Here is a 117500-nt window from a genome sequence, read left to right as displayed (position 1 = left end):
CAGTCCGCCTGTTATAGTGCCACCAGGAGGCAGATTTTTGCAAAACACATTTGTTTTATACTACTAGTTTATGTCCAAACTTCACGCAAATCGGCACACATTATCTATTATCTCTATCTGTAGTCATTTGATCAAGTCGGATCTGTCCGATTTTTCGTATTCCATCTGATTGGCTATTGATTGGAATCTAAAATGTGCAGGAGTGCTTTGCTTTGAACAAAATGCCTCAAATCATGAACCCAGCAACTCCACTCACCTCTATAATGACTGACTTCTGAACATTGCTGGCCCACAATAAGCTACCTGCCTCCGAAGAGCAATTTTTCTAGTTGGTTCTGCAATGAAGTTTCCGATATACAAGCTCACAACGCGTCACAACACGATGCGTTGTGAGCTTTTAGATCTATTAATGTATCTATTAATGTTACCCCGGCCCAGAATATGGCTGCTTGGGTTCAAGTATACAAAAACTGTGTATCCTTTTCAGGACGGCCCTTATTTTTTTCTTGGAAATAAGGAATGAATTTCAGAGAATTGGCAACCCTCGCCATGCGCTAGCCTTGAGCCTTGAGTACGAGGCTGATAACTTGGCCCGTTCCCATTTGCCTGGACCAGCACCCCTGTGGAGTAACACAGTGCAGGGCTTCTGTTCCTGCACAGCCCACAGCCTCTCTCTCTCCTCAGTGTTTACCCACACTTTACTCTGAAGGAAAGAACAAATTAATCAGCCACAGCCTCCCGTACAGCACTGCTGTTGGTGACTAATGATAGTTTGAGGTTAATTTGTACACCTTGGAGAGAGTCTCCTGTGAGATATAAGTATGTGTGCTGTGCCTGTGTGTGGGCCCATTGTGTGTGTGTGTGTGTGTGTGTGTGTGTGTGTGTGTGTGTGTGTGTGTACGTCTGTGCAAGCCAAATGACGTAATGATGACGTTATGATGACGTCCTCCGGTGACATTCAGGACTAGGCCAAATCACAGCCCATATGGGGATAATCTTATGTCATTTCCAGGACATCTTCACCATAAATAATATAGCTTATTCTGGGCCAGATCTTTCTAGTTATGATATGACTTAAGCTGATGTGGCCTCGGCCGGAGTCTCTCTGATTCATCCAGGGACATCCGTCCTAATGGGCAGAATTAATGTTGGTTGAAATCAGATGATTTTCTGGGCCAGATCTTACTAGTCTTGTTTTGACTGTGTGTGTGTGTGTGTGTGTGTGTGTGTGTGTGTGTGTGTGTGTGTGTGTGTGTGTGTGTGTGTGTGTGTGTGTGTGTGTGTGTGTGTGTGCGTGTGTGTACAATCCCGTGCATGCCATTTGCTTTCATTTACCTCATTCCCCAGGGCTGTAAAAGTGCTGTAGCCTACCTACTGTATATGGTCTTATTAATGAATGACTTCGCTAGCAGATACAGTTGCTTTAACACATTATAAATAGATCCTCCTGCATATTTTACATTTTAATACACAAATACTCTTATCAAAAGCCTTTAAATATCGACCATACCGCCTTCTATTATACAAAGTACTGAATCTTTTACCTCAATTATTGTGCGTGCGTGCGCGTGTGCGTGTGTGTGTGTGCGTGTGTGTGTGTGCGCGTGTTTGTGTCTGTGTCTGTGTGTGCGCGTGCATGTGCGGAAGAGTATACTTGCATGGATTTTCTGGCATCTCTGCATAGCTGTGTTGCAGAGAAAGTGATATCTCTGCAGTTTAATTGCGTGTGTGTGCGCGTGCGTGCGTGCGTGCGCGTGAATGCGTATGTATGTGTGGGTCTATCTACTCGATGCGTGTAATCTCCTGCACCTCTATTCTTGGGAGCACCAAATGTGCTCCAAAGGGTGGAACAATAAGACATGGAAAAAGCAGACATGCTGGAACATCCTGGTCTGGACATATCACTGAAGAGTGAAATGCGAGGACCAGGTAAAAGGGAGAGTGCGTGCAGGGACAGCACTGAGGGACACATGCTACAGTATGGGTTGTTATGGAATGAATACAGTCAAAGTCAATGGAAGATTATGTTCCTCACAAATATAGAAATGCAAATCTGTGTGTGGGAATGTAGGATTAGTGTGTGTGTGTGTGTGTGTGTGTGTGTGTGTGTGTGTGTGTGTGTGTGTGTGTGTGTGTGTGTGCGTGCGTGTGCGTTTGTGTGTGTGCGTGTCGGGGTTGCAAACCCCAAATCCATCCAGCCCCAACAAAGCGGCCACAGTATGAGCTCACTCCCTCTCCAGAGCCTGCACTTGGTGTAACGCAGGCTGGCATTTAGACTGGCAATGATTTACGACGCCGGATACTGGCACCCATCATGACGCCTCGCTGTGGGCCCATTAGGTAGGCAAGACCTCATTTGCATACATCTGCATATGAGTTACAGGAAACCCGTAACCTGTGACATCAGCGCATATCACCTCTGCATATTACGCACGCTCAAATCAGTCAAATGTAATCAGTTGAGAGAGTGGTTTAGTCTTATGAGTGGTTCCTGTGACTCTGAAATGATAACCATTAAGTTAGTGAGCGCTGAGCGGTGGAACAGCATGGAGCGTGTACACAGTGATGTATAGTTCTGCCATGACAGGGTCACCATGAGTGCATCTGCTGCAACAAACAACTGTGCATAAAGATGGAAAATATTACTAAGAGATGTAGTTTGTATTATGGTTAATATTATAATGATTGTTATTACTGTATGTATGACTATGTCTGAAATTAGGGGGTGAAAGTAGTTCTTAAAGCATGGGTCCACTATAGAATTTGCAAGAAAGAGAGAGTTGAAATGTACGTCATTTCTTGAGTAACATAGGAGAAGAGAAGTGGAAAAACTGGAGCCAAACACTGATTTCCAAACGACTCTGGGAAAGGTCTTCCCAGAGATGACATTCTACGTACGATTAGACTTTCTCCCTGAACAATTTCTTAACCCAAATCGCTGAAACTAACCAGAAGAAAGGAGGAGATGTCTCCAAACATTCCCACAGCTCTTGTTGTCTGTCCAGACATTTAAACTGGCTGTTCCCATTATAATGTGCTCCCGCGCGGTGCCGGGGGATGATTCAGCGTGCGAGATGTTTTCATGGGTCCCTGCGCCAAAAATCTCCCTCCCTCCCTCCCTCCCTCCCTCCCTCCCTCTCTCTCTCTCTCTCTCTCTCTGCTGCTTGAGCTAACGACCACCCCAGATGGAGCAAATCACTTCCTTTGAGGCGCCTGCCATTGCTCTGAAACACACAGAGAGAGAGAAGGAGAGATGTGAGGAGAGGGAGAACGAGGGCGATAAGGAGGGAGAGAGAAAGAAAGATACATAGGGTGCGTTGGGATATATGTAGGCACACTGCGCTCACTGCCAATACAAACTATAGCCTGATAGGCCAGTGCGCTCCCGGTGCACATTTCCGAAAGTACCCATTGAAGGAGGGAGAAAAGTGAGATTAGAAAGATAACACATGGAGGGGAGAGGAGGTGGGCTTCCTAAGAGAAACCTCCAACAAGGGCAGAAAGGAAAACAAGATGGCTGCCCAACACTCCAGTGCATATTTGAGAACACGTGTAGTGTTCATGAGGCAGGCACATAATAACATGTATGCATTAACATATATACTGTATATGCACACATTTTAGAAAAATGCTATTTTTACCTACAAGCTCACAACGTGTCACACATTGGCATGTTGTGGGCTATTAATGTCATTACTCGCTCAATACCTAATCCAATCCCTGACCCCAACCTGAGTCTTTTCCTGATTGTAACTCTAAAGCAGTGGTTCTCAAAGTGGGGTTCGCTCTGCAAGCTTGTACAGTACATCTGCTAACCTACTATAAATACACCACATCTATTATAATCCACATACTGTAACTCGAGAACCCACCACAGGTGTGCCGGTGTCGAGTGGGTCAGATACACGGTTGTCCAGAACCACACAAAAAAGGCTCTGGTCAGGCTCTGCCAGTGGACCGAATGAGCCTAAGTCGCCTCACCTGTAGGTTCCATGACGTCACATTAAGATTAGGCAACACGCTTCATATTTGGGCATGCCTGACACAGAACTCCATATATCAGAATAAAGGGACACAGAGAGACAGAAACAGAATACAGAAATCTCCATATATGGGCACAAAAGGGTGGGGGTTCGTGGCAAAATACAGGGTACTTGATATGACATGAAAAGGTTTGAAAACTACTGCTCTAAACTTTAGACTGTAAGGTTTAGAGGACCTTACTCACCGGGAGCGTTTATTTTGTGCGATTAATTTGCATTAATTTGTACTGCTGTTCGTGTCATGAATACATGGAAACAGAACGAGAATACTACTATGCAATTAAGCAATTTATTACAAGGTTTCACCGCGAATGAAAGCATAAACTGTTATGAATAAGACATCACCAAATTCCTCTCGTCCCCAGTGTGTAATGACCTTCACTCTAAAAATGTTCTTTTTAACCAGAAAACAACATTTTCTTTCTTTCCAGGCCACAATTTATCAAATTCTACTACTGTGGGGATATTTGGCCCTCACAAGTATAGTGCAATTGCACGCACGCACGCCGCACACACGCACGCACGCACGCACACTCGTAGGAGAAAATGACCCGCGCTTCATTCACAACCCAGACAGTAAAAGTTAACAGTGCAGGACGTGGACTCTCTTCTCACTGCCCCTCCCTCCAACACACACACACACACACACACACACACACACACACACAGACCTACAAACCCCTTTCTCCCATAAGCTGTCGGCTCCGAGGGGAGAGCTTGGATATTGGCCATGCCCTGTCCCGCGGAAACTCCCAGGCCCCAGCTCCAGGCCTGAGGGGCCCTCTGGGGCCCCCAACCTTCCCCCTGCTCTGATCTCCCAGCCAGGCTGCTGTTGGATGGCCGTCAGGGCGGAGAAGGGCAGCAGTCACACTCCATCGTCCTCTCTCTCCCTCTCTGTCTCTCCCTCAACCTGTCGCCATATTTCACGTTTCACGTCCGTGAGGTCCATCCGTCTCGATGCAGATATCGGCCCTTAACTGCCTTTGGTGTTCAGTCATGGTCAATTGGCTCTGCTTTATGTTATAATGGCTATAGTGCAACATCTCAACTGCTGTGTGGTGTGTCGGGCCACACCAGGGCTATTTGTGTGTGTGTGTGTGTGTGTGTGTGTGTGTGTGTGTGTGTGTGTGTGTGTGTGTGTGTGTGTGTGTGTGTGTGTGTGTGTGTGTGTGTGTGTGTGTGTGTGTGTGCGCGCGTGCCCTAAAGGACAGTGGGAGTGGTTTCATGTTTAGTTTGGATTCACTCTGACACTGATTGGCCGTGATTCTGCACAATCTCAGATTGTTGTAATGTAATGAGAAGTGAACAACAAGGTCAGTGTGGGTGTGTGCACGTGTGTGTGTGTGTGTGTGTGTGTGTGTGTGTGTGTGTGTGCATAACCAGTGCAATCATGCAAGCATTTTTCCTTTCTTCTATGTATATACTAGCATCAGGTTTTGTGGATATGCTTGCATGCCACACGTGTGTGTGGCATGTGCATATTATTCTGTATGCACACACACACACACATGCATACATATATTTCACATTTTTGTGTATTGTTTTGTGTGTGTGTGTGTGTGTGTGTGTGTGTGTGTGTGTGTGTGTGTGAGTGTGTGTGTGTGTGTGCATGTGTGTCTGTCTGTGCATGTGTCTGTGGTTAGGTGAGGCTGATGGAAAAGCCAGCGTTTGGCAGGCTAACCCATACGTTGTGGCTGCTCAGTTTGTAAAGGTTTTCTGGCATACTTCTCATGAAACACACTCCACACTGTAGCCGTCCAACACGCGCACACACACACACACACACACACACACACACACACACACACACACACACACACACTCTGTCTTCACTTCACAGCACCATGCAGTCTCTAAATAAACTGTAAACATTGGGATAAAAACTAGATCACTACACACTCAAAAAGAGAGTGACCATAAGGGTCAAGTTTGACACTCTCACAGGTAAATGGTAAACATTAAATGTTTTAAACTCTCAAAGTTAAAGGGACACTTCACCCTTTTTGCAAAAAATATATATGTTAATGACGTTTAGGAGCTTTAGAACACTTTCCTGGGGGTCTTTATGTGTGTAATATGTGGTTTTAGATATTTTATATTGTAGCAGTGAGCCTGTTGTCTCTGATGTCATGGACACTGGGCTCACTTCCTTCCTGGACTACATGTTGTCTCAGTAAGACAGCTCTCCCCCCTATCCACAAGGAGGAGCAGTGCACCAAAGAATTATGGGAATTGTAGTCCAGGAAGGTAGTGAGACCAGTGTCCATGACATCAGAGACAACAGGCTCACTGCTACAATCTAAAATATCTAAAACCACATATTACACACATAAATACCCCCAGGAAAGTGATCTAAAGCTTCTAAATGTCATTAACATATATCTTTTTGCAAAAAGGGTGAAGTGTCCCTTTAAGTGAACGCTCACATTTTACTGTGTGGATTGTTGTTAATCAGCAACTACAGTTTTGTGTTGTTGTGTTTTCAAAGTCACTCAAACTTTCCAAAGTCACCTTCCCTACTTGTGTTGCTAGCACGCACACACACATGCATGCATGAGCGAACGCACATGTGTGTGAGCGTACAGCCGTACACGCACGCATGAACGCACGCACACACGTGCACACACCCACACACACACACACACACACACACACACACACACACACACACACACACCTGTTTGTAATTGACTTTGATTAGGGAGTAATGTTTTGCACCTGTGCCTCTCGGTGACTCTCTGCACCTCAGCCAATGGGGGACAGGGGCTGTAAAAGTCAATTAGACATGAAAGAGGGTTAGAATTGATAGCCGAGGCCTATAGGGGAAGGATTTTTTGAGAAACACTCCCCTCCCAATAAGACAAGGCTGAGGCTCAGAGTTCCACATGTGTGTTGAGAAAGATCCTCCAGGTAAAGTAAAGGTTGTGTAGAACAATTCTGCTGAAAATATGTCCATTTTAAGCTGATAGTGTTTTAGTCATGGTAATCAATTAATAATACTTGATTATCCCAAATTAACACGTGCAGTACACGTTGCTGATTAGAGAGAACGTTGTTGACAATTGGGTGAGGGGACAGAGTGGCATTCTGACTTCATGGCTAACACCTGCAGTTAGGCTTAGGGACACGGAATGCTGGTGTGTATGATTAACACATTGAGTACGCCAACGTGCATCAAAATAGAGGCCCCGATAGTGCCAGAGTAGTCTGATCGCTTTTACTCTGAAAGCCATGAACCGGAAATACTTTCCTAAAAAAGTTGACTTGACAAAGTGAGCTCATAATCCCAGATCATCTTAATATATTTATATAAACTCCAAAAAGCGTTCATATTTTGCGGGAGAGACGGATGAGGAGCAGAAATGAAGCGCCAGCATATCGATCCATTCAACACCACGGAGAGCGCCCTGGATGAGGAGATACGAGTCATTCTTTCCGCCGCGCTAACATGGGAGTCAATGACAAGCTAATAATTGCACAGAGCGTTAGCATACGGCAAGCGAAAAGCGAAATGCCAAAAAAATTAATTGGAAAAATTCTGAATATTCTTATCTCGCCCCGCGTCTTTAGGACGTCGCTAGGACGTCCACAGACGTCCAAGGCACCACTCGTTTCCAATCCTTAAGACGTTTAGGGACGTTTTTGGTAAAATTTGTGTTAAAGGTATATTCAGTGATTTCATTTATTTCAAATATCACTTATTTTTTTTGTTTTATTGTGATAATCCTCCCTACTATAGAGTGTGCTGACCATATAAGGAGTTCCTCCATGTCCCCAGTTAACCCCTGTGGGTCAAAAAAACGTAGGTTTCGTTTTTGGCTATAGGTGGCCCACCCTACATCCAATCAGGATAGAGGGGGCTTTCCGCCAATCATGATCGAGCAGGGGCGGGCTTTGGTGTGTGTGCTGTTGGCCTGTTCTGTCGTCGTCGTCGTCCCCCCACTGTATTGCGTGCACATCTTATTACCGGGCGGACCGGGGGTTTTCCAAATCACTGAATGCTCCTTTAATAAAAATTCAGAACCACCTCTTTGGCTTACGTTGATTCAGTCTAACTGGTGATACAATCACATTTGTACTAAATTACCAGTCACACTTTTGCATTGCATTGGTGTGTGTGTGTGTGTGTGTGTGTGTGTGTGTGTGTGTGTGTGTGTGTGTGTGTGTGTGTGTGTGTGTGTGTGTGTGCGCGTGTGCGTGTGTGTGCGCGTGCATTGCTTGGGTGTGGTCTGGACTCTGGAGGTATACTGTATCACACAGTTCATGGAAAGTATAGCTCCGTGACAGGGCCTCATCTCATCCACTCCCACTGAGACCAGCGCCAATAATGTTCAAACACACACACGCGAGCACACACACACACACACACACACACACACACACACACACACATGCACGCCGCCTCACAAGTTACAACTCCATCACATCTGAGCAGATGCACACGAAATGATCAGACCATGCGGAGTTCTGGCTGTCTCTCACATCTCTCCTCCTCTCCACTCCTCTCCTCTCATCCTTGTTCCCTGTCTGCCCAGCAGGACAGGTTCAGGCTGAGGGCAAAGAGAGAGAGAGAGAGGGAGAGAGAGGGTTAAAGGAAGGGAGGAAGGAAGTACTGTATAGGTACTGTATGAGGTGCAGCAGCAGTCTTCTAATGAGGTGCCTGGCTTCCACTGTAAACCACAACTAATAGCGATTGTGCATGTGTGTGGCTGTGTGTGTGTCTGTGTTTTATAACAGTGATTCTCAGCCATAAGGATATATTTCTCAAAGAGAGAAGCGGGCCACCCATCTGAGAAGACTCATTTTGGGCTCTTGTATCTACAATCTTATTCTTTCCGTCATGACCCATGCACACTTCATGACCACAGGTGAGAGTGGGAAGGAAGATGCTCTGTATATCGAGAGCTAATTTGCCTTCTGACTCTCTTTTCGTCACAACAGTGCAGTATACCGCGACTGCAATACTGATCCTTATTAATTGAAAAAATAGATACAACTTTGTAAAATGAGGCTAGTTTACTTTAGTTTATGAAGTGTGTGCAGGTGAGAAAAGAAACCCATGGAGGGCTTATATGTGGTTCTCACCAAAGATAATATACAAATAGGGTAGGGTAAGGCTTCATTGTGATACCGATTAATAGGAAATTAATGTTGGTTTCATTTATCCAATCCAGAATAAGCATGCTCTGAACAAAGCAGCCAAAAGGCTGGCGTGTTAAGTGGTCAGATGGATGGGCCACGAACACTTTTGAGATGTTCTAGTGGGCCCTGATCCAGACAAGAACACTTTTCTAGTGGGCCCTGATCCAGACAAGGTGGAGAACACTTCTCTAGTGGGCCCTGATCCAGAACCACTGGTTTATTAAAAGAACAGGACGTTGAGAGAGTGGAAGGAAGTGGAACATAAGATGGAAATAGGGGAAGCCGATGTGAAAAGAGGTCAAAGCAGCTCATCCACTGAGGAAGAATATGTAGGAAATGAGGGTTTTTAAGGTAAGGGAAGTTCATGAGTCAAAGGAAATTAGGGGGTTGACGTTTTTACATTCATGACATTTCACTTTCTTATCAAACTGTGGCAGGTAATAGCCTAATAGAATAACGCTTAAGCCATCCATTCCAAGCCACTTGAGGCCCGTCTGGTCTGATATAACCTGCCAGAGGCAGTGAACACATTACTTCCCAGATAAGATAAGTCAAGCTGCTCCTTGTGTGTTGGTTAAATAGAAATGTGCTCCCGTTTGCATAGTTCTCGTCTTAGTCAGAGGAGACGAGGGGAGGGGGAAATAATTATGAGAGTCTAAAACTACTGTATAAAATATCCAAATACAAATCCATGCAAATCACACCTATGTGCCTTCACTGGTCTTCCACCTAAACCTATTTTGGGCGGGAACCCCTTTTGATGTTAGCATTATGTTATGCTTTAGCTATTGAAAAATAGCAGATCTACAAGCTCATAGCGCGCCACTCGGTGGCGCGCTATGAGCTTGTAGGTCTGCTATTTTAGAAAAATCGAAGAACTGATGTAGAAACATAGCTTTTTCAGAAAACTGTCACGATGTAGAAGACATTTTTTTAATCTGATCTCAGGTCAGAATGGGCTAACCATTGGACCCCAAACAGAGGACTGCTGGTCCCTCTAATCTGATCTCAGGTCAGAATGGGCTAACCATTGGACCCCAAACAGAGGACTGCTGGTCCCTCTGCAGTCACCATGATGGACTCATTCATTCTCATTCATCTGTCATTCAGAGTGTGTTAACACGAGACCATACAGTCAATACAGCATTGGTCTCATCCAGCACGGTCACTGACCAGCTGAGACAAATATAAGCCAAATTGGTCGTTACTTAGCTTCTGTGAATCGAAAGTGTAATTGAATTGACTCTTCATTATGTCTACTTTGAACAAGTGGAGAACACAGTGGGTCCAACCGCCTCGACACCGGTCACTGCAGTCCCTGTGGGGGTGTGTCGAATTTGAAGTCGCTGGTGGTTTTCGAGTTACGTGGATTACAGCCATACACACATACGTACAGACGGACGTACAGAGACATGGTGCATTTATATATAGTGTTATTGGACTTGTTTTTAGAGGGGAGATTTGACTTATTTCTCTCGCAAGAGTTGACTTATTTTTGGAGGTGGGTTGGCTTATTTCCCTCACGAGAGATGACAACACTGGTGATAGCTGGTAGAATGGAGGCAAGAACAGACGATAACAAACCTATGCGTGCTGCTTTGGAAACCAGTCATGTCATCGTCCCCATTATGAAGGACTGCCCTGAAGTCTTTGGATTAGTTCTGCAATGCAGAATGCAGGTTTATTTTTAACTCTCTAATTGTCTCCATCTTCAACAACGAAGGCTGGGAGATTGTCCTCTCTCACTCTCTAGTTACGCGAAGCGCTTGTGGGTCTATAGTGAGGCTTAATACTGCAAAGAAATAAAGTGAAAGAAATACTGATGCAACATCCCCGTTTGGCGTCATGTTACCACCAGTTAACTGTACTGTGAATATATTTTGTCTAACTATACAACTATACATAGCCCATACAATCTCTGCCAGACTCTTGTTCGTTTCTTCATGACAAAATGCACTTAACTTATGAATACATTACCCTTGAAGAGCTCTTACGGGCCATAATTAGGTGACAAATCACCATCGCCATCCCGCAGAAGAGTTTATGTTTTTCTTTTTTTACAAGAGGAAACACCAATGCTGATTCCACAAAAAATTAAATAAAATAGAGAACTAAATTGAAATTGAAATAAAGGAAGAGAGAGAGGAAGAGGGAGGGAGTCACGCTGAGTGGAGGAGGGGGAGAAGAGTGTTAGGTGGGGTGGGGGGTGGGATGTCTCACATGGGGTTATGGGTGCGTTAGGTAATTTACACCGTGCCGTCTCCTATGTTAAAGGCAGACATTAAAATCATTACCGCCGTGTTAGGCTAAGCTTTCCTCCACCAGGGCCAACTGGCTTGTGTTTTACGACCCTTTTATTTAGTAATCCAACCAGTGTTATACCGCTGGGACCACACCCCCGCAGATCCCCCCCACTCATCGTCCCCCCCCTCTCTCTTATCAAAGAAGGCCATTGTGAGCTTATTATTCCAACCAAAAAGTCCTGATATCAAACCTGGCACAAACGCAGAGTACACATAGGTCTGTTTTACAGTGGACTCACATGGGAGGTGATTTACAGACAACTACACACACACACACCCACACACACACACACAAACATGCAGACATCACCTTGACTTTGTTTTAACAGCCCTGTTAAGATTATAAATAAGACGTGATGAATTTAAAGGCCTTCATTTGTGTGTGTGTGTGTGTGTGTGTGTGTGTGTGTGTGTGTGTGTGTGTGTGTGTGTGTGTGTGTGTGTGTGAGATGGCGGTCATCCGATATAAAGCCGCAGTCCCGGAGAGAGGCGGAGGTATCTCTCCGTGCTCTGGCATTCCAGGTTGGGGGTCGACAGTTGAACACGGACCTGTGCAGGCGTGCACCAACGCTCTGTGTTTATTGCTGTGCATTTACATGTACAGTACTAGTATATATTATGTATAATGTTGTTGCTGCCGCGGGCAGAAACCTTGTGTGCCCATAACCGTTCCTCGTTTGTTATTGTTTTAAACACATTTTAAACGAGTGAAAATATAGACGATCTATATAAGCTCACAATGCATCGCAGGCTTGTAGATCGGCTATTTTCACTATTTTTGTGTGACGCTGTTGTATGGTGAAGTTAACTTAGGGCACTCGTTTACCAAAACAATACAAATAAAATAAAACAATGCCTGACAGCAATGATATATGTATATTGTATTTAGTATATATGAAAGTGCACAGTAATAAACAGAGCATTAGAGCACCGGTTTGTATATTGGATACTGGTGTGTGTGTGTGTGTGTGTGTGTGTGTGTGTGTGTGTGTGTGTGTGTGTGTGTGTGTGTGTGTGTAAAATCGAGTGTTTATCAAACGTTCCGCAGTGGCATGCTCTGCACTGAAAACGATCGTTGCTGCAAGCATAAACAAAGTGAAAGAGAGAGGGATGATGGGGGAGGGAGGGGAGGGGAATTGAGGGATCAAACGCCAGAGAGGGAGAACAGAGAGGGCAACAAGAACCGCAAAGCAAAGTGGAGAAATGGACAGAGAGAGAGAGAGGAGGGTGAGCGGGTGTACCCTTATATGGGTCCATTTGGAACCATTTTGAGTTCAATGAACACGGAGTATTTCACTGTGCAGCATAGATTTCCCAGGGCATTCCACGCGTACCTGTCTGCTACCGTGCAGCTCGGCCCACTTTATTGCTACTTACATCTGGTATGCTTTTGATAGAGGGAGGCATGCAAGGCCGCCGCACAAAAACCTCAGACACGGAGGATGTGGGGAAGGGGGAAGGGGGGGGGGGGGGGGGGGAGGACTTCTCCCACTCCCCCCTCAGCCTTGGCATCTCTTTCAAGTCAATCATGGAAGGATAGCGCCGGGCTCTTCGCTCCATTTGGCAGCATTGCTTTGAGTATGATGAGATGTGGATAGTTGGCGTTGATGTAATGGTTTCTTTCTCTTCGCTGCAACATGGCGTTTGTCTCTGCATTGAGAAGGCTCGAGGGCGGTTCAGTTTTGCGTCCTCCCGATTTGTCTCGTCGTTGCCTGACAGAGGTCTAGCGTGGTGCGTTGGCTACCGTGCGCCTTGTTGGCGGTTACTTTTACTGTCATCGTTAAATGGGGAATATTCCATAGGCACCCGCCGTGGACTCATGCCCACGTGCTGATGCATGTACAAACGGCTGCTCACAGAAACATGAGCTTGCACACACACACACACACACACCCACCCCCACACACACACACCCCACACACACACACACACACACACACACACCCCCCCCACACACACACTCACTCACAAAAACACACAAACATTATTGATTTAGACTCATGTCCCACTCTGCAATCCTGTTCTTGTTCTTCTAACTGCTCTCATGCACACACACACACACACACACACACACACACACGCGTGCGCGCACACGCGCACAGATAACTTGGTTGGCCTAGAAATGATTTTCTCTGCAATGGTTCCCTGGTGTATAAAGTGGATTTTCCCCTGGCTCTGACACAGTACCGCTGGCCCAGTTCATCTGCAGCTTGTCATATTCATGTCACTTTGCCAGACGTGTAGCTGCTTAACATGCCTACAACTTGACTTGCTGCTCCAATAGATTCATCACCACAAAAAGCTCCTTTGTGTAAATGACATTGTGTGCTCGTTGAGGTTAGTCTATACAGTATGTTATTGTAGCCACTTTAGTGTGTGTGTGTGTGTGTGTGTGTGTGTGTGTGTGTGTGTGTGTGTGTGTGTGTGTGTGTGTGTGTGTGTGTGTGTGTGTGTGTGTGTGTGTGTGTGTGTGTGCGCGTGTGAGTGCGTGCGTGCGAGAGAGAGAGAGAGAGAGTGAGAATTTACAATTTGTTCTTTCTCGATTCAATTAGCTCTCTAATTGGTGGAGATCGGTTTTATTCTGTGGAACATTAGTTATTGCACAGAAACGCTGTGCTGAGCGTTTAGACCTGGACTACATTTGGCAAAGATCTGAAACTGCAATCTGACAAAGACAGTGCACGGACTTGTGCGTGCATGCTTGCGTGTGTGTGTGTGCGTGCGTGCGTGAGCATTTTGCATTATTAGTATTCTATCTGAGTGTAGTCTGTGTCTGTGTACCCTATAAAATCCAAAGTCTTCGTTTTAAAACCTTAACAGATCCATTTAGAAATTAACACTCCACATTTTTACTGTGTACTGAGCACTGCACCGCCCCCCTCCATCTACCGATGTGGATTGATGTGCCCGGCTGAACCACGGTCAAGGCCGAAACCGCCCCCCCTCCCCGGCCCTCTCCCCCCCCCGCCCAGGCCTGTCTTGGCACGATGCAGGCCCATCGAGTCTCGCCAGGGAGCCGGTCGGGAGGGGAGCTGAACCTTGGGGCCACAGATATACGAGCCCTAACTGCGTTTTCATTAAGCCTGCTGTCATTATGAAAAAGCCCTTTCTTTACCTTGTTTCTCCTCTCCACTGCCCACCCCCCTCACCCCCATCCTCCACCAGTCTGTGTCTCTCTCTCTGTATCTCTCTCTCTCTCTCTCTCTCTAATAGTGTTTTCGTTCAAGGACGGACCAGTCGTTAGGCGCTCGCTTTACGGCGGAGAGGAGCCGAGCTGAGATGAACGAGCCCAGTTCTCTCCGCCTCTGTGTGTGTGTGTGTGTGAGAGAGAGAGAGAGAGAGAGAGAGAGAGAGAGAGAGAGAGAGAGAGAGAGCGAGAGAGTGAAGAATTTGCGCTTGCGGTCCTGCAAATGTATACGATGGTCTGTCTCTCCGTTTGTGCATGTACTGTATCTGCCAGTTTGTGGTTGTGTAAATCTGCATGACTGTGTGTGTGTGTGTGTGTGTGTGTGTGTGTGTGTGTGTGTGTGTGTGTGTGTGTGTGTGTGTGTGTGTGTGTGTGTGGTTCAGTGGGTGCTTGGTTCGGGGGAGTCTTGGCATGCAGGAGGGTGGATGAGCAGAGAGAGAGGGAGGGTGCAGGTGATGGCCCGGCGCTGTGGGGACTTAGCCGAGTGCGTGAGGCCAAATCACTCTCTTGACAAATGGAGCGGTGTGTATTTCACTTTATTAGACAGCGCTCTCTCCACCACAACGGAGCCAAACAGAGTGCATATTGTGTGTGGATGCCGCAGTAGACCTGGCTTTGTGCTTTTGCACACAGTCAAATTCTGCATGTTAATTTATCTCTCAGAGACGGTACAAATGGAACCAAAGGGACCCGTTAGGACTCTCAGAGGACCCAGAAGCTGAACAAGTGATGCCAGTGAGGGTCCAACAACACCGTCTAATGTCTGTTCTTTTACAATATGGGTTCTGACAGTTTTCTTCTCAAATGTCCAATTCCTAAATCGTAACGTAAGCAGTGCTCTGCTTGTTGTTGCAAATTCCCGTGATTTATTCATTTGCCTAATTAGAAGTAATGACATTTTGATGAAACGCACACATACGCAGTCGCCAAACATGCATACAAATCTACAGACAGTCAGACACGCATGCATGCACGCATGTGGAAACCGCAGCAGTAAAACCCGCCACGTCCCTGAGTGCCCCCGTCTGAATTCCCAACACACATGCACAACAGACAACGCTCTTGACATGTATGACATGGCACGGCAGTATAGCATTTTTATTTTTCTGCTGTCCCAAACAAAGCCCATTACTCACGCACCCAAACCTCCCCCGATCGTAAAAGCATACGGGGGTTGGAGGCAGAAATGAAAGGAGAGTCACTGCTTTATGGCGGTGTGTGAGCAGTAAATCGCCCAGGTCGTCAAAATGGAGGAGCTGTAGGAGGACTTTCCCCGATTCTGGGGTCTGCACTCCCAGACAAAAGACCACCGCATTCCTCAGAAACCATGAGGGGACCCTTGTTTCTAGGGGCCCGGTCGCCCACACGTGGTCTGTGGATTGTTGATATTTCATAAATCCACTGCTGGTGAAAGTGTTTTTCCTCATATGATGTGCAGCAGTATGTACAGTACAGTACATAACTGTACACATAAAGTAGTACATGGGCGCTGTCGGGTTCAAACCTTGTGTGTCCTAAACTGTGACTTTTGGGGAAATGGGAGCGAAAGCCGTGACGCGTTTAGATCGGCTATTTTCATGACTTTAGCTTGACCCTCTTGTATGACGATGACGTAGGGATTTAAATTAAAGTTGAAAAGTGGAGGAGGTTTCTGGCTGACAACGATGATATGCTGTACGCATGCACACACACACGCACACGCACACCAAAAACACACACACACACACACACACACACACACGCACACCAAAAACACACACACACACACACACACACACACAGGGATATGTTGTGTAATTACAGTTCTATGAAAACAAGTGTGTACTATAAAGTCATTAGGAAAACAATACACATGAAGCCTATACTATTCTATTTGAGTACATCGTTTTATAAGCACCTCACATATCTATCATATATCAAAGGCAGACCGAAGCCTGTGAGAAACTCTGCCTGTTGGAAACACATGCCCCTCTGGCTGGAATACCTGTTGTACCCTTCAATTTAGTCTTAGTTTTAGTCATCATAACTTTTGTCAGTGAAAAAAATCACACCCATGTGAAGTGAGGCTTCCCCACTGTGCTGCTACCTTGCCGTGGTGGGGAGGCTTGCGTACCTCTGTGACTCTGAAGGCTATACCGGAGGGGGTTCATACCCTCAGCAGGTTCAACCATGCCGGGCAGGTTTTAGAGTAGAGGTCAGACAAAAAGCAGCACCCGGTCCTCCAGGTTGGGGGTTGGGCGTGGGGCCAACAACCCCACCCCGTAAAACACTTTCCGTTACAGAAACGACGACAAGGATACAAGAGAATTCGGCACTGGGAGAGAGAAGTTCTTCAGCTCGAGGACGTATGACGTTAGGTGGTGAAAGCCAGGAGCCCCTGGAAGCCGCAGGACCGACCACCCTTCTCTCAACCAGGAAAAGCATCACCATAGGAACATGGAATGTAAGAACAATGTACCAAGCAGGGAAGACCTTTCAGATAGCGCAAGAGATGAAAAACTACAACCTGGCACTACTGGGAATCAGCGAGGCAAGATGGACGCAATCAGGACAGAAAAGATTGATGAGCGGAGAGATGCTACTTTACTCAGGCCATGAGGAGGACGGTGCCCCACACACAGAAGGGGTAGCCTTCATGCTATCAAGACCCGCACAGAGAGCACTAATAGACTGGGAGGCCTATGGACCAAGGATCATCACAGCATCGTTCAACAACAAATGATAAGATAAAGATGAATGTCATCCAATGTTATGCACCAACGAACAACAGCGAAGAAGGAGAAAAAGAGGAGTTCTACGATAGACTCCAGAACATCGTGGACACTTTTCCAGAGAAAGATACCACCATCCTCATGGGAGACTTTAATGCAAAAATAGGAGAAGTAAACATCGGCTACGAAGAAGTGATGGGGACACATGGACTTGGAGAAATGAGTGAAAACGGAGAGAAGTTCATGGAGCTCTGCGCACTGAACAAGCTCGTTATCGGAGGCAGCATCTTCCCCCATAAAAGGATTCACAAAGCAACATGGGTATCACCAGACCACACAACAGAGAACCAAATAGACCACATCTGCATAAGCAAAAAGTTCAGAAGAACATTACAGGACGTGAGAGTTAACAGGGGAGCGGATGTAGCATCAGACCATCATTTGTTAACTGCTAGGCTGAAGCTGAAACTAAAGAAGAACAAGACGGAGACAACAAACCGACAGAAATTCAACATGAGCCTATTGAGGGACGCAGAAAAACAAGAAGAGTACAGACTGAAACTTTCAAACAAATTTGTTCTCCAGGACATACTCGAGGATGAGATCAGCATTGACAGTCAGTGGCAACATATCAAAGAGACACTAACATCTACATGCCAAGAAGTGGTCGGCTACAGGAAATTCCAACAAAAGGAGTGGATTTCTACAGAAACCCAACACAGGATTCAAACAAGGAAGGAGAAGAAAGCAGCAGTGTCAAAAAGCCGCACAAGAGCATCGAAAGCAAAGGCACAAGCAGAGTATTCCGACGTCAACAAAATGGTGAAGAAGAGCATAAAGGCAGACAAGCGGAAATTCATCGACAACTTAGCCGAAGAAGCAGAGGAAGCAGCAAGAAATGGAAATATGAAACAGCTATATGACACCACCAGAAAGATGTCGGGCAAATACAGCAGACCACAAAGACCGGTTAGGGATAAAGATGGAAACAGCATTAAAACAAAGGACGGCCAACTACAGAGATGGGCAGAACACTTTGAGGAACTGCTAAATAGACCCCCACCAGCAAACCCCCCAGATATCCAACCAGCACAGACCGACCTCCCCATCAGCTGCGACATACCCAGCAGAGAGGAGATCAGGAAAGCTGTACAACATCTTAAGAGCGGAAAGACAGCAGGGCCAGATAACATCCCGGCAGAAGCCCTAAAGGCGGATGTTGATACCACCGTGAGCCTGCTGCATCCACTCTTCAAAAGAATCTGGGAAGAAGAAGAAATACCAGCAGACTGGAAAGAGGGCCTTATTACCAAGCTCCCAAAGAAAGGAGACCTGGGAAACTGCAACAACTATAGAGGGATCACCCTACTTTCTGTGCCAGGGAAAGTGCTATATAAAGTTATCCTGGAGAGAATAAAGGAGGCAGTCGACCAGCAACTAAGAGACGAACAAGCAGGTTTCAGAAAGAATCGGTCATGTGTCGACCAGATTGCGACTCTTCGCATTATCATAGAGCAGTCATTAGAATGGAATTCCCCACTCTATGTCAACTTTGTCGACTACGAAAAGGCATTTGACAGTGTAGATAGAGAGACCACCTGGAAGTTACTGAGACACCACGGAGTGCCCACTAAGATAGTGAACATCATTAAAAACAGCTATTCTGGAATGACCTGTAGAGTAATACACGACGGACAGCTAACAAACCAGTTTGAAATCAAGACCGGGGTCAGACAGGGTTGTCTCTTATCCCCATTCCTGTTTTTACTAGTCATTGACTGGATTATGAGAACAACAACAGAAAACAGGAAGAATGGAATCAGGTGGACATTATGGACACAGCTGGACGACTTAGATTTTGCAGACGACCTGGCACTACTGTCACATACCCACCATCAGATGCAAGACAAGACCAAAAGACTTGCAGAGACTTCCGCACAAGTAGGGCTTAACATCCATCAAGGAAAAACCAAGAACATGAGGATAAATACGACCAGTACCGAACCAATCACACTAGGCGACACCACAATAGGAGAGGTAGAGTCCTTCACCTACCTGGGAAGTACTATCAGCCACCAGGGTGGTACAGATGCCGATGTAAAAGCAAGAATAGGCAAGGCAAGAACAGCTTTTATACTTCTAAAGAACATCTGGCACTCTAGGGAGAACAAAAAACTAAAATCAGAATATTCAACTCCAATGTTAAATCCGTCCTGCTCTATGGGGCAGAGACTTGGAGAATTACAAAGACCACAATAAGCAAAGTGCAAACCTTCATAAATAAATGTCTGAGGAGAATCCTGAGAATTCACTGGCCGGACAAAATAAGCAACAAAGATCTCTGGATGAAAACGAAACAACTCCCTGCAACAGAAGAAATTGGACAAAGAAGATGGAGATGGATCGGGCACACACTGCGCAAACCAGTATCAAACACCACCAGACAGGCGCTGACTTGGAACCCTCAGGGAAAGAGAAACAGAGGCCGGCCCAAAAACAGCTGGCGGCGGGATCTCCAGGCAGACACCAAGAGGCTGGGATGCACCTGGTCGCAGATAGAGACGAATGCCAGTGACCGAGAACTCTGGAGGACCCTTGTCGACGGCCTATACCCCGGTAGGGGTGTCAGGCGTAAGTAAGTAAGTAATGTGAAGTGAGGGGCGCTCTTCTCATCATACATCATCATCTCATTCCGGCCAATCACAATTTGTGTGCTGCTCACCTTCGTCTTCAATGTTTGTGTTTTCACAATGTTTGTGTTTACACAAACACTCAAAGCTGGCCATTCATTGTCAATAGCATTCAATGTTTGTGTTAACACAAACAGACACAAGCTGGACATAGGAGGGGCTATAGCGCCCCTCAAAAAGGTAGTCGACGAACATCTATTGCCAAAGTTGTATTCGGCGGAAATCAACACTGTCCGTTGTCACAGTACGTAGTGCAGTAGTCATTATCATCATAGCACTTCTGTCTTGACGGACAGACGTCAATACTATGACATCATATTGAGGACATCAGGGATCTCCATCCTAATCTACACTAGAGCTGGGCTCGGGCCGACTTTTTCCACTCCACAGCTTTGTGTCCAGCCCGACCAGGGCCTGACACTCCACAGCTTTGTGTCCAACCCGACCAGGGCCTGACACTCCACAGCTTTGTGTCCAACCCGACCAGGGCCTGACACTCCACAGCTTTGTGTCCAACCCGACCAGGGCCTGACACTCCACAGCTTTGTGTCCAACCCGACCAGGGCCTGACACTCCACAGCTTTGTGTCCAGCCTGACCCGGGCCTGACACTCCACAGCTTTGTGTCCAACCCGACCAGGGCCTGACACTCCACAGCTTTGTGTCCAACCCGACCAGGGCCTGACACTCCACAGCTTTGTGTCCAGCCTGACCAGGGCCTGACACTCCACAGCTTTGTGTCCAGCCTGACCAGGGCCTGACACTCCACAGCTTTGTGTCCAACCCGACCAGGGCCTGACACTCCACAGCTTTGTGTCCAGCCTGACCAGGGCCTGACACTCCACAGCTTTGTGTCCAGCCTGACCAGGGCCTGACACTCCACAGCTTTGTGTCCAGCCTGACCAGGGCCTGACACTCCACAGCTTTGTGTCCAGCCTGACCAGGGCCTGACACTCCACAGCTTTGTGTCCAGCCTGACCAGGGCCTGACACTCCACAGCTTTGTGTCCAACCCGACCAGGGCCTGACACTCCACAGCTTTGTGTCCAGCCTGACCAGGGCCTGACACTCCACAGCTTTGTGTCCAACCCGACCAGGGCCTGACACTCCACAGCTTTGTGTCCAACCCGACCAGGGCCTGACACTCCACAGCTTTGTGTCCAACCCGACCAGGGCCTGACACTCCACAGCTTTGTGTCCAACCCGACCAGGGCCTGACACTCCACAGCTTTGTGTCCAACCCGACCAGGGCCTGACACTCCACAGCTTTGTGTCCAACCCGACCAGGGCCTGACACTCCACAGCTTTGTGTCCAGCCTGACCAGGGCCTGACACTCCACAGCTTTGTGTCCAACCCGACCAGGGCCTGACACTCCACAGCTTTGTGTCCAGCCTGACCAGGGCCTGACACTCCACAGCTTTGTGTCCAACCCGAATCGAGCCCGACCTTAATTATTAAAATATGCGTCCGACCCAGGCCCGATACCGACGCTTTTTCCCCCTTCATTTTTCTTTGAGGAAGGCACTTAAATTATTACACTGACAGCAAGCATGTTATTGTTATAATGAACAGCTTAATTGCCTTTACCTGCATGACTGTTAAGTTTAGACTTCATGCCACACTGTGTCTTGTACGATGAAAGGGGACCATTTTATACAGTATCTATAGCCTACTACTACGCTGATTTATAAATAGTATAACACAGTGCACTGTGCACGTGCACGTGCACAACACACACACACACACACACACACACACACACACACACACACACACACACACACACACACACACACACACACACACACACACACACACACACATACAAACACTCGTGCAGTCTTACCAGCATTGATGATTGATTTGACATCGGCATTTAATCCACACAGCGGGCAGCATAGGCTATTTGGGACTGTTCATGCAAAGTTGCAAACTCTTAATAAAGTAGCCCTATTCAATCAAACAATCAGCGCCAGCTGCAGGCTATTCAATATTATTGGTAGCCTATTTACCATGGTCCGTGGGCATGGAACGAGTTACTCATTCTCATCTGTTCACTGTTTAACAGCTAATAAATCTTATTTATATAAATCCAACCATCACGGTTTACATGTTGTCATGGAGGAAGAGGATCGCATCCACCGTGGGTGAGTTTAACCTTAGGCTAATGCCGTCCTCCTCTCCTTAATGGTTCTTCCAGCTACGCCCCATACAGGTATGTGACCTCAGTCCCTACGCTCATTCTGTAGCTCCTACAGAATTAACGTAGGGAATGATATATAGAGATCTGATCTCCATAATGAGCATAGAAGGAAGGTAGATTTCAGGACACGCACACACATTCGCTGAATCAAAGCGATTCAGTGACAACATACTGTAGCTAGCTACTGTATATAGTCATCAAACTGTAATTCTAATACCTTTTTCATTTTTCTATCCTGGTGCGGACAAATAAATGAGGTGTGTATGGACCGAGGCATACTCTACAACACACAACATTCGAAGACACACGTTCACACTCTGTGAAGCAGTCATCTTCCCTCCATCGTTATCTGGAGTCTAGTCTAGTCTAGTCATTAGCTGTGCTTGCTATAGGTGACCATAAGTGCTGAGAGCATGCTTTGTGGAGGAACAGTGTGAATGTATTCACAGAACTTGAATGGGTCATGTATGAATTATGCATGAGTTCTCAATGGGGCGCACCACGAGGCAGAGATTTTAATCACTAGGTGTTCACTTGGACTGTGGAATGTGGGGGTCCCCATGTCAATATGTCATCACAATCATTTTAACCACTTGATGACGCCATGGTGGCAACTGATTATAATTTTTTAAATCCAAAATGAGTTAATAGCACAGGCAGATTATTAACATACTAGAGCATGTCTGAAATAAATGTCAGCGCTGAAATCGACATTTATATGAAATAAATGCTTAAACATGTAGCTAGGTGTAACCTTTCAAGCCTGTTTTCTCAACTGACTGTTTTCTGCAAGACATTACTCTATATATGCCATAAATATCTCCAAAACTGGTGGGTCAAAGTGAACAACAAATATGTCAATTTGATGACAATTTGATATCCCTGCTTCCATATGACATTTCCAAAACGAAAATTTAAAAACAATCCAATGACTTTCAAGTCAAGTTCGATCACATATTATATACGCCTATATGCTCAGATTGAGCTTGCACATCCGCTATCTTTAAAACTTAAAAAGTCAATCAATTTGGGGGTTGTTGACCTGAACATGTTTGAGAACCTGGCAGCCCTCCCTGTCCTCCGCGGTCTTTCTGCCTCTATGGAGGACACGTCTTTTAACACCCAACGCTGGGGTAATGTTTACCAATGCAACAGAGCTGCAAAACACACAACACTGCCTTTCGTTTTGATCAATATATTCATGTGCCGCTGTGAACCACAGATAAACAGATGAGTAAATAAAGACTTTGCCTGAAGGAAAATGGAGCGCTAGTCCATCACTGGAATTTGTTTCTCGTTTTAGGAAACCGAAGAGCGAACAAGTAATAAATGCGGTACAGAAGGAAGGGATTAATTTGAACACCATGAGAGGAATCTGATCATGAGCTATTGGGTTCTGGTGAGGTCCAATAATTATTCTTAAAAACAATAGTGATTATTGCGAATTAATGGTTGGATTACTCAAAAAATCATATTTCAAAGAGGAAATTAATTACTTACAATAACAATTATAGACAATAATTTTCATGCATTTCAGGTTCTATGCAAGAATAAAAACTAAAGCAGTTATTGGTGTGTGCGATCCATCACTGTTATGTCTATTGTCTGTGGGTTTTATTGATATTTAACCAATGAAAGGTTTTAACAAGTTTAACATCCGTTGTAACACTGCTTCCCTTTCCTGAACAAGGTCTCTCCCCGAAAGCGACGGAAGACAAGAATAAAGTGTAATGTTTGGACATACAAGGTCTCTCCCCGACAGCAACGGAAGACAAGAATGAAGTGTAATGTTTTCAGGTCAGCTTGGCATTCTGCACGCTCAATCAATGCAGAGTTCCTTTCCACTCCACTCCCATTAGCTTGTTGTCCCCTAAGAGACTGGCTCTGCATTTCTTAAGTATCATTTGTTTCCAACACACAATGGCACATTGTGCGAGCTGACTGACACACCTGTTGTACAGGTCGCCAAGGTCGTGACCTTGGGGAGAGGGCAAGAGGAAGTGAGCAGCGGTAAGAGGCAGGGTGAAAGCCACCCTCCTGGCTCTCATGTCGTCTCGTGTTTTCTCTGTGTTGTGAGGTTTCACCTTCTACTTCTTGCAGGGTCATTCCTCATAATGCTGCCCGGATTGACTTTCTGGACGGTACATTGCGTTAACTCTGCCAGAGTTAAACACATGAACTCCGGTGTCCCTTTTCCACGGCCATGTCATTATGGATATTAAGAAACTGTCTTATCTGCTTAATTTATATTGTTATTGTAAAAGTACCAGATCTGCAAGCTCACGAGAGTTGCATAGCGACACGTTGTGAGCTTGCAGACCTGCTATTTTTCGGTTTTGGTTAAATTAGCACTCACACACATGCATGAGGATATATGAGCACACGCACAGATCCATGCACCCCCCCCCCCCCCCCCCCCCACACACACACACACACACAACCCTCCACGTCTACAAGTTTGAGCATTTTCACAGAGGCTAGTACCATAATCCACCTGGCTTTGGGTCTCAGCTTCCCAAATGCCGACATGAGAGATGGCCATAACTCACCACACACACACACAGGGTGCTACTCAGGGGGGCTTTATTCGGCGAGCCGTTGGCGCGGCCGGCATTACATGAAAGGTCAAAACAGTGAGTTTCCATTTTAGTCGTCCTTCTGCTGCCGGTAGCACGCTGTGCGCCAAATAAATTGGGGGATTGTCTGTCAGCCCGCCTGTTTGATTTCCTTGGATGGTTGAAAGTGTTTTGCTTGGAGGTTTGGAGCGGCCCACAGCTCACACACCCCTCTTCACCCCCACAACCCACCCCCAGCCCTAACACCTAGTGCAAGGAAACTGTCTGTCATTACCTACAGCAGGTTAGCGCTCAAGGAAACTGTCTGTCATTACCTACAGCAGGTTAGCGCTCAAGTGTGATCCTGTAAATGGGTTTGAGAGAGCTATGTGAAATATGGGCAGGCTTGTGAACCATAAGAAACGTGTGTGCAAATGAGGATATGTGTGATTGCACTGCACGCATGTCTGCGTTTGAACGCATACAGTGTTGTATGCTGATAGTGATTTAGTCATCTTTGCATTCGGTGATTCCGAACAGATGGTCCTGGTAGAGCAGATCCATCTCAACGTTATATTTATTATAGTGTTATTTTTTTTGCGCTCTTGTTCCACCCGCACACATGCTATCATATAAAGCTATGATAGACAGACTGTCACAGTGCAGGGCAGAGAAGGTGTAGGACCCAAGTGCAGACAGACAGGTGGAGGCAGAGGATGTCAAATGCAACAGAGTTTATTGACAAAACTCACAATGGACCAGGACCAAACACGAGGAAGTAATATACAAGACTCAGAATACTAGGAACAAAGGTACTAGGTACTTGGAACAAGAGAAGCAAAACTAGGAAATACACTAAACACTCTCGGGCATATATATAGACAAAGACTGACTAGACACAGGTGAACAACTAAGAAATCAACACAGGGATTGGCAGAGAGACAAACAAGACACAGGTGGAGAAAACTAATAATCACAGGTGGTGAGACAACACAGGCAACAGAGGAATCTATTTAATTGTACTTCCACTATTTTATGTGTGTGTGTGTGTGTGTGTGTGTGTGTGTGTGTGCATGCGTATGAATGCACACGCATATAAGCTATACATCAGTATATCTTTGCGTGTGTGTGTGGGTGTGTGTTTGTCTGTGTGAATGTGTGTGAGTGTACTTAGTATATGTGTATACTGTACAGCACGTGTATACATCTCAGATTTATGTGCATGTTTGCGCGTGCCAGAGGGAGAATCTGTGTGTGTGCTGTGACAACATACGGTGCAAAAAAGCCAAGGATCTATTTTTAAATGAACTGAATTCCACCAAGTGGGCACACCGCTCTCCCTCCATTCTCTCTCATTTTTTCCCTCTCTCTACTCAATTTTTGTCCCCATGGACGTGTTAATCACTGTCACACAGACCCTGGTTACGCCTTTATTTAGACTGCAGAGACAGGGGGGGAGAGAGAGAGAGAGAGAGAGAGAGAGAGAGAGAGAGAGAGAGAGAGAGGGAGGAAATAGAGTAAGACAGACAGGGTCAGAGATGCATGATTTGGAATCACACTGCAATGGTTGAAGACAGACTATGCACCCACTGCACACAAAAAAGGTAGAGACTATATAGAGACTGAGCTACACTTCCTAATCGTCCATGCACTGTACCAAGACATCAGAGACATACTTCCCACAAATGTTTATGTCCAAATGAATGCAACAACATTGAAATACTGCTGTCAACTTTCAAATGTATAAAGCTAACGTCTCCTATGGATGTATAACTATCTCTGACAGAAAAGGCATTTTTACGCATGCGTCTTTGACTTAAACAATGTAGGCTAAACACTTTGGAATTACGTTAAACATGGTATATCCTCCGTGGCGACGTCATTAGGTGAGTACTAGTTAATGAATTGTTTAAGTTTCATAGTAAAATTCATCATCATCAACAACAGCCCCCGCAAAATAACAGGTTACAGCTTACAGGATTCTCATTCTGTTACGGTCACTGCCTGCAAGAATGCCATTTCTTATAAACTATATAGTTCATACATGGGTCCACGGTGGTGGTGTTGTTGTTGTTCATGTCTGAGAGTACAGTACAGTACAGTACAGTATGAATATAGTCTGAGTTCAGTACAGTACAGTACAGTACAGTACAGTACAGTACAGTACAGTACAGTACAGTACAGTACAGTATGAATATAGTCTGAGTACAGTACAGTACAGTACAGTACAGTACAGTACAGTACAGTACAGTACAGTACAGTACAGTACAGTAGATTTAATGTGCTGAAAAATGAACATTTGGGTGTTGTTAGCTGGTTTCTGCAGCGATATGCATATGGAGAGAGGAAAAACAAACACCCATGACACTGGTGACAGACTTGAAATAGACAGACTGAGAACAATTAGCTTTGTATGAAAGCTTCCTAAAGACTGATTTACACAGGTCGTACCACACAGCATGAATGAGGCATTAGTGTGGGAGTCTGAGAGATATTCGTACATCTCTGAGAGAGTGTGTGTGTGTGTGTGTGTGTGTCTGTGTGTGTGTGTGTGTGTGTGTGTGTGTGTGTGTGTGTGTGTGTGTGTGTGCTCGCGCGTGCGCGGATATGTGCTCAGACGGCCATCAGACAGACGGGATGGATGTTCTCCAGAATGGCTCTATGCTGTTTTTGTCTTCTGTTAATTAGCTGCATCCTCTCGTTAATCTCTCGTCTGTAATGAAGGATCACACACAGCTGGGGTAGTCAGACTGACAGAGAGATCATAGACAATAAAATGCTAATTTGTATGTTTTCTTCTCCTGCCCTTGCATGCACTTAAGCTCTGTGGGATTTCGCAAACAAACACCCACACACACACATGTACATTCTAGCACTAGTGTAAATCAACCACCAAAGGACGAGATGCAATATTTTCAGCATTAGGTCCTCTCAAAGAGAGTTCAGGCATGTGGGTCAGGTTGTGTGTTTAATGTGCTCTTAACCTATAATTCCATTTGAAAGCCAATGTCCCTGGGAACAGATTGAAAAGCTGTTGCAAAGCCAGCAGGGTTTTTACGTGGTCTCGGTTTCTCAGTGCATTCATCACTTGGCAGATCCACAAGTTGTTTTCAACCCCTGAAACCTTTAACTTAAAATGTACATTTTCAAAGCCAATGGCCCTGTCTCATGAGAATGTTCAAAAAGCTCTTTGCGCTTGGCTCAAGCTCCCTTGGTCGTGTATTAAAAGCAAAAATGCATAAAATTCTCCACACACCTGGAGAGGCTAGTGCATACACTGAGAGTCATGTTCTTTGACTTTTGCAGTGACCGGTGCCTAGAAGCCTGGGTTACAGACTGCCTCAGTGTGTCAAACTGCATGGCAGCCTGTTAGATGTCCTGGTGATCTAGACCAGGGGTTCCCAAACTTTTTTGGACCAGGTACCCCTTTTGGGGTAGATATTTTTCCAGGTACCCTCTCATCCTCGCAACACGGATAACAATATATTTACAGCCACAAGCAGTGTTTCCTGCAGGAAAAAGCTTTGGCATGGTGCTGGGCACAGGCCGCAATTTTGATTAATTAATTAATTAATTTGATTCATTCATTAATAAGATTAATACATTAAGATTAATTTGTATTATTGCTCTTGTATTGCTATTGGAGACACTGGGGGGACACTGGGCAGGCACTGGGGAGACACTGGGGAGGCACACTGGGGAGGCACTGGGAAGGCACTCGGGAGGCACACTGGGGAGACACTGGGGAGGCACTCAGGGGGACACTGTCTAAATGTAGACGTCTAAATGTAGACGTCTAAATGTAAGTTTGGGAACCACTGCTTTAAACACTTTAGCACTTTATGAACATGAACAAAATAGATGGGTCCCCCCTGGAACTCCCTCAGGTACCCCGGACCCCACTTTGGGAACCACTGGTCTAAATGTATACAGACGTCTAAATGTAGACGTCTAAATGTAGACGTCTAAATGTAAGTTTGGGAACCACTGCTTTAAACACTTTAGCACTTTATGAACATGAACAAAATAGATGGGTCCCCCCTGGAACTCCCTCAGGTACCCCTGGGGGTCCCCGGACCCCACTTTGGGAACCACTGGTCTAAATGTATACAGACGTCTAAATGTAGACGTCTAAATGTAGACGTCTAAATGTAAGTTTGGGAACCACTGCTTTAAACACTTTAGCACTTTATGAACATGAACAAAATAGATGGGTCCCCCCTGGAACTCCCTCAGGTACCCCTGGGGGTCCCCGGACCCCACTTTGGGAACCAGTGATCTAGATCACGGAATCATGCTGTCACGTTCACGCCACGTTCAACTCAGGTACGACTACGAGCCTCCTCCTACTCATCCATTGTCAACTTAACACTAGCAGTGGCTGAGCATTTAGTAGGGGGTGCGCGCGCGTTAGCGTGCGCCGCAAAAATGTGCACGCGCGTTTTTGTGCATTTTCACACGGAAAAGTGGCTTTTACTTTCCCTCTCCACACGCAAGTTATAAGAACAAACTGACAAAATGCATCATAAAAAGGCATAGGCCTATTTAGGCTACACATGACATTGGCAAGGCGCCGATATCAAAACAAAAGAACAAGATTCCTTTACAGGATCTCCTCACTGGTCAACAAAAACACCTTGAAGACCTTAACAGGAGCCCTCGTACAAGGTTTCTTTGACTATGCATGCACCTCTTGGTACCACAGCACCTCAAAGGCCCTTTAAACAAGTCTCCAGACCTCCCAAAACAAACTGGTCAGGCTCCTACTTGGCCTCACCCCCCGAACCCCTCCCCACTTTGACAGGCTGGGATGGCTTAGGGTCGACGACAAAGTACAGCATCTTGCAATGGGTCTGGTCCACAAGATTCGATACACCACCAAGATACCCATGTACCTGTCTAAATACTTCCTTAATGTAAACAAAGTCCATCCACACCCACAACCACAGAGGGAGTGCAACAAACCATGTACAACCCAGATTCGGCACAAACAAGGGACTAAATTATTTTCGCTCCTATGCCACCAAAATGTGGAACGCCCTACCAATAGTCATTAAGACATGTGAATCCCTTGACTCCTTCAAAACCGCTCTCAAAGGGCACCTACGGAGGGCTGCAATTCAAAACTGGCCCCCGTAAAATATGAATCCCCCCACCGCCCCCTTTTCCCCTCACTGTATATGTTTCTTTTCCCTTTTTGCTTCATTTATGATGAATTCCTGTTCTGTTCTTTAACTATATAGAAGTGTCTATTTGTACGTCTCTAAATGTTTTGATGAATTGAACAAGGTGGACCCTGTTGTAAACAAGTGTAATGCTTAATTGGGTCGTCCACTCACAGTTAACAGTCTTTGTATTGAGTTTGTGCTTGAAATGTACCGTAATTCTGCAAACTGTTAATAAACATTTCAATCAATCAATCAAAACATATATAGCCCTATTATACAACAGACGAGCTGACAGCGCAGCGCACTTGGGCTCGGCGACCCGGGTGTTTAACATTAAATTGCAGCAGCATTCAGCAGTTCAGTTGGCACGGCGGCCATAGTAATTAGTAAATAGAAATAATATAGTTAAATAGTAAATGCTTTACCTTAAACCCCAAATGTGCTCTTGTGCTCCGGGGTGGTTAATTCCCTCATCATGGCATTTACTGTATATCCAAGTCCAACGTGTCTTGACTCTTGTGCCCAGAATGTCATTATGTACGTGAGGGTAATAATGGTAGTCGCCTGGCTCAATGTGGCTGCAGGTGCAGGCGCCGTGGCCGCCCGACAGGACAATACATACAGGAACGGATACAGGTAGACTCGAGCTCGGCCCGGCTGAACACTGCTGCTGCTGCTGCTGCTGTTGTTATTTTTATTATTGTCCTCCTCCGACGATGACGACAACTTCACGACAATGTCCTCCTCAACGTTAGCACTCCCTGCTGAACACTGCTGCTGGTGCTCATGAAGGGTTCATGAACTAGACTTGATTTGGGCTTGGACCCACCAAAGAAATCACTCATTCTCTTCTGAGCCATGTTGACAACAACAACACACAGCTGACCGGAGAAATTCAAATCAGTGCGCCCCGTACGTAAAGGTAACCGGAAATAGCGTCAGCAGCAGAGCAGAGGCGATGATAAATATAAAAACAAACCAAAAAAAGTCACACAAGTTTAGTTTAAGAATACTATTTATTTTATCCTCCAACCAGTCCACTTTTTATTTATATAAATAATAACGTGACATTTCTATTATTCATATATTTTTTAATTTCCTTTTTTCCCCTCCTGTTCGAGGGGGGCTGTGCCTGGGGGGAGGGGGTGCTTCAGCCCCTCCCTCAGCCATGCATGAGCTTCATAGTTGAAAAGGACAGTCTGGAGGTGATTGTGGAGGGGAGTATGAGGAGGAAGCAGAAAGCTATATCTTCTCCAGATGGCTTTCTGCTTCCTTCCATTCTCTCTACTTACTGTACAAGGAACTCCAGGATGAGGAGCATGTCTCCCACTCACATACGCATCCCTCACAGACTATTATGTAGGCCTACATTGTGCATTGACATGTAGGATAGGACTTGATAACATTTGATAGACATATGATAGAATTGTTTTCCGACATTATAGTATGTCAATTCTTGGTTGAATGCTTGATTCTGATTGGTCAATCGCCGAAGATGTGATATTTCTGGATAACAGACCGCTCTGATAGATAAATCACCCTGTCTGTGATTTATCTATCAACAATGACCACCAAGCCATACATTATCCCTTACGTAGTGTAGTGTGGTGTTTTACAGTTTCATGGTGAATAGTTTCATTAAAAGGGTGAATTAACTTTTTTGTATTAATTATTATGTATTTTTCACAATATAGTATAGTATGACGTTTTTAGCATCATGACTTGATATTCAGATTTGTTGTTTTAACAATTTTCTTTCTATTAATCACTTAATGACATTTCTGTGACAAAACTCAGTTATGGGATGATGAGAAAACATTGACATCCTGGTTTTAAAATGAGTTCCTTGACCCAGTTTAATAGGCACAATAATGAGGGACATGCCTCTGGTTGCCATAGCAATAGCTAATGCAATTCCCCAGAGACCCCCTGTCTACCTATATGGTAAGATAGCAGCCAATGCAGACATCCGCAAGGACCCCGAGGAGAGCCGGGTCAAAAATAAACATCCTACGTTGACTTGCAGCCATCTGAATTCAGTTAATTCAGGGAGACATGGAGAGGTAAACGATATAGTCTAATTGGATGTAACGTGATTTAGAAACTTCTGAGTGCTAGCGCTAAATGAACCGCAGGCTGAAAATGATTTTGTGTCCTTCTGTTCCCAGGTAGAGCCCAGGCTTCTCCTGCTTGTTGAGTATTCTGCCGATGTTCTCTATTGGTCTTTTATGGCTACTTTAATGGACTGTAGGGGTAGTGTCATGAGTTCAAACAGGGCTACCCAAGCATAAACCATTGGATTCAATTATCCTAATGCTAACCTCATTGTGACCAAGCGCTGACTTCATCAATATGTGCTGTGTTCCTGTAGTATAGAACGCTCAGTGCTAAAGGGGACAGTTGTTTGTGTTTCTTTGCATCTGTGCACATGCATGTGTGATTTGTGTGTGTGTGCGTGCGTGTTGTGTACATGCATGTGTGACTGTGTGCACTTGCTGAAGCTCATATGTTTTAGCCAGCACCTGCACACATATGTAAGCAGTGATAGGAAACTTATTGTTCCATATAGCTGCATTGAACTGAGCCAGTCTCTCTGTCTCCCTCAATCTATTCTCCATTCTCTCAGCATCACTCCCAAACCATTCCATGATGGATGGCTATGCGGTGTCGGCCGAGGTGCATGCTTTCTCTTTCACTCTCATTCTCTGTCTTTCTTTTTCTCTGTATTCTTTGGGATCTAAAACTTCTTTCAAAAAAAGAAACGAAGTGAAGTGTAACGAGTGTTTCAGGGGCTGATAGCCGAGCGCTCAGATTGAATCACGTGCTGCCCGCTCCCCTGTCACCTAGCCTCTTCTTCTACAAGGCGCTCTATCCCTTTATTCTCGCTGTCTTTCTTTTTTTTCCTTTTCTTATGAGCTCAGTTCTCAATACTTTTATTCCCAGGCAGTCTTTGTGTCTGTGGCCACCCTGCTCTGCCTCTATCTCTGTCTGTCTGACTCTGTGTCTGTCTAGCAGACAGTGATCAGGGGGATTGGAACCCTGTTTTCTCTGATAAGCAAGCGTAGCTTGAAGCTGATGGAGTGTTGCTTCTCCATCAGGACATTGCACAGGGATGGAGGTGGAGGAAGAGAGGTGGGTGGTTGGGGGATGGGGGGGTGTGGGGTTGACTTGATTAACCCTAGTCTTACTGGTCCAGATTGCGAACTAATCCACATCACCCTGTCGACCCTACCCCCACAGCACACACGCTTACATGCATGCACGTACACGCGCATACACACACACACACACCCACACCTGCTTAATGCACACAAGTACACACACACACACACACACACACGTCACACATACAGACACACACGCATGCAACATACTTTCCCAAGCACCTTGTGCCAAGGTATAGAAAGACAAGGGAGATGGACAAATACCAGAGACTGGAGAAAGTGGTGTGCTATGGAGATTGTGTGTGTGTGTGTGTGTGTGTGTGTGTGTGTGTGTGTGTGTGTGTGTGTGTGTGTGTGTGTGTGTGTGTGCGTGTGCGTGTGCGTGTGTGTGTGTGTGTGTGTGTGTGTGTGTGTGTGTGTGTGTGTCAGGGTCACAGGTCAGGATATCAGGTGGGACCAGCAGTGTGTCCACTGCCTCTGGATAAGGAGCCATTGAGTGGTCAAGTAGCTGACCTCGCCACCCGCCAGGGACCCTTTGGCCCGGAGCTAAGATTAGTCTGCTGGGGCTGATAAAGCTCCACGACAACACACTGGACAATCACTAAGGATTATGCTCCTACACAATGCCAGGTGGACAGAGATTTACAGACCACTTGAAGGTAGTGTTTCCCAATCATAGGGACGTGTGTTTCAAAAGAAAAAATGCAACATGACACATTGCGAGCTTGTCGGTTGCCTGTTTTCACCATTTTCGAAGAAGCGCTTAAGTGACTAATTCATAATGTATGTTTGAGTTGAGTTGGTGTGAGGCACCAAATTTCTCTCAAGCTGGAAAGGTTGTGGGGAAACCCCTAATTTAAAGTTTCTGCAGCCTCTAAGTTGTTACAGACAATTATTTATCAGACACAGGACTACACAAGCAAGAGTATTCATTTAACTCTGGGAACCCTGCGGTGTTCTGTTCTACAAGGAAATAAATCATTGAACATTTGAAGTTAGCTAGATGTAGACAACATGATCTTGGGTGAATGTGGGGATTCCTGCTAGCCTCATCAGGGGAGCTCTGAAGACAGATGTTGAGGCTGTGACTTGTTTGAAGGCGGCCGTGTTTTACGAGGTGACGAACAGAGGATTCATAAACAGAGAAGCTCCGCTGCGTCTCTAACGCCCTGACCTTGTGCTCCACTCCTCCGTTCTTCCATCCCTCCCCGACGCACAGAACTTGGCCTCCAGCCTGTCGGACCACAATTAAAGCAGTCGAACGTGAGTGTCATAATAGAAGAATGTAAGGAGATTAAGGCATTGAAAAGGCAGGCAGAGACCCTCCCATAATTGACTGATTGTAAGTGGTTATTTGATGGCGTCAGCGGGAAAAAAACGTTTGTATATTTGTTCCTTTTTCCTTAATAGGTTTTACAAGTTGCCTCTCTCTTCCAGACAGTATAAAGGAAGGTCAGCTGCAGTTTGTATGAATTTGTTCACTATATTCCCAATGTGTGTGTATTCCCTAATAAGTATGTTAGGCCAATTACCTATAAAACAAAAAAATGACTGATGCTGTTTCCACAAGGTTTCTGAAACTCTCATCTCTCTATCTGTCATACATACTTGATTCATCTCCTTTTTATTTGGCCTCTTTTCAACTGGTTTTTAGCTTTCTTTTCTTATTAGTTTAGTTTCTCATATTCCAATTCATTTTCATCACACACTGAAGATTAATGATTGGGAAAATAATTCTGCCTGTCTGACTGTTGTTTGGACAAAAACTGTGTCAGGATGACTGGAGTGAGCTCAACGTTTTCAGACAGGACACATTTTTGATGCATGCTGTCATTGCCTCACACTTCCCTGTCATTTATGTCCTTTCACAGTTATTTCTGTAAGCTGTCCATCAACACTCCAAGGAGGTCAAGACTACCCTGGAAGCCTCACGATCGATACGCTCAGATTGAGACAGCTTGAGAAGGTCTTCCATGCTTTTTTATCCCCACTGACTTTCAACCGGTTATCTTCCTCCACTCTCTCCCTATATGTTTTCCTCCCCGCTGGTCGATGGGATATTTTCCTGTGCGTCGTAACAGCCAGTCTGGTAGCCTGCCTCTGGAATCGTCTTTCACCACAATGCTGGAACAGCAACAATCTACTAGAGAATGTGGAGAAGAAAACTCTTTAGTCTCCTGTTGGCTGAAGCCAATGAGGATTACAGCTGAAGCGTTTGGACTGTGGATTATGATATTGTGTGGACGTGACTCGAGGATGCACTTCTGAGCAGCAACACAAAAAACAGTTAATCGCAGCGTCGATCTGTGGGGGTGACGCCCCTTTATGATTGGCACAGAGAAGGAAAGGGGGTTTATCGCTCCAGATCAGGGAATTGGACTTATGTCACAGTGGGAGCCAATCAATCAAAATGGACAAAATGACAGTATGGTGTGGTGGGGGGTTAAGCCAGCTTGAGGGGCCCGCACTTCATCTGAAGGTTTCGTAATTAGATTGCTTGACAAAAGGTTGTGGGACGTGTGTGTGTGTATGTGTGTGTGTGTGTGTGTGTGTGTGTGTGTGTGTGTGTGTGTGTGTGTGTGTGTGTGTGTGTGTGTGTGTGTGTGTGTGTGAGAGAGAGAAAAAAAAGAGGTGGTGTTGTCAGATCGTTCTCTGTTAACATGGCTTTAATTTCCTCCCTTTGTTTGACTAGAACCATTGGTGGGTTCATGGCAATCGATTTCCCAACGAGTCTCGAACAGGCCTTGAATGATTCCCAAAACATAAAAATTGACCGCTTCTGTAAATAACTCATTCCTGCAAAAGAAAAAAAGGAAAAAAATCCACCAAACCCACATATAAAGCGACAGATGAATACCCTTGTGAAAATAAATACGATTATGTCGCCCCTCATCAGTGCCAGACATATTTAACAACCATCCCAGCATTGGCACTTTGCTTTTCCGCCATCTGCGTTGTAGCTTTGTGCCGATGAAAAAGAATAATGGACTTTAATACATGGGAGACGGTTTCCTTGGAACCCTGTTCCTGAGAGAACAGGACTAAAGGCCCAAACACTGACAGGGGCTCTGGGCTGCGCTGGGCTGGGCTGCGGTGGGTTTCCTTGCAGCCGCGCTGAGGATCGAGGCAGCGTTCCAGTCGAAACATGGCCACTACCTGAACTTTCAACATGACTTCCATTCCTTTTCTTCCCTAAGTCCTGCAGACAGCCAACCTCTGATTTCCATCTGACCAGTTAAATTAACACTGTGTGGATTTGACTGTATAAATATGCTATTCTCCCTGTCTGGAATTATCGCTCACTCAGAAAAATTATCGCTCACTCAGAAACTCTCTCCCTCCCTCTCCCTCTGGGGTCTTTCTAAGTTTCTATGCCAGTGTTTCCCAAACAGTGGGTGTGGAGTGTGGACCCATTTTTGCGCAGCGGAGAGATTTTTATGGGTCAAGAAGAAATATCACTTTTTTGTTTCCTACATTTTATCCTGCTACCCTAATAGACAGGGGGTACATGAGCACATGGCCGTTCATTCGTGCTCTATCTCCGACCAAACCACACTTCCACCACACATCTCTCTATGCAAAATAAAACCTGCACACTCCCACAAAACATATAGACTACATTGCATTCGCCAAAAATGTCTTATTTACTGTTTAAATATTACTTTTCTGACCTAATAGACAGGGGGTACATGAGCACATGGCCGTTCATTCGTGCTCTATCTCCGACCAAACCACACTTCCACCACACATCTCTCTATGCAAAATAAAACCTGCACACTCCCACAAAACATATAGACTACATTGCATTCGCCAAAAATGTCTTATTTACTGTTTAAATATTACTTTTCTGACCTAATAGACAGGGGGTACATGAGCACATGGCCGTTCATTCGTGCTCTATCTCCGACCAAACCACACTTCCACCACACATCTCTCTATGCAAAATAAAACCTGCACACTCCCACAAAACATATAGACTACATTGCATTCGCCAAAAATGTCTTATTTACTGTTTAAATATTACTTTTCTGAAACACGCTATTCTTGCTCAACCTCAACAGCCTACGTCAAAATCGTCATGTTGGCGTCTACTACGCCAACTACGTTCACTTCATGGGGCCAGTCCTTCACAGTGACACACACGTTAGATCAACCACGCGACCGGGATGGTTTCTTTTCTACCCCTCAATGTCGTGCCTACTCTACACTGCCATCCGAAGGCCCCTTTCACTGCTCCTGTGTCGCCAACTACGTTCACTTAATGGGGCCAGTCCTTCACAGTGACACACGCGTTAGATGAACCACGCGACCGGGATGGTTTCTATCCCCTCAATGTCGTGCCTACTCTACACTGCCACCTTTCACTGCTCCTGTGTGTGACCTGTGAACTACTCTCTGACTGCACTGTAGGGCTGTAGGCTACTCACTCCACCGACAAAATATACTCTGCCATCACCCCCCCAAAAACACAATATGCCACGAAGAAAACGCAGCGCACTTTCTCAATACACACGTGCCTCCAAACATTTGCGAGCCAGTCGCGCAAAACAAACCCAAACAGGTAATCACACAGCATGTTGCATGCTTCTCAATGTTGCGTGCTTAATCATTTCATTTATCCATACATCGCAATTGCGCGTGTGCGAGCATGTTGCATGCTTCTCAATGTTGCCTGCTTAATCATTTCATTTATCCATACATCGCAATTGCGCGTGTGCGCTGAACCTGCACACTCATGCAATTTCAATTCAATTCAATTCAATTCAAAGGGCTTTATTGGCATGAGAAAACATACGTTTCAGGAAACGTGTAAAACACTATTTGGCTCAGAGCCACCTTAGCTCTGTTCTAAAAATGGCCCCTTTCACCCCTCCCCCTCTGCGGGCCCCTATCAAAGACTCAGGACAATATGAGGTTTATTGCCGCTGGAAATGAGTGCAGGAAACAGATGTTGTTCTGATTAAACATACACACTCACGCATGCACACGCACAAACACACACACACACACACACACACACACACAAACACACACACACACACACACACACACACACACACCGTGCCAAAGGACCGCCGCCTGCTGATCTACATAAAACATATACTACATGTGGATGGGCTGCCAACTGACGAGGGCTTTCTGTGTGCATATATGTGTTAGTATGTTATGAGCGTGTGTATGTCACAAAGAGACAGAACTAAGCCAAGTAACTGCTTGATGTGCTGTCCTTGTCCTTCTCCATTACTGAGTCACATCAATGCGGTAATCAATGCATAATAGCCATGTAATTAGCTCTCCTTTGTAGACACAGTGATGATAATTGATTGAAATTCTGATGGCCTCTCTGCACTAGCCTATGCGTGCATCTATGTGTGGGTGATCACACAGTGCACACATGTACTCAAACAACCAGAAGAGACAACAATTCATATGGTTTCTACTTTAATAAGAATGCACTTCGGCACCCCATCATTTCTTCATTTTAGGCTATCATTTTACAAACTAGATATAAAAGGCCATAAATAAATGACATAAGTTACATGTACCTAGAATTCCTCAACAAAAAACAGACAAAAGATGAAAAAAAAAGACAAAGCAATAATTGAGAGAATGTTAGATCTACATGGCTAGATCATATGGCATCAGAAGGCATACAATGACCAACATTAACTGTTAGGGTTTTTTTTCTTCATTATTTCGTTGAACTAAAGGAAAAAAGTATTTTACAGTACATTCTGCTTTCCTTCTCTTTCCCAACATTTCTTGCATAATTCCACAACAGGTCCTTTTTTCTACAGATAACAACCCTAAAACAATGCACCACCAAAAGAAAAAAAAAAGCCGGGATTAAGGACGGAGGTGTTTCTTGTATTGTGTGAAGCTTCACAAAGGAGTTCAAAAACATTCAGATAAGGATTTTAAAAACAAAAAAGCTAAGAGAAGAGTACAGTCCATTGGTTGAAAGCTGTCCGCTGTGTGATGTTTACTGGAAGAAACAAAAAATAATATCCATGATGATAAAACTCACTTTTCCCAGCTCATGATCTTCTGTATAGTGTACATTGGTGCGTCCTTTTAAAATACCCCTGTACATCCCGATGCAGAAAGACGGTTGCACCCAATGTGCCTATTTTTTTAGCTCAGAGAATCCATCGTCATTGGCTGTCTGTCCCTCTGTCCATCAGTCTGTAAAAGCAGGAGTGCTGTCCATCAGTCTGTCTGTAAGGGCAGGAGTGCTGTCGCCACACTGTCCGTGTGTCCTACGGCAGCTCACTGCGCGAGGCAAAGCAGGAAATGTGGTGCGCTCCAGAAAGCTGTTTTAAATGATTGCTGTTGTCGAGTAGAGCTTGCACAACGGAAGCAATAACACCTCACATGGTTTCTGACGCCACAAAAGCAAACTCATTTTTTTTTCTCTTATCAAATGTCTCAAAAATAAGTCCATAATCTCCATCTCCACAGTGGCATGAAAACAGACACAAATATTGATAGTACTTTCAAGATACTGTCAGTCATACAGTACAGACGCACGCACGGACGCACGCACGCACACGTCGCACAAGCACACACACACACACACACACACACACACACACACACACACACACACACACGCACACACACAGTCGCCCACATGTCGATCATACTCAACATACATTAGCGGCCAAATCAAACGCTCATTACTGTACATGCAAACAAAAAATATAAAACGACACAAAATAAAACAAATTTCTCCAAAAAATACAAGTACATTATCCACTGGAGCTGGGCCTCTAGATTATATTACATTCTTTTTAGTGTTATCTTTTCTCTCTTTTTTTGTAGGTTGTTAATTCATTCATAGTGTTTGCAGTAAGTCACTGGATTGGCTGCAGAGTGCGAATGGCCAGTCTGTCAGGTATAACGTGGCACGGTGGCAGACGCAGTGGTGGATTTCTCATCTCGAGGAGACTCCAAGGAGAGAAAGGGGAAAAACAGACCCGAGAGTGGAGGGTGGTGGAGGGGGGGTGGGGAGGTTCTGGTCATGGGGAACGAGCGAGGGATCCTGTTTGTAATGGATGGCAGCAGCTGTGGGGAACGAGAGAGAGAGAGAGAGAGAAGAAATGAGAGAAAAGGAGAAAATAAAAGTGAGGCCACACTCAGTCGCAATGGTTTTAGAACGTAAACAATTTCTGCCTGACGTCCAATCCTAACCAAGAGTATCCTTCAACCTTAAAGGGAAAAATCTCCTCATCTGCTGCTAAATGCAAAACAGCGTCAGTGTGCATACATGACATCAGCATATCTGAATCCCCCACAAGCCCCAACCCCCTCCCAAATCCAGAAAGCCCTTCTTTCCGTTCCAGGAAAGTCGTTGAGAACTATGCCACTCTCGTTTGGGCCGCGTGTTGCGCCTCACTATGCGAGTCAGTAGCTGATGAATCCTTCTCATCAACATGCCAGCGGCGTCAAGGCCTGTGACTGATCACAGAGCAGCGTCTATTGATCTGCTCTCTCTGCCTCAGGTGGCGCAACCCGCTTGTTAATTAACACACAGCTCTGGTGCCGAGAGGCCATCGAGCTCCTACTCAGCACAGAGAGAAAGAAAGTGCAACAGAGCGAGAGAGCGAGTAGTGAGAGAGCTGTTCTAATTAGTAATAGAGCTTATGGACACTTGGATGGTTATAATCAATGTGAGGGTCCTACAAATATAAGAGCATCTATAATGCATTTCTCGTCTCAAGAGAACCTGGAGTGTGTTGGAGCTGCCAATCTCGTCTTCATGTTCCTGCCATAAGCATTTATAATGTCCTACGTTGATTCTGTCATACATACATTTTATGTACACTCTAACATTTAACATGAATTCTTACCATGATGACAGCTTGAATAATATCCAGCAGGAATTATCTTGCTTATCCGCATGCTGATGAAGATGATGGTGATGATGATGATGGTGAGGATGATGCTTAGTTATTACTCCATCTTGTCGTTTTGTCCCAAGCAATCCTTCCCTTTCACAGCCACTTTAAGGAAGCCAATTCCCAGTAGCCAACTGACCCAAAAGGCTGTCCATTAGAAGTGGTGAGGAACAGTCTGACCCACACAGGGGTACGGGGAATCGAAATCCAGCATGTTGGGGGTGGGAGAGCGGAGTCTAGGGCATGGGAATGCACCTACAGAAAATCAAAGACATTCTTGGCAACGTCCTGAGGGCAACAATATACACAGGACCAAACAAGTACATAATGGAACAAAAAAAGCAGGGCCTCCTCGAGGTAAGTCCATTCCTGCGCAGACCCCCCTCTGCCCCCCCAACCTCTGTTTATGTGGGGGTCCTCGGATCCTCCATTTTGTTCGTCAGATATCAGACAGGTCCAGCAGAGAGAGAAGACGTCCCACACAACAATTCATGTACAATAAAACACAGTCACAGGAAATAAAAAAAGTCTGCTCTGCGGATTTATTCCAGGAGACAAATGTTCCAGAAACGACACTCTGCCCAGGGAGCGAAGAGAGGTACTGCCCCTCCTTCGCAATTCTTCCTTCCAGACCGGTCGAAGGCACTCCAGATTGGCCTCTCGGAAGCACTATTCTGTCTGTCTGTCCGTCCGTACGTCCGTCCATCAACTTCGAAACACCGCGGACAGAATTATCCCATTCTCCACCAAAAGGGCAAGGTAAAGATCTGCTAAAAAAGTGCCATTTTTCACCACTTTTTTCTTCTTCTTTTTTTCTTTTAGATCCAATTTAAAGTGCATGGATGAGGTAAACTATTTCTTCATAGTTTATTTGTCTCTTGTTTGTTTGTTTTTCATGGTTTTTTTGTTTTTATATTTAATCTTTTGTGTTGTTTTTTTCTGTATGAAAAGAAGCTGTTTGTTTTTTGTTTTTTAATAATAATAATAATAATATCTTTTATAGCTATGCTAGATCTCTCAGACGGGAACCATTCTGCCTTGCATTTGTTGCATCTGGGACAGCATTCCCTGGACGTTGGTCAGGATCTTGCTCTGGTGCGCGGCAGAGGAGATGCCGATGCGCGCCATGTCCCTGAAAGGTACAGCAGAGAGAGAGAGAGAGAGAGAGAGGGGGAGAGAGCCATTAGGACCAGCGTCAACAATAACAAAACCTTGTTCCACATCATGATGGCTTTCACAGCCTGCGTGGACGCTGGCCCAACTGCTTCACAGCTCCAGCAGCGAATCCTCTCAAAAACAACACATCAGTCCTATGGCCTCGTTTATATTTCGGTGCACAGCATAGCTTGAAAGTATTTTCTGTTTGAGTTATTCACTGCCGTGCTATGAATTATGAATTATACTTTAGCCACTAGTCATGCAGTATAGGCTTATTAGGCTATGTTAGAGAGAAACACGACAACGTTATGACAAACTGACAGTTATAAGGGACATGATATGTTTTTGCGTGCGTGTCTGTGTTTATATATGCTGTGTATATATATGTAATACATATTATATACTGTGTATATATATATACAATATACTGTATATATTTACAGTATAACGAATATATAATTATAAATACACATCCACAAGAGTGGCGAGTAAAATACACTGTATTTATTTATAAAACGCCAGCAACGGTCCTACTCTTGCTCTCCACAATTTCCTTCTCCCTGCGTCCATCTGATTATTTTACACTTTCCCCCTCTCTCTTGCACCCCCCAGCCCCCCCCCTCTCCTCTCTCATGCACCCCCCCCCCCTCCGCTCTCTCATGCACCCCCCCAGCCCCCCCTCTCCTCTCTCATGCACCCCCCCAGCCCCCCCTCTCCTCTCTCATGCACCCCCCCAGCCCCCCCTCTCCTCTCTCATGCACCCCCCAGCCCCCCCCCCCCCTCCCCTCTCTCATGCACCCCCCCAGCCCCCCCTCTCCTCTCTCATGCACCCCCCAGCCCCCCCCCCCCCTCCCCTCTCTCATGCACCCCCCAGCCCCCCCCCCCTCTCTCAGCCCCCCCCCCTCTCTCAGCCCCCCCCCCTCCCCTCTCTCAGCCCCCCCTCCCCTCTCTCATGCACCCCCCAGCCCCCCTCAGACTCACTCCTGTGTCATCTGCACGACGGCCTCTGGGGTGGTGTATCCTCCAGCGGTGAAGTTGTCACTGTATCTCTCCATGCCGATGGCCTGCAGCCAGTCCTCCACAGATCCCACGGCTGAGGACGCCTCGGGGCTCACCGGCTCCAGTAGGGTGGTGCTGGGCCTGGTGGTGGGAGGGAGAGGAGAGGAAGAGAGACGGATGGTAGGCGAGGAGAAAGATGGAGAGAGGAGGAGAAGAGAGTTATGGCACATGAAATATGTATACTTTTTTCTTCTTATTTTTTTTATATAATTTTAAAGATGTATTATTTCATAATATATATACTATACATACATTTAATATACAGAATACATAAATGTGGTCTACCAGTTAGATTATCAATCATATTATCAATCATAGGCAGTTTGAGGGTCTTTGGCACAGAATAAATGATCCTGATCCAATCCATGTAGGAATCCTACCCAACACTGACTAATTAAAACAGGGGGGAGACAACATGCCCCCGGGCCTTCTGGGAGCTGTAGTCTTCCTGCTCTGATCCATCACATACCAGAAGGCCATCATGACACAAAGAATTACCACAGCCATGAAACGGTCCATTTCTCGCCATCACTTTACCATCTCTCTCTATTTAATTTCTCTTTCACTGTGAGCTCCCCCATGATGGGATCAGCAGGTTTGTCAGACTCAGCCCTCCCTCGTGTCCCCTCCGTATTTGTCCTACTGGAATCCGTGCCAAGTCAAACAGCAGTTCCTTCCCTCAGTGTCACCGACACAGTTCGTTTGGTCTTATTTGAAGAGAAAACAGGATCCACACGGCACACACTCCAGTGAACTCCACCGCGCGCCACAGCAGCACGCTCTCTCTTGTTCAGATAGCCGCTGGTACACACTGTGCCTCATGCCGACTGAATTACACTGTTTTTCCTTTCCCTTTTCCACTCTCCTCCTTTGTGCCTAGAGCTGGGACGGCATTGGCAGCCATTAAACATTTACACAGGGCCGGCTAGTCTGAGGTGAGGCACTGGCCATCTCGTCCCGCTCCAATAAGTCTCGCTTGATCTCTCTCCCTTTCCCTCTAAATCCCTCTATTTGCAATAGTTTTCTCTCTCTCTCTCTCTCTCTCTCTCTCTCTCTCTCTCTCTCTCTCATATCTCTCCCCCGACTCACTCTCGTTCTACCTCCATAATTTAAGATAGCTACAAATTGGTTTCGAGCACTAGTACGTACGTATGTACTTTTGATGTGTGCTGCTGAATGACATGGTGGAAGTTTCTAGTGGTTAGCTGTGGAGAGCTGGATGTCAAACTATAATAAGTGATCCTCACTAGTGTATGGAACAGTGCTGTGCAGTGACCCCTTTCCATGCACGTCAGGCTCACACACTTGCGCACGCACGCGCACACACACACACACACACACACGTTCAGATACTATACTTGTGTTGTGAGGACATAAAAAAATAATGGTAGAAAAACAAAATAGGAATGCCCCAGCTATAAAGCCAGAGTAAAACATATGTTTGTATAGCTATACAGCAACATATATTCGGTGCAAGACATCGGCACCCACCAAGTAAAGAATCAGTGATTTTATCCTAACCTAACCCCAAGCTAATTCTTCTAGTGTGGGACACTTGCACCCTCACAAGTATAGTAATACAAGTACACACACACACACAATTTACAATTTACAATTTAGGCATTTAGCAGACGCTCTTAATCCAGAGCGACTTACATTAAGCAAGAACAAAAGCATGGGAATACATCACATAAAGACATTTATCATGAAACATGCGTAGCTAAGAAAGTAACAGTGGAATATCTATAATGAAACTATACATATAAGCTATACATCTATACTACTATGCTACACATATGTACTATGACGTGCTATGACTACTAGAATTGCTATCTAGGGGGGTGGGGTAAGTGCTATGGGCCATGATGGAGTCTGAAAAGGTGGGTTTTCAGACTACGGCGGAAGATTGGGAGTGATGCTGCAGTTCTGACTGCAATGGGAAGTGCATTCCACAGTTTTGGAGCCAGAAGGGAGAAGAGTTTGGGACGTGTGGAGCGTTGTCCCGGCGTTTTTAGTGAGGGTACTTCCAGCTTCCCTGCGTTGGCTGATCTGAGTGAGCGGGAGGGTTTGTAGGGTTCGATCATACTTGCAAGATATGGGACACACACACACACACACACACACACTCAGTCACGCATACAACTTATTAAGTCCCCTTATCCTCACATACCTGTAAAAGCAACATTTATAGGATTCAGTCCCGCTAATTACTCCACATGGACCTTCTCGCTCTCTGTATCCCATTAGGTGAATGTATGTGCCCGTGTGTGTGTGTGTGTGTGTGTGTGTGTGTGTGTGTGTGTGTGCACACATGCATGCCCGTGCTTGCATGCTTGTTAAACTAAAACAGACTCCCGCTGGCCTGCGTGTAGTCTGTAAATACACACACACAGGTCGTCCTTTTAACGCGTCTAGCTGCTGGGAAGTAATGGTGTCGGAGCCGCAAGGTCGTGTTTGTTTTCAACTCTGCGTTGCGTCGTAATTTCTCCACTCTGTTAGAGCGTGTGCATTCCACAGCGTACGATGCCATTAAGGCCGCTCACCGCAGGACCCCATTATGGAGCGGTGTTTGTGTTACAATAAACTGTACACCGCAAGAGGGTAACACTTAATGGGGAATGTAAATACCGATGAGAGTAGGTATTTGGGTGTGCACACACACACACACACACACACACACACACACACACACACACGTGCATCTGTGTGTATATGTGTGTGCACATGTGTGCCTACCTATTTGTGTATGATGTGAGCTGGGGTGTTTGTCTGCATGTGCATTACACAAGTGCATCCATATGCATGAATGCTTTCTTCAACTTGACCCAAGTCCTCTCCTTTTTCACGCAAACTGGCTATAGGCTTGAGTATTGTTCTGTCCGTCACACACATTGGCGTCTTCCTTACCGAACGGCGGTCTCTCCTCCGGTCCTCTTCAGGCTGTTGGGGTTGCGGATCAGCTTGTCCAGCATGTTGACGATCTGTCCGAACTTGGGCCGGTCAGCGCGCTCCCTCTGCCAGCAGTCCAGCATCAGCTGGTGCAGCGCCACGGGGCAGTCCATGGGTGGGGGCAGCCGGTAGCCCTCGTCGATGGCCTTGATCACCTAGAGAGAGAGGGAGAGTGTTCATCTACTAACCACTTAAGCCATTCTGACCTGAGATCAGATTCTAAAAATGTCTTCTACATCCTGACAGTTTTCTGAAAAAGCTATGTTTCTATGTCAGTCGTTCTTTCAAAAATAGCAGACCTAGATCTGCTATTTTCCAATAGCTAAAGCGTAACATAATGCTAACACCAAAAGGGGTTCCCGCCCAAAATGGGTTAAACCCAATAGTCTGTAACTGTACTTTCAGCAGTTTTTTTCCACTTCACACACTAAATCATGCAAGAGTAAGTCTAGTCAGAACAGTCGAACGGACTGGAAGAGGACGATGAAGAAGTGTGCTAGTTTGTGAACTACTGTGACCGACTTACATCCTGGTTACTCATGTCCCAATATGGCCGCTCGCCGTATGACATCACTTCCCACATGACGATGCCATAACTCCACACGTCACTGGCCGAGGTGAACTTCCTGTAGGCGATGGCCTCTGGAGCCGTCCAGCGAATGGGAATCTTCCCTCCCTGGAGGACACGGCGACAGGGAATTAATGAAAGGGGAGCAAACTGACACGTTGACACATACAGGCACACAGAGGCACGCGCCGTCACACACACACACACACACACACACACACACACACACACACACACACACACACACACTTAATCCTCAATTGATTGAGATTGTGCAGTTAAAACTAACACTGGGCATTTTACTGTATAGAGTTCTAAGCCCAATAACAATCACGTCACACTGATCCCCAAACATGCAATAACCAATCACGTCTATACTATTAATCCGTCCATCCGAGACACAACACACTTACTCTAGTAGTGTAGGCAGCTTCCGGGTCGTCCTCCAGGACGCGGGACATGCCGAAGTCGGACACCTTACACACCAGGTTGCTGTTGACCAGGATGTTTCTGGCCGCCAGGTCTCGGTGGACATAGCTCATGTCTGACAGGTACTTCATACCCGAGGCGATGCCACGCAGGATGCCAACCAGCTGGATCACCGTGAAGCGCCCGTCATTCTTCTACAGAGTAAACAAGAGTAATCAAACAAGAGTAAACAACAAGGACAGAAAATGCCTCGGTTGGACAGATATTCTTCATTTCAAGTGAACGCATGCTTGGCTTAACATAATTTAGCTAATTCACTGAGTGAATAAATACATTTACTGTACCGGTATACGCTACAGTCATGGGATTGAGCTTAGGATGCAGAGTTTTATATCTTTAAATATTTTGGAGTGTGTGTCTGTAATTAGGTACAGTATGTGGCTCACTTTCTTTCTTACACTTTCTTTATGGACCCTAGAGCCTGCCCTAAATCCCTCACTGCACTACATCCCAATGTTGTGTGGAGTACTAAACATCCAAGGCTGAGTGAGAAGAAGGCAGCCCAGTGAGAAAGTCAAGTAGAAGACGGCTCAAGGTAGGAACTTTATTTTTTGTCAAAATATGTTGAAAACCCCTGCTGCACCTGCTTACTCTTGTGTTACATATAGCAGCTTTTGCTAAATGTCCATTGTAAAATCATTGTTTTTAAAGGATGAGAGTAAGAAAAACTGTGGAGATGGGTTATTTGCCAACTGTGTATCTGTTGACAGATTGGCATCAACTTGTTGGTTTTAGGAAATATTTGAATGCTTGTAAACACTGTTCATATTCATGTTTAACTACTTACTTACTTTAACTACTCAACTATAGAAGCTATAGCTTAACCAGCATCTTAACAGCATCAAGCATTTACCTAATCACTGTGTTACATCAAATACCGAACCAAACAAAAGATGAAACACTACGTTTATCACACAAATCCCTTTCTGGATCTCGGTGAAAGAATGCGTGTGAACGGCTTAATGTCTGTTTCCAACAGGAAACGAAGAGAATCGCTAGCAAAAATAAATAAATGCTGTAATCCTCATTGTGTCGTTGGGTGATTTCTTGGGGATAACACGGCTCTGATCAGATGGGAATGGGATCAACATTACAGTCTACACCTACGCACACACACACAAACAAAAACACACAGGAAACGCATCACTGACCCTCAGGAATGCATCCAGTGATCCATTCTCCATGTACTCTGTGATAATCATCACTGGCTTACCTGAAAAGAGAGAGAGAGGGAGGGTGAGAAAAAGAGAAGGGGAGGGAGAGGATGAAGGCAGATGATTATCATTCTGGTCGTGCAGAAACCTCTTATCTCCAGATTACTAATTGTGTTTTTTTTCCACAAATTAATGCCCTACTTCGCCATGCTACAATGTCACACAAAAGTAGTTAAAATAAAATGTTTTGAGCTTGTAGATCTACTATTGTTGGCATTTGAATCCTGAAAAGTAACAGTTTTGGACATGTGAGGTTTCCACCCGACAGCAAGATTATGATGCATATCACACAGATCAGCGCAGCAGGAGGTCCCCATGGGAATATATGTGTGTGTGTGTGTGTGTGTGTGTGTGTGTGTGTGTGTGTGTGTGTGTGTGTTTGCGTGTGTGTGCGTGCGTGCGTGTGTGGGGCCATCCATCTTTGTCCCGTGGTGATTTAATTAGCTCAGTATAACGGCTGCCCTCGTGTCCTACACTCTGTCTACTGACACACACACACATGCATTACTGCTGAAACAATACACCACTTCACGTCTCCCCCCACACGCACGCACGCACGCACGCACGCATGCACACACGCACGCACGCACATCTTGATATGTATGCAAATACATTTTAACACTAACTTAATCAAATGTTTTACCATTCACGCACGCACACACACACACACACACACACACACACACACACACACACACACACACACACACACACACTCATCATCTTTTATGCATGCAAAGATTTATTGAGTAACTTGTAAAAATGTTGTATCACACGGGCACATGGGAAGGGAAATACGTTCGAACACACCCACAGACGCGTGCACACACGCACACACGCACACACACACACACACACACACACACACACACACACACACACACACACTCAAACTGCCTGTTTGTGTCACTCACTACCCTTTTGCCCTAATTCTCCTCTGCCAACTTCTTTTTTGCGCATCTGTCACCCCCCCCCCCCTCTCTCTCTTTCTCTCTTTCTGTCTTTCTCTCTCTCTCTATCCCATCCCTGCCACTCCTCTCTAGCCCTTTTCACCCCATCTCTCTGTCTCTCTCTCATTCCCTCTTGGGGGACAGTCTGTGTCTTTATCTGTGGCACAGAGGGAGAGGGGGGTGGGTCATTCCCTGGTGTGTCTCTGTCTATCTTTGTCTGTCTCCTATTGGCCGGGGGGAGATTGGGGGGACAGAGAGAGAGCATGAGAGAGAGTAAGAGAAAGGGAAAGCGGGTGGTTTTGTTTTCGTCCCTGAGTGCTAGCAAGATGGCGCCTAACCAGCCATGACAACAACACATGCTGAAGAAGCCCCTCCTGGAGGTTGTTTGTTGGAAGAAACGTGATTATGGTTCCATTTTAAAAAGATTATCTCGCTTTGGAGAAGTGCTGAATGGACAGCCCTTTTATTTATTTATTTTCCTTTTATTTATTTTTACCAGCACACTGATAGTGCCCTGACAGCAGTGTGTGAGGCGCTCCAGCGCGCCGTAGCAGCAGTGCTGGAGTGTTTAGACACGGAGGTCTCAGAGGTGAAGTTCTTCCACTCCACAGCAGGACGGCCACGTCAGTTAGTGTCGTACGCGCCACGTGACTGGCAGACCATTAATGACAGGGCGCTCCGACGCCCCAAAGAGGAAGTGGACTTAAACTTGGGGGAGAGGGAGAGCTTTTTTTTGGTCAGCCATCTTTGTTCCTCTTTGTTCTCCGCCTTGCCCCCGCGGCCACGGATGATTGACAGCTCCCCAATCAAGTCTGAGGAGCGTCTGACCTGCGCCCCGCAACGCTCCCCTTCCCAGCCCTGCCCTCGTCCTCCCAGCCCTGCCCTCGTCCTCCCAGTCCATTTGCATGCTAATTCCTTGTTTACTGAATACGCCCCGCCGTCTCTGGCAATGAACTCTGGGCAAGAGCCCCCAAACGGGACGATTATCACCTGCCAACAGAACAGTGGCTGAGGGAGAGAGCAACAGGGGGACGGGATGGGGGGAATATTGGGGGAATGTTGGTCTTATGTAGGAAGACCCTCGGGCATTCGCAGCAACACACAAAGGCCTGGCTGAGCCCTCGCGCTATAGAAGCGGATCTTTTCAAAATCAGTAAGTGCTTACCATATGTAAATGAACCGTTAAAATATGCCACATCCGATGGTTTTAAGCACTAATGGTGGCAGGATTTTAATCATACAATTACATGACAGCAATATAAATAACCATATAGGGATGGTGGATTACGGCCAGCTCTTAAGCCTGCAGCGAGTAATTTCTACACATTTATGTATTTAGTGCCTATTTGGAGTTCTTCAATAATTAATAAGTCCTAATTGGCTCTGTTGGACATACAGTCAGAGTGGGGCCAGGATTGAAAGTCCCTTTTAACTTGATTGGAATGGGGTAAAAAATGCAATTCAAATAATGGCTTCTTAATAGATTCCACTGACACACTCGAGTGTGAAGGAATAATTGCTCCTGTCTGGCGTTGCACTTGCAGAGTGCGGAGGCAGAGACACTGGTTGCCCTTTATACCTTCCACTGGCCATTCTTTTCATGTCTACGCCTGTCACCGGCCACACTGCACCCCATTCACTCTGTCACCGGCCACACTGCACCCCATTCACTCTGTCACCGGCCACACTGCACCCCATTCACTCTGTCACCGGCCACACTGCACCCCATTCACTCTGTCACCGGCCACACTGCACCCCATTCACTCTGTCACCGGCCACACTGCACCTCATTCACTCTGTCACCGGCCACACTGCACCCCATTCACTCTGTCACCGGCCACACTGCACCCCATTCACTCTGTCACCGGCCACACTGCACCCATTCACTCTGTCACCGGCCACACTGCACCCCATTCACTCTGTCACCGGCCACACTGCACCCCATTCACTCTGTCACCGGCCACACTGCACCCCATTCACTCTGTCACCGGCCACACTGCACCCCATTCACTCTGTCACCGGCCACACTGCACCCCATTCACTCTGTCACTGGCCACACTGCACCCCATTCACTCTGTCACCGGCCACACTGCACCCCATTCACTCTGTCACCGGCCACACTGCACCCCATTCACTCTGTCACCGGCCACACTGCACCCCATTCACTCTGTCACCGGCCACACTGCACCCCATTCACTCTGTCACCGGCCACACTGCACCTCATTCACTCTTCCAACCTCTCACACATTGTTTGTTTTGTCAGGCCCTGCATCCGTCCGTCCATTCACTCCAACGTCTGTTTTCTCCTTTCTGTTATTGCTGCTCTCTGCCTTTCATCTCATCTGTCTGCATCTATATCTGTCAATGACATCCCTACATCCTCCTCTAATGCCCCTCTCCATCCCTACATCCTCCTCTACTGCCCCTCTCCATCCCTACCTCCCTCTCTACTGCACCTCTCCATCCCTACATCCTCCTCTAATGCCCCTCTCCATCCCTACCTCCCTCTCTAATGCCCCTCTCCATCCCTACCTCCCTCTCTACTGCCCCTCTCCATCCCTACCTCCTCCTCTAATGCCCCTCTCCGATTTCTCACCTTCATCCTCTTCAATCTGTCTTCCTTCTCTCTGGCCCTTTCCATCCCTGTCTCTCTCCATTTCTCTTGATGTCTGAGAGGTCTCTCTCTCTCTCTCTCTCTCTCTCTGTGGTGAGAAGTGTGCTATAGGTGATAAGTGATTTGGCCTCCGCTGCAGGTTCAGCTTCAGCTATGGCAGGGCTAATTGTGTGTACGTGCGTGCGTGTGTGCGTGCGTGATGGTCTTATCAAGCACAGTGGAGCACAGATAGAGCCTGACTGCTCCGTCACGACACATTAAGACACTTGGTCCAGCTAACAAAGCCAAGCCAAACCTAACCAAGCCAAGCCATGAGACGTGGTTATGTTCAAACACACATGGCTATAATCAAATGTGCACACACACACACACACACACACACACACACACAACCTTTTCTTACGTGTGAAAAAGGCATTGGAGAGAGGGTATACAAGTCAGAACGACAGAAATAGAGAGGGAGTAAAACGCCAGGGGCAGAGAGAGAGAGAGAGAGAGAGAGAGAGAGAGAGAGAGAGAGAGAGAGAGAGAGAGAGAGAGAGAGGGGGGGGGGGATGTAGCAAGGCAGCAGATAGAGAGAGGATAGGGTATCACTCCCTAACCCCAAACACATTTACAGCTGACATCATGATTAATGAGCCTGGCACCAGGCTACAGGCCATTAGACCCCCACCTCTACCCTGCTAACACCACACCTCCATCTGGACACAGCCCACCCGGGGATACCCCGGATGGGACGTCCGGACGACATGCACAGACACGCACGCACACACACACGCGCACACACGCACACACACACACACACACACACACACACAGACATTGCCACACAGATTGCGCATGCTGGTGTGCAAATGCATTCAGGTACATATGCATTCAGGTACATATGCCAAGTGCAGCATGTTTGCGTGTACATGCGCACACATCCAGACATGCACACACACACACACACACACACACACACACACACACACACACACACACACACACACACACACACACACACACACACACTCAGAGTTTTGGGTATAGCAGTGATGGGATCGCCCTTACATTGACCCTGCACCAAAGTCACCCAAAACCACAGACGTGGTTTGTAATGATTTATCGTTATGTTTTTAAGGAAAGGGGACTGCGGATGTGGATGTCCTTCCAATGTTACGATAGTATAATATTGTGCGTGTGTGTGTGTCTGTGTGTGTGTGTGTGCATGTGTGTGTGCGGGCGCGCATGCGTGTGACAGCAAGTTAGATTTCTCCACCAAGACATAATTTCAATGACAAGTGAGTTATACACCACAAAACCTTCCCCTTCTTGGCCATGTAATATCTCACACACACACACACACACACACACACACACACACACACACACACACACACACACACACGTAGACCTGAATTGAGGGTGACTTACATTTGGTGACCACGCCCTCCAGGTGAATGATATTGGGGTGGTCGAACTGTCCCATGATGCTGGCCTCAGACAGGAAGTCCCGCCTCTGCTTGTCGGTGTATCCTGCCTTCAGCGTCTTGATGGCCACGCAGATCTCTCTCTTCCCGGGCATTTTGAGACGCCCACTGCACACCTCGCCAAATTCACCTGGAAACCACAGCCAATACATGCGTCTCAAAACCTTCTCATGCCAAGGACCGCCAAATGATGCTATACTTTGGGAATCCCATGGAATCCCCTCCAGGGCCCCTGCATGGGCCCCAGGCCCCACTTTGAGAACCACTGGCTTATTAACGTACAATGTTCTACCAAGGATTTGATCCCATGGTACAAGATAATAGAGAAAGCCCAGGATATATTCCACTTCTGAGCTTCATGCAATACCTCTTGTCAACCATCTGTGGCCCAACCCCCAATAGAAGAGCATGTATAGACCAACACCAACCGCCGCTGTTGTGTCAGCAGTTACATTGTATTAAAATAATGATTTATTACATTGTATTAAAATAATGATATATTCCAGGGGGAAAAAAGTTATGGATTGCAGCTTTTATACTGCTACACTTAAAACAAGCAACCAGCTGTAGCGTTCATTAATTACACATTGTAATTTGCACTGTAATTGCACTGTAATTAATAATTGCCTCAAAATCAATGAAAAGAGGATTAGTGCGTGCGTGCGTGCGTTCGTTCGTATGTTGGGAGGGCTACACTTTGGTCATCGATCAGGGGTCTCTGGTGCCCGACTCTCTAGCAGAGCAGGGGCAGAGTGGTAGAGAGTGGAAATGAATATTGATTCTTTCTCTTTATTATTGTGTCATTGGATGACTCTTCTCTGGCCACAGGAATAGCAGGACAATGTATTATTTTAGAGTCCGCTGTCCTCTCCAAATGTTATTGTGCGGGAAGCGGCGGGGGCTAAACTCTCGTGAAGTGCTCTCATAGGCACGGGTGTGCACATCGCGCACACACAAATCTTTTCACACAAAAATCAATGCTAACACAGTGGTGGGGGAAATTGTAACTCTCGTTGCTATGTTGCACTTTTCTATGCGAGAAAGAGATCAGGTCCTCACCGATACCAATGACTTTCTCAATCTTGATACAGGAGGCATCAATCTCTTTGGCGAACTCGCGGACGGCTTGGTTGGGGTCCTCGTAGGTGAAGGGGTCTACGTATATTCTCACTCCTGAAAGAAAGAAAGAAAGAAAGAAAGAAAGAAAGAAAGAAAGAAAGAAAGAAAGAAATAGGGGAGCGAGGAATAAACTGAAGGTTAATTCATTCCTGTGAGTATGCTCCATCTGTTCTTTATTTCCAGTACGCTGCAGGCTACACTGCCTCTCTCTCCTCTCTCTCCTCTCCCCTCCTCTCTGACTCACTCCTCTCTTCTCCTCCCCTCCTGTTTCCTCCTCTCCTCTTCCTCTCCCCTACTGTCCTCTCCTTCAATCCAGCCTTTCGTCTCTCTTTGTACACCCCCCCCCCCCCTCTCTCACTCTGAAGTGTCTGTATCAGTGTCTCTGGCAAAAAAGTATCTCATTAGCTTTGAATATTTTGTCGCATACAAACAGCTGATGATTTGATAACGAGCTGTTTGGAGAGAACATTCACTTCAGCACAGTTTGTTTTTCTTTTAATGCCAGGAGACCAGGGGAGTGCTTTATGGCGTGCTGACATGAAAGCGCCTGAGGACGCTGCTAATGTTTTTAGCGTAATGTAATGAATCACAGTGTTGCAGGCATATACTCTACCTTGGTGCAAGTGCTTCTCCTCGTCCGAGTCTTGCTTGGCCTTGCTGTATTTACTCCTTCTAGGGAGAAAGGCAACAAGGCGGTCAGTTGGAGTCTTTGTTAAGACAGCAGGCAAATTGTTTTTGTTTCTCAAATCTGATCTTTATAGGACGGACCTTCCACACTGTTATTTGCAAGTGATCTAATCAGATTTTTTTAGTATCCAGACAACGCTGACCCATCCACATAATTGGTTGCTGTGATAACAATGTAGTGACATGGGTGTGAATAATGCTTGACTAGCTTGTTGACTCGTCAACTTGAAGATTAGTTATTAATATCGGCAAGTGACGCTGTCGTACAAATGTATAACTCAGGCTTCAGTGTCTGAGTGTCCAGACAGACACATCTTTCAGTGTCTGAGTGTCCAGACAGACACATCTTTCAGTGTCTGAGTGTCCAGACAGACACATCTTTCAGTGTCTGAGTGTCCAGACAGACACATCTTTCAGTGTCTGAGTGTACAGACAGACACATCTTTCAGTGTCTGAGGGTCCAGACAGACACATCTTTCAGTGTCTGAGTGTACAGACAGACACATCTTTCAGTGTCTGAGTGTCCAGACAGACACATCTTTCTAAATCACATTTGAAACCACCTAGGAAAGTAGTTCAAATCACATTTGCTAAATTGAGTTGAGAAAAATCTGTATAGGCCAAAACATGTGATATTGGCTACCAGGCTGATATCATAGTATAGTTTCAAATGGTTAATGCAGGGACAATAATAACAGTAACAATGTGTTGCCTTAACGATTCTACATCTACAAGTGTCTATCACATCACAACCTCAATTAGCATACTTTGTAACATGCGGTTTACCCTACCATTTCCTGTCAAAATGGCTACTGTTGTAATGTAAAATATGATGACGATAACTGTGGGGGGAGGGATGGGTGAGGGAGAGAATGGGGGGAAAGAATTGTATGTTCAAACTGTTTTAAACTGTTGAAACCTGCTACCAATAAACATATATATATTTTTTTAAATGGCTATACTGTTAAAAAGTATATATATATATTTTTTTTCAAATGTTAAAACATTTTCAGCCTAACATGAACATGATGTTGCTATGTATGAACACTGTGTTGACCGGGTTGACCCCAGTGCGTGTGTGTATGTGTATTGAATGTATTGTATGTGTGGGGTCAATGTAATGTAATGTAAATGACCAAATGTGCTGGACATTGTGTGTTGCGTGACGTGCTAATGACGTGTAAACAGCTGTGTGACGAGTGCTCCTCCTTTCAATCAGCGGAGGAGGCCATACATCAGCAACACAATGACAGCTCTACGCATAAAGAACACAACCAGCAGCCTGGCTGGAAGAGACGCAGCATAGAGGGGAGCATGGAGGGGGGACACACACAGTGTGAGAGGGGAGCATGGAGGTTGGAGGGACACACACACAGTGTGAGAGGGGAACATGGAGGGGGACACACACAGTGTGAGAGGGGAGCATGGAGGGGAGGACACACACAGGAACGCATCTAATCAACAGCTGCCCTTCCCCCATGCAAACACACTCATGCAGATGTGCATAAAGCACACAAATAAAAAATTACACAACAATGTCTCTCGTGCGACACCTATGCATACAGATGCATATACAAATACTACACTCGCTGACAAAGATGCGCGAGCGTGCGTGCCCGCCCGCCCACACACACACACACACACACACACACACACACACACACACACACACACACACACACACACACACACACACACACACACACACACACACACAGAGAGAGAGAGAGAGAGAGTGTGGCTAAAACCCTGAGGTGAGAGAGCCCCATCTGCATGTAATCCATCTCTGTGTGTGTGTGTGTGTGTGTGTGTGTGTGTGTGTGTGTGTGTGTGTGTGTGTGTGTGTGTGTGTGCATGCGTGTGTGCTTGCGTGCGTGCGTGCGTGCGTGCGCTTACTGGTTAACAGCCCATGATTGGGTCACCACAAATCCACCTGCTGCCTCTTCAGTGCTTTTCTCTGCCTCTTGTCTGCCTCTCTCTTTCACATTCCCTCCATGCTCATCCAATTCTCTCTGTATGTCTCTCTCTCTCTCTCTGTATGTCTCTCTCTCTCTCTCTGTATGTCTCTCTCTCTCTCTCTCTCTCTCTCTCTCTCTCTCTCTGTATGTCTCTCTCTCTCTCTCTGTATGTCTCTCTCTGTATGTCTCTCTCTCTGTATATCTGTATGTCTCTCTCTCTCTCTCTGTCTCTGTCTCTGTCTCTCTCTCTCTCTCTCTCTCTCTCTCTCTCTCTCTCTCTCTCTCTCTCTCTCTCTCTCTCTCTCTCTCTCTCTCTCTCTGTCTCTCACATAACCCCCTCCCCCCTCTATATCTCTGTCTCTCATTCCATTCATGATGCAGGTCATGCAAGGCACAGGGGAGAAAATAACTAACGTCTGAGATTACGGCCACAGGCAGGGAGGGACCGAGAGAAGAGGAGATGGAGGGATTGAAAACAGAATAGGGAGAGAGAGGAAGAGAGTGTGTGTGTGGGGGTTGGGGAGGTGGGGGCGTTGGGCTCACTGATTGCATCTCTTCAGCTGTCATGCTGTCAATCACGTCTCCGGTGTGGCGAGTTATCACTCATCGGAGTGGATTGCTGTGTGCTGTGTGTGTGTGTGTGTGTGTGTGTGTGTGTGTGTGTGTGTGTACGTGCGTGTGTGCACGAGCATGCTGATCAACACTGTGACAGCCGCTTTTCCAGCAACATATTCCATCACGGAGGATGGAGAGAGAACTGAATGTAGAGCGAGAGGAGAGAGAGACCGACAGGCAGACAGATCACAGACAGACAGATCACAGACAGACAGATCACAGGCAGACAGATCACAGACAGACAGATCACAGGCAGACAGATCACAGACAGACAAACGTAAGGCTCACCTGCGGCTGATGACAAAAGCACTGATGAGGATGATGAGAAGAACCACACTGCCTACCACAGACACCAGCAACACTGTGGAGTTGGTCCCATCACCGATGATGGGAGCTGGCACTGGAGGGGAGACAAAGAAGAGAATAAAGACAACAGCCTGGAGGAAGAAGAAGGAACATAAAAGAAATGGAGATGAGGATAGCGGGAGAAATATTCAGTGGTAACCAGAGGAAACAGCAGGTGGGAAGGAGGGAGGGAGGGAGGGAAGAGAAAGTCTCAGGAGAGTCAGACAGAGACAAACTGCAGAGTCAATATCATCCTGTACTACATCAGCACCATGCACATGAAAGGGCAGTCGTACATTCTCTGTTTGACCAAGTCATTGAACTCCCCCTCCCTTCCTTCCTCTCTGCCACAAACCCCTCTCTCTCTCTCTCTCTCTGTCTCCTTGTGTGGGCCTCCCACTATGTTTACCCTTGCTTCATGCCCCTGCTTTACGAGCGCCCCGTAAAAGTCTTGTGTTTCTCGAGCTCCATTGAGAGACAATGGCCTCCCATTAGAGCTGTGTGCTTGACCGTGTCATCATCGCGCGCCGCTATCTGCCATCTACATCACAAAGAGAGCACCTGGGTCCACCGGCCGCTGGTGCAACGCAACACTTCTATGTCACACGGCCACAATGACAGTTCAGATCAAGTGACATATCACTTGTCCAAGCGGGTCAGGGTTTGTTTTATATGCCAAGTTAATATGCGACAGTCGTGACTACAAATAAATGTTGTTGGTATCTTTTTGCGCTTCATTGTAACTCGAATAAAAGAGGCTGCCTGGATTGCTATTCAGGTGTTTGAGTGCGATATCATTTATCTCTTTATAGATGTCAGCCTGTTTTGATTAATGAGCGGCCAATGAAAGAGACAAAACCCATAAAGGATGCTTTCATCGCGGCATTTTTACTGAAACTGGGGGCGATATGGTTGGCAGAGAGCCTGCCGGCACTGCAGTGCGGTGATGTCATCAGTGCGAGTCGAGCAGAGTCAGCAGCGTGTGGCACTCACCGGAGTTGGTCATGAACTCAAATGGAGCGCTGAATTCCCCGTAGCCAGCGGCCGTGCGAGCGCGCACATGGAACACATAGGAGGTGAGCGGGGTCAGGCCTTTGATGTCAGCGTTCCTGGACGCCGTCTTGATGATCCTGTAGCTTCTCTCATTCTGGTCCTGGAAACAATCATGACATTAGTGCTTTTCTTACCTGATTCAGAAAGCTACTCAAGGATTTCCTTCTAGAATTTCATTGTTGAATAATTGTTATAATTGTACACTCACACACACACACACACACACACATACATATATATATATATATATATATATATATATATATATATATATATATATATATATATATATATAATTTAACAACAAACAATCAATTTGGCGGCCCTATTTTGGGCATATCATTAGACGAAAACTGCAAAATAAGTAAAACAGCAGATCTACAAACTCCCAATGTGTCACACAATGTGATCTTGTTTATCGCCAATGTTTGGTTTTCATGGGGCCGTTACCTTTTTGTCAGTTTCTTAATTTCCCATGAGCGCCCTCACCTTTTCGTAATATTTGACCTCGTACTCCAGGATGACGCCGTTGGCCCGGTCAGGCTGCTGCCATGCCAGTGAGATGGTGTGTCTGGTGATGTCCTTAGCCTGGATGGAGTTCACTGGGGAGGGAGCTGGTCAGGGAGAAAAGAAGAAGGAAACGTTAGGCCTGCTGTCTCCAGTCCTCCATGTTGTTTTCCAGCCTTGGAGACACATAGTCTGTTTTTGTTTCTCCTCTAAATCCCCTTCTGCCTGCTCCTGCTGAGAAAGTCAAACAGAGGGCCAGGCCACAAGGCAATCAATTCCATTTGTCTTTGAGCTTGGCCCCCAGTCAAAGGCTTAAGCTTTATATAGCTATATGGCTATCCTGCTAAATTGCCATAGAGTCCATTGCAGGGCTCTATTTCAGAGGCAATGGTTGGCCCCCATAAAACTGATCCCATTGCCGTGGGCTGACGCTAACTCCTCCACCACTTTTCCTACAAGCTAGCAAAAAGAATGTCCCAAGCTCATTTTCTGTGGATTCTTATGTCAGCACGGGAAACCATACATTGCTATGCTTTTTTGTTTACAAGGGAGCTAATCAATTGGTATTCATTAAAGCTCCATGCGAACGATCTTATCCCTGCAGGACTGTTCCACAGCAGCCATTAATGAGGCCATATTTCAGTCAGCCATGCTATGTGCGCCCAGGCCCCTTTAAACATGTGATTGGGTAAAATACAGATAATGGCTTGTGCTTTGCGCTGTCCTCTCTGGAGTGTTCCGTCGACACACAAATCAAACCTCTTATCTTCGGGGAGTGTGACAACGTAGAAATTGGGTCATACGCTACGCACGGCAGGACAAAGAGCAACCCACAGACACTTATGACGCACACTGTGATAAACATAAACATGTTCAAATCACGTTCGGACCAGGCAGGCGTTCATGGGGTTTGACGGATGGAGTTGTAGAGCAAAATAGCAAACAGGAAAGTGGAATTACATGCTAACACACGCACGCACGCGTGTGCGCACACACACACACACACACACACACACACACACACACACACACACAACTAGTGTTACCCTCGACCACCACCACCAGGCAACAACTTTCACACACCTTTACGCTCAGAGGCAAGAACAAAGCGAGCCGCTGACCAAATGTTTACACCAATGCCATGGGAATGACTCTTTGAAACTTGTGCACGCTTCACGACTGTTTTTAAGATGTCATAATAAGACAAGGAGACAAAGGCAGGGCAACCTTCTTCCTGTTTTCTCAACTCAACGATCTGGAATCAACAGCTCATAAAGCTGAAACAGCCACCCCTCACACACACACACACACACACACACACGCTACTAGTGTTACCCTAGACCACCAGGCAACAACTTTCACACACACCCCTATACGCTCAGAGGCAAGAACAAAGCGAGCCGCTGACCAAATGTTTACACCAATGCCATGGGAGTGGTGCACACTTCACCACTTCACAGGGATCAAAGAGTATCTCTGGACCCCCGGATCTATCCATACTGTAACATTCTGGACCCCCGGATCTATCCATACTGTAACATTCTGGACCCCCGGATCTATCCATACTGTAACCTAACTCATTCCATACATCGACCTCTTAAAGAATTACTGTGCAAGATGATTAATGAGGCTCACCCGTCCAGTGGTTATGATGGGATTATCTGCACTCTGCTCCCTGTGACCAGTGGGCTCCAGGGAGGCTAGCCCTCGTGCTAACGCTAACAAAACCAAGGCTTTTAGTCAGGGATTGAGTTCAAACGGGCCTGCAATCCAAGCACCAGCAATGGATTGAGTTTCGGCCAGGGTGAAGCAGCGGAGGGGGGGGGGGAGCCATGGCTTCTGGAACTTATGTGTGTGTGTGTGTGTGTGTGTGTGTGTGTGTGCGCGTGCGTGTGTGCGTGCGTGCGTGGGAGGGGGGGGGGGGGGGGGGGGGGGGGGGGGGGGATGGGTGTGTACTATGTGTATGTGGGGGGATGACGGGATAGCAGACATCTCTCTGAGCGCGGCGGTAAATAGATTTTCCCAAGGTTGTGTCATCTTGCCAGCCTAATGTGTCGTGTCTCCGTTAAACAATTAGGCGGCGGCCATTTGTATCCCCTCAGATCAATCTTGCTCTCAGAGCTGGTCTGTCTGTCTGTCTGTCTGTCTGTCTGTCTGGCAGGTCCCCACGGGGCCGACTGAGGACGCTCCCGCTCGGTAAGAACAGCCCCGGCGGGTTCGCGGGGCCTCGCTCTCCTTGTGTAATCCACACATCCATCTTTCCTCCGAAGATGACAGATATGGCGATTTAATCGTGTTCTGCTCCCCCCCCCATCCCCTGGGCTAAGACGCAGATAAAGATGAGTGATCTTCAGAGTGGTCCCTCCTGAGGTTCCGCCCCATCATGTGAAACTATACGCCAAGGTTAAAACAGGGAAGACGTCGGCTAAACGATCCATCTATAGGACAAGGTCTTTTTTTCGTTAATGATCACTATACTACGGCGCAGACAGATACACAAGAACAGTAAGATGACACGTGAACCCAAATGGCTCCGGCCACGAATGCACATTCGTGGTCCACTTCAACCACGCATGCGCACGCGCACACGCACACGCGCACACACACACACACACACACACACACACACACACACACACACACACACACACACACACACACACACACACACACACACACACACACACACACGGTCAGATAAACAAATTGATTCAGACGTGATGGAAGTTTGTTCACAGGGAGTGATTTGGAGAAAAGTATACGGGCAGACTAGCTGGCACCCCAGTAGATGAATTTAAAATAATATGGGGCAGATTAGTAATGTCTCACCGCTTTCCCAACGTGTGTGCAAAAACGCTGTTGGAATAACAAGAAGCAATGAAGGACCAATGAATATTCTGATCTCATTTTGGATATGTGTTCCAAAAACTCTTTCGCACCCAGAAAATATATCTTCTCTGTAGCGAAAACTTTCATGAATTAATGTCCTGTTTTATACTTTGTTGTATGACAGTTATACACAAAAGTATAAACAATCTACAAGCTCACAAAGTGTTGCGTTTACTATTTGTGATAATCTTTTCATATTTTGACAAATTCTGAAAATGTTTGGAAATGTTCACCTATATTTTTTTGTCTTGAAAGTAGTTATAAACATTTAACCAATGTAAAGTATTAAGAAGAGTGTGTGTGTGTGTGTGTGTGTGACTTGAAAATAATTGCCTTTTCCCCTCCCATTTCCTGACCAATAACGGATTTGGACACCCGGCTTTGACGATAATGCACCAAATACACAACCCGCAGCAACACACACACAACACACAAAAACAGAGCGCGAAACACAAAGAACCTCATTAGGCAAACAGATGGAAATACGGGCTGAAAAAACATAACACCTATACTCGCATTATCTCCCACAGACAGCAGCAGCTCTACCCATGCATACATTTAAACCAGCTGGAGTAAATAGACCGGTCAGGCGCGCACAGAGGGCCCGGCATCAGTTTGAAGTCAACCCTCCCTCGGGGGAATAGTGGAGCTTGTGTGGGCAAAGATTCATGCGGACGTTTGTGTGGATTTTTTTTTGTCTCTGCATGAAAGGCAAGGGAGGGAGGCTAGGGTTCTGTTTGACGGAGTTGAGTTTGTCGTCGTGAACATGTTCATTGTGAGGTATTGGGGCCTGCGAGGAGGCAGCTGCGGTCAGGCATGTACGGGTTGTGAGACTATGCGGTCGATTATGGTCTGACATTAAAGAGACAAGGGGCCAGAGAAACACATGTGGTTGCCAGATTGGAGCCCGGTTGCCAGATTGGAAGTCACTTGATTTGCTGCCGCTGAGGAGAAATGGCTGAGGTGGGAGTCGTTTTTCAGGGTGTCGAGAAAATGGTTCCTCCATACCAGAACCCCCCCACCCCCAAACCGCGCCCCCGAAATAAAGTGTGCTTCCCCTCGAGCAAGCCTCCAGTACAGCACGTCTATCCAATTCCACATAGAGATGGAAGTCACACACATGCATGCACTGACAGACATGCCCACCCACACGCGCACACGCACACACACACACACACACACACACACACACACACACACACACACACACACACACACACACACACACACACACACACACACACACACACACACACACACACACACACACACACACACACACACACACACACACACACACACACACACACACCGTCCGTGCCAAGTTCTTGATCCCATAAAGGGGGAAAAAACATGCATTACCGCCTGGGGTCAGTTCAAAGCCTGGACATTCACTCCTTTCCTCAGTGAGCCTGAGTGAAAGGGTTACACCCTGCCTGATTTACGACAAGGGAATTGTTCCTGGTGCAATATGGAATCTGACCTCTTTACACGTGCGCAAACACACACACACACACACACACACACACACACACACACTTCCACCTCTCTGCTTTCCTCTCTCCACCTTCTCCATCCACAATCTCCTCTTCCTCCCTTCCCAGACAAAACAAGATGAGTGAGGTTGAAGGGGGCGGGGGTGTGGGGGTCTATCCCACAGCGTTTTATAAATCCCAATAAATCTATGATAATAAATGTGTAATCCACTGTGTCTGGATGAGGGGAGGCCACGCAGAGAGACGGACAGCCGCAGATGACTGGCTGGATTACTAGCGGCTGAAACCAGAGCCCCTGTAGCCCCTACTGAGCATTAACAGGCAGAAATCCAATCAGTCTGACGCTCTTCACTTTAATACACGCACACCCACACGCACACGCATAGAGGACATTGTTGGAAAAGCAAATGCAGTCAGTTTGACATAGTAGGGTTTCTGTGCACAAGAGAGCCTGCAAGCATTTCCACATTTCCGTTCTTAATTGACATGTGTGCGCACACACACACACACACACACTCACACACGCGCGCGCGCAGCTTCATGAAACTGAGCCAAAGCAGAGCAGTTGTGGAACATGAATCAGTTAGGAGCCAAAGGCAACATCATCTCTATCTCACTACTTTAAGTCTGCCGATTAGCCTGAAGGAACCTCAGGGAATGCCAGCGCTTCTGAATGTGTCCGCACGTCAACGCATCTCTCTGCTTGTGTGTGTGTGTGTTAGTGAGACCATGCATGTACGACATCGCTTGCGTGTGCGTGTGCACGTGTGGTCGCACATCGAAGGAACTGCAGCACCAGTCTACGCGCGTGCACGTGCGTGTTTTCCATCCGAGCATGGAGCCAAGCGGAGTCAAACCCTGGAGTGTGTGTGCTCCACACAGTCCTCTCTGGTGTGTCTCGGGCTGCGTTATCCATCCATCTCCCCCTCCCTGACCCCCCATGATAAATCAAGCCACCATGTCCTTAAATAGCCGATCCCCCATGATGTACCAAAGCTAGAATTGGAAATATTTCGCCTTCTACCGGCGATGGAAAGTGCAGTGATAAAAAACGACACAAAAGAAGCACTTAGCACGCCACCCAGGAGCCGAGAGCAGTAAAGTTACCAAGTTAATGATTGTCTATTAGATGCGAGGCTGAGCGGGGAGGGATGGAGAGAAAGGACCAGAGTCATAAAATCCATTTGCTCAACAACTGGCTACAAAATGGCCGCACGACAAAACAACAGGGGGAAAGACGTGATCACGCTTGGCCAGAGGGCTCCTCTCCAATTCTCCACTCCAATACAACCAGAACGTACAAACCCACATACACACGCATTGAACATAATTATGCACGCACGCTCGCACGCACGCACGCACGCACGCACGCACGCACGCACGCACGCACGCACGCACACACACACACACACACACACACACACACACACACACACACACACACACACACACACACACACACACACACACACACACGCATGTATCGCACACACATTCCCACAGCATTTGTAATGAAGCCTGCACAGATCAATAAAACTCATCTAATTCATTAGTTGGAGGGCCAAATATAGCAGGATGCTCGCTATCTTCATTGCATGCTCCTCATGCCTAATTATGCAAAACCAAAGTGAATATTGCAGAAAATCGTTCTCCACTGCTGGAAATCCATCAGTACACAGTACTCATCTCACTCTCACCCAAATTATTCACAGCTTTGGTAAACATGTTTTGACATGCAGAGTGCCCAAAAGAGTATTTCAAAAGATAATGTAATGCATAAATACACAGCCATGTGATCACTTACAAAAGATATATATTTTTCTGGTCCGCCACCCCGACCTCAGCACCAACACCTCCACCTCACCTCCAAGCTTACAACACCACACAAAGTGGCGTGTTGTAAGCTTGTAGATCAACAATTTCTGCTATTTAAAAAAATATATTTTTCAAAATGGAAACGATTGACAATTATGCAAAAATTATTGCGATTATCTATAAATGCACAAGTCTCTGTACGTGTGTATGTATGACTATGTATGTACGTCCGTAATACACTTAACTCGAGAACCGTTCGCCCCACCGACTTCAAATTAGACACACGCGTTCCACACCCCCACAGGGAGTGCAGTGCCCGGTGTTGAGTCCATAGGAATTGATCACACCTGATCACCCCTAGATCTCCATATATGGAGCTGGCCTGTTCTGACATCACAAGTAGGCCAGTGCCCAACTACCAATAATAAGAGATTAGGCCATTATGTAATAACCGCTCCGCCCTCTTAACTCACCAGCCTGGTTGGTGGTGACGGTCACTGAGACGGCCTGCTCTGGCCCGGGGCTCTGTGGGGAGACGCCGTTCACCGCCCAGATCTCGAAGGTGTAGTTGGTGTGGGCCTGCAGGTCGTTGATGGACACCCGCGTGCCCCTCAGGCTGAGCCGCTGGGGGCTGAAGTGGACGTCGTTGCCGCAGGGCTGGCACCGGCGGCCCTCAGCACCGCAGCGCTTGCACACGACGTTGTAGGTGAGGTCGTGGCGGCCGCCCGAGTTCAGTGGCGTGCTCCACTCCAGGTTCACCGACGTCTCGTTGACGTTGGAGATGAGGTTGAGGGGCGCTGTGGGGGGGCCTGGAAGGAGATTCAGACAGAGGTACGTTAATGGCCAGAGAAGTTTGTTCATGCCAGGTGTTTCACTATGAGGGCTCACATCAAATACCATCAATAAACGAATCACAGCGCAACAACTTCATGAAAGTGGTGCAAACATTTGCAAGAAATAAAGGGTATGGGGCAGGAAAAAAGGAAATGCAATTAAAAAGGGTTTGAAGATTGATTAGGAGCAATACTTGAAGCCACTAGTCTCGTATAGCCTGCCTTCACATGCGTCTGGTGACATCTAAATGCAATATGGGCTGGAACAGTTAAGACAAACTGATGCCCTCCCTACTGCTTTAAAAACTCATCATATCACCATGCCATTATGAAAGAGTGTGCTAAAGTATTTGTATTGGTTTTGTACCACAGTTACTTTACAATCTCTGAATTGTTTCCATCCAGTTTGAGCCCCTACATCAAATATACCCATGGAATATACCCTGTAGAAGTCACCAGACGGTATCGGTAGACGGAGATTGCCGAGCCACAAACCTTAGCCTGAGGCTAGCGTTACAAAATGGAGGACAAAGGGTGAATTCAGCTTAAAGTGCTTTGTGTTGACTTGGTGTGAAGTGTAGCAGACCTGCTGACAGGATGACTCTCTGAAGGACATTATTTCACAATGGATAATATTAGCTTTGTGTTGACTGCTGTGAAAAGCTGAAATCCAAGACTGGGGCACACTCTTGGCTATTGACTAAATCCAAAGGGTACTATATATATTATATATATAAGATGAATAGCATGTCTAATTGAGTGGGCTGTCCCCTTTATTGAGAACTAAGGCTTCTTGAATTCCCTTTTAATGTCCTGTCCATTACAGCTGGGGAGGATCCAATTTCACCCCAGTTAATTCAGTATGTTAACTGAAATCCAATAGGCTGGCAGATTTCTTTTCCATTCATGTGTCGAATGTTTCAGCTGGAGATGGCAGCGTGCCCGTAGCCCGCTGCTCACAGTGGAGAGCATGGCAACGACTCAGAACTTTCTGACAAAGTTTGCTTTGGGGCCTGTTATTAAGGTTCCTACTTTGATGTAGTTCTGCTAACAGGAAGCAGTTGTAAAGTGGGAGGAGTCCCGCGGAAGCGACCATGTGAATGCGCCCCGTTTCCTGCACTCATCAATCCCAATTTGCATGTCAGCCACGTTGTAATTGATGTGCTTTTTCTGCTGCTTTCAAACATAAGAAACCATAATTGACTTAGTCCTCTCTTTCTCTTTCTCTCTCTCTCTCTCTCTCTCTCGTTTTTTCCTTACACTAATGAAGCTCGCACGCCGGCGGATCGATGCAGGGTGAAATATGAAAGCTAGTCGGTTCCTAGACGATCCATTTCACAACGGAAATTAATTATCAGTGTTATTTTTGGAGGAGCAGAGGGACAATGAGCGATTTCACACACAGGCATGGAAAGAAGAGCAGGGCGGGGGGGAATGAGAGTGCATGCATGCGTTGGACTGGGGGTGCAACGCAGAGCTTGACTGTACTGTATTGTGACTGTTGTATGTACAAGTAGGTTTCAATTGCAGCCTGCATGCGATTTGGGTGGGTGTACACGTGTACGTGTGCGTGCACATGTGTGTGTGTGTGTGTGTGTGTGTGTGTGTGTGTGTGTGTGTGTGTGTGTGTGTGTGTGTGTGTGACAGACAGACAGACAGACAGACAGACAGACAGACAGACAGACAGACAGACAGACAGACAGACAGACAGACAGACAGACAAGACAAACTGTTCATGCAGGAGATAGAAATCCACTGATTAGTATGGAGGAGCAGGTCTGTATGGTGAGAGAGGGATAAAGAGCAGCTTCGCTGAGTGAGAGAGAGCTTATGTATGTGACTGACTGTGTGCTTATGTATGTGACTGGATGCTTATGTATGTGACTGTATGATAGAGATTCACATGCATAGATCACATGCATGCCTTCATGTGTTTTAAATGCAAGGCAGAGAGAGAGAGAGAGAGAGCAATGCAGAATCCACAGTTTTAATATTAGCGTGACCCTGCATATTGCCCGCCGACCCCAGGCGCCCATGAAAATCCATTAATAGATCTCATTAATAATGATGATGATAAAACACTACCCCCCCCCCACACACACACACACACACCCTCCTTCTCATCCTCACCCTCCTCACCCAATGTCCCCCCCCCCCCCCCCAGATAGTGAGCCGTAGTGAGCAAGTTACAGATGGGCTTTCTAAATTAAGGTGGCTGCCCACAACCATCATTATAATGGTCTCTGTGTCAGCGCACAAGGTTCACTGTACAGTATTACTCCCACTATCTCCTTCCACGGCTTCCTGTAGGAGATATAGAGCTATTATTACGCACTCATCTTTTCTTATGGCTGTTTCGGCCATAAACAGAATAACACAGGCAGGAGGTGTGAGTGTGAGGTGTTTTTGTTTTTTCTTCCTTCCGGAAGGCCAACCCAGTTTCGGGTCAAGGTTTGTGTAAATATGTTGTGCAAATGTGTTGTCCCGGTTACAACAGTAGACGTGCAGTATGTTATTCTTTGGCTTATTTGTTGCCATGACGAGTGCCGCAATAAAACTTTAGTGCTTGGGAATGTATACAGTGCCAGACACACACACACACACACACACACACACACACACACACACACACACACACACACAAGAGACCCATACATTCCACCACCTCCAGGTAGTCGCTGTACATTACACACACACACATAAACACACTGTACCTGTCGCTCTCCCAGAATGCTGTGCAGCAGGAGAGGGGGTAGCGTGGGAGAGCCGTCAGCTGTGACTGACGTGGGGTAATTAGTCCTGAGAGAGAACAGCAGGAGAGTCTCCACAGTCACCCAACCTGCACACGCAGCTAGCGCAGCATTAGCTCAAGTTGCTCAACGTTAGCTGGTTGTTGCACACACACATAGTCTCCTATTGGGACGTATTCCTTGGGGAGATTAAGAAACTTTTTCCTAAGAAAGTTTCAGTACTGTTTTTTTTGCCCCTTTTCTTCCTGTCTTTTCCACTCTTTTATTGCTTGCTAATTTGCTCTCTGAGCCTTTTTTCACCCCAACACCACGTGTCTTCCATATATCTGCCTTTCTCATTTTTACTCAAGACTCGTATCCCTATCTCTCTATCTTTGTTCCTTGTTCTCCTTTCACTTCTTCCCCCCTCTCTCTCTCTCCGGCTCTCTGTGTCAGTCTGTCCGTTAATTGTTACCAGAGTGTTGAGCAGGCCCGGGGAAGAAAGAGAGAGGGTGAAATTGGCCGGAGCATGGACCCTGCTATTACTGTCCAACTGGGATCTAGTCAACCAAAAAACCCTCTCTGCACTCCCCCACCCCACCTCTCTCTAGTCCAGACTACTAAACCACTACTAGGAAAATCTGAAAAACACATCAAGGGCCAAGAAACCCCTGAACAGAGAGCCTTCAGCCCCCCTAAACATAGTGGACCACCCCTTACGTGAGTCTGTCGTCCCTGGTCCTCATTACTGCCTAGCACTGGGTGTGTGTGTGTGTGTGTGTGTGTGTGTGTGTGTGTGTGTGTGTGTGTGTGTGTGTGTGCGCGTGCGTGCGTGCGTGCGTGCGTGCGTGCGTGCGTGCGTGCGTGCGTGCGTGCGTGCACAATGCACATACGTGTGGCCTGTGTATGTGCTACAGTGACAACCACATGAAGTGGTTATCTTGATAAAATGTGGTGTGCACAAGTGCCAATCAAATAAATTAAGAAAGAAAAAAAAAGAGAGCATAAAGGAGGAATATGAATGTGTGTGTGTGTGTGTGTGTGTGTGTGTGTGTGTGTGCCCTTTTTAATCATCATCTCGCATCTCGCATCGATGGAGCACAAGCTAAGAGGGGGGACCGTTTTCAATTACCCATGGACAAACACACACACACACACACACCCACACACACACACACACGCCAATTACCGGAGATTCCGGTGCTTTCTCTGCATGACCTTCAGCAAGGCAAACTGGGAAATGAGTTTAAGAGTATTTTTTCTCTCTTTGCTCCATTGGTGACTTCAGGACGAGTTAGAGTGGGAGCGAGGGAGAGTGAGAGTGAAAACAAAACATGTGAGATGGAGGGATGTTTGAGTGGCAGCTGTAATTGCGGAGCTCCAGCAGGCGGGAGAGGCGGAGGAGAGACGAAAAAATAATAACACGGCCAAAAGAAAAACAAAACGGACGGACAGCCAGGGGGAGGGTTCTAAGTTCATGTTGGCCGGGTGACCAGACCGGGGGCAAAGGTCGGCAGGAGGTCAGCTGGGGAGGCCGGCTAATGTTGTGTGCTCAGCGTTGGTTTTAAGATCAGGTTCCATGTAAGAGCACTAAATCACAATGCTATTAAATCAAGAAATGTTTAGTCTTGGCTCAGTCTGGGCTTAAACAGTCAGGTTTTTGTTAAGTTTATCATCAGCCATGCAGGGTTTAAACGTGATCCCTGTCATCCCTATTTTTGGGAAAACATTTGCCAAAAATACCACATCTTGAAGATCGACTATTATTGGCAATTCAGGTCAGGTTTACAAAATATAGCAGGATTTAAACGGCTAAGTTTTAGGTAGTAGTGCCAGCTCAGCCTGCGTTTAAACAGATAAGTGTTAGGTACTCTGCAGCGTTAGCTCAGCCTGGGTTTAAACAGTTAAGTGTTAGGTACTCGGCGTTAGCTCAGCTGGGGTTTAAACAGTTAAGTGTTAGGTAGTTTGTGGGATTCAATAAAGTCTTTTGTTGAGTGATGAATCCTCATGAACTCGACAGATCCTTCGGCCCAAACGTTTAGCCAACTGTGAGCTAATTGACACAACAGATGTTTTAGCTGGCAAAAAATAAATGAATTAATGAATATAGGGAAATCGCTGTTTCAGTGCTATTTACATATACCTTCATTTTGTAGGAAATGACAGATTTTTGTTTCATGATTTTTCTCACTGTGTATCACAGTATGTATTCAATGACTCAGAGAGAGAGGGGGGGGGGGGGGGACGAGGATGTGAGCATGGAGGAGGATATTATGTTAACTGTTATCACAGTTCTGTTGAGTCAGAGAGATAACTGGCACTACCATTTGCTGAGATCCTGACTCACACTTACAGCCTGGTTTCATGGAGGACAGACAGCGAAGGACAGGAGGAAAGGAAGAAAGAGGCAAAGGGAACTGACAGTGAGGGTGTTTTGTGGTCTCCCTGCAGTGGATGTGGAATGCAGTGTTTTACACCCCCATTAGTTCTCTGTCACAGTGACAGATCACTTAGTACCACCTGGAAATCAAAGGATCCCCATTAAAACCACAGTCGCCTGCAGCTTTACACGTGCATGTGTGTGGGTGTGCGTATCTGGGTGTGCATGGTTGCCTGCATAACGCATGTGTGTGTGTGTGTGTGTGTGTGTGTGTGTGTGTGTGTGTGTGTGTGTGTGTGTGTGTGTGTGCGTGTGTGTGTGTGTGTGTGTGTGTGTGTGTACTTACGTGTGCAGGGCATGGATGCAGGGTCCGTCTCTGAGCGGAAGAAGCCTTTGTCACAGGTACATGATGTGGATCCGTCTCTCAGTGAGTAGCTGTGGAGTGGACACTTGGAGCAGGAGCCATCTGAGGCCAGGGCGCGGTAGGAACCCATCTTACAGGCTGCAAGAGGAAAACAAATGGGGCTTTGAGCGAGACGCAAAGAATGGTAAAATATATCAGGTACAATAATTCATTGAACTTTCTTAAAAAAAAAAAAAAAAATAGCAGATTCACGTGTTGCGATGAGACACATTTTGAGCGGTTAGATCGGCTGTTTTTGTGAAACAGTGCTGTACGACAAAGTATGCAATAGGGATTACATGGTTAAATCAGACTAGAAGATCTAGTATATTATAAAAACATTATTAGATTTTTTTCCACATTGACCCTAAAACACACTTGTTGATTGTCTCGAAAAGTTAATTTATCGTGTAATTGCCAAGAAAAATAACCAAAGCCCTCAAATTCCTCAGGTCATCGTCAGCCAAATATCACAAGAAATATAAGAAGGAAAATAATGCTCATTCCCCCCGTGAGCAACCGGTCAACAACCCGTCTCTATCAGCTAATCTCTCTTCTTTGTTGGAAAGGCAGCGAGTACATGAACTTCATTATTAAGAATAATACAAGATGGCCTGGGCTGTGGCTCAGTGGTTCAGGCACCGTGGCTGGTAATCCAGTCTGGCAGTGTGCCGTGGGTTCGACTCCCGATCCCGACGGCCTTCACTGCATGTCACCCCCCCATCTCTCTCCCCATTTCCTGTCAGCCTACTGTCTGTCCCTCCATAAAATATATAAAATAAAGGTGAAAGCCACAAAAAAAAAAAAAAACATTCAGAATAATACAAGATAGAAGCAGTTTTCCACACACATGCGCGCACGCACACACAATGCATGTGAAATGGTAACCTAAGTGACACTTTTCCTACTTTGGCGACAGTGCTTGCCTTTCTTTTGACTGACAGTTTGATTGGAGGGCTCCTCTTTCAATGAATCTCCCCCTGCTCTGTCCTTTCCTATAATGGCTGGGGAAGCCTAGCGGCTTGTGTTTCACCCCCTGAGCGCTGAACCAGAAGAGGAGGACAATAGAATGATTCTGTGAGAGGTGCGGTGCAGACAGCCAGGACACCGATTGGGCCAAACAGCCTGTCAATCAATCGTGTGGCCGGGCACTTGGCAATGAGCGGCGAATGGTATTGGGGCCATGCAGAGGGGATGGTGGTTTGGGTTTTTGGGGAGTGGTGGTGGAGTGGGTGGTGTGTGTGTGTGTGTGTGTGTGTGTGTGTGTGTGTGTGTGTTGGTGGGGGGGGGGGGGGGGGTATTTTCTCCTGCAGTTGACTAGAAGTTTCTAATTATGTTTTATCCTGGTTATGGATTTACCCATCTGTCTCCAGTGGGTATTTCAACATCATAAAAAGGCACAGACTTTCACACGCACACTCACACACACACACACACACACACACACACACACACACACACACACACACACACACACACACACACACACACACACACACACACACACACACACACACACACACACACACACACACACACACACACACATACACGCTCTCCCCCCGAAATAAAACATGTGTTGACAAAAAACACAACTAATTTCCCAAACTGTATTCAAAACCATGAACTCCCACACCACAGCCATAAATCCACTATGACATCCTACATGCAAGGAACACTGTCTTGTAAACAGACTCCCACATGTATATGCTACGCTCAAAATTTAGATCAATGCCTCTCCACATATACCACACACAGGAGGAATTCCACCCTCCAAGAAAAACACATTCCATCATTCAAGAAGCAGTCGTCTCCTCATACACACATACAGACTACAGAGAGGATCCACAAACCCTGTAAACTTAGGGAAATCCCTTCCTTGGAGGCATAATAATAAAGTTGGGCTCTTTGCCCTGCAGCCTCTCTCTCCCCAGTGGTTGGATTAACGTAGCCTAGCGTTAGCAGAGCCAGGCTAGCTGCTACCTGCTGAGCCTTTCTCTATACCCATCCACCCAGTCAATCAGGGCCAAATCCTTGCCGCTTCACTCGCTAACGCTAAGCTAAGGGCCTCTTTGATTATAGCCTGCAGGGGTGCGAGAAGCCTCTGCTTCTCCTCGCTGTCACACACAGAAGAGAGATTAGACGTGGAGGTGCTTTGTGTTATCGCTCTATCTTTAAGGGTTTCTGACAGTCCCTTAACGCCTAATCACTTCACAAGAGACACAGACGCTAGGACTTGTGGGTGTTGTTTGTAAGGGGATGAGAGAGGGGGAGGTTGTGACCGTTTCGGGTGACAAAACGCAAACTAGCTAGGGTTTGTGGTTGTGCGCTGACCAGGAAAGCATCCAAAGGTTAATGTGTGGGCAACCAGCTGTTTTAGGCTGATGACTTCATACAAAAAGCTGGAGAGAGAGAATTAATTGATCTGCATGCTTCAGGGCCTTTGGGCTTTAGCCTCTTTAAAAAGAGATGCATCTCAAGTCACACACGGTGCACAGTTGACGAGTTTTTCAGTCTGTGATGATTAAGCTGTCCCAGGCTCACCCCAAAGTACCATATAGCTGTCATTTAAACTCTTTCCATGGCACCATGGCCCCCTCCTCACTATTGCACTATTGCAACGTGCTGACGTCCAATCCTGCGATATTCTGCAACTCGGAAATTGTGTTTGAAAATATGACATCAACATACAAATCAATGTTTACAGGAGCAGCTATCCTGCAGAAAGGAAATGGCACAGGCAGCGAGAGGGTGATACTCAAGTAAAGCTGGAGAATTTGGTTCCCATTAGCAGTGTGTGTGCGAGAGAAGAGACCACAGTAGTGGGTGGTCCAGGAGGCCGTGCCTTCGGTGAGGAATCTCCCTTAAGACTCACTGGATTTATCACTGTCCAGGCCAGCCGTGGCAAACCCACACCGAGACACAGACACACATATATTCACACACACGTGAACACACATGGATTCGGTTTTTACGGCTTCTAGCTGAGAAACCCTCATCATATCCTCTCTTAGAAAGCTCTCGTAATTCCATATTTTCCACACCCCTCTCCCTTCATGTCCACGGGGCCTGCTTTTTCACGCAGTAAATCTCCACTAAGTTTTTCCTTTATATATTTTTTTACACATTATTTGATTTCTTCTTACTCTTCCCTTCCATTTTCCTCCTCTATCTCTCTATACCACTCTCCTCGTCTCTCTAGCTCTCTCGTTCTCTGCAGGCCTCCTTTCAGACAGAGAGGGTTTGTCAGGTGCCAAATCCCTGAGCTGAAAGATCAAAGGCAGACAAAGGGACTGGTGACTTACTGTTCTATTCTGGATCTGCTCAGAATGGAATCCCTCATAGACCAGGACATCACATTCTTTCACCCCTTTTCTCTTCTCCCCCACCAGCTCTTTCAGACTTTCACTCATTCAATCCTCTTCCATTGCTTTAGTCCATCCCCCCCTTTTGTCCACTCCTTCCTCCTCCCTGTCCCTCTGACCGTTGTCTCTCAGCTGAAGCACATTTGGAGGAAAAAAGGGGGTGAGAACATTGGGGTATGGCTGAGGAGCAGGCTTAGGGAGTTAATGAGTAGTTTTGTCCGGGCGGTGGGGATTCTGCTCGCTGAATTGGCCACGCGGCATGAGGAGAGAAATGGTAACTGCTGCTCGTGACAAAAAAAGATCTATCTCCCGCCATATCCACAAAAAGCCAAGGATACAATGCTGCTACCCACGCGGAAACCATCTAAAACGCTGTTGAGTTTCCTTCAAAGTAGCAACTACCTACACAACAGACTTTGAATAGCTGCGGACGCTGCGTGCACTACAGCCAAAAGAAAGGGAAAAAACACTCTACCCACATATCCACCCACGTAAACCCACCTCCAGTGACCCACGCACAAAGCTAGATGGGCCGGTAACTGTGCAGCCTACACAACAAAGCCTCCAATTCACAAGGGACTAAGAGCATGAGAGCATACTCGTGCTAGAAAAGTGATCCCAAAACTCTGGAATGCAATGCACAATAACTGGGCTTGCCCTGACTGCACAGTAAGCGTATAACCAAAAAGGCATTACGTTCAAACTATATCGCTTTACCATGCCCTTTTATCGCAGTGCTTTATTTTCTTTAGGTGATGAAACTCGGTCACTCTCTCGTAGTCATAACAGACAGCAAGTGCTCTTCAGTCGCAGTCAGAGGCATCCTCACAAAGCCGCCCTTTGAAAAGGGAGCGATCAGTTTTCAAGACCTCAGGGCAAGGAGAGCCTCTCCTTCTCATCCACCTTAAGGAACAGGATTCTCTATTCAGCCTCCCTGTTCTGCCCTATCCCTCTCTCTCTCTTTGTGTCTCTCCAACCTCTTTCTGTTGGTCTCCCTGTGGAAGGCTGTCGGCTGCTCAGATGGCAGCACCAGTCAGAATGCATTGCTATTCCAGTAGCGCTTTGTTTACCCCTGCGAGCAGTCCTTGACTGAATAAAAAACAAACCCTGCATTGAAAGTCAGGGATGTATAAGTTCTCCACTCCCACACACACGCACGCATGCACGCACGCACCCACGCACCCACACACACACCCACACACACACACACACACACACACACACACACACACACATAATAAAAGACCATCTATATCCATACACCTGAGCTGCTGGCTATTAGAAGATATAACTAGCTGCTAACCATTAGCATCTGTCATTAGAACAGCAGGAGAACGGAGCAGGTTAACTCATTAATTCTGTCGCCGGGGTTATTAATTACCTCCGGCTCCGACGCTGACACGCAGCCACACGGCCAGCGAAAGCCATCAGTGTGATAGATGAGGGACACACGGTCACCGAAACCGATCACCATGATTGATGACGTACACTCGCCACCCGTCTTAACCTTGACCTGGCGGGAACACGGGTCCCGAGGGTGCTAACATTCGTAACAATGCTAACCAAACAAAGGTAGTGCTGACGCTGACTTCATTGCTAGTGTTAATTAGGAGAAGAACAAAAGCCAGCGAGGCTAACAACGCTAACAATATAAAAGCCAACCTCACTGACAATCATGCACCCTGAAAACTGTATCTCAGGCCAAGGTGCATGAGAGTTGCCAGCAGTCTGTCTGTCAAGTGGCCGATGATTTATAACTGTATTTTTGCCCGACGCAATTCATCAAACAGGAGCCACCCAAGAACCTGCCCTAATTAAAATGTCTCCAACCTGACACTTATGAATACAAGCCAAAGAACCAGATGAGCTAAAAAACAGAGCTAGGATGGAAATGACTAAGAGAAAAACTGCTTCCGAAAGTCATAACAGTTACGATGGGCAACATTTTAAATGAGTTAAACACACACAAAGAATAACACACTCAACACGCACAGAGAACTCCCAGTAAAACAGGCCAGGGTCCTTTACTAACAACATGGATCTTGAGCAACTTTGGCCCTCATCGCTGTGGTGCCCACTATTGTTATTATTTGGGTTGCATAACAGAAAATATTGTTCTAAAGACTTCCTACAGTCCAGGGCCTCTGCGTTCTTATTGACACGTAGGCCACAGTTTCCTCTACAGTTCCTCTCACCAGGTTCTACGGAGACCAGAGGAGAATAGAGGGGGGGATTTGCACAATGGCTGTATCTGAATAATCTAAAATATTACAGCCAGCGGTTTCAGGGTGGACAAGTCCACACCTTAAGAAACACGGCGACAGAATGTTGGAGCAAAATGCTGGGAAACAGGGGAGTATGTGCATGTGTAAGGCAGAGAGAGAAAGAGTGAGAGGGGGAGAGATAAAGATGCAGATGCCCAAAGCCTTAATTGAAGCCTAAATTCTGCCTTGTCCAAGGTCCCCTTTGGATGAGTGGTCAATGCTTAGTTTACCATGTGGGAGACCTGGGTTTGAATGCAGGTGGTCAAAACTCAGACAGACAAGAGACACGGAGAAAAACAGACAGACAGGCAGATCTACAGAGTCAGACACAAACAGAGAGACAGGGATAGACAGAAATAGAGAGGACATGCGGGCGGGCGGGCGGGCGGGCGGGCGGGCGGACGGACGGACGGACGGACGGACGGACGGACGGACGGACGGACGGACGGACGGACGGACGGACGGACGGACGGACAGACAGACAGACAGACAGACAGACAGACAGACAGACAGACAGACAGACAGACAGACAGACAGACAGACAGACAGACAGACAGACAGACAGACAGACAGACAGACAGACAGACAGACAGACAGACAGACAGACAGACACAGAGGAAGGAGACCATGGATGAATGCTGAACAAAGACATACAATAAGACAAAAGCACACACAGAGACCAAATAGGTGAGACCCCACAGCACACAGAGAAAGGCTGAAAGAGATAGAAAGAAAGAAAGAAAGAAAGAAAGAAAGAAAGAAAGAAAGAAAGAAAGAAAGGGAGAGGCAGGGTGGCTTCAGACAGATCCATCTTTGTTAGTTGAACCAGTGTTTGACTTGGCCACAGTGGGCAGGGGCCACTCAGATTCCACTCCTGTGCCCATGCCAGGTCCGCGAGGGTGGCACCGCCTAAAGCCGGGCTTGGCGCCAGCCAGCTACAAACCTTTTGTGACCCAAGAGTCACACAGCAGGTGGGTAATGGGCTACAATACATAGTAGCCAATACACACAGACACACACACACACACACACACACACACACACACACACACACACACACACACACACACACACACACACACTCAAATGCATTAATGCACACACCAACACATGCACATACTTCTCAATGCACCTGCACACGCTCAGGTGTGCACGCAAAGCCCTTGAAAAGTCCTCTGGACAGTACAGATTCAAACTATTTGTGCAGGGAAGCGCAAATACAGGCACACGCACACACACACGCATGCACACATGTGTGCGGGGACACACACACGGAGACACGCACACATGCACGCACATAAATACACATGCATGCACACACATACACACAAGCATGTACGCACACATACTCACACACAGACTTCAAGCAGGGAGGCTTTGTGTGAGCAGTCTCACAGCAGCACAGCAGGAGTGATGGGAGGTAAACAAACTCAGTCAAGGTATTGTCTTTGGCCAATTTCCCTAAGGTCTCCAGGGGGCAAAGGCTCATGCTGGATTTGTGTATTTGGTGTGCTCGTGCGTGCGTGCGTGCGTGCGTGCTTGCGTGCGTGATCACATTTGTTCTGAGGGAGGAGGCAGGAATATCTGGCGTGCTTTCCTGACATTGTGTACAATGAAAAGCGTTGCATTTGATTAAATTATGTAATAAAAAGAGGGGGGGGGCATGCTAATGGTGTTGTGCTGAGGGACGTGCACATCGTTGGCACACACGTTGATAAACATGGGTGGGCTTGTTGGGTTGGGTTGTTCTACGAGCATGGAGCAGAGGAGAATGGACAGAAACATGGCAGGATGTGTGTGAGAGGAAGAGAACAGCACACACACACACACACACACACACACTAAGAATAGGCGTGGAGGAAGAGGAAGTGATAGGGAAGCATTGTCAAAGGGACCTGATATCAAGTACTGTAAACAAGTGTGACACGTGTCAGCAATGTATCACAAAGACATTACAAATCACCTTGATACCTTTACAATACAATGAATCCCTTCTGTCATCATACCTTTACAATACAATCCCTTCTGTCACCCCAACAGAAACAATGTCCCCAACATCCCTACGGCAACAATGTCAAAATGTGTAAAATGCACATTTTCAAATGATATACAGGATACATTAACAGGAAATTATGCGTTCAAGACTAGGTGCATTCTACAAAAGGCAATCACCAACATTCAAAGCACTCACTGATGGAAGCTTGGAATGCAGTATTTTTATTTCCTAATTGCTAAAGTGTATATTTTGAAGTACTGTTGTTCTCCTCCTTTCAAAATTCGGTTCACGTTCACACATGAGACCAAAATCAAATATGTAAATCTGAACAGGGCTTTAGTCTCATTTCTACTCATCCTTGAACAACAGCGTTTGTAGTACTGTCCCTGTCTGACCCGTCATGAATTACAGCTGGTACAGCACAAGAACAAAGAAGCACTAAATGAGTAAAGAACAGTGAATCTGGATGATGGAAAACTTTATAAACTCCCCGGATCATGAAACAAGAGACATAAGATAAGATAAACCTTCACTAATCCCTGTGGGGGAATGCAGGTGTCGTAGCAGCAACAGCTGTGAGAGTGAAATACAGGAGATGTACTGTGTTAAAGAGCAGAGTCAAGAGCCAAACCAAGATAGATAAGAATAAGGATAACAGTGAGTCTATCACCAGTGAATATATGAATGGATGTACAGATTATCAACAATGAATAAGTCTACATTATGCACACAACTTCACCAGGCACCAGTTTACACACATGGGCTATGTCTTGCGCCACCCCTTAACCCTTATCCCTAAACTTATTTGCCATTTTTTACTATTTTAAAAAACCTTTTAAAATAGTTCAAATAGCTGATCTACAAGCTCACAATGTGTAGATGTAGATCGGCTAGTTGAACTATTTTAAAATGATTTTCAAAATAGTAAAAAATAGGTTTAGGGATAAGGGTGGCACAAGATGGAGCCCTAGTGTGTTGACAGTAGCATTGTGCCTTTCTCCGAAATTCTCACAAGGTGGGTTGTAAGGAGGGGGGTGGGGCGAGGGAAGGGTGGGCTTGCTCGTAAAAATGGTAAGGTATTTTTAGATTGTTTGTTTAGGTAATCCAGTTGCAGCTCCCAGACGACAGCCTGGCTGGGGCCACAAAACACCTTCCATTGTGTGCGCGCGTTGTGTTTGTGTGTGTGTGTGTGTGTGTGTGTGTGTGTGTGTGTGTGTGTGTGTGTGTGTGTGTGTGTGTGTGTGTGTGTGTGTGCGGTCATGGTGCATAACTCTGTGCGTTCAGTGAGCGTACGTGAAAACTTTCCTGGGTCAGTAGCTTCATGGCTGACACGAGCTGTGTCCAACAGCTCGTGTCAGCCATGGCGCTCACACACTCTCCACCATGGCTGTCACCACTTTAACCTTTGACCTCAGGCCTCAGAGGCTATGCCACTTTCCTCTCTCTCTCTCCCTCTCACTCTCTCTCTCTTGCTCTGTCTCTCTCCCTCTAAAAACAGAGCACATTGCTTCAGGAATGAGGTCATCTGTTGTCGTGGAAGCGATACCCCCTCTGACTTGAAATGGTGTCAGCTTCTGTTGGCATGGGAACACCCCTGACATTAACCTGTGGTGTGCGGGAGGGCACGAGTGTGTATTTTTTGCGCGTGAGTATGCAATGTATACGCACTGTTGTCGCACGGGTGTGTTGGTGTGTGAAGTTGTGTGTTTCTTTGTGACTGCACATGAGTGCATGCATGTCTGTGCAGGTGGATGCTCTGCACTAGGTCTAAGCTTTGTGTTTGCTTGTTTAACTGTCACACTCTCTCCCAGAGATAAATTAACATACAGGATTTTACTGTGTGTAATCTGTGTGTTATCTTTTTGCATACGTTTGCGTGCATGTGCGCATGCGAGTGCATCAACACCATACCCTCCCTAACCCCAGGCTAGTTGAACCTGGCCTTGCGGGGACCGCAGGGAGCGTAATCGGAGCCGGGGGTTAATGGCAGCTCCTTAGGCAGGGTTACTCTGCTAATGTGTGTAGCGTTTAGCCTTTAGCTTTGATGTGAGGATGGACGCACAGACACGGCGATGATGGCGACAGGCTAACAAAAGCAGGGCATCGAGATTCAGACACACAGGAAGCTGTAGCAGCAAAGGCGTGTGGGCGCCACAGAGACACCGAGACGGAGTGTTGTTGCTGCCGCCGCAGTGTGTTATATATCATTGCTGCCGGGTAGAAAGCCAATATGTCCAAAACTGTTATTTTTCATTATTCAAACAGAGCAAAACATTGCAGATCTACAAGCTTTGAGCTTTTGTGTGATACTGTAGTTTGACGAAGCAGGACGTTCATTTAGGAAGAAAAGAAATCACACCCGTGTGAACTGAGTGGTGCAACTCCGTGTGGGGGCGAGCTGCCCCGCGTCCGAAACGGTTGAGAAATGACAGAGTTACATGTGTGGGAATTAGCAGACAACAAACACACTCTCTCTCTCATGCACGCTCCACATTGTAATTAGCAGGCACCCGTGCAACACTATTTCTCTCTCTCTCTCTCTCTCTGTTTCTAGCAGAACAGCGCCACTTTTGCCCCTATTGGTACCCTAAACATAGGGACATATGGATGGACGGACGGATGGACATAGGTATGGACATAGGGACGGACAGTGGCTGCACCACTCAAAAAGGTTAAATGAAGATAACCGCTTTCTGCCGATATGTCCCACACCATCGCTGTCTGTCCCCAATTGTCTCTTGACAATCTTAATAAATAAATTGATGGACTTATTAAAACTTATATACACACATTTTTGATACATTTGACAAGAGTACAATAGAGAGTACAAGAGGCCCACTCACCGGTGGATCACTGGTTGACAACCAGTGTTCTAGGTCATGTGGGTAGATCAATATAGCACTCCCAGGCAGGCAGGCAGTGGGTCACAAAACTAAAGTCTAATTCCTCACACTTTGTTGTTCCTATTATGTAATACTTTGCCACAAACGGCGTACATCTCATGTTTATCTCCTATACTTCTTCTTTCTAAACCATCCATCCTTTTCTCTCTCTTCCCCTCCAGCCCGTCTGCCCACGCTTACCGCCTACAGGCCCAGCGATATTGGCAGTAATATTGACAGTAATATTGACTGCTGCTGGTAACAGAGGGTCATGACTCAACACCACGCAACGCTTGTTCAAAGACCGATATCCGTCGGTAGTCGGTATACCCGCAACCAACTGCTTCACCTCTCACATCTCCTGCCATACATTAGAGCAGTGGTTCTCAAAGCTTTCAGCTCAAGGCCCAAAAGAGAGATTAGTTTCCCAGGACCCAAACTAGTGAAAATAGTATTCATGGAATTTCTTAGATTAGTTTGTTTGTTTAAAAAAATCTTTAAAAAACATTATAATAATAATAATATTTTGAAAGAAGTCGTGATCCGTGAAAATTGGTCCATGACCCACAAATTGATCCTGACTCCTGACCCACTGAAACATTAGAGCTGTTCGACATTAGAGCTGTTTCTCTCTCTCTCTCTCTCTCTCTCTCTCTCTCTCTCCCTGTCGATTTCTGTGAGCCTCTGTCTGTCGATCACTCACTCCCCTGCACCACTATAGACTCCTACCTCCGTTGGGCTCCTAAGTCTCTCATCCACCAGTCCTGCCCACCTCGCTATCCTCCTTGCTTCCTCTGACATTCCTCTGTGGATCCGAGGGTGGGGGATCAAGGTTTCTAATCCCGGAGACGTGCCCTCCACACCAGGCTAACGCGTACACACCTCTCCCTTTGGCTGGAGGTCTGCAGGTCGGATCCCTGCGGTGCTGCTTACATCCCACATCCCCAAATTACATTTCTCCTCTCCTGCAGAGCGCTTACATCTGATCCCATAACCCCCCCATCCTTCGTTTGATACACATACCATACATGTGCACCTATATAGACACCAAGAGGGCATTTTGGTTGCATTTTTGCTGTGCACAATCATGCATTACGTCTGCAAATGGTTGCAGTATGTGTGTATTTATGAGCGAAATGGCTGCTTGCAGGTGTGTTCACTTATGGCCTAAGCCTATATATGATCCTACACATCAGGGGTTTCTGTGTGTACGTGCATGAATCTCTGCATCAACACCCACCTGCTCATTACATCAGTGTGAATGGAGAATGAGCCAGTATACACAGGGCCATGGTGATTAATACAAGTGGAAGGGGGGTGGGGGTGTCTGGTCTCATTAAAATGGGCGCTGCAACCACTCAGGGCCCATCTGATTACATGTGTCTTTTATGGCACAGCCTTTCATTCTTTTTATTTCGTATTTTGTCATAACCTCGCTTACTGATTACCACAGAGCTGCCTTTTTATTCTCCACTGAACCCTACGCCCCGAAGAGAGAGGACGATGAGAGCAGAGAAGAAAGGACCACCTACACTCCTCTGCCTGGCAGGATAGAGGGAGCTTTAGATAGAAATCTGACAGCGAGATGGAGAGAGAGGGAGAGAGAGAGAGGGGGAGAGAGAGAGGGAGGGAGGGAGGGAGAGAGAGAGAGAGGGAGGGAGGGAGGGAGGGAGGGAGGGAGAGAGAGAGGGAGAGAGAGAGAGAGAGAGAGAGAGAGAGAGAAGGAGAGAGAGAGAGGGAAAGAGAGAGAGAGAGGGATAGGGAGAGAGAGAGAGAGAGAGAGAGAGAGAGAGAGAGAGAGAGAGAGAGAGAGAGAGAGAGAGAGATGAAACACTTTTCAAGGTGTTTGCAATCAGCCTCCCATTGTCAGACACCAGGGGAGAGTTGGCCAGCCATCTAAAGCTTCCTTGTGCTGTTCTGTGTCCAGGCTCAGATCGCGCAACGTGATTGGAACGTTAATAGAAGTTTATGATACCGCGCGCGATATGCCCGCCACAACAGGATAAACACACGACAGATCAGCACACACACGTGTGCCGTGCGCACATGCACAAACACACACATGCACGCACGGACGCACACCTCGAGATCAGCAACACATTGCCCCGGATCAAAGGGATTTCCGTGTGATGGTGATGGGAGGATGAAGTGTAGAAAAAAGGATGGTTGCCAGACTGGAACTAAACCGTCCGCCCCCCAAACGCTTTTCTTTTTTTTTGTCTCCTTCTCTCCCTCCCACCAACCCTCACCCTTTCTCTTGGTTTTCCATCTCCTGCTCTCCCCTCCTGGCCAAAGAAGCATTTTCTCCCCTCTCGTTCAGCACAAAGGAAGTGGCAGTAGACCTCCTTTTCTTTCATAACCTGTCGCTCGTTTTGGCTCTCTCTTTCTCTCTCTCAAATAATCTACCCGTGCCCACTTGATTGCTGTCCACCTCTCGCTCTCTCTCTGTCTCTCTCTGTCTCTCTCTGTCTCTCTCTCTCTCTCTCTCTCTCTCTCCACACCCAATTTGTTTTTCTTCCTTTTTTTGCATATAGTGCATATTTGTATGTCTTTAAATGTTCTGATGAATTGAAAATGGAGCCCTTATGTAAACAAGTTATTTTTCTGGTTTTATCTCCCTTAGCAGTTTTTGTATTGACCTGTACTTTCGTTGAACTGTACTCGTTCTATAACTGTTCAATCAATCAATCAATCAATCAATCAATCAATCAATCAAACCCTTCCTCTTTCTCCCTATATGTCTATCCTTCTCCCTCATTCTACCTCAACACTTTAGGATGTTACTGGTCCGTTTTCACACTCTCCGGGTTAAATGAACACATTTTTGTGAAAAAGGGTGTGTGTGTGTGTGTGTGTGTGTTGGGGGGGAGAACTGCAGGGTTGTGTGGGTAGAGAGCTCGGGTATTGATTCGGGGTCTTTTGACATGCTAATTTGCTTGCTGACTGCTTTAATCACCCCCCCCCCCCCCCCCTCACCCCTCCCCATTGCGGGCTTCAAAGAGAGGATGCTTTTCAAAAAGATGAGGCAGGACAGAGAGAGGCTACACAGAGACAGACACACGGCGAGCAAAGCGAGATCGACTGCAAAATCGTTTCCTCCGGTTTTAGGCCGATGCTAATGAGCTAGCTTAAGACTGGCGTTAATTCCAGGGCCCGTTTTATCCTGCGCTAATTTTTCTTTCTGTTCTTTGTGACCTCGTTGTTAAGCTGGCTGTTTAGTACAGCTAAATGCCTCGGTAACTGCCGCTGTGGGAGTGTTAGCCATCCGCTCGGGTCACACTCAAATGGCCGCTTCCTGTCCTAGATAGGGCACATGGTGGAGAGAGGGAGAGAAAGAGAGAGAGAGGGAGAGAGAGCGTAAGAGAGAGAGAGAGAGAGAGAGCGTAAGAGAGAGAGAGAGAGAGGGCGACGAGTGTCAACAACGACAGGAGGAACAAGCGCCGGCTCAGGACGGCAGCCCAAGCAGGAAAAACATTTCAGCGCCTCCGCTAATGACAGCTGAATTACTCCCCTGACACACACTGTGTGTGTGTGTGTGTGTGTGTGTGTGTGTGTGTGTGCGCGCGCGTGTGTGACTGTGTGTGTCACAGTGCGTGCATGACACTTGAACACAATCACATGTGTGTGTGCGTGTGCATATTGCACTAGTATACAGTATGTGCGTGGCGTGCATGTCCATGTTAGTGTGCACGGGCGTGCGTGCATGCGTGTGTAGCCTTATGCATGTCTCTCTCCCTCTCCCATGTTTTTGTAAGTAAGTGGATCTATGAATATCTAGGAATATATGACAATACCTGGAGGAGTTAAGCTATTTTATCGGATGGGGTGGTTGTTGCTTCTATAAGAGATTTTTGTATCATCCGCTCCTCCCTGCTCTTCACTAGGTAATAGATTTTCCATCTCTATTCAGCAGCAGCACAGAATGAACCTCTCTGGTGGCACGGGGAGTGATGAGTACATTCACCTCCATTTTCCTCCACTCCCAGTCTGTGGAGTGTGTGTGTGTGTGTGTGTGTGTGTGTCCATATGTGTGCATGCACACAGTGCATGTACTAATTGGACGTGACACTTTCTGTGTTCTTTTTGGATGTGCACACCCACATTGTGTTGGTTGGTGCATGCTCAATTGAATACACTTGCATGAGCGTGCGTGCATGCGTGTGTGTGTGTGTGTGTGTGTGTGTGTGTGTGTGTGTGTGTGTGTGTGTGTGTGTGAGCGTTGATGGGTGATAATGTTCAGTGTGGCGCTCCTGCCTCCCTCCCGCCTGCCACGGGTAATCTCATTATTCAGCCCACTTCCTATTGCTGCCACCAGAGACAGACACAGGCTGAACACTAACCACCACAATGACCGGGAGGAGGGGGGGGGAGAGAGAGAGAGAGAGAGGTGTACATGCAGGAGAGGGGGAGGGGGTGTCAGTAAAATCCTACTACCGGTAGTGCTAATTTAACTCTGAGAGTGTACAAACCAAACCACTACATTCTCTGAGTTACACAAAATGGACAAATTAGGATTTCACTGTGTAGGGAGGACAGAGACACAGGAGAACGACAGAGCTATTAGCACCAGAGCACCCTGTGTCTGTGCGTGCACAGGGGGGGGGGGGGGGGGGGGGCAGAGTGATTCTGTGTATTTAAAGCCACCGGGGACTGGCAGGCTAAATAGAATTATGTGGTGAATTTAAAATGATGCTCTCAAGTGCATATTTAACACTGTCAACAGAGAGGGAGAGAGAGGAGAGAGAGAGAGAGAGAGAGAGAGAGAGAGAGAGAGAGAGAGAGAGAGAGACAGACAGACAGAGAGAAAGAGAGAGGGAAAGAGAGACCTGAGGGAGACCTGAGAGCAGTCACACAATGAACGGAGCACAGAAAAGAATCCTCATCCCCGAAACCTCTTAATCCAATACGGGCCGGGGGAGAGTTCTCGGCTTAACGGAGGCTATTGGGAATAGAGAGGGGAGGGATTGGTACTGCCACTCCAACAGGAAACTGCTACCATCTCACACGCGCACGCACGCACGCACACACACGCACACGCACACATGCGCACGCACACACACAAACACAGACACTTACGTCACAATCCTTCCAAAGCTGTTAATTCACACACATGCACAAACACCGACAAACGGCGTTGAATCCACAACATGTGGGTTATAATAAAAGTGTTAGGGTGTTAGGAGTCAAAGGAGATCATAGGTTTCCTGTCCTTGAAGTCCGGTTTATTTGGATTTAGGTGTGTTGTGTGTGTGTGTGTGTGTGTGTGTGTGTAAGGGGTAACAACTCAACCATGCACTAACAGTCTGGAGTGTCTGACACCTAGCGCTTCAACCAGACTATATCCTTGACAAACTCAGATTCACCAACAAAGGCGACCTGAAAACCCCCCTTCGCTGCCTGCTCAATCGCCCAATAACTCTGAGAGCAATGCAGAGTCGGAGACACACGACTCTCATGCAAATTTTCCTCACGCTTTTACAAAAATATACAAACTCATTATTTCCCTGTGCTGACTCGCCAAGTAAACGCTGCCAGACTCTCTCTCACAGACACACACACGCACACACACACGCGCGCGCGCACAGCTTTTCACGTTCTCTTTCTGTGTATCTGAGTAGCTTGTCATCACCTCTGCACGGTAGTTGAAACCCCCTCACCAGATGAGGAGCGAGAGAGACAACCTGGCCCCCTCCCATTCCCTCTGAGAGAAAGCTTCCCAAATGCAAATAGACAGAGTCCCCACTCCTTAGATCAGGGGCCCGGTGGCCCTCAGTGCCCCACTGCCCTTGGTCCCTGTGTGTACATCCTGGCCACCCTTGGCCCATGAGCGGGTGCACACACACACACACACACACACACACGCACACACACACACACACACTGCACCCCCCAGCTGTCAAAACCTTGACGTCTTAATCAATCGTAGGCCCACGACCCTGTCAGACAGGCCAGTAAGATGGATGAAGAAGGGGGCGACCTTTGACCTCTGCCAGGGGTGGAGAATACAAGCCCCCCATGCCCCCACCCCCAACAACGCCAACCCCACTCAGCCTCGCTGCTGCCCTGAACAATGATGGAGGAGAACCCCATTCATGGCAGGCTGGGAACCGGGGGCTGTGGTGCCCTTGTAACCCTGCACGCATACAAGACAAGCACAGACACAAGCACACACACACACACACACACACACACACACACACGCATAGACTCACTCACAATTAGGCTTGTCTGCTGCAGCCGGAGAAACTCTCAACAGAAAACTTAGCAAAGTAATATCAGTTCAAACTACATGTATGAGTATGCACCCACGCATGCATTGAGTTGCACCGCTAATTAAACTACTTAAAGCGTTGAAGAATATTCACCTATTATGTCTATTTTTGCAAATGTTTGTCTACTTTTGCCTACTATAACATGCCCAGAATAGCGACGCTGGGTTCATGTGGTAAATACACTTCTATCCTTTACTACAACTGAGTAAATGCAACACATTTCTGACTCACTCACAGACACACAAATGTCCTCCTAAACTCCCACTTTCCCTGCCTCCCAGTCCAGCTCCTTGTTAAGTCTCTCGGTCAACATTGTCCCATAGAAGTTGAGCCCCTCTCCCATAGAGCCTGTCACACAGAGGAATATCTCTCCCATAGAGCCTGTCACACAGAGGAATATTAACCAGCTCATCAGTGCACTTGAAGACTGACAGTGGCCAGCACCTTTTAACCCTTCAAACACTAGTGCTGACCCCACACAGACACCTCTGGCATCTATGGAGGCTAACACAGAATGTGAACATGTCTACAACTAGGTTCAGCGGCCAGATGGGTTGGATCTTGGTGCGTCTCAACTGGTGTGTACCATTGAGGGAGCTTTACTGGTCTGTAAGCTGATACCACAAGGTGAACTGGAACATGATCAAATGCTACTCAGTGGGACCTGAATGGATACGTTGGCTCCAAAACTAATATTACAGACTCTGAAGCTGTCAGACTGTGCATAAATCACACGAGGCCAGGGATTCTGAGCTCCAACATGCGGATGGCATTGGCAACAGTTACTTATTTCAATCCAAGCCGAATGGGAAAGATAATGCATCTTTCGTCGATTTCCTTCTCGAGGGCAAGCCGAATTTATGGCAAAGATCAGCATTTTCATTTTGACTTGAAACAGGATAGCTTATGGTTGTGTGTTTCGCTTTAAACCCCTCTTCAAAGACGATTTAGCCCAGGTTCTGTGGCTAGTAACTCCCCCTCTGGTCTCCTTCCTTCATCTCTCCATCTCACTGGTTCTTTGAAGCCCACCCTGGGGAGAGAAACCTGGCCTGAGCCATCTATTTGCCTGTGACAGGGCAAGATGGGCAGCATTCCAAACTGAAATTCTTACAGCCGACATGCTACCCTGTTACACACACAGACAACCATCTGTGACCGTTTGCACCCCTTTGCCCCAAACTCCACCCACCTACCCAAACAGTCTGCACTACCCCTAAATCACTGAACCTGTTTGTCATGCAATTAGTCCTCTGAGACTGGCTCCCCTGTAAATTAAGAGAGGTGGAGTGGTCCATCCCCCTGTTAATCACCCGTGCCCGGCCTCTGACCCCACGCTGGAACAGCACACTGCATTTGGAAGGGTGCAGGAGTGGGTGGATGGGGGGGTTACCAATAAACCTGCCTGGCAGAATAACCATCCCCCTGTCTGGCCAGTCCACAGAGAGAGGCACAATTCATTATCCACGACACAGCTGCTGTGCACAGGAGCAAGACACCCACAATACACTGCTGCATGACATGGTACAGTACACATACTATAGTACATGCAGTAACTACTATACACTCTGAGAACCCTGCATTTTAAAGTGAGATTGAAATCCTGTACACGCTGATTTGTGCTTAAAATCCATGGCGGCATGGATATGGACAGACCTGTAGTCGAGTTCTGTTGCTCTCTCTGATGTTTGAGGAGTGTTGCCATGCTATTTCTCTGCATCGTTGGCATACTGACAGCTATATCATGGCCATGATTTGAGAAGGCAGGCACAGAGGCCCCTTCATCGACCTGAAACCCTCATCAAACGATACCATATAAAAAAAACGATAAGCAAAGGCCTGAATAAACAGCAATAGAGGGCTTTTTCAACACCATCTCGCTGCTGTGTACTTTCACTTCTCTCATACCTGCCTGGAATGATAAGCTCTCCTCTGTCGATCTCTCTCACCCAGCTTTAAACCGCATTGGGAATATGTGAAAGAGGGGGAGTGGGGACAAACCGTGGAGCTTTCTCAACGGCCTGTGTTACCAATCCTCTTGGGACCCACACAGTTGCACAACAGCTCCCAACGGACCACCTAATTACTCCATTTACAATCATCATCGTCTCCATCACCCAGCCACGTATCAGGAAGAGGAGCGTGGAGAGTGAGTGGACAGGAAGGGGGGGAAAACTACCAAGTGAGAGGCGGGTGAACATTGGGAGAGAGAAAGAGAGAGAGAGAGAGAGAGAGAGAGAGAGAGAGAGAGAGAGAGAGAGAGAGAGAGAGAGAGAGAGAGAGAGAGAGAGAGAGAAGAAGAAAGGGGAAAATTGGCCTATATCTTGCCCATCTATAAACTTATTTGCCATTTTTTACTATTTTGAAAACCCTTTTAAAATAGACAAAACAGCTCACAATGTGTTGATGTAGATCGGCTGTAGATTGAACTATTTTAAAATGTTTTTCAAAATAGAAGTGCCACAATTTGGAGTCGCACCACCCTGGAGTCGTTTTTATGTGCAAATTGCAATGGTGTTTTAACTTTGTATTTAGGGTTTCTTCCTGGAGGCTGAACCCTTGACAGTCAAACGGGCCAATGAAATAAACAGTAATATAGTGACATCACACTATCAGCCCCTCCCCTATCATACAACTACAGCTGTGGGTGCGGCCTCAGTTCAGGTGGATCACCACCCATCACCACCCACCAGGCAAACCAGGCATACTTAATGAACAGGTGGGCGTGCCCACATATAAAAACAACATTTTAACAAATAGTAAACAAAAAAAGAACAAAGCTAAAAACAAAGAAAACAAGAAAAAGGCTGTTTCTTTACCTTGGCATTCCCCATTGCGCTCCTCATATCCGGGGTTACACAGGCAGTTCCCAATGGGAACCAGCCACTCTCCGTCAGCCCCGCAGTACATCTTTGGAACTTCCCTTTCCTCCGAATTATCCACACACGAGCCGCGCACTTCCACGAGCGAGGAGGTATCGGCTCCGGTGATAGTATCAGGGAACTGGGCCAAGTTACGGACGGCCAAGGGGCACTTCTTGTAGAAGACCCTCACAGACACCAGTGCGATACAAGCCCCGACATCCTGAAAGGCCAAGTAGAAGCCCTTGCGGGTCAAGGCGCCCACATCGCGAACCTCCGTGTTGAGCTTCATGATGCGGTCGCCGATGTCAACCTGCGTGAAGCTCTCGTCGGCCGCCACGGTGTCAATCTTGCCGAACTGGTTCTCGCGAATGTAGCGCTCCTTGTCGTTGTTCGACTCGTAGTAGTAGAGATTGAAGGTCTCCTTGCAGGTGCCCATTACGCCCGGCAGACTGTTGCAGTCCCGCAAGGTGAACTTGATCTCGATGTAGACACGCTGGGCCCCACCGCGAGGGATCCAGTCGGTACGGAGCCAGTTGTTCTGGTTCGGCTCCATGACATTACACACCTGGTATGTCCGGATGGGAATGTTCTTTTCATCCATGATGCTCACCTCCTCCCACTACGGGTAGAACAACAACAGAACAAGGTCATGTGAAGGTCAAATGTACGAGTCTGGAACTTCTTTCTCTCTGTCTTTTTAAGAAATTAAGTCTTGGCCTCTGGGACTCAAGCTTCAGTACAGAAATACATTGCTGTTCTGTTGGGACCCAACAGACGTGACCCCATGACCTATTTCGGGCCCAGACCCATAGTTTAAGAAGCAAAACACTAGATTAGCGTCAACACAATAATAGAAAATATTATTACAGCAATAAAGGAGTGTTTCCTTAATATTACACATGAGGCATCAGACAAATACCAGAATTATGTCCTGTCAAACAATTACAGAAATAATGGGCTGTGTGAGATAAAAAGCAAACATATGAGGCAGCACATGCCAAGACTGAGATTTACCAATGGAGGAAAAAAAAGATTTGCTCAATATTTGAGTCTCAACAGACCAATTAATTGTTGGCTATATTTTATATACCGGCGTAGTATAGCAGACATGTTGGGTCCTTATATAGAACCATACAGATGTTAAGATTCATGATTTCAGTGTCGCTGTGGTAAAATAATGTTCTAATAAGTCTCATGCGTGCATAAAAACAAGTCTCTCTTCAATGTTCAGAAGAAATATAGAGACTATAGGCTATATTGGAATATGAGGGGAAACAGATGTTTAGGGTAAAGTGAGTGTGTAGGCCTATGTGTGGGGGTCTGTGAATCAATACTAATGATCTAATGTGTGCCTGCTTAACATCTGCATACATGATAGGCAAGGTAAGACGTTTCTGAAGGTACGCCTAAGCCTACACATGTTCACCTACTGTTATTAGTATGAACTCATAGGAAAGAGACGTGGACATACAGCGCATGGATTATGTTATCGAGCAGTCTGGTTTATTTTCGCTGAGCTGGAATGTTTGTTTTACTTGTGATTTAGTTTCCCATTCCAACAGAGTATCTGCTGCAAATGCTTGTGTCTTGAAAGCTTCAAAGTGGCCTGTTCTCTTACATTTTTCACAATAGGCATTAAAAATAGCCTTTGGTTTAACTGCCTTTTAAATAAAAAGAGACAAGCCCAGGCCGTTAGCCCATTTAGTGGAGCTGTTCAAAACAAAATGATCGCAGAATGGGATATGGGTTAGTGGTGATACAGTTGATTTGACAGCTTTATCAGGAACAATCTGGTTTTAAAGCCGAATACCCTGAGGTAAGGTCGATAACACTAAACATGGCTGCGGCCGTATAGGACTTTGACAAAGTGTCTATCACTCCCCGCTGATCTATTCCGCTGCTTTCTTCCCTCTGCCTCTTTTTATTGTGGAAATCAAGCCGAGTCGCGATAAGGCCGCACCTTTCCCCGATAGCAGGGAGAGGGAGAATGGGGGCAATTGGTCGTAATGAGAGCGGCTGAATGTGGCCCTGTTGACGCTGCCAGGAGCCTGTCAATCACATGGCTGTGATCACACGGGGCACAACACTGGCCAAGTTCATTTAACGCCTAATCAACAAAGCCGAAATGGAGGCGCATGCTGTCACATTCTATTTCGCTGGGTTGATGTTCCTGGATGGTGTAGAATGCATGGTGAGTGGTGACCATGTTATACGCCTTCTAAAAATGGCCAAATGGCTTACCCATGCAGGGCGGTATGGTGCAGCGAGGCTTCTGTGTTTTTAAAACCTCATGCAGCGTCCTTGTTTTAGCTATAACGACTTACGACACCCTGACCCAACTGCTGAGGGTCGAGGCGACGGTGTGTGTTGTGTGCACGACCTGCTGCGCACCCCGGGGCCCCTGGCGGCCACCCCGGACAGTCGCGCTCTGTTACCTTATCAGCACCATTATAGATATCCCAATTAGACCGCAGGATCACACATTTAATCCGATCGCATTCCCTATCGCTTTATTGCCCGATCCAATCGTCCCGCGGCAGGGACTGAAACCCGCTGCCCTTTCCCTTCATTCATCCATTCCAGCAGGCCCTTTCTCCGCTGCCAAGTCCCCCGCTCTCCCCCTCGCCTCAGCGGGGAAAGGGATATAAAGTTTCTCCACAAAGACCGATTCAATCCACCGTCTATTCAGGAAACCCGACGCCCGCTGCAGTAGGCTATCTGCCTCGCATCTGACCATTACAGCGAGTGGTTTGAGGGAGAGAAGAGAGAGAGGAGGGGGCGAAGGCCGGTATGCCTATTATTATAGAGGACATTATCTCTCCATTTTTACTCAACGGGGGACCATACGTCCCAACGAGAGAGAGGACTTTTCTCTTTTACTTACCCCTCCTTCTGTCGGGTTGGCGACCCAACCTAGTTCCCCCTGTACAGATCTGGAGTCCAGTAACGTGACTGAAAAACAAGAGCGGAGAGAAAGACACATGTGAGCAGTGAGTCCCGTTCCTGCATGATCTCACAATGCACTTCAAAGTTCAACAACTTAATGCACACAAAAAATAGTGATAGTATCGGCAGGAAACAAAACACCGTTTGTGGAGGAGAATAGTGTTGATAGGCTTCATGCTATTCAGATTATGATGGTAATAATTAGAGACATAAGACATTAATAAAAGTATAGGACAATTTGTTATAATTCCCACATTTGCGTTAGGCCTGTGCGCGTGTGCATCTCCTTATTTAATGCAACTATAGCCTACACAAAATAGCCTTATAAAGAATTTAAGAAATACTAAACGCGCATGTGGAATTTATTGTCATTATCTCAGATTTGCCATATATTTTAATATCTAGGCCTATGTCCAAAATGAACATGCTCTGCAGAGAAATAAGGCCTGTTTATTTCCCACGGTATCCTATTTTCCCTTCTGAAATAAGGTCCAAAAACCTTTAGCATTAGAGAGAATTAGTTTTGGCGATTGTTTGAATTCAACGACGCAGGCTTTTATTTACATTTGATGACTGTAGGCTATTCAGTGTTTGTATCGCCCAGTAAACTATTTGGTGAATTTTAGGCTTTCTTACTGCAATTGTTCATTCGATTGGTGTATAAAAATCAGAGCTACCAAGAATGTGCATAGGCTGAACTTCATATTTGTATTGTGTGTCAGTGGCCTTTTCACTATAGTCTACGACCAAGACAACGGACTGCTTCCCATAGCTAAATAAGAACAAGCTGCTTCAAGCGAAAATAATCATAATCGAATGGATTTCTTTGTGCAGGCTGTTGGTGTGAAGTGTGTAGGCTAGTACACTATAGTCCTACATTGGAAGACTAAAGAAAAATGCTGAAACTGGACACTTGCGCCCGGACCCTGCAGGAGCCCCAATGCCCCATGCAAGCCTCGCTCCCAGCCCAGGGCTTTAAGTGGCACGGAGAAAGGGAGAGCCGAGATGAACAACAGCCGATGCGCATTTGGACAGCCCGTTCCGTTCCGCTCTCCGGGTGCACTGCACAAAAATCTCGCAAAGAAGGAAAAAAAAAGTCGCTTTGCGTAAAGGTGACCATGGTTGTTTTTTCCCCACATTGCAACTGCGTGCGTCTCCGCGCACCATTCCGGAGAAGCGACGTACGGGACAGCGGAGCGGGGCTCTGCTCTCACCACGAGATGAAGTCAAAACTCTCCCGGAGAAAACAGCAACAACTCTCCGCCGCAGTTCTCCCCAGTCCCCAACCTTACCTTCATTTGGGGGGTATATCCGTGCCGCCGAAACAAAGGTAGAAATCCCAAGCAGTAAAGAGGTCGCCGTAAACAAAATCCCTGCCATGAGTGCCATTTGTGGTTGCTCGTTTTTTTGTGTCCTCGTCGTTGCTCTTCTCACAGGTCTTGCTCTCTCTCTCTCTTTCTCTCTCTCTCTCCCTGTGGAATATCTGTTTGAAGCGGAGAGAGCGACGCACCAAGCACACACACGTACACACTCACACAGCACACTCACACACAACCAGGAGGCGGGTCTACTCTGTGCGCTCTGACGCGACCGTCATCCATATAGGAAACGCAGTGGACGGGAAAAGAGGGGCAAATAATCATTAACTGCCCTCCCCCCCACCCCCATTTAGGAGTGGACAGCGGTTAGAGGCGAGATGAGACTGTGCGCGTGGGTAACATTCTCCCTGCCTGGCATTTTGATGTCTTTGCATTGTTTGTGGATGAGAGAGGATGCAACGGTGGCACTGGCCGGCGACTATAATGAGATATCGAATTGATATGTTTAGTTGAACTAAGAAAAAATGTTTCACTAATGAACAAAGACAGCGAGTGTGTAGGCTAATCATCTCTAAAACGGCGCCTTTCCTACAGCCTACTTATTGAGCATGACCTTCCTTCCTTTTATACAAAAACAAACAAACAAAAAAAATCATTTAAATTCTTAACATCGTTATTTATGTGCGTAAAATTCAACGTTTCGGTTTAATTTTTTGTTCGCCCCTCCAATGGTCTTTCTCATTCACAATACATTGGTCCTGCATGTAGTCTGGCTCCAGTCAAGCGCAGCGCTGTCCAAGGTGAACCGCATTAGACCAAGGTCGCCACCTAGCGGAAACATTGACGGCTGTTCTGTCTCAAAATTGGATTATAGAACAAGTATGAGCATGACCCGCTAACGTTACACGGTATTGCACTTTGTGGAATTGACGATGCCCTTTTTTGCGACGAACACAGAGCCTCTATTGGATTATCGTCACACGCTAATATTCTTATATTATCAACTTATCAAGGCTTTCTTTGAAATTAATAAATGTAGCCTATAAGCTGTTTTGCGAGAAATTTGAGCAAATTAATATTGAGCAGCTCTGTGCCATCATTGATGCTTGAAAGGTGAATGGTCCAGAAATCGATATAGAACTATCGTTAATTCTTGAGCTTTGCCCCCAGGCCAGACAAAGGAAGCATATTATAGGCCTACTGCCTGGTCTGAGTGGGAACTGGGGAACTCCAGCTGTTTTGGTTTTGGACTCTAGTGTCCGCACAGTGCTCTGTCTCTCTCTCTCTCTCTCAGTCTCTCTCTATTTGATGACTTCCTAAGTTCCTACGCAGGTCCCCTCTGCTCTGCTCTGCTCTGCTCTGCTCCCACGGGATGTGGCCAGTCAGCCAGCAGGCAGGCGAGTTGCAGCTGCAGCAGATGAGCTCGTCACTGTGTGGGCAGGTTAGGGCGTTCCACATGGCCTCACACTGCAGCCGATGAATATAGGCTAAGTCTACTATAATCATTATTGTTGTAGCTACAAAGGTGGTGGAGTCTGGACAGACAGGACAGTAGGCCTAATATGGACAGTATAGTAGCCAATAGCCATTATATAAGTACTTAGCCCACTCAAGTATATTCATTTTTATCTAAGATGTCAAAGAAAAATTGTGAAAATGTCACAAAGTTTGGGTCCTTCCTAAGAGTTAGTCCCTTGGTCAAAAGTAGACAATATTTCTATTTAAAATGTAGTGGACAAATACTCAAAAAATGTACAACTGTACCTACTGTAATCAAGTACTGTACTGTAGTTACTGTCCACCACTGATCTAACATTGCTTTTTCGCCAGACCATGAAGCAAGATTAAGCTAGGCCTAGCCCTATACACTGTTGCATGCTCAGTGTTAAATGTGTTAAATGTGGTGTATAAGTGATATGTTTTTGTTAAAATAAGTGTTAGCTCTACATTTCCATAATTTCTATAGACAAGTAGAGTCAGTGTCAAGTAACTAGATGTCTCCCCGTGCGGTCTCCAGCTCTGTATAGGTCAGGATGCCAATCGTATCCAATCAGCAGAGAGAACCCATCCCAACAATTTAAATTGGAATTGATGAAACAAGAACATTAGCTGTCAAAATCGGAATTGGAACACTATCGAAGCTTGTAATTTCTCTCTCCTGATTGGTTGAAATTGGTGGAATTGCAGTTTTTTGTTTGTTTTTGTTTTTAATAAACACTAAATGTGAATTCAACACATACACATAAAAAAACAGTGCTGCAACAAATGTATGAAGCAATCAAAACTGCAGCATCACTTGGAGACAACCAATCACTTCCAAGGTACTCCCAAATGTCTCAAATGAGCTAGCTTTAAAAGTCTTATCACATTTTGTGGAGTGCTTAAAACAGTTTTATTTTATATGCTACACAAGTGGGGGTCCCTGCTCCATCTTGCTCTCAGCTAAGTGGTCCTTCGCCTGAAAAACATTGAAGACCCCTGTTTTAGCAATCAATGATTACTCTTAGAATATTAGAGCTTTAACCTTTTAACATTATATATATTTTTTTAAACAAAAACCCATCACAGCACCTTTAATTGACCTTACATTTTTATTACTCATTTGTATACTCTGCCTGAAGAAGGCCGAAAGGCCGAAACGTACTACGACTCTTATCTAAGTAAAAACTCTTGAACCAGCAAGTGGCGGTGTGTGGGTCTCTCCTCCTTCTCCAAACCGTTTGCTGCTCTGCCAGGAAGCAAATTAAACCGGGTGTGCGGAATCTCTCTATATACTCTGAGTTACAAATGGATAAATTAACACAGATGATTTTTCTGTGTAGGCTTATTGCCTCATTTTGATCATCTTAAATAGAATAATGGAAACAGCTAAGCTAATAGCTAAACTAGGCTTAAGACTAAGAGACATGATCACAACTATTGTGATCACGTGTTTGACTATTCACAAGTAGTTCAGACATATCCAGTGTCTTTCAGTTTCACCTCACAATAAAGCCCACATGTATGAATATTTCCTTGTGTAGAAATACACTCTGCAGCCTCTAGCATTCAAACCTGGCAGCGCTCTCGCGCTGCGGTTCACATGTCTTGTTGGAGCTGTCATACCGCCCTCTGAGTTCCAAGACTTTGCCATGACATATTCTGATCCTGCCCATACAAGGAAACATGTACACGTTTTTCTCATAGTATGTATGGGTGATCTCATTGTGAATAGACCTGCCTTTGTCTCCCATGCTCAGACAGAAGTGGTTCCCCTCACCGATGCTACTCCAGTGAGAAGAAGAATGCTGTTTCTTTTTCCATTACTGGACTGTGAGGGTAGCTATAGGATCCTGATCTTGAACTACTCAAGGAAATTATGGGAGACCAAGAAGTGGGGGGCTGTAGAGAGAGGATGAAGCTATGTGTCTTTGACTATTTTGTGTACATTAGTGCAGTGGTTGTCAAAATGTTCATGTCAAGGACCCCCAAATTGGTAGGTATTTGGCTGCGATGTTGTGCCATAAGAAAATAAAAGTTACCATTCAACACATTGTGAGTTTGTAGATGGGCTATTTTCAAACAGACACAAAATAAAATAGGACTTCAGTGTTTAAACTGTTCCTCATTTTCCTAGACCCCCTGGAAACCCTTCAAGGACCCCTGGGGGCCTCAGACCTAAGTGTGCAGTGTCCTGATGTGTAAGCACAGCTTTTTGTCTGCATGCCTATGTAGGCTACTTGCGTATGGGTTAGGGGTGTGCTGAAATATAGATATTGTGATATATATCGATACGTCCTCCCGATATCGATTATTAAAATATCTGAAAAAAAATATATATATATATATATATATATATATATATATATATTATTATTATTATTTTTGAAATTTGAAATGTTGTTCATAATGAAGTGATGAACAACATGTTTAGAAAAGGAGGAAATGACAGCTAAAAAGCAAATCCCACTCTCAGATTCCACAGCAACCAGAAGTAGCTTACTGAATTACTGGATTGTGATTTGTCCAAACAGCTTTGTGGGAATACAAAATTCAAGTCCAGTCTGACACCAGTCATAATGGTCAGTTGGTGGTTGTAAGAATGACCGTGTTAGTGGCTGGAGAAACAGTACAGAGGCATTGGTAAAGGTTAACCAATGGTATGTTTACTCACCAAAGGAGCACTACCAACTGGCATAAATGCAGGAAGCTCTCTACTCCCAGCACAGACTTCAGTTCACTGGCAAAATGGCAGCCTTTTATACCCAGCTGGAGATAATGAGAATGGACTATACCATTTACAGGCCGGGGTGTCTTCAAATGAGATCATACCAATAAATAACCTTAAACAAGTTTACAAGTTTCTGTGAACTACATGAACTATACAAGTTATATAATAGTCCTTCACACTACAACATAAATAATCAATCACAACAGCACATCTTAACCCCCCCTGCTATCCTGACATGGTCCAACCCAATCCTTACTGAAACACATCACAGGCAATTGTTAGGCATTCAATCAAACGAACAATAGAACTCCACATTATTGCACTTCCCAAACATATTGAATCTATAACCCACATTGCACTTGCCCCTCATGTTTGTTAATCAGCAAGCATTTCCCCAGGTGGAACTTGTTGGCTGAGTGGCCATCTCAGCTAAACAGGAAACGGTATTCAACAAAAAAATCATGACTGCAAAATACAACTGTGCAAGTTAATAAAGTGCCAATATGCTGTTCAGAATAAGTAACAGAGGACCACTCTGTTACAGTGGTGTTTGTGAGGCATTATGATGATACCAGTGATAGTGGTCAGATGGTGGTGTTTGTGAGGTATTATGATGAGGTTATGAGGCAAAGGGGGAGTTTGAGTATTAATTTAGTGTTTATAGACAGCTATGTGTGTCCCTCCCTGTGGCCGAGCACGAAAATAGTAGTTGCAGATATCGTGATATATCGTTGATGAAATTTCATACAATATATATATCGTAAATATCGCAATATATTGAATATCGTGATATTATCCTTATCGAGGGCCTAATATCGCAATATATATGAGGTACCCATATCGTCCCACCCCTAGTATGGGTGTGACTGTGTGTGCCCACACCTGCACTGAAGGTATATTGTCCTAATGAGTCATGAAGGTCTCCGGGGATTCCGTACGGTAGTGGTCTTTCTGTAGTGGTCTCTCTGGACAAAACATTTCTAACAACATAATAATGCACACGTGGCATCTTGCCAATTATATCCCTCAGCATCAATTGCCAGCACCACCTGAAAGACACTTTGTTTTCCCCCTGACGACGGGCCCAGCAACCCCCCAAAAAAGCCAGAGGGTAACTTGAAGACTCACTTTTGATCATTTTGACCGAACAGTGGGTGAAGACACCAAAGAGGGGTCCATTGATGGATGGGTGGGTCCAAAATGGAAGGTAAAGCGTCTCTTGTGTTCCTTTGTTTGTGTCACAGCGTTTTTGATTGATTGCTCCCGGACTGTTGTCTTCATCCCTTAAATTGGCATGTGTTTTTTCTTTTTTTTATGCGACAAGACACCCACCTCCTCACTCCCACTCTCTCTTCCTTCCACCCCTCCCTCCTTCCCTCTCAGCTTTCCCCAGATGGCACCTACTGCCCACACATCTGCATTGTGTGCCAATCACAGATCGCTCACTATAGCATGCATGTGCACTCAAAGTAGCACACACACACACACACACACGCACACACTCGCCCGCGCGCGCACACACACACACACGCACGCGCACGCAGACGCACATTCACATTCACTTACTCACATCCTTCCAGGTGGGTGCACCAGGGATTATTTTAATTGCAGATTTGGTGAAAGCCTCCAAATCCCTCTGCCCTCTCTTCCATCCCCACCTCACTGAATACAGTTTGGGCCATTGTTTCAGGAGAGATCTGGCTGATCCCCAAGCAGCACCGGAGCCCTATATGGCCCTCCTGCCGAGCTCTGACCCCCAGGCTATGGGCCCAGCCCAACGCCTCCGGAGTGGACCCCAGCCCCATGCAGTGTCCCTGGAGGTCAGCACACATAGGAGCTGGAGCTCAGGAGAGCAGAAAGGGATGACCAGATGAAAGGAAGAGTGGGAGAGTATAGCTCAGAACCAGTTTAAGAAGTATCGGAGACTGTCTTAAAGATCAACACACACACACACACACACACAAGCACGTGAATATACAGATACTCACAACCAATATAAGCTACATATGTTTGTGTTGTTGATATACTCACAAGGGAGGTGTGACTTGTTTTGATGATTGCCTATAATCACCTGTTTCACTTGAGGCATTTTTGCAGTCACACCAGACAGACTGGAATTCACCTCGGCTGCTTACCCCCCTAACATTTTCCGATTGCATGCTTATACAGAGACCTGCCAGCACACTCTTTGTATGCTGCCATGTGAGCTGTAACGCTCCACCCCCATATACAGCAGCCACCCTGGCCTGCTACGGCACTGTATTTCTTGACCTATCTGCCCTTCCACCCCACTTCTGTACCCCCTGACGAGTCAATGGTTCACACCCAGTATAAGCAGACAGCGTCTGCCATGGTCAGAGAAAAGCCGCCAAACAGCGAAAGGCCCCCAACCGTCATTATGGAGCTGCCTTGGGTGTTCCGACAGGCCCGATGTTTGCATCCGTTCTCATCATTTACTTTTCCACATTGTTGGATCCTCTGTGTTTGGAGAACGCCAGGGGTCTCAGATGTGACAGTGGAGGGCTGTGGGCACTGTAGTGTACCAAAATGGAGCATATCATGTTTTTCTTTGCCAACCTCATTCCGATGCTCGACAGAAACAAATAGATGCGGGAGGGGAGGAAATTGCACACGGTGGAAAAGACGATTTCCTAGCTCTGTGAGTGTGACCACAGTGATTTACAAGTTGGCAAGTCTTCAACCAAGCATAAATGTACCAAAGTAGTGTCAGAATCACAAATTACTCTTTATACCCCCATGAAAATCCGCTTATCAGGCCGTTTTTTGTTGTGGAGGGTGTTATCGAGTGGTTAGAAAGAGCCAGGTAAACGACCCAGTAAATTCTCATCTGGCCGGCAGATAAAGTTGCTGTCACTGGACGCCTTGAGGTGTGTGGCTGCTGTTCACTCACTGCTTAAAGCATCAACACAAACTACAAATCAAGCTCAACAACCAGGCAGCTTTTCAAGCTTTATGTAAAAGATTACACGCAAAAGAGACATTTGGCAGTCGAGAGAGGAATAAGCACCATGGGGGAAATGATTTAAGGTGCTTCTACGACGTTTTATGGCTTGGTGTCAGTACCTCACAGCGCCACCCCACCATTGTGTGTATGTAGAATTTGCGGAAGATCCATGTTCCGTGTGTGTGTGTGTGTGTGGGGGAGAGAGAGAGAGAGAGAGAGTGTCAAGATGGAAGAGGGGTTTATTTAGTGTGAAACTCTGTCTGATTACTCTGTAGGCGTCTCAGTGGGTGCATTGTTTTGGCACCTGTGTGTGATGTGTGTGTGTGTGTGTGTGTGTGTGTGTGTGTGTGTGTGTGTGTGTGTGTGTGTTGGTCCATACCTGTCATGTAAATACTTGCAAGCAAGTCCTTGTATTCGTCTGTGCCACACTGCATATCTCTGTGTGCACAAGTACGAGCATGCCAATGTCTGTCTCTGTGGATCTGTACAAATGCTTAGAGATACTGACAGAAGATTTATTTTTAGTCATTATATTAGGGAAAGCATCCCACCCATCCCCTCCAACTCTGTCTCTGTCTCTCTCTCTCTCTCTCTCTCTCTGAGAGTACAGTTTGAATAGTGTTGTAAACAGACTTGTGCTCTGTGGTTGAGCCCTCGGGAGGTTTCAGCGTGATTGGCTGGCGGTGATGAAGTCATCTCCTCAGTGAGCGTCCTAGGACATACATTTTCTGGTTCCATCGATCCAGACCTCGTTCATTTTTCCTATAGAGATTTCTAGACAAATATTTATGTTGATTATTTTAAGCCTAGAATCAAGCCATCCAGGATCCTGGTGAATCATGATTCTGAGATTTATTTTAATAATAAACTATTTAATAAATACTCATTGTTTTGCGGTTTCAATTAGTGTTTTCACTAGATTTTTGAAATCTCCATGGAGTCTGGATCGATGGAACCCCTCTGTGGATGGCATCATGAACACCATGTGATGTACAGGGATGGAGGCACATGGAGGTTTGCCTAAAACCTATTGTATTGAATGTCTCTGTCGCTCTCTTTTCTCACATTCTCACTATCTCTCTTCTTTCATCTATTGATGCTCTCCTCCCTTTCTCTCCTCATAGTACCCCTCAAAAGGTGTCTATGCTGCACACATGAACTTATTGAGCAGATTCACAGAGAGCTGGCCAGATACTCAAAAGATGAAAATGGATAGTTACTGTCCACAACTGCACGCACGCATGCCATGTATGCGCGCACACACGCACACGCACACACACACACACACACACACACACACACACACCTCTGTGCACTGAGCAGTGCACCTGCATGGGTTGCCAAATAAACATATTTGCCTGAGCAACTGATACACCCAGACAAACTGACAGCTGCCCACATATTTGCTTTAAATAAGCATATTCAAACACAAAACAGATGGAGAGAGGGAGCGTGTGGAAGGGCGCTACAGTCACAGCACATATCTAAACACACAGCACAGTACACCATGGGACAAATGTGTGTGTGCGGGTAGCAAACTATGTCAGCCTGTCGCCAAACATACAGCTCTGTAGCTGCTACAGAGCCATGCTGTGCACAGATGCAGCATGTGCTTCCTCTCTTTCCTCTCATTCCAGTGTGCCAAGTCCGTTTATTATTAGTTTTTAAATACAGTTTTTTATTGGTGACAGTTAAATAGCATATTTAATGCACATACTGTGTACGTCGATATTTGTATGTGTATTTGCATGCCATGCACGCAACCATGCACATGTGTGCACCCACAAGCAACAAAACAATGTTAATACTGACTGGAAGACATGCATAGCAATCACATCCATAGAAACGTAAAGGTGCGCACAATCAGAGCCGCGCGCACACACACACACACACACACACACACACACACACACACACAGGTAATGCCTCACCGCCAAAGGAGCAATTACCCACCCAACGCAATGAGATATAGGAGCTCCTCTGCTAACCAGACCCTGAAGCAGCTGTCTGTTATTACTTATGTAAATATCGTGCAACACTGTATCTAGCCAATCTAAAGAAGAGTTGGTAGACTGGGTGTGTGCATTATACTGTATGTTCATCTGCGTAACTAAGGATCAAAGTAGGGGTTAGTGTGTGTGCATCTGCGTTTATCAGTGTCTGTACACGTCTGAGAGTCTTGGGTGTGTATGTTTGATTTATGTTGTGTAGTAGGGATTAAGGAAGCGGCTACTGTGTGTGTGTGTGTGTGTGTGTGTGTGTGTGTGTGTGTGTGTGTGGTGAAATTGGGAGGCAGAGAGAAGGTGAATGTATCCAATGGTATCATGACTGAGACAGCACTCAACAGCACTCAGACAGCACAGAATACAAACATTTGGGACACAGAACCTTATTGGAGAAAACACAGCTCTAAAAAGCAAACATGAATTAGTGGGGTAAAGGGAACAACATCTACCAAAAACGTTGCATTAAATCCAAGAGCAACATCCTAGTAAGGCTGCACAATATATGGTTATCGTATCGTTGACGTTATCGAGGTATGAACATGCGGACTATGAGGCCAATCGGCCAGACAGCACTGAGACTGAGTTATGAATGGGACATACACACACACAAACATATTTTGTATATTTATAGATTTATTTATAGATTTATGATTATAAAATGGTCCAACTTGTCCAGAATTAGTCAAATTAACAGAGATGCCATGGCCACCTCTGGTTTGTCTGTCAACACAGGAGCATTATCAAATTGTGTATTATAAAAGTACATGTAGCCATACCATTAACCCAATATACATCTGTTGTCTTGCAGCTACAGCAAATTAGTCAACTTAAACAAATACTGCAGTAAATCTGTGCCTCTATTCAATACGAGAAAATAATTGTTTTGTGATGGAGTGTATGATCGTAGCCACTGAGCATTTAGGTTGGTTTTAATGATTCATTTATTTTAAATAAAACAGGATGCCCAACTTAAAGGATAAAGTCCTATTTGTTTTGTCACATACACTGCTGGATGCAAGATTTGTTCTCCGCATTTGACCAATCTCTTCTCGCGGTGACTGTGAGCCGCAGCCGTGCCACACTCAGGAACTGTCTATTTGTATATCCAACCCTCCTTGATGCTGAGTATAGGGTAGGGTTTGGTTGAGACTGGCTCATGGACTATTACATCACCATGGTCGGTCAGAATCGGTCAGAATATAGAGACAAGGAGAGTTCCGTTTAAGCCTTTATTTTCATTTGCACAGACAAGCATTTGAGATGAGCAAGGAGGTGGTGAGGCTTCACAGTTAAGGGTTTTATTCAATGACGCATAACCAAGGCCTGAGGCTCCAGGACAGAGGGCTCTCAGGTGGTGGAGTTGTTGCTGCTGACAAACAATGACTGCATGGAAAGGCAGTATATATAGCTGGCCAGTGTGGCCACTGATTGAGGAGTGAGTGAGAGCAGGCGTGATTAGTGATTGAGAGGGAGTGACAGCACGTGAGTGGGTGAATCCAATCTATGAGTAGGCCAGGGGGAGGGTTGCTGTTGATAACTAGGATGACTCTTTTCTATACTGAGTGTGAAGCAGGAAAGGGCTAGCCTGGCTCCAGCCCCTGAATCGCTAGCCACACCCATTAACAAAATGGTGTCAGGGTAGGAAAGGGCGGAAGCTCTAACCACAAGGCCACTGAGCTGGTCTTAAGGTCTACCACTATGCGTTGGTTCAGGAACTACTTTGCAGATGATCACAATTCAAGCTACATGGTGATATGGGAGATACCCAAGGCTCAGTTTTAGGAACGGTCTTTTTCAATTTGTATAAATAAAAATGGCAAAGACATACTTAAAGTTAAAGTGCATCTTTACGCAGATTATAATCAGTTGCCTGTCTTCTCTGATGCTAGTGATGAGCTCCAGCCCAGACTACCTTTGCAGGCCGGCCTATATTGTATGGTCTGAAGTTAGTTCTTAAAAGTGCACCCAAAATATGGGGGGGAAAACAACAACAACAATTGGTCCTCTTGCCACGTGCTATCTATAGATCCAGATCATTCTGGCCTGATTTGCTGTGGTTTGGAGATTTCTGCTGTAAAGATGTCTGTGGTCACTACAATACAATGATCAATGATATTTAGTTTGTGGTGTTCAAAGCACCAAAAAGCTGCATTTCAAATACTCAATAGCAACGTCTATTTTTTTCTTTACTTTGTTACAAACAGCATAAGCTTTGTTTTACGTATTCAACAATTATGTCCATGTCTCTTCACTCATAACCACATGATTTCACACAATAGGCCTACAATATGACATCACACTAATAACAGCATCCACTACAGCAAGTGGCATGCAAGTGGCAGGGCGGCCATCCAGAAAGCTGGAACCCATCAAGAACGGAATCAAATGAAATGTACTCACCGACAACAACATGGGCACACTGTGGAATGCGGATCACATATCTCCACCAGGCCAGGTGGCCTACCCAGGGGCTGTATCAGAGGTAGAAAGTGACAATGTAGGGTGTGAGTGAGTGAGTGAGTGCGTGCATGCGTGCGTGCGACGTGATCAGCCAGTCGCTTGTGCTCAGACATGGCCATATTTGGAATACTGTTCTTGACATCAGTTAAAAAAAAGTCCTGCAGTCAGAGAGGAGTCATTTGGAATGATGGGGCACATGGCAACTTATCACATTGCCCTATCGATCATTGCTGTTCAAATCTATAAATCACTCCATGGCAGATTCTCATTAACCGCTCTTTCCTCACCCTATAGTGCTTGTGGATATATAGCCTAGTACGGCTAGAGTAAAGCCTGATGTCGTACTTTTATAAGCTCGATACTACAGTAATATGAGACTATTTTCTTTTGTGTCCTGGTTGTAACTGTGATTTTGCAAATGTCATTTTATGCTTATTGTATTTAGGTGTGCTGGTTGGTACCTTGCATGGCTTCCGCCGCAATCGGTGTATGAATGGGTGAATGTAATGCACAATCTATGTAAAGCGCCTTGGATAAAGGCCCTATGCACCATTTACCATTTTACACAAACACTCAAAACTGGCCAATCATTGTCAATGTTTGTGTTTAAAGCTGGACATAGGAGGGGATAGCGCCCCTCAAAAATGACATTGCACAATGTAGAGCCACTATAAACCTACTTGATGCCACACACCAAAATACTGTAGCAGACCTGCAAGCTCACAATGCATCGCACTGCAATGCGTTTGCAGATCATGTATTTTCAGTGCACAACACGGACACACAACCAAGTATAAATCAACCTTAAAAGCAGGTGTTCCATACATCTCCCATCTCTCCTCTATATTATGTACACATATACCTTTGAGTGGAGTCCCCTGGGTCCCCCACCCCCCCGCAACCTAACCTCCGTTGAGACCCCCTCTCCTCCTCTCCATTTCTCCCTCAAAGGTTGCAGGTAAATGGGGTAATCTTCTGACCCATCGCCCCCCTCTCTATAGATGGATGAAACCCAAGCCCCCCTCCCCATCCTAGAGTTGGACCCCCCGCCTGTCGACTACCAACAAATCCACCTCCCTCCCTCCACTCCCCTCTCTCTTTTTCCTCATATCTAATCACAGTCCATTAGCCGCCCCATTAAAATTCTTTTGTCCAATTTGGGAGGAATGCTACCCTCGTGGAAAAACAGAACGCCACAACAATAGAGCCTTTTCAAAACGCCAGCGACTTTTAGTACTGAGAGTCACTGAGGACTGCCACCCACCACCACCCCTACTGTTTCCAATCAGGGTCCCCGTCTGTGTGTGTGTGTGTGTGTGTGTGTGTGTGTGTGTGTGTGTGCGCGCGCACACATGCATGTGTGCGTGCGACTGTGTGTGCGTGTGTGTTTGTGTTTGTTTGAGTGCGTGAGAGAGAGAGCTTGTGTAGCTTGGTTGGCAAGTGGACATTGTTAATTCAACAGTGACATCATTGCTCATTGAATAGCACCATTATTCAAGGACTACATGACTTTTAGAGGCATTCCATGGGAAACGGCACGGTGACTTTAAATCAGGAAGTGCAGAAAGGAGTGGAAAGGTAAAGGCCAGTTTGTGTCAAGGTCTGTCATCCCCCTTAATATGTGCTGTGGTTATGTCTCATATGTGTACAGCATTACTTTGACATCATGCACTGTAGGTTATCAAGTATAACATTACATTCCATTAAAACCCTGTTTTGCTGGATTTGGCAGCACCTATGGTGAGTGATGGGCAAAAGTCAGTGAGGAGCAGTATAGTAACCAAGTACTATTTACTTAGTTAACACTGCAGCAGCAACAGGAAGAGGAAGTTATGCACACACAAAACACAAAGGCTTAAACGACCACTTCACCACTTTTCAACCTATCTTCATATAATAGGTCTTCACTAATAATCATGAAAAAATGGCGCAATTTATTTCTACTCGGTCTGTGTCTCATAGGAGGGCTGTGGGCAGTTCAGAAACAGTCTTCCAGCGACATCATCGATGGGGAATCCAAGCTAATAGAAACTGCAGGCTTTCTAGTCCTGAAAAGTTGCAATGCGAAAATGGAAGCCATCGTTCTCACGATAATGAAAATCTAAACAATTTTGTAAAAAGTTCTTGTTTAAAAAGAAAAAAAGGCCTAATGATGATCACTGGAAGACGGTTTCTAAACTGCCCACAGCCCTCCTATGAGACACAGACTGAGTAGAAAAGAATCGTGCCATTTTATCATGATTATTAGTGAGGACCTATTATAAATTATGAAGATAGGTTGAAAAGTGGTGAAGTGGTCCTTTAATGGGACACTGGAAACAGGACAAGGCATCACTCGTGCAGTCACAGAGATCATCACACTCCCCTACTGGATTTCCACTCATGAACAGCTATAGGGCCAATTATGCTCGTCTGAAATGCTGGAGAGCTATGATGGAGGAACTGGCGGCAATCAGATTGTTGAATGTGACAGGTCAGCAACTATATATACCATAGGCACCGTTTCCTCTATGGAAACTGAATATTGTTTACAAACTTCTAAACTAACCACTCTAGATCGGAAATGAGCAACTGCATGCAGGTGAAATAGCAATCATTTCCACAGGGCAATGTCCTGTTGTCCAGGGGACAATAAAATATGCATTTGGGTTTTTGGAGAGGACACGCTTATTAATGTTTACAGAAAGCATTATAGAGGTTACCGTAGAGGTTATAGAGCTTACCGGTGCAGTACATGGTCATGCTTGCAGTCAGGTACAGCTCGCAAACATTTATGAGAAAAGACTGCCAAACTGCCAACCCCAGAGTGAACAGGACCTCCAGCAGACTAAGTGTAACATCTTACAAGACAGTGTGAAACGTAGAGATAAAAAACAACCACAAGCCAGAGTGCCATCAGTTGACAAATGTTAGCTTCAACATGTCCAGACATGCCCTCCGATAGATCGGACACCATCATGTCTAAACATTGATGTAACTAATATATATACTGTCAGATAGATATGGACCGGGACTTACAAGGTTAAATATATATATATATCACCCTCCTTGTAACACATATATATATATATATATATATCACCCTGTAGTGACATAGGTTAGTTTCCCCTTGAACCATATAGGGTGAGGTAAATCTTTCCTTTGAACCATAGCATGAAAGTCAATAATGATTATTATTATTAAGGTCAGCAACAAAAAAAGTCCCAGAGCTCTGGGGGACAATATTTTGCACCCATTCCCTTCTTCATCACATGGATGCCTGGTCTGGTCTTATTTTATGCTCACTTAAGCTATGCATTGTCTGGAGGCTCTCTCTGAGAGTGTTTTTTTTTGTACTGTAGGCTACTGTATTATACTGTAGTGTGTGTGTGTGTGTGTGTGTGTGTGTGTGTGTGTGTGTGTGTGTGTGCGTACGTGCGTATAGGCGGTTTGTGAAGGACCTGAATGCTTTTTGGCCCACTGCACTACATAGACCTCTTTGTCCTTGATGAGGTGTGCTGAGTGTCTGACTGGTTGACTGGCTGACTGGCTGGTTGTGAGACTGGTTGGAGCTTGTGGGACCGATCCTCGCCAACCAGAACGTGGGAAGCTCTTGTGTGGGCTCAGAAAAGCACACATCATCATAAGACACAGACACGCACACACGCACGCGCGCACACACACACACACACACACACACACACACACACACACACACACACACACACACACACACACACACACACACACACACACACAGCTAACAGTCCGGTACATGCAGGCTTATCTGTCGGTATTCTGGGACACTAGTCGCAGATGACAGGGAGGTATGACTGGCTAAGACATACTGATAACTGACAGGACTGGACATTTGACAGCGTGTGTGCGTGTGTGTACGAGAGAGAGAGAGAGAGAGAGAGAGAGAGAGAAGCTTGTATGACTGTAAACCATGCATGAAAGTGATAGTGAACACTAAAAGAGGAAATGCACTTCAAGCTTATGTAAGTGTGCGCACAAATAGGTGTGTGTGTGTGTGTGTGTGTGTGTGTGTGTGTGTGTGTGTGTGTGTGTGTGTGTGTGTGTGTGTTCAAGGGGCAGGGCTACCATTACACTCTGTCAGTAATTACTAAAATGAAAATGAGGCCAGTGTTCAGAGGGGCTTTCCATTACTAATGTTCTAATGTAAAATAATTGTGTGTGTGTGTGTGTGTGTGTGTGTGTGTGCCTTTGTGCGTGTGTGAGTGCGTGCGTGCGTGCAAGCCTATCAGAGTGGTGCGTTTTCACTAATGCCAAGGGCTTCAGGTGTGCTGTTTCACATTAGCATATTACAGCATGCGTGCTTGCGTGTGCGCACTCTGCAATGTGCATTTGTGCCTGTGCATCCGCATAAATGACCACCATTCATCAGTTCATACAGTATATCCCCAGTATGCTGGGGAGGGGAGAGGGAGAGAGAGAGAGAGAGAGAGAGAGACAGAGACACAGAGAATGAAGGAACCACATTTACCACTCGTTTCCTTCTACACCAGATCCTGAAAATTGCATATCTACAACCTCACAAAGCAGCATCCCATAATAGTGAAGCTATTGCTAGGGCTCGAGTTAAGAACTTAAATCCAAGCATCCCTATTTTGAGGGGAACATTGGCCAAAAATAGCAGATCTATAAGCCCACAATTGGCTAATTTTGGCATGCAAGGAGATTTGTAGTGGACAGAAATACGCAGTCCAAGTACAGTTGCAACTCAGGTCTGTTTGACTAAGACTAGAGGCTTTGAGTTGTTCCAAGCTGTAGGCTATTATGAGGTAAGATGTTTGACACTGATTGATTGATTCCCCAAAATAAGGAACAAAGTGTGTCCCTTATCAGTTCAACAAGGTACACGTCTTTTAATTTTCAAATAAGGGACGAGTCCTTATTTCAAGGGTCGGTTGGCAACCCTGAATAGGGCTGAAGTTGAGAACGTGTGTCCGGTGTACTGTAAGCCTAGATGTAATCCAGGGCAGGAAGCGGGGGAGGGCGTTACAGTAGGTGTTAAGGCTCCAGTGCTTCCCTGAACCACTGCCGCTGACTGCTTCACTCAAGACTCTGTAATATGGAGCCCCTATTGGGTTTCACTGGAGCCGTTCGGCGCTACGCCTCCAACCATCACCGGCGGTCTGAGAAACCAGCCAGCCATGCTGCCAAGGTCAGCCAGCGTGGAGACCCAGCGTAGGCGCTGTGTACGGTCAGACATTCATAAAACATCTAGGGCCGCGCTATTTCAGCGTAATGGAGCAGAAACAGTTAAGTGACAGAGCAACACCTCTGGTAATGTGACTGCTCCGCTTTGAACAACCCAATCAGAGACAAATGGTGTGCCGTCTGAACTGCATGGCGATAGGGTGTGAATCAGTTATGATCAGTGGTGTGTTCTAGGTTTTTTTGGAGGGTATATCATATTATTCCCTTCCACACACATCACATGTTTCAGCAAATTAGATTATTAATTTCCGCTCTGCCTCTGAGATTAATCAAGTTTTACCTTTATTACATTCCATTCACTGATCAATAGGTTATTTTGATTAAAAAAAATATATATATATATATATATATATATATATATAGAGAGAGAGAGAGAGAGAGAGAGAGAGAGAGAGAGAGAGAGAGAGAGAGAGAGAGAGAGAGAGAGAGAGAGAGAGAGAGAGAGAGGTTAAAATGCGTTTAAAACATATTTCTAACCTATATGTTTACAGGGCCCTATAAATATATTTGCAAATATATGTTTTTATCAGAGACATGAATGCATACAAGCCAAGATGATAGTTTTATTTTTCCTTAGTAAATACTGATCCATATCTATCGTTCAGATAATTAATTACCTCGGAGGAAACTTCTTATTAGAATTCTTATTTGGGTTTATTCCAGAGAAGAGATCTTACAAGTATTTCCAGAATACAGCTAGATAATTCTGAAGATTAAACAGTGATACAGAGTTTTATACACATAATTATGTGAGTTTACGCCTTGTGTTATCACGTCAACTTTGGCTCCATCTTGGTTCGTTCCCTGGGCAACCAGGGTTGTGACATTTATGCACAATGTTTATAAAAACAAAACCGTGTGGCAGACAACTCCAGGGTAAAGAAATATGTTAAAACGTCTAACACAGATTGGTGATACGGGAGTTCTGCAGTACTCAGTTCAGACTTCAGACACATGGCTGCTACAAGGACAAGCGCAAATGATAACAAATAGTCAAAAACTAAAACAATAGGGATCCTAGAGGCACACGTTGACACATACCAATGAAAGATGGTACAAAATTAGATCTATCACAAGGCATGCTTTTATTTCCCTGTCACAATGATCCTTTCTATTGTCTGCATGATGTTATTCAAGCCGTTGACTGCTCTGTTCCTGAATCTGTCTAAACTAAAGGCTGGATCCTACTTAGTTGCGCGTCCGTGTCATGAATAATAGCCGATCTATACAAGCTCAGAACGCGACAGTTTATTTTTGACGTGCGGCACTGACACGTAACCCAGTAGTCCTATAACTGAGGCTGAAAGAGGACAATGTGATACATCATACATGTCAAGGCTTTCCTATCATGGAGTTGTGTCATCACCAGCTGCCCCTTTATTTCCTTATGGCGTCCATGACAGCAGGACCCAGCTGTCTTTTCAAAGGACAGGACACGTCAACGCAAAAGACTGTCAGACGGAGTTTAGCCCATCGGGCAACTACCTGTCAACAAGGTCCTCCTTACCCTCTCACCTCTTTCTCTCACCCCCCACACCCCCCTGCTCATGACACTTACAGGTAACGACAACTAAAAAGGCTTATAGGGTAGCGACTAGCGAGTAGGTGAGAAGGTTCCCTGCTACATTTAATACCTTTTTGACAGACCCTTCACAGTTCAACCAATCGGTGTTAGCTAACCCATTATCTTCCTGTACTAGCTTCAGATGGGTCGTTAGCATCTCCCGGCGTTACGAGTCAAACAACTACGCTTGTGCGACCGGCAGATGTTTATTCAGTGAAAGTGGAGCATTTAAACTGTCCTCCAGTCAGTTTGGCTGTTGGCTGGCAGTTTGGCTCAGTTTGTTGAAGTGCCTGATCTTAGATCAGAGTCCTGAAGCATTAAAGGAGCTAGCAGCAGGAGTGTTTATTGGGCAATGTAAAAAACAGAGGCTTTTGAAGATCAGTGGGGACTAACTGCTTGATAACGAGAGCATGATTGGAACCTGCAGTGTGAGATGAGAGGCAGGGGCTCCTCTGTGTCACTGGGGACCCGACTGAACCAGTGTGAGATGAGAGGCAGGGGGCTCCTCTGTGTCACTGGGGACCTTGACCTGCTGTGTGAGCCTGATACATTCCACACAGAGGAAAAGTACAATTACGACCAAAGGACAAGGGTGTAATACCATTACCTAGGGGGAAAAGACTGGTTGTTTTTTAATTTACTAGAAAGTCTGGTATGAATAAATTGTTGTAAATTGTTTAAAACATAAGTGTGCAGCAATGTAGTGATTATTTTGCTTTTCTTCAGTATTACAAGCACTGATAAATAAAATGCAAAAGACATGTTGTTACTTGCCCGTGGGAAAAGGATTCATGAGGTTTCCTCTCCACCCTCAAGCCAAAATCAAATCAAATTGGCACACCAGATATCTCATGATCTAATGAGCAACTTGCAGAACGAATCTTATTGATTTTGGTGACCCCATGGCCTTTCCTCTCTCTCCAAACTTTCCGGTTGGGTGAACGGACCAACTCGATGCTGCTAGTGGGTTTTTTAGATAGCTTCATACATATTTATTATTTACACTCTAGACTTGCACTTCATACAAACGTCTCTCTTTTCTTCGTGTCTTAAAAGGTTATTCCGTATAACGCTTTTTAATACCGGTATTGAGCAAAAAAATGTGTGTGTAGTCATCGCCTTGTTATAATCACGATCTGTGTGCATGTACCCATAACACAAACAGCAGTTTAAATTAATGCGAAATAATTGCACAAAATAATCGCTTGCGGTGTACACGGATTGGCCCATACACAACCGGGAGCGTTAATTACGAATTACCTCAAACTTTTACAAAATAAAAGTTTGAGGTGAAATAATCGTATGGCTTATTTGTGTCGCTCCTGGTGTGTAATGACCATTCAGCAGCTTGGTGTCTTAGAGGTTACTACAGGGAATAAGACAAAGTAAGGTGCATGCAGCGAGTGAGCAGGTAGGGGTCTGGTGTCTTGCTCAGAGACATGTTGACAGGACATATGGTTGTTGATGGACACACATGCTGTCTGTGACCTTCACATTACGTGACTGTATATCTCTGACGGCTACCAACAACCTTTATATTTTCTACAGCAATAGTTGGGACAAAATACACAGTAGGCTATTAATTACTGAGTCACTTAACACATCGAATGAATTGTTAGATTAGACTTGTTAAGCCCCCCCACTAAAAAAGAAAATATATAATTATATTATGTGTGTGTATTGCCATGACGTGTTATGAATTTGTAGATGTGCTATTTTTGAAAATGACATGACCTAAATTGGTAAGAACTGACGAAATATGTATTTTAAAAAATATTTATAGGACCACAGAAATGCATTTTCACAACTATTTTAGCATAGGCCTATACTTTTGGTTACTAATCTCCAATACATGAGTGCTATATGTTTCTGACCATTTTCGTGTATTTTGAGACAGAAAATGGTTTAGTTTTCTGTGTGGTCTGTGTACATTATAACATAATCAGACTGACTTGAAGAGCACATGGTACTTCCTGCTGTCTTCACAGTGTTGCTGAGCGTGTGTGTGTGTGTGTGTGTGTGTGTGTGTGTGTGTGCGTGTCTTCTTCTTCACCTATGTGTTGGTATGCAAGTGGATTAGTGGACACACGCACGTGCACGTACACACACACACACACACACACACACACACACACACACACACACACACACACACTGCCTCCTATCTATCATTCTCCCCTCTGACCTCCATTAATGGAACAGATCATCCTTCAGACATTCAATACATTCCTCAGATATCTGCTCCCTTTGCTTAGGCTCTGTTATGAATGAAGGGAATGGAGAGAGAATTCCATAGTCCATAAAGTAAGAGAAAATACTGTATCTGTACCGTATCATATTAAGTAGCAGCTATGCATGGAAAACTACCACACATAAGGGGTGCATATAAAGGTTGTGCCAACGTACATATAAAATAGTATATAGTAATAACTATTAAATGCACTATAGTACATATATAATCAGTAAGTATATAGTAAATATGCAGTACAAATGTAATTACAGTATCTATTATTACAATTGTCAAGTTGGTCGCCAATGAAAAGCGGCAAAAGATGTGAACAGGTCGCCAACTAGCCAATGAAAAGCGCCAAAAGCTGTGGACATGTCGTCAGAGCTCTCAGCCCCTCCCCTTGCGAGCCTGCAATTTGATCCCTCTCTCCGAGACCCGCAGGAGAAGAATCTGATCTCACGCAGGACAACAGAAACAAGGAAGAGGAATTGAAGGCGCTTTTGCTTATTCCTTCGAAATGTCTGTCTTTAAAATATCACTGACACAGCGAATCCCTTACTTACATCAAC

General features: G+C 46.0%; 1 protein-coding gene across 2 annotated transcripts; it reads right to left on the bottom strand.

Moving 5' to 3' along the window:
• Positions 1 to 38590: 38590 nt before the first annotated feature.
• LOC308321651 (ephrin type-A receptor 4) lies at positions 38591 to 96467 on the bottom strand. Of its 2 annotated transcripts, none has more exons than XM_080772665.1 (18): positions 96247 to 96467; positions 94893 to 94960; positions 91964 to 92627; positions 72312 to 72467; positions 66497 to 66832; positions 59806 to 59930; positions 59257 to 59416; positions 58207 to 58318; positions 55272 to 55330; positions 54599 to 54712; positions 53484 to 53669; positions 48441 to 48502; positions 47214 to 47423; positions 46759 to 46908; positions 46191 to 46387; positions 43206 to 43364; positions 41019 to 42198; positions 38591 to 40233 (listed from the first exon to the last, which is right to left on the bottom strand). In XM_080772665.1, the coding sequence occupies exons 1-17, from the start codon at positions 96341 to 96343 to the stop codon at positions 42084 to 42086; spliced, it is 2970 nt and encodes a 989-aa protein (XP_080628791.1). In that variant the 5' UTR covers positions 96344 to 96467; the 3' UTR covers positions 38591 to 40233; positions 41019 to 42083. The 2 variants fall into 2 exon arrangements, with proteins under 2 accessions (XP_080628791.1, XP_080628792.1); XM_080772666.1 differs by having other exon boundaries at positions 55272 to 55327.
• Positions 96468 to 117500: the final 21033 nt, after the last annotated feature.

Source organism: Protomyctophum bolini (assembly GCF_963924005.1).
Source record: "Protomyctophum bolini genome assembly, chromosome: 9".
In the NCBI taxonomy this organism is placed as follows: Eukaryota; Metazoa; Chordata; class Actinopteri; order Myctophiformes; family Myctophidae; genus Protomyctophum; species Protomyctophum bolini.
The sequence above is the reverse complement of the archived record's forward strand: the minus strand, read 5'-3'. Positions and strand labels throughout refer to the sequence as shown.

Excerpts from the sequence above, each read along its gene's own strand:
- LOC308321651 (XM_080772665.1), bottom strand. The coding sequence starts at position 96,343 with ATGGCACTCATGGCAGGGATTTTGTTTACGGCGACCTCTTTACTGCTT. Across the intron at positions 72,468-91,963 it reads GCGCAATGGGGAATGCCAAG|CCTGTAAGATGGGTTCCTAC; the intron begins GTAAAGAAACAG and ends TTCCTCTTGCAG. Across the intron at positions 42,199-43,205 it reads GTCGTGCAGATGACACAGGA|GGACATGGCGCGCATCGGCA; the intron begins GTGAGTCTGAGG and ends TGTACCTTTCAG.